Here is a 104,288-nt window from a genome sequence, read left to right as displayed (position 1 = left end):
TCATTTTTTACGACTTTTCTCTGAAAAGTGTTACTGTTGTCTGCTCTCTTCCAATCTACCAGGGACTTAATTTAAATGTAATTAATTTTCTTAGTAAGAAGTGATACTTTTTTATACAATAATGGAGAGCTTTTTTAAAATCTTTTTGTCCCTAAAATGGGACACATTTCTAAAAATAACTTTACAGAATCATATTTGCCACTTTAGAATATTTCATGGATACAAACTTGGTCACATTACACTTCTTTAGAATAGGAGGTGGAACATATTCATGCATTCAGAGTTATTTTAAGAAGCAAACTATTTAAAAGCTTGGCTTGTCCTCTCAAGTTATTTTTAATCTTTCATTACACCATGCCGAAACACCCCACTTGATTATGTTTCATCCATAAAGCCAGAGCAGGCAGCGGGTAGGACTGGAGTGTGTGTGTGTGTGTGTGTGTGTGTGTGTGGGTGGGTGGGGGAGGGGTGAAAGTTCAGCAGCATGGCTCTCAAGTATCAGGTGACAATGAGGGAAAGTTGTTCACCACAAGCGGCATAAATCCTCACCAAAAACTGGAGGACAGGAGAAGAAGTGAGCATGGCGAGTGAGAGGGACTCAGCGCAGAGCAGGGAGGAGGACTCGGCTGTCGGTTATTACGACGAGGAAGACGACTTGGAGGCGTTCTCAGACACGGAGCTGGGCTGTGAGGACGGAGGTAGGCGGATATTCCCGCTGCTGAGGGGTCACATCAGAACAGAGCACGAGCGCGAAGGGACGCCACTGCCCGAGTGCTTCACTGCTCCTAGGTTAGCTAGTATAGCCCGTCGTCCCGTTAGCTAACTGCAGCTGCTGTCCTGCACAAATAACAATTTGCATTAGTTAGCTGTTAGTGGGAGTTATTCAAAGATGCTAACTAGCTGCCTTTACCTGTCAACTGTAACATAGCTGGCTTCTCGGCAACAAAATATATTTTTAAGTTGAAATGCCAACTGCTTATAATGTTTGTGTCTAAAAACTAGATATGTTACAGCTGACACACAACTTGTAATCAGGGGCCCACCCCTAAATGTATCATGGATTTAATATCAAAAGTATAAAACGCTTTCAGTAATTTAAATAATGTAAGATATTATTTACCATTGGCATTGATTTAACCTTTTACCAGCATATTGTATTTAGATGACATTCAAATAATAAAGCACCACTGGAGAAGTTTAATTCATTTTTGAATTTTAGACGTAGCCTATGTTTTTTAATATCAAAACTTTATTATTATTATATATATATATTAACATTAAAACACTGTAAGCTCATAATTAATTAACATGTTGTGGGTGATTATTTGCCATTGCCAAGGCTAACTATGTATTTGGATAACATTCAAATACTGAATAGACTACACAGCAGCAACACTGTAGAAGGAAATACATGTCTTCACCGATACTAAAGTACAATATCAGAAGCAGTTGACAACATTTGGAGTAATGGTTATAAACCTTCCATATGTTTGAGAGCCATTGTACTAAAACAGTATTGAGTATAATGCTCTGGATAAAAGTGACGTATACGACGTAATGTAGCCTACTATCCTGCTGGTCTGTGTCGAACTCTTGAACATAAAACAAACAACCAATATTTAGTGCAAATTCGCTGTGCAACAGCATTCCACTATAGTTCTTCTTCTTCTTCTTCTTCTTCTTCTTCTTCTTCTTCTTCTTCTTCTTCTTCTTCTTCTTCTTCTTCTTCTTCTTCTTCTTCTTCTTCTTCTTCTTCTTCTTCTTCTTCTTCTTTTCAACCAATATTTTGCCGTCCGATAACTTCAGCCTATACTTTCTACAGAAACCATTCAAATATCAAAATATTCAGCCTTTTCAGTATATGATGGGAAACTTTCAACTTTTTTGAAATATTCAGCTTTTTAAACTCTTTTTTAACATGTAACTCAATGGGAGGAACCTTCAAATCCTCTTTTAACTACACACCTTGCGCCAAATGCTACTCCTTCCACATACTTTTAGCTAGAGACTTAATTTCACTTTAAAATGATCACAGGACCTTCAGCTATACAACTTGTTCTTCATATTTTTCATATCTTCTACACTTTTTGAGATATTTAACTTAGTTTGGAGCTTGGTAAAGAGTACTGATGGGAATTATGGCTCTTTGAAGGGAGCCGGATCTTATGGCTCTGTTCCTTTCAAAGAGGCGTTCAAAAGAGCCGTTTTTTTTTTTAAAGGGAGCGAGGTTACTAGGTTTATCTGCAAAATAATCACCCCAGGAGTTCAAAACTTTTAATCTCAATCAAATCCGATCAGATTTTGAAATCCCATTTGTTGTGATCCAGGATCAGACAAGTCGGCCAGATTTTGTCCCTGTAGTTCAAAGCAATTCAGGATAGGATCAGCCTGATCCAGATTACGACTTTTCAAGATTACTAGATCCTGAATATCAGTGCTTTAATCCTACCGATCTCCATCTAGTGGACATGAAAAATAATACAAGGAAGACAAGAGACCACATTGCAGAGACATCTATTGTCCACAATTACTTTTGAAAGGTGATGACAGATGGTGGACTTTTTTTGTTGAAGATATTTTTTCTTTAATCTAAATTACATTTGTGATTGATAATCTTTGTTGGGATACTTGTATGAGCATAAACATTTATGTCATCAACATTTGGTTGAAAACAAAATAGGCCACCACAAACGTGACCAAAAAATGAAAAATAAAATTGATTTGCCATGAAGGCTAAAGATTGTGTATTATTTCAGTTAACAAACTTTGCCATCTTATTTATATTGAAACACATTTTGCTCTGGTAATCCACTGGAAATCCACCCCTCTTGTGGGATCAGGATAATCCAGTTTTTTGGGATCAAACTGATCCCAATCCTGATTTTTGGTTTTGAACTACTCAAAATCCAAATCTGATCCGATAGGGATTAAAAAGATTAAAAGTTTTGAACTCCTGGGCCCAGGATAATGATTGACTGTATTGCCAGACTTTATGTCAATAATCTGCATTGTAAACATGACACAAGGTGGCGCCATATCCATGTCATTCATGTCAGTGAATGTACTACTTTGAATTGACCCTCTGTATGTGTTCAGGAAATAAAGTTGCCTTGCCTTGAATGAAATTCACGTAACTCTTAATATTAGATACTGTGTATTTAAGTGGCGATGGAGATTATTTGTTGACCCTGCTTTAAAGGATATTCTGCCTTTACAAATGGTGCGCTTGCTGCCTGGGTTTTGGTTGAAGTGCATTTCTACTGATCATAATTCCATTGTTGAGGTCTACTAGAATAGATTTATATTGTGCAATTTTCCAAACTCACATTGGTTTCTCTTCTTCTCCTTTTCTTAATACACATTAATTAATTCACTACTACGTACATCTGATATGTAACTCCTTCAGCCTACTTTCAGCTACAGAAACCATTCAACTATTACATTATTCAGCTATTTCAGGACATTGAACAACATGTTGTTGTTTATACCTTTTTTTTAAACTTTTTTTTTAAATATTAAGCTTCTTCACTATTTTTCCTACTCTTCCAGTTTAACATTTCACTTTCAAGTTTTCAACAAAGTCATTGCAATGCATTTGAGCTGTAACAATTTTGATTCAAATCATTACACTTTTCTGCATTTCTCCGCTAAGTTCAGCAATGCACTTACTTGGTTTTTGTAGCTAAAAGCAGCTACAGAGACCATTCAACTAATAACATATTCAGCTTTTTCTGCATTTTCAGCTAAATTCAGCCAGAAAAATGTACACAGTTTACAGCATTTGCACGCATTTTCTGCAGGAAATGCATTTTCTAGTCTTATCAGACCTCACAACTGAATATTATATTCAGCTGTATTAATGAGATCTGGGGTTACGTAATGTAACCCAGCTTCTATAAGTATAGGCGCAGCCCTCTAAGGCTATCGCTATTGGGTTAATCCCACTGCACGTGTGCAGCACTGACAGACTTATTCCACGCCCACCTATGACGTGAGCCCCACCTCCGGGCTCACTTCCGTATAAATAGGAAGTAGGCCTTACAATCCACTCCAACAGCTTTTCTTTAGCTATTCGCGGAGCCAGTGGGGCCCGAACCTTAGAGGGCTGCGCCTATACTCATAGAAGCTGGGTTACATTACGTAACCCCAGTTCTATATCGTATAAGGCTTCGCCCTCTAAGGCTATCGCTATTGGGTTAAGGGCGAAGCAGGATGTAGTCTACGCCCCACTGGTTCCGTCCGTTACCAGAAGCACAAAACACACCTACTCAGTTAATAACCCATGTCCATTTCGCCATGCGTAAATGGAGCATCACATTCCCAGGGAATATAGCATTAAAAAATGAATATTCTCCATCAGGGAATGAAGGTAGGCTTACTCAGCCTACCTGTCATTTATAAAAAGTAGAGATCGAGTCTCACTTGTTAAAAACGATCAAGAGAGGGGAAAAAAAGGCAGCTCTCTAAGTGCCGACAGGCAGGAGAGAGGGCATGCAATTGAAAAACCCCGACATTACTCATTCTGGCAGGCTATTCAGTACTGAATGTGTCAGAGAGGAATGGGAGAAATCCCTCAAATACAAACGAATAAAAGAACAGGGGGAAGACCAAGATGCAGCAGTGCAAATGTCTTTCACTGTCATTCCTCCATGCAACGCCGTAAATCACTCTCGATCTAAAACGAGCTTGTGATAACTTTTGGCATAAAAAACCCGGTTAGGGCGCAAAACAGCTAAGCTGCCATCTCCTTGGATCCGGAGACATGACGGAGCCACCGAGAGAGCAGACCAATCACTCACCCTTTTAGCTGATGTCAGAGCCAAGAGCAGAGCTACTTTGGCTGACAAAAACTTCAGGGGAACCTGATCTAAAGGTTCAAATGGAGCTTTACTCAGTGCGCGTAACACTAAAGCCGAAACCCATTGAGGCGCCAAAGCGCGTGACACAGGTCTGAGTCTCTGTGCTCCCCGTAGAAAAGGTTTTGTCAGAGGGTGACTACACACCGTGCTGACACCAATCTACGTGGCAAGATGAAATGGCAGCAGCATATGTTTCGACTGTGCTATAAGCCAATTCCTGTCCAGCAACAGCTGGAGGAACGACAGCACGAGGCAGGGGGCCCAACGGGGTCCAGGATTTTCCCTACACCCCAAACGGAACATTGTCCATTTGGCTGTGTAGGATGTATTCAGCAGCTGCGCTGATCGAACACCTCCCTGGTGATTTATGTAGGCCGCCGCTGCTTTGTTGTCTGTTCGAATCAACACATGTTGATTGTACAGCAACAGGGCGAAGTGCTGGATTACTTTCCATATAGTAATTCCAGCACGTTTATATGGAGAGACATGTGACCCGGCCACTGTACCCCCACTGCCTGCGACATGCACGTTCCTCAGCCTGCTAGAGATGCGTCTGTGAACACTGCGGTGTGTGACGTCACTCTGCTCAGGGGCACCCCCACTGACGTGGAGATTTTTCCAGTGGGTTCAATCCAAACCCACGGAAGGAGGAATGTACACCATGCGTCTCCTCTGACGCACGGGGTCGATACGCAGGCAAATAAACCACCTCTGGAGTCTCCTCACTGTGAAGGAGACCCAGGTGGATCACCACGTGACCAGCTGATATCATACCTAACAGCTGCATCACGGAGAGGGCTGTCACCGCCCCGCGGGGTGTGACGCGCCGGAGGAGAGCTGTCCGAGCTGCTTAAAAACCAATAGGTTTTTAAAGACAGCCGGTTTATGCAGCGAGCCATGCTGCCTATAACCGATAGGTCAAGGGCAGCCGGCTTAACCGGTGAGCGTTGCTGCTTATTATTTATCCATCTGTCCATCGAACACGCGCGTCGCCCCTCTGAGTAATACTCTGAGAGCGCGCGACCTGCTCTAGATCTGCTGTGGTTGTCATGGTGACGAGCCACGGTCCGAAAAGGCTGTGAGGGGGCCTCCACACACTGCGTCTCACACCGGCTCTCATCCTGTCTCTGTTTAGGAGAAGGCTCGTAAACTGGACATTGAGGCGCGTTCACACTCAAACCTGCTGAGGAATGAGCGGAGGTGTGTACAGTGCGTAATAACAGCCCTGGGCTCATTATGACCGTGTGTAGTAGGCACATCTGGGACAGAGGAAAAACCGTGCTGCCTGCTAACCGACAGGTTAACAGCTGCACCGGAGGAGAGCTGTCACTTTCTCCATTCTCTGCTGTGAGAGTCGCACTCTCATGCGGGCTGAGTTCAATTCCACTCCCAGTTAAATGTCTGGGAGGGACGAGGACAGCTCTTCTTCCAGTTGATAATGAAACCCAGGCTTTGACAGATGAGATACAAACTGTATCGTCTGAAAAACCGCTTCCTCCCTGGAGCGAGCCAGCCACAGCCGGTCGTCCAGGCAAAATAACCCTCATCCCCATTCTGAGTAACTGCTCCAACCGTCTCCACCCACTTTGAAAAAAGTGTGTGGAGACAGGAATGAGAAACGCAGGAATTTGCTGTGTTTCGGGATGATGGTTACGTGGAGGTAAGCATCCTTCAGGACTATGGATGTGAACCTCCCTGGTGAACCACTCCAGCACCTGTTTAATCGTCAGCATGGGAAAAGGCCATTCCCTTGTTGGACACTGACAGATCGAGGATGGGTCTCATTCCCCCCGCCCCGTCTCCTTCGGGACCAGAAAATAGCGGGAGTAACAACCCCTGATTTTCTTCCCTTTGAGGAACCCCGTGAAAAGGCTTTCTTTAACCAGAGTTCCTGCCGCTCTGCACGGAGCGCGAGACACTGTTCCTGGGATGACAGGACTTCCTGTATCCCGAAGAACTGCGGGGGGGAGAGGCGAATTGCAGAGACTACCCTCTGCCCATCCGCCTGCTCATCCATCTGTCCATCAGACACACTCGCCGCCACCCTGAGTACCATACAGTACTCTGATAGCGCCGGGTGTACATTCTCTGGCTGTGCTGTGGTTGGTGACAAACCATGCCAGAGCCCTCCACACGCTGCATTTCACACAGGCTCTCAATATGTCGTCGTTTCGGAGAATACTCGTAAACTGCGCGTTCACGCTCAACACCACTAAGGGATGAGCGGAGGTGTGTGCAGTGCTGTCCACATGAGTCGTAATAATGGCCCTCCGTCGGCTCATTACGACCGTGGGTAGGAGGTGTCTGAGACAGAGGAAAAATCCATGCTGCCTAAACCCAAAAAGTTTACGGTAGACGGATTTTAATAGCAAGCCCAGCTGTTTTATTAACCGATAAGTTAAAAAACCCAGCCGGCTTAGGCAGCGAGCCATGCTGCCAAGTAACCAATAGGCTATTGGCAGCTGGCTTAACCGGGGAGCCTTGCTGCATATTAACTTCCCTCTGTCCATCTAACCCACGCGCCGTCACTCAAGGCGCGAACCTGCTCTGGATGTGCTGTGGTTGTCATGGTGACGAGCCACGCCAGAGCCCTCCAGACGTTGCATTTCACACAGGCTCTCCTTATGTCGCGTTTAGGAGAAGGCTCGTAAACCGTACATTTAAGGTGCGTTCACGCTCAACACCCCTAAGGGATGAGCGGAGGTGTGTGCAGTGCTGTCCACACTGTAATAATGGCACTCGTGGCTCATTACGACCGTGTGTAGGAGGTAGGTTTGGGACAGAGGAAAACAAATCCGAGCTGCCTAAAACCCAACAGGTTTTAAAGACAGCCGGTTATGCAGTGAGCCATGCTGCCTATAACCGACAGGTTAGGGGCAGCCGGCTTACCCGGTGGGCCTTGCTGCTTATTATTTTATCAATCTGTCCATCGAATACACGCGTCGCCACTCTGAGTAATACTCTGAGAGCGCACGCATGTTTTGGATGTGCTGTGGTTGTCATGGTGACGAGCCACGTCAGAGCCCTCGCCGCCGTTGCCCGTGAAGCAGCCCAAGAGGGGCCCGGACCGAAAAGGCTGCGAGGGGCCCTCCACACTCTGCATCTCACCCGGCTCTCATCCTGTCTCTGTTTAGGAGAAGGCTCGTAAACTGGACATTGAGGCGCGTTCACGCTCAAAACCCGCTGAGGGAATGAGCGGAGGTGTGTGCAGTGCTATTCACACAGTGCGTAATAACAGCTCATTACGACCGTGTGTAGTATAGGCACATCTGGGACAGAGGAAAAACCGTGCTGCCTATAACCGACAGATTAGGAGCATCAGGTTTAACCGTCAAGCCCTGCTGTCTAATAACCGACTGGTTAATAACAGCTGGCTTGTGCCGCGAGCCCCGCTGCCGCGCTAACCAACAGGTTACAGCCGGCTCAAACGGCGAGCCCCGCTGTCTGTTAACCGTACAGGTAACAAGCTTATGCACCTCCACACGCTGTATTACACAGCGGCTCTCCTCATGTCGCCGTTTTAGGAGAAAACTCGTAAAACGGACATTGAGGTTCACGCTCAAACCTGCTTGAGGAATGAGCGGAGGTGTGTGTAGGAGGCACATCTGTGACATAGGAAACAAACCCGGGCTGTCTAATTAACCGACAGGTTTTAAAGACAGCTGTTTTGAGCCGTAAGCTTTGCTGCGTAACAACCGACAGGCTGTGAGGCGGCCGCTTATGCAGCTTTTTTTATGTCATCCGGAGGAGAGCTCTCCTGAACCGGGGAAACGGGGAGATCTCATTAGGCGGCTGCCTTTCCGATGATCTCCGGGAGTTCCTGGAGAATACCGCCTATCGACGGCAGAGCCGTGATGGCGGATAGAGGGACCCGTTGACCCGTCGTCAGCCCGGCAGCCGAACCTAGGCTCGGCTACCGGGCTGACCCCGGGCCCCCGCCCCTTGTCCCCCGCCGGAGGAGAGGGAGACAGGGCGGGGGAACCACATGGTGATCCGTGAATGGAGGGGAAGAAGTCGCCTGACTGCTGCCCGCCACTCGGATCCAATAAATAAAGGGCTTGGTCCACAGAGTAAAACTCCTGGACTAGCCAATCATCCTCGGCCGCAGCAGCGAGAGCGTCCGCTCTCCACTGTCTGTGGGCCAGAGGGAGACGGACACAATGAGTGCACGACACCTGGGGAGTGAGAGCCGCGTTTGCGTGCTCTAATCCCCGGCAAAACTCACACCGTGAGCTCCGGTCGTAACTCATATGTCGGGTTGACACCGGGCCCCCTTTCCCCCGTCCGGAGGAGAGGGAGGATGGGCCCAGGGGAACCAGGAATTTTTAGTAAGTAGCTCTTAAAAGAACTTGTTTTGCCTGTCAATGCTTCTGCAACGGAGTGCTGAAGAAAAGTAGGAGTGGATTGTAGGGCCTACTTCCTATTTATACGGAAGTGAGCCCGGAGGTGGGGCCCACGTCATAGGTGGGCGTGGAATAAATCTGTCAGTGCTGCACACGTGCAGTGGGATTAACCCAATAGCGATAGCCTTAGAGGGCGAAGCCTTATACGATATAGAACAGGAGACCCCTATGCTAGAAAACACTTCATTCATGTGACACTGTGTTTTCCTTCAGTTAGCATAGAGATGTCAGAATAATAACTTGTTTAATATTAGTTGAAATAAGTTTGATAATAATTGAAAATAATTTTCCCATTTTTTTAAAAATCCTTTTTTAGATAAGCTGGATACCTTTGTGTTAAGTATTTATTTATCGAATTTCAACTTTTTTTTCTCAGTTAATAAGGACAGAAACCATACATTAAAAACTGAAAGAACAGGATTTGTTAGGATATTTCTGTTTTCCTCAAAGCAAACAACAACACAGGACACACTTTTTTACAAACAGAGGCTTACCGAAGATACTGAAGACACATTTTTTATCCTAGGTTTTCGTACGAATAATCATCATAATAATTTATTATCATTCCAGAACATGTCATGCATGAGGGTGGAACGAAATGGGGAACGCTGACTCCAGTGCAGGTGCAAATATGCATTCATATAAAACCATATATTATACATATATATGTCAGTATACTAAAGAAAATAAAACATTTACATTTAAAATCTAAAGCTCTTTTTAAGACAAAAAAAGTGCTTGATTAAAAATAAGATGGCCAAATAAAGCCCAGAGTGCAGTAGCAGCATGTTCAGTGATAAGCAGATCTATCTACTTCATATAGTGCAGGGGTGGGGAACCTTTTTCATCTCAAGGGCCATTTCAATTTGTTCAACATCCTCCGAGGGCCGTACAAATTATTGACCTCTGCTTAAAAATACTAAAATCACAGCCCATTCATTTGGCCTTTCTTTCATGCTGTGCAAAGAAAAAGCAACCTCTTAATCCAGATATTTTACCATGACTCGCGCATGCAGGCACGTGCACGGTTGTGGCACCAAAACGGAAAGATATGGACACAAGATGTGTGCAAATGTATTTAGTTTCCTATTCATGTAAACATGATTTAAGTGGGGGGGGGGGGACATAACCTCCTCTAGGGGGGGTCCGGGGGGCATGCTCCCCCGTGAAGATTTTTTTTTAAATGTTGAAGTTAAAAGCATCAATCTGGTGCACTTTGAGAGCAAAATTAAGAGATCTATGGATACATCTCTCAACACCCAGATGAAACACAACTGTAAGCAGATTTTATTTTTCTTTATAGATATATTTTACAAATCACCCCCCTTTCAAACTGTATTCTTGTTTATTAATAACAACTTTTTTTTACTGTCATATAGTATTTTATACCTCTTTACTTTATTCTCTTATTTTTTTGTGGTCTAGATTTCTTTAATTATTTTCTTTTTTGCGTGCGTTTATAAATTACCTCGAGGGCTGTACCAAATTGTCTCGCGGGCAGTATACGGCACAGGGGCCGGAGGTTCCCCTCCCCTGATATAGTGCTAGCAACATGTATACCGTTAGTAGCCTGGCTAATGTTACTGTCAAAGGCAATTAAACAAATATAAATAACGGTGTTAAAATGAGGCAGAATAAACCTGGTAGTGTTAATAAGTATGGGGGTTACTTATTTGCCTCCTCCAGCAACTGGAATCTCTAGCCGTGTACAGGTTTCAGATTTCTTTTCTTTTTTTTTGCGCTATACAGGATGCTACTGTAGATTTGTCGAATTGCCAGTTGGCCAAAATGCTATTTGCACTTTTATTTTTTTTTTAAGGAATGTTTTATCCTAGAATTATTTTTATATTACCTCGAAATAATATCATTTGACATGCTAATCAGTGGAGTCCCCCTTGAAGCAATCTTTAAACTTTGCTGTTAAAGATAGTTGAGGATGGAGATCTTATTTAGTGCCCCTGCTCCTTTGCTGTTGTGTAGAGTTGGGCTTCACAAATTCTCTGAATGGAGAGGTCAAACCTCGTATCCTGTTGATGGGCCTGAGGAGGAGTGGGAAGTCTTCCATCCAGAAGGTGGTTTTCCATAAAATGTCCCCCAACGAGACCCTGTTCTTGGAGAGCACCAACAAGATCTGTAGAGAGGACGTCTCCAACAGCTCCTTCGTCAGCTTCCAGATCTGGGACTTCCCCGGCCAGATCGACTTCTTTGACCCCACCTTCGACTATGAAATGATCTTCAGAGGCACCGGGGCACTCATCTTTGTCATTGATTCACAGGTCAGAGGAAAAACCACTCAAGGCTTAAGACAGGTAGTGCTAATGTGCACAATAACATGATGAGTTATATGGCCACATCCCCTCACGTCCTTCCCAGTTACAGAGACCACGACATAGACTCCAGGAAATAGTCGTGAGCTTTAAGGGCTCAAACCTTCGGATTGAGCCAGGATAGTTTTTTCTTCTCTTTAAAGAATTTATGCTACATAACCTTACAGTAATTAAAGGCTTTGATTTGAAATATGAGATTGGTATCAATCCTCAAATCAAGGCAAGAAAGCATATCATTCTTATAACTGATACCATTATCAATAAATACCTGGCACATTGAGCAGTGTTCTGATTTTGATCCCCTTAAAAATGTAATAAACTATATCAATTAAATATTAATATCGCTACAAAAAAGGGTGCTTGCCTAATATTTAATTAGTTTAGAAAACAATAATAAGAGGTTTCTTTGCTGTCTTTTCTAAATCTTTGCATACAAATGTTTATTTATTTGTATTCCAAAGTGTACAAATACGATCAGGACATTATTGTAATTGAATGTTGTGTTCCTTATCAGCTGCCACTGATACAAAATGTAATACAAGATGCAGTAAGAACATTTGTTGTCTGTGTGGATATTTTTTCTTCGTCCTGATAGGATGACTATGTGGAGGCTCTGAATAGACTGCACCTCACGGTGACCAGGGCCTACGCAGTCAACCCAGACATCAACTTCGAGGTGTTCATTCACAAAGTGGATGGCCTGTCAGACGACCATAAGATCGAGAAGCAGAGGGACATCCACAAACGAGCCAACGATGACCAAGTGGATGCAGGCCTGGAGCGAATACACCTGAGGTGAGCTAACTGTTTTTGGTTTCACAATATTTATGGATCAAATGGATACTGTAATATAACCAGATCTCAAAATGGTATATTGAGTCATAAACGTACTAATCAGATTTGATACATTTTAGACTTAGAAACCTACATAGGCTAGGTCAGGCTTTAAGTTAAATTAGACTTCAATTGCATGATGTTTCACATTTTAAGATAATACATAAATTCAGATATCTCTTTTAATTTTGTAATACTGTCACGGCAAAACACTATAAAATACTGTGATACAAAGTTTAGATCATATCGCGTTCCCCTAGATTTGAAAAGGTGATGATTGCAGGAGGATGGAGGGTTTTGAAATCTGTGGAGGATTCGGAGGATCGCGAAAACAACTGAATAAAACACTTTGGAGATTAACGAATAAATTAAACAAACAATTAAAAAAAGAATATACCTTCTAAGTGTTTTTTTAACAGGATCCATGAAAGTGAATAATAGGTGTGTGATATAACTATGTCATGGCAGGTATTCATTGTTGTAGTAGCCAAACGGTTTACTACTACTTCCGTGTCATTGGGCCCAAAAATACTTTTTCCCATTGACTTACATTAGGAAAGAGACATCTGTAAATCAGTACTGTAGAGGAAACTTCTGTGTAGCATGCAGTGGAGTCACCGACTCAGGAAGGAGACACGGGAAGAGTCGGAGCTTTGATGTCAAACCACTGTGATTTATTTGGAGTTGGTACCAGAGTATTCACATCACAAATCCAAGAGTCAGAGGTTCTGACTCCACGGTAGAGTTGCCACGTCAATTCTGGAGAGCCTCTCTCTTGCCAGCCCATCTAACTGGTTTCGCAGAGAGTAAACAACATATTTGAGGAGATAGCCTAAACAGTGTGGGAACACAGAGCTACTTGCCTCGGACACTTATGACCTCGAAGATTTTACCTTGGAGTCCACAAATACAGAGAAGGAAGTGTCCCAGTGTACCCACAACACAGACCATCTGTATCCCAGTATTGACCGGTCACAGAATGGGAACAATAACATTATTGGCTAAGCCGCCTGTGTCCTTAAAGAAGGTAAACAGACATCGAGGTTTGTCCTGTATGTTACTAATTGGCGTCTTATGATAATTATTTCCACAACAAGTACATAATTATGTTTTACGTAAATCAACTTCCCTGGACGAACAATCATTATGCCCTAAAATCTAAAGCCAGAGTGATTTTCCCTTTTAATTCAATGGACTAATTAAGACCAGACGTGACAGGGCGGATTGGAGGCGGGGCTTAATACAAATCTGCGCATGCTTGTACGCGAGAGTCAGGCTATTTTGGCTTTAGCAACTTTCATTGGAATGAAAAGGACCCCGCCTCCAACGCTGTATCCAGATCTCTTTATACATCCATGGTCTTTACAGAGGTATGAAAATAAAAATTGCAAAGTTTGTTATTTAAATGTTTTCTTATTCCAATTTTTCTCCCTGTTGTCTACAGCTTCTATTTAACCAGTATATACGATCACTCCATATTCGAGGCGTTCAGTAAAGTGGTCCAGAAGCTCATTCCACAGCTGCCCACGCTGGAGAACCTGCTCAACATCTTCATATCTGTGAGTAATCCTGCAGCTCTGGCACTACAGCACAGAAACCAAGCAGTGCTGTTAAATGACCTCAATATGTGTGAAAACTAAGACATCCTTTAAAAAAAAATACAGACAGTAGAACCCTTCCACTAGCTCTACTGTATACTCAGGTTTGATCAGGCACATTACAGGATACAGTTTTGTGTGTCCTCCTGATCTTCACAATCTCATCACTAGATGGTGGCAATGCATCAGATATAGTGGTTGCATTGCAGGAATGCAGACATTGCATCAAATTCCACTACTGATTTTATGATTGTTACTGTAAGTATGTTACTGAATTTTTGCCTGAAATAACAAAGCAAATACACTAGATCCCTTCACAACTTACTGCAGGATACCCACAGTTATGTGGGTCTATTGTACTTCCCACTGATAGTACTAGATATAACTCATACCTCTATAACTGAAAAGTCCATACAGAACCATTCATGTTACTCATGTCATACTGACACTGAGAACCAGGTGAAAATGTGCCTGTATGGTTAAATCATATTTGCATGATGTGCAATACATGCTCTGATTATTACTGTGCATTGTCCCACCTACTTCATAAATGGACTAACATTTTTACAAACTTCTGCTGATGTTATTCATGACAAAAAAAGGCCTTGTATTGTTTAGGTTACATCGAATGTCATACATATGCAGGTTTGATTCTTTGTCTGGTTATTTACAGTCCCCTGCAAATTCAAGTGCCTGTTCAGCTTCAGCGTCATCTGCCATATACATAAGCTTCAATCTTGCTGTTACAACTCACAGTTCTCCACTCATATCTTTATTCATTGGACGTCATACAAAAAAGCATGGTGTAATTATTAACAAAAAAGGTGTCCATTGTTGTGTTAAAAACTCCAGGAAAGAGCAAAATATATATATTCACTTGGCCAAGGACTCCGTCACGTCATAGAAATTACAGGCAGCAAAGCTGTAATATATAACCACTATTTCCGGAAAAGAGCCTCAAACCTCGTGCGTGCATACATTTTTATTACACAGGGCGTTGCCCGTACATTTATGATTGGTCAAGACTAGTTGAAGAGATACCGTGGTTTAGACTTGGTTCTCTTTGGTAGGTGCGCAGACTCTCTTGGCAACACGACCTTCCAATCAGCATTCGGCCAGCCTGTGGAAGTCCCTCCCTACTCTGGCACCATCATACATAATTTGTTTTCGCTAATGTTTCTACAGAAAACATATTTCTTACATATTAGGGACTTTTTAAATCTCCTTGATTCTTTTGGTCTCGTTCAGTCCGTGGCTGGCCCAACACACGAAAAAGGACACTTTGGACTTAGTATTATCGTTTGGACTGTCTGTCTCTGGATGAAATCTGTAAAGCAACGCATATCTCAGACCATTTACCAGTTCTGTTTATAACCTCGATCCCTTCCGCAGGAGTCGAATCACGTGCCCCTGCGCGTCGTCTGTGTTCGATTAACCCCTTGACTGCCTCTGATGTTTTTAATGCTTCTCCGACCTGTAAATTAGAGGTGAACTGTGCTCTTAGAGCGGATGAGCTTATCTCCATGTTTGACTCGACATGTACCCTAATACTGGATTATCTTGCTCCTTTTACGTTTAGACGCACCAAAGTTCTCTCAGAGCCGTGGCTCAATGATTGTACTCATGCTCTCAGACGCGCTTGCAGGCGTGCAGAGAGAAAATGGAAAAAGGATAAACTCCTTGTCTCCCTAGAAATCCTTCGTGCTTACCTTTCCGACTACCAGACGGCAGTCAAAGCAGCCAAAACAGAGCACATTTCTCTCTTAATCTCCAAAAACAGCCATAAACTTCAGGTTCTTTTTAATGTCCTCAACTCTATTATTAATCCCTGTGATGTTTCTTCTATTGTGCCATCGACTACTCTCTGTGATAAGTTTCTTAAATGTATTTATTTTTTTATTGAAAAAGTATCTGCTCTTAGGCTAGCCCACACTAGTGCTACCCCAGATTCTGCTCCTTTTCTGTGCCCTGCTGTTCTCGACCACTTTGAGGCTGTATCCCTCTCTTCTCTCTCGGATGTAGTCAAGCACCTGCGGCCGACAAACTGCACCTTAGACAGCATTCCCTCTCGCCTTCTCAGAGATGTTTTCGATTCAGTTGGAGAAAGTTTTTTTATTGCTTATAAATACCTCTCTTAGCTCAGGATGTGTCCCAGCTGCCTTCAAACATGCCGTGGTCAAGCCACTACTTAAAAAGAAAAATCTCGACCCCTCCATCTCCCAGCTACCTTTTTTATCTAAAGCCCTGGAGCGAGTAGTCTACGCCCAGCTGCAGTCTTTCTTAACCACGCATGGAATCCATGAACAGTTTCAGTCTGGCTTCAAACCTATGCACATCACTGAAACAGCCCTTTTAAGAGTTTTTAATGATCTGCTCCTGGCCACCGACTCAGGCAGCCCAGCTGTCCTGGTGCTGTTAGACCTGACAGCTGCCTTCGACACTGTGGACCATAGCATCCTGTTGTCCTGGCTTGAACAGTCCACTGGCATCACAGGCTCTGCCCTTGCATGGTTCAGGTCCTACCTGACAGACCATAGCTTCTCAGTGCATCTAGGTGCCTTCTCCTCTGCCAAAGCCCCTCTTACCTGTGGGGTTCTCCAAGGCTCTATTCTGGGCCCCATCCTCTTTTTACTGTACATGCCTCTAGGTTAAATTCTCACAAAAGACAATATTCCCTTCCACTGCTATGCCGACGATGTACAGATATATCTGCCTCTCAAAGCAAATGTCAACTCACTACAGCAGTTGATGGACTGCTTAACAGAGATAAAATCCTGGCTGAGCAAAAACGTTCTCAACCTCAACGAGAGCAAGACTGAGGTCATCTTTTTTGGAACCCAACCTCCAGCCTCTCCGGTTGATATTCTGGGCTCTCTCAATAAAAACATCCTCCCCTCTGTCACGAACCTTGGAGTGACCTTCAATAGCGCTTTTAAATTTGACAAGCAGGTCAGCACCGTAGTCAAATCCTGCTTTTTAAAAAAAATAAGACTATTGGCCAAAACCAAGTCGTTTTTATCTTTTAAAGACTTAGAAAGGCTTATTAATGCCTTCATAACCTCAAGACTGGATTACTGCAACGCTCTATTTGCGCATTTCCACTGCAACGGGGTAGCCCCGTTTAAGCGTCCCTAAGCGTCCTCGCTCAGGCCTCGGGCTGCCTCGCTGGCTGTCCGAGGCCGTGGCGCATTCCATTACAGTTTAGGACCTGGGGTAGCAACGCAGTGTAGGCGGGACGATCGGCTTTGTTTTTGTTCACATTTCGAGTTGTTCCGTCGAGCTCCCGCTGGATTTGATCATCCCCAATGAGATGTTAGGAACGTCGTCACCTCCTCGGTCGACCACGGTGTGCTTTTCTTATTAGACGTAGCCATTTTTGTAGCTCATCCGTATACAAAATGCTGTTTATAAAAATGCTGCAAGCTTGCTTCTAAATATATATGCGACGCTAGGGATGAACTCACGCGCGATCTTGTGACGATTCTCTCTGACCAATCAGCAGTCGAGAGTGTTGACGTCACTAGTTCAGCCCTGGCCCTGGTCTGATAGAACCACGATTTTATGGGGCCGGAAAAAGAGGGAAAAAGTACCCGCTAGCCGGTACTAGGCTATATGGAAAGGCCACCAAAAACTGGCCTGGCCGCTTGAGGACGGTTAAGGACGCTTAAACGGGGCTACCCGCTGCAGTGGAAATGCGCCATAAATGTGAGTATGGACCAGGCCTCAATTAAACGCCTGCAGCTAGTCCAAAACGCAGCTGCACGTCTTCTGACTGGCCACAAAAAACACCCCAATTCTGGCCTCACTACACTGGCTTCCAATTCGGTTCCGAATTGATTTTAAAATCTTTTAATTTGTTTTTAAAGCACTAAATGGGCTGGCTCCTGCCTATATAGCTGAACTCCTCCATCGCTACACCCCAGCCAGAGCTTTAAGGTCTGCTGACCAGCTGTTGCTGATGGTGCCCAAGACCAGGCTCAAAACCTGAGGGCACCGAGCCTTCGCATCAGCTGGCCCTAGGCTCTGGAACACTCTGCCCCTCCATGTGAGGTCGGCCCAGACCCTAGGTTTTTTTTAAATCTACTCTTAAGACACACTTCTTCTCCCTGGCCTTCTAGTCAGAGCAGAGCACGACTCCTGACTTTTCCCTGTGTTTTTTATATCTGTTGTAATTTATTGTCTTTTATTGTGATTGTAGTAATGTGTTTTTATTACATGTACAGCACTTTGGCTCGACCAAAAATAGCTTTTAAATGTGCTTTATAAATAAAACTTGATTTGATTTGATTTGAAAAAGTGGAATCTTCATAAGGCTGCTTCCTAGCTATGTGTGGGAGTGGAGCTCACCCAAAGCTCAAGGCCGGAGTGATGTCCTGTTCATGAATAACTCTTTGTATTCTTTCAGTGTCTGCACCTGACCTTGCTACTCTGTATTGCAAGCTGAAGACGTCTATTTATTCCAAAGTCACAGCCACAGAAAATGAGCACTAAGCTTATAATGTAATAATAAGAATCAGTCTTTCTAATGTTATATCAAATCAGATCAAGTTTTATTTATAGCACATTTAAAAGCGATTTTTGGTCAAGCCAAATTGCTGTACATGTAATAAAAACACATTACTACAATCACAATAAAAGACAATAATTTACAACTGAAATATAAAAAACAAAAACATAGGGAATAGTCAGGTGTCATACTCCGCTCTGACTAGAAGGCCAGAGAGAAAAAGTGTGTTTTTAGTGAGGATTTAAAAACCCCTAGGGTCTGGGCCGACCTCACATTAGGGGCAGACTATTCCAGAGCCTAGGGCCAGCTGCTGCGAAGGCTCGGTACCCTCGGGTTTTGAGCCTGGTCTTGGGCACTATCAGCAACAGCTGGTCAGCAGACCTTAAAGCTCTGGCTGGGGTGTAGCGATGGAGGAGTTTGGCTATATAGGCCGGAGCCAGCCCATTTAAAAATAGCGAGTTTTTTCTACATTTTTGTTTAACATACCTTTTTGTTTGTTGCTGAATTGATTCCTTAACAATCCAGTAGCCTTCTGGGGGCAGTCATGTACAGAGCAGAGGTCAGGTAAAGCTTGCATTAAAGCCTAAACGTTTTCTGAGTTGCGATACAATCTTCTGTCGTTAAAATCCTAAATATTTTTTCTTCTTCAAACAAATGTAGTTTTAATGTCTTTACAGTTTATATGCATCGGAAACGTTTTAGAAGATTTATATAGAAACAAACTTGACCAGTAAAATCAGAATCAGAAACGGGTTTAATGCCAGGTAGGTTCACACATACGAGGAATTTGACTTGATGTCATGGTGCATACATAAAATATATAACAAAGAATCTCCATATAAAACAAGAAATCTAATATAAAACAAAAGATCTTTAAGGACGCTGTAATAAAATATAGTAGTAATTTACAGCGAAATGGAATGCAATGAGTTATAGAATATGAAATAAGAATATGTTCAGTAAGCAGTATTTGAACATTGTGTGCATTAATGTAATGCATATGTGAGCTGCTCTATCGAAATCAGTCGCATTGACACATTTTGAGTTGTATACACTGTTGGAAAGAGGAGATTCCTAGCTTTCTGATATCAGGATTGTTGTTGTACTCCAAATATTATGCGACATATGTCACATTATATAACGACCATCACCGAGTCATCATTTTGAGAAAAAGGCCTTCAAAGTTTCTCTGGAATCCATCGATCTGATTGATTATTAGCAAATGATCAAAATAGTACGGAGAGAAGATATTTTCGTTTGGATTACTGGTCTGGGGGAAGCCCACGAGTGTGTGTATACGTGTGTGTGTGTTTGTGTATTTTTGCATTTGTGTGTATTGTGTTTGTTTCCCGGGGAAAACACTCACGAGAAACACCGGCTGTTGTTATGCCTGCTGTGACGTTAAGTTACTCCGTTCTCCGCTTGTAATTATGCCGAAGCTTCAAAGCTGTATTTATCATCTGAATTTGCCGAAACAAGTTTAATATTCTGAAAGCCAAGACTTTGTTTATTTGAAATCAGATGAAAACAAACTGTAACGGACCCTGCCGTGTTATCTATGATCACTATATGCCTTACATTCATAATTGCAGCCGGAGGGAGGGGGAGCTGCGCTGAGGAAGAGCAGAGTGGCTAGTGACAGGTGCCTGTCTTCTTCCCTTTACAATCTTCAAACATGTATTTATCGTGTGATTTTGGAAATAAAAGTTTAATATTCTGAAAGCCAAGACTTTGTTTATTTAAAATCAAACAAAACACCCGAACCCCGAAAAACTAGTATTTTACACAAATCCACGTTTATTTTTAAATGAGCCGTTGCGACTTCCGAATTATTTCAATATGGGGAGGGGAGTGAACAGTTTGTGTCCAGGGTGGGAGGGGTCGGCCACTATTATCCCTGCCCGCCTCAGGCGTGAAGGCGTGGAGGGATGGCAGATTTCAGCCGATCACCTTCTCTGCAGAGCAGATGACACGCTGCAGCTTGCCCTTATCTTTGGCTGTGGCGTACCAGATGGTGATGGAGGAGGTGAGGATGGACTCCATGATGGAGGTGTAGAAGTTCACCATCATTGTCTTTGGCAGGTTGAATTTCTTCAGCTGTCTAAGGAAGAACATCCTCTGCTGGTCTTTTTTGACGATGGAGCAGATGTTCTGCTCCCATTTGAAGTCCTGGGCGATGATGGTGCCCAGGAAAGACTCCACAGCAGTTACTGGGGAGTCACACAGAGTGATGGGGGCGGGTGGGGCTGCATTCTTCCTAAAGTCCACAACCATCTCCACTGTCTTGAGAGCGTGGTTGTCCCTACACCAGGTCACCAGATGGTCCATCTCCCACCTGACCCCACCAGATGAGGGTGCTGTCGTCTGCGAACTTCAGGAGCTTGACATACTGGTGACTGGAGGTGCAGCTGTTGGTGTACAGGGAGAACAGCAGAGGGGAAAGAACGCAGCCTTGAGGGGAACCGGTGCTGATGGTCCGGGGGTCAGAGACGTGTTTCCTCAGCCTCACGTGTTGCTTCCTGTCGGACAGGAAGTCTGTGATCCACCTGCAGGTGGAGTCGGGCACGTGCAGCTGGGAGAGCTTGTCTTGCAGCAGAGCCGGGATGATGGTGTTGAAGGCGGAGCTGAAGTCCACAAACAGGATCCTGGCGTAGGTTCCTGCTGTGTCCAGGTGCTGGAGGAGGAAGTGAAGGGCCATGTTGACAGCGTCATCCACAGACCTGTTGGCTTTGTAGGCGAACTGCAGGGGGTCCAGGAGGGGGTCTGTGATGGATTTTAGTTGGGACAGGACAAGGCGCTCAAAGGACTTCATAACCACAGAGGTCAGGGCGACGGGTCTGTAGTAATTTAATCCTGTGATCCTTGTTTCCTTGGGAACCGGGATGATGATGGCGGTTTTGAAGCATGTAGGGACGTGGCATGTCTCCAGTGAGGTGTTGAAGATGTCTGTAAACACCGGAGACAGCTGATCAGCACAGAGCTTCAGGGTGGAGGGGGAGACAATAGAGGTTTCTCAATACTCTAATTTCCCCTCCTCGACTCCTCGGTCCTCCGGTAGTGGCAGATAGCTTGCACATCTTCCGGCGCAAACTGAAAACTCATCTCTTTCGACTCCACTTCGAGCGTTAGAACTATTAACGAAGCACTTTTATACTAATAAAGGACTGGCTTACCTAAAGCCAGTGGAGTAGCACTTGAAATGTTTGGCTCTATGAAATCTGATGTACTTATATGATTCTGTTTTCTTCAAGGTTGTGTCTTCCTGGTCAAATGTACTTATTGTAAGTCGCTTTGGATAAAAGCGTCAGCTAAATGCAATGTAATGTAATGTAATGTAATGTGACCAGGAAATGGATTTCAGCGCGCCATGTTGAAGGACATCTAATTTCTCTAAATGCACATCGAGGACCGAGCATCGAGGAGGCTCTCTGGAGGAGCTATAACCGAGGAGACACTGATGGGTCCTCCACGGCTCCTCCGCGGATGCATTTCCGGGAACGGTTGAGGCGTTACGCACGGCCGGACTTATCTCAGCTAATGACAGCTCTGCATGCATCCCCTGGATATTATTTTAGAAACTGCTTTCATCGCGACGCGATGTTTACAGTGAGAACAGCTGTGAGGTCCGTGCAGAAAGCAGAGCAGTGTGTATAATATATCACTCAGTATAACAGGCCTACATTACTCTCTGTATTTGTATGCTGTAGTTTAGTAGATATCTACAAACAAAGAGTCGATATTTTTCTGAAACCATTTAGTGCTTCACATAATAAAATGCACAACGGCTGTAGCCTGGCTATGCTTTAGGAGCTGTAGGTGTGTGTGTGTGGTACAGTGTGTAGGTGTGTGTGTTGTACAGTGTATAGGTGTGTGTGTTGTACAGTGTGTAGGTGTTGTACAGTGTGTATGCTGCGGACAGACGGGTCTCAGTTGGTTTGGGGTACTATGCTTACTTTTAATACTTGTAAATACAACTTTTGGCCCGTAATTTCAATTTCCCATTTCAGCGACCAGAGAGAGGGGGGGGATTAGGGGTGAGTTTCTTCGGTACCGAACGAATATAACGTTAAACGTAAAAAATTGAGAATGTGAACAACTTTTTGGAAGTAATCTCAGGTGCTTGCTACGATGACCTCGTAAGAACTCAGATGCTCGATTCCGTTTGCTTGGTAATATTCTTTATTGTAAATAAACCATAGACTGTATATATAAATGGACGTAGGGTCCGTGACGTCACCCATAGGATTCTGCAGAGTTGCCGTGAAGCCCTTAGTAGGCGGAGTCGGCCACTAACGGCTCGACGGTGTCGTCAGAGTCTAACTCCCGCCTTCTCCCGCCTTCTCCAAATAAGGGCAAAGAGGCGGAGCTGAGGCGGGACAGGGTGGGACCTGCTGCCAACGAGCGTGACGTTCGAGTCCTAGCTCAGGCTAAGAAGCTAAGCTAACATGCTCTCAGTATCAATCGAATGTAAAACATGATTGATGAAAGTAGTAAATCGGTCAGATTTGACCCGAAGACAACAGGAGGGTTAATGCCATATTCACTTAGTAACGCATGAACAACTTTTACAAATATTTCTATATAGTCTGTGTTGGTAAATGTCATCTAGGTTGCACATTTCCTGCTGAAATACATGCATACCAAGTCACTGCGTGGCACTTTGGTTTTGATAAAACAGTGTAGTTCCACTATATAAACGTTACATTCATAATCAAACGAGACAATCTGCAAGATAATTAGCTATTTGGTATTATTCTTAATGCTTGTCATTCACACGTTAATAAAATAAAAAAAGTACCGATACATAGCAGAATAATTGTGGCGGTGTTCAGCTTAATAAGCCTTGCTCAACATCATTTATTTAGCTAATACTACAGCGGGCTGCAGGCGAACCAAGTCCGCGTTACGATGCATTCCTTGATCTCCAGTTATAACGCCGCATCATAAACTAAACTGTATATATGTATAAAGGGTTACGTCCTTAGCTGGCTAATAAGCTACATAACAGGCTAAGCTAACAAGCACACAAACACCTGCTAACGGGGTTAACATGTATAATATTATCATTTTACTCACCGAAAAAAGCTGAAAGTAGACTTCTTGGAAGATCTGTTAGTACATTCAAGCGCACAGCACGACATTTTAATTATCTGGTATTTGTAACAATATTCCCTAACTGGCACGATCACCACGAACACAGCTAAAGGATCAAGTACAGTAACTACAACTAACTAACGTTGTAGCCTCTATGGTTGTAGCCTAGCAGATTGGACAAGTTGCTGTTAGCTGACAGTGAGGCACGTATCTGTCAATCAAAGTGACCACGCCCTAATGTATGCACAAACTTTAAGACCAAATATAAAGGGTCGCGTTAGAAAACAATTCACTCAGAGATCCATAATCATGAAGGTGGAATCTAACTATATCGATAATAAAATGTATGGAGCCAGGGGTAGAAACATGTTTTTTTCTGCTGTAGAATCGGGCATTTTAACATGGGGGTTTCTTTTTCCTTTCTGCAGCCATCGCCTATCGGCCAATATATGAACTGCAGTGTGTGGCACTTCCGTATTGGCTTCCCGGCTCTACCCCACAGTTTGCCGCTTGAAAGAAACCAAGCTATCCAATAATGACTACTAGGCTCTACGAGGATTCTACATCGAATCACTAGGTTCTACTAGGTTATGTAACATGGTTCTCTGATAAACAGGCATGGAGATAACGACAAGACAAGACGAACCAACACCAGACGAAGGGAGAGAAGGACTAAATATACACATTAGGTAATGGGGCACAGGTGGACACAATCAGGGGCGGGAACAACAATCAGTCTAGCAGGTGCCACACGGACAGGAAGTGCCGACACCTGGAGAAAGAGAGTAGAGTTATTACCATCAAAAGACAGATAGACAAAACACTAAAACACAACAGCTAACAGGATACTAGCACTAAACCCTACAGTACCCCCCCTTTTACGGACGACTCCAGACATCCCTGAATCCTGAGACTGTAGTCTGTCAAAATCCGTGATAAGGGACTTGTCGACAATGAAGCTGCCCGGGATCCAGCATCTTTCCTCTAGTCCATACCCTACCCAGTCGACCAGGAACTGTCTCCCTCTACCCCGCTTTCTTTCTGACAGTATCTTTTTTACTGTATAGATGATACCTCCGTCGATGACCCGGGGAGGTGGAGGTGGTGTGGAGGGGGGAACCAGTCTGCTCTCTAAAACTGGTTTCAGCTTGCTGACATGGAACGTGGGGTGGACCTTGAGGGACTTTGGGAGACATAGGCGAACAGCAACAGGATTAATCACTTTTGAAATGGGAAATGGACCAACGAACCGAGGAGCCAGTTTCCTGAAGGCGACGTGCAGAGGAAGATCTTTGGTGGACAACCACACTCGTTGACCGACCTTGTATCTAGGAAATGGACGTCGCTTTCGGTCAGCCAACCTCTTCATGCCGGTCGCACTTCTCTGCAGCATCTGACGAACTCCCTTCCATACCCGGCGACAGCGGCGAACCAGAGCATGTGCTGATGGTACGATAACTTCCTGCTCGAGCTCCGGGAACAATGGAGGTTGATATCCATGGACACATTGGAAAGGAGAGATTCCGTTTGGCCGTTTGACTGGGGATGGTATCCGACGTTAGGCTCACAGTGGCTTGGATCAGGCGACAAAACTCCCTCCAGAAACGTGAAACGAATTGTGGGCCTCGGTCTGAAACGACATCGTTTGGGAAACCATGGATACGAAAAACATGGGACAACATGGCCTGTGCTGTTTCTCTGGCCGTAGGCAATTTGGACATGGGGATGAGATGTACCATCTTGGAAAAACGATCAATGACTGTGAGTACCTGTGGTGTAACCTGCCGAAGGTGGAAATCCTATCACAAAGTCCAACGCAATGTGCGAATGGGCAGAGGTTGAAGAAGACCTGCTGCAGCTTGACGAGACGTCTTGTTCCTAGCACACACAGGACATGCTGCCACATATTCTGCCACATCCTTCCCCATAGCAGGCCACCAGAATCTGTGTTTCACCATCAAGAGGGTCCTCTTGGTTCCAGGATGGCAGGAAAGAACAGATGTATGGGCCCAATGAATCACCTTAGAACGAAGTGTCCCTGGAACAAACAGGCGATTCTGAGGACACCCTCTAGGGACAGGATACCTGCTGTTAGCCTGTTTGACCTTGGCTTCAATGGGCCAGGTCACACTCCCTATCACTCGGTCTGGCCGCAGAATGGGGTCTGGACTCTTGGGGACTGGCTCAGGATCATATATTCTGGAGAGTGCATCAGGCTTTCCATTCTGTGAACCAGGTCGATATGACAGAGTGAACCTAAATCTATTAAAGGGTTTGTGGAAATCCGCGAATTTTGGGTTTAACTTATGTATTTTTATTAAAAAGAAGCATATTAAACAATTTTTTTTAATTTCATCCGCCTAGTTTCATTTTATTTTCAATTTTACTGCGCCCTCTCAATGAAACGAAATACTTCGGGAATCGTCGGGAATCTTCGGGTGATGACGAGAGCTCAGGAAGACGGGCACAAACAATGGCGGACATTCAATAGCATTTGCATGTGAATAGCCGACCTTTATTATGGTGAATAGATGTGTTTTGTATGGCTGTAGTGCGACAGAAAAATTCTACGTGACACAACGACATTGCATTAACCTTGAGATGCGTTTTTATTCCGTTGAACACAACTTTTGATCACAAATCAAAAAAGGTAAGACGTAATTATTGTAATATTTTTGGAACCGGATGTTGTTTACTTTCTCTTTTCTGGCTGATAGCTCCAGGAATTCGAGGTCTTACAGTGATGACATTACATCTGTGGAGTCTCAGCTTTAAATCGTATCTTGTTTGTGCAGTTAAGATAGTAATAAGGGCATTTCTACCGTGTGTTGTGTGTAAAAAAGCGTTAGCATTAGTTAGCATTGTTTCGCTCAATGCTAATTCAAAGGCTTGGTATTACTCTTGTGTTTTTTCTAGCTAACAATTGTTCTTATTGTCAGTTAGCGGAGTTTCTTACCTTTAAAAGGGTATGAAACATTAATAGTTTCATAAATGTTAAGAAGCCCTGAGACATGTGAGAGAGAAAAAATGGTGGGAGGGGTCCACTGGGGGGACCTTCGGTCTTAACTGGTTAACAATGATTAATATTTGTAAAGGCTACAGGTGATCTTAAGATGCGTGAGCTATGCTTAGGGACCTACCAGTCAAGATTATTTGTGCGTAGGGGTGCATCATCTGGCGCCTGGTCCTGGTCATCCTCGCCATTGCCCATGCCGTGAACCATCACCTCGGGCTCGGGCTCGAACAAATAAGGACGTAATGGTCCATCTTCTGGCTCAATATTGTCACCATCGTCGCTTACTGAACCGGATTCAGATTCAGTTCCTAAAACGACATTTTCGGAGGAAAGCCGAGAGGATGTTTCTGACTCGCTATCATCACTGGATACCTCGTACAATCCTTCTTCTTTGTCTGGTATATTTGCCCTTCCACGTTCATTCTGCATAGACGCCATGGTTTGTTATCGTATCGTCTTCCTGAGTTTTCGTCACTTCCGGTTAGGCTGAGAAACATTTCGTTTCTAAAAAACTTCGGGGAAGCTGCAATAAAGTGCTTCTAACATGCGTAAGGCAATTATTATATTTTTTTAATCAGGTGTGATTGTTTTGGTACGTAATTATGCTTGTATATAAGTTAAAACGAAACTATTTGAGGTTCCATTTCCACTATCCCTTTAAAGAACAAAGCCCATCTGGCCTGCCTAGAGTTCAGGCGTTTGACCTTCCTGATGTATTGCAGGTTTTTGTGATCCGTCCAGACTAGGAAATCCTGCTCCGCTCCCTCCAACCAGTGCCGCTACTCCTCCAAAGCAATCTTCACCGCCAACAGTTCCCGATTTCCCACGTCGTAATTCCTCTCAGCAGAAGATAGCTTACGGGAGAGATATGCACACGGATGAAGTTTGTTGTCCCTCGCTGACTTCTGGGACAGTATAGCTCCAACGCCGTCATTGGAGGCGTCCACTTCCACCAAAAACTGTCGGTGGCGATCAGGTACAGTCAGGATGGGAGCTGTGGTGAACCTCCTCTTCAGTTCCAGGAAAGACTTCTCTGCCTGTGGATTCCACACAAACTGAACATGGGGAGAGGTAAGGGCATGGAGAGGAGAGGCAATAGCACTGAATTTGCGTATGAAACGTCTGTAAAAATTAGCAAACCCCAAGAATTGCTGAACTTTCTTTCTAGTGTCTGGTGTTGGCCAATTAGCCACGTCACTGACCTTAGCTGGGTCCATTTCCACCTTGTTAGGGGAAATCACAAAGCCCAAAAATGACACTGAGTTGACATGAAACTCGCATTTTTCGGCTTTCACAAACAAATGGTTAGCCAGGAGTCTTTGAAGTACAAGGTGAACATGGTTAACATGAGTATTCTCATCTGGAGAAAAGATGAGAATATCATCAAGATACACAAAACAGAAAACATTCAGGAAATCTCTTAACACATAATTAATGAGGGCTTGGAAAACAGCAGGTGCATTACAAAGTCCAAAAGGCATCACCAAATATTCGTAATGTCCCGTAGGTGTATTGAAACCTGTTTTCCACTCATCCCCCTCCCGGATGCGCACAAGGTGATAAGCATTCCTTAAGTCAAGCTTGGTGAACATCTTGGCTCCCTGTAACAGTTTGAATGCCGTAGAGATGAGTGGAAGGGGATATCTGTTCTTAACTGTGATCTGATTTAGCTGATGTAGTCAATACAGGGCCTCAATGTCCCGTCCCCACGAAAAAGAAACCTGCCGCTGCTGGGGATGAAGATGTCCGAATCAAACCAGCTTTGAGTGAAGAATCGATATATTCCTTCATGGCCTCCCTTTCTGGCCCAGAAAGTGAGTACAACCGTCCCTTGGGAATAGTAGAGCCCGACAGAAGGTCTATGGGACAATCGTACGGTCTATGGGGTGGCAAAGAAGTAGATTGTGTTTTATTAAACACCTCCTTGATGTCTAAATAACACACCGGAACTTTAGCCAAATCAGGAAAGTCAGAAGGCTTAGAAAAAGTGTCACTGTTATTGCCTGATCCCTGCTTAGAGTTACTAGATCTATGCAATTTACTCAACCCTGTTTTACTGGTTAAACATGAACGAGAGCACTCAACTCCCCACCCTTTAACCCTTCCTGTCTGCCAGTCAACGTGAGGGTTGTGTTTAACAAGCCAGGGGTACCCCAAAATCAGAGGATGTTGAGCAGAGTTAAATAAATGAAAACTTATTTGCTCACGATGTTCCTGATCTATGACTAATACCATGAGATGAGTAATAGTACATAAAAGGCGGCCGTCCAAAGCACTAGCCTCTAAGGGTTGATCTAAAAGAACAACCTTTAAGTTTAAACTTTTAGCCAACTCCCAGTCTAACAAACTCTCATCAGCCCCAGAATCGACTAATGCATCCTGAGTCATAGTATTATCACCAAGTTTGATTTGTACCTGCATTAATTTTCTGACTGGAGAGTCGAAGGAAGTCACTCGGCTCACCAGCGTCTTCCTTCCCGCTGATGAGCCTGATCTTTTACCGAACAGGCTGCCGAAACATGACCCTGCTGGCCGCAGTAGAAGCATTGCTGTTCCCGTAGACGGCGCTGACGCTCCTCCGGAGTGAGTCTGGCTCTACCGAGCTGCATCTGTTCCTCCACGGCGATAGGGGGCGCTGGTCGCTCTGGAGATGAAGACTGGGAATTCCTCTGCCAAGCGTAGTATTCCCTCGGTAATTCCTGTCTGAAAGGTGGAGTGTATCCTGTATTCCTTCCTTTCTCCCGCTCTCTTTCAGCTAGACGTTGATCAACCCGGATAGCCATGGCGATGAGCGAGTCCACATCTTCAGGCAGCTGTAATGGAGCCAACTGATCCTTTATGGGATCCGCTAATCCATGCAGGAAAGCATCAAAGAGAGCTGCTGAGTTCCACCCACTCTCCGCTGCCAAAGTACGGAAATCGATTGCGTAATCCGTCACTCTCCTCTGCCGCTGCTTAATGTTCACCAGGGCTCTCGCTGACTCTCTCCCGGGTGATGTCAGATCAAAAATCTTGCTCATGGTATCCAAAAACAGTCTTAATGACTGACAAACAGGCGAGTTCCGGGACCACTCCGCTGTTGCCCAGGCTTCCGCTCTCCCCGTCAGATGAGAAACAATAAAAGCTATCTTAGCTTGATCGGTGGGAAATGCTGCGGGCTGGTGTTTGAAGTGGAGATCGCACTGCACCAGGAAAGGACGACAGTTTCCAGATTCTCCGGATAATTTCTCTGGCGAAGCGAGGCGGATCGTAGGCGAATGCACGGGGACTTGAACGGGAATATCAGCAGACCCGACCCCCGCAGGACCGGAAAACTGTGGAACACCAGGATTTGCCACGAGGTGAGTGAGTACTTCCCGCATCTTCTCAGCCAGTAGGTTTATTTCCGTTGACACAGTAGCTTGTAAGTTGTCTTGACGTACATTCAAACCCTGAAACCCTTGGTTAATTGCTGACAGCTGTTCCTCATGCTGATGAAGGAGTCCGTTTTTAGCGTTGTAGAATCGGCTGAGTCCATCTTGTTTGGTTGGTTCGTTCTGCTACGATGACCTCGTAAGAACTCAGATGCTCGATTCCGTTTGCTTGGTAATATTCTTTATTGTAAAGAAACCAAGCTATCCAATAATGACTACTAGGCTCTACGAGGATTCTACATCGAATCACTAGGTTCTACTAGGTTATGTAACATGGTTCTCTGATAAACAGGCATGGAGATAACGACAAGACAAGACGAACCAACACCAGACAAAGAGAGAGAAGGACTAAATATACACATTAGGTAATGTCGCACAGGTGGACACAATCAGGGGCGGGAACAACAATCAGTCTAGCAGGTGCCACACGGACAGGAAGTGCCGACACCTGGAGAAAGAGAGTAGAGTAATTACCATCAAAAGACAGATAGACAACAAAACACTAAAACACAACAGCTAACAGGATACTAGCACTAAACCCTTACAGTGCTGCGTCGCATCATTCAGAGTAATTTGCTCACATTGGGTTCAACGCGTCATAGAGCGACCAAGTCATTTCATTGGACGAGAGGCATACTATGAGAGCTGGTCACAGGGATGCGTTCAAATTTAGTCAGTAATTTGAGGAACTGTCGAAATGGCGAACGCAGATAAAGTTGAGCTCGAAAATCCTCCAGCATCATTGAAGTCTCCGGTTTGGGAACATTTTGGTTTCGCAGTTATGTACAAGGATGACGGACAAAGACAGGTGGACCGAACCAAAGCTGTTTGTCGGCATTGTTCAACTAAAATTGGTTACGCTGCTGGCAATACATCAAACTTGCACACTCATTTAAAAAGGCATCACCCGAACGTGAATATCACCAGTACCAAAAGACTGAAGTGCAAACCCAACTCCCACTAGCATTTAAGCCTCCAACACTCCCAAAAAGTTCAGACCGAGCCAGGCTTGGATTTTCGTCATTTTAGGGGCAAGGCCATTTGGCCTAAGTTGGTGTCACACATTTTTTCAGCGCGTAAAGGCCACATGCCAGGGCACAAAGGCCATTGAGGAAAAAATTAGGATTTGGAGCTTACAAATAAATAACTTACCTTTCTAATGACAAAAAACAAATCACTTTTTTAATATCAATAATCATATAGGCCTATGCCTCCTTAGTATTACCGTATATAAAATGAAATGCTTTACTTTGAATAATTTGTGTTTGGTATGTTTTCCATCTACTACTTCTCCCATTCACAAATCCGAAATGAAATCTAAAAATCTAAAATTCTATTTATATGTAACAAATATATTCCATTTCAGAGCAGAAGAAACAGCCTTCAAGGGTCAAACTCTGCACATACATCATTCAGCAGTGCACAGTGAAGCTCCAACATCCAACTGTATGAACAAGCAATACTTTGAAATGCAAAAGTGTGTGTGTGTGTGTGTGTGTGTGTGTGTATCTCTTTAATCAACTCCTCACAGCTCCTCATATCTGTTCAGAAACTAGACAAAAGTTAAACAAGTACAAACCACAGACTGTCTCTGTCATGACGACTACAGTCGCTGCTTTAATTCTGTCTTTAGGACGTTGTTGTGAGTGTGGACGGAGCAGCTACAACGTTAGTTTAGCCTGATCGATCCGATCTCCATTCACAAAACGCGCATTTTGCATGCTGTCTTGTCTGCACACTTGTCAAAGCATTAAAGCATGGTTTTTACTAACCGTTATCAGTATTTAGTTACTTCGGCATCATTTTGAAACGTGTATTACAATTAAATCACGGTAACATAGGTTAATTTGGTCGTAGTTGGTTTCCACCACAGTATTTACATGGATATAAGCCCCGCCCCCTCTCCAGCGCGTCCTGTTTGAATGACAGGAGTAAACACAGCTGACAGCCGCGGTGAAACTCCAGCGGTTAGAGCGATGAGAATATTCGCATCGCGTCCGTTGTGAACGCAGCATAATGCAGTTCAGAAACCACTGTTCTGACGCTTTTAAAGCAACTTTTAACAGTGTGAGGGGCCCAAAGGCCATGGTGGCCGTAGGACGTACAATTATGTGTGGGGCATAACGGCCAGACCGAGGGGCTACGACGGCCATGGCCGTCATGGACCGAGCCAAAGCTATTACAAACGCCAAATATCCTTATGTTGCCATGTTAGCAAAGTGCTACCTGGCTGTATCTGCTACCTCTGTCCCTAGCGAGAGGGTGTTCTCCACATCAGGAGACATTGTTAGTGCCAGCAGATCTGCCCTTTCGGCAAGCAATGTGGACAAGTTCATTTTTCTTTAAAAAAAACATGAAAATACAATGACAAGCAAGTCCTAATGTCAAACTGGCTGCTTAGGTGCTAGTACAGTACAGTTCAAATACAGATTATTTCAGTTCATCAAAATGCTGCACCTTAATGTTTATTTTATTATATTTTGTATTTATTTGAGTGAATATTCACAGTTTAATAATAATTAAAAACCCAAAACTAATAGTTTATGCTTTGTGAGTACTAGTACAGTAAAGTTCAAATACAGATTATTTCAGTTCATCAAAATGCTGCACCTTAATGTTCATTTTATTATATTTTGTATTTATTTGAGTGAATACATTATTCACAGTTTAATAATAATAAAAACAAAAAAAATATATATATATTTTATGTTTTGTGATAATTTTTTCTGCTGTACCGAAAACGTACCAAACCGAACCGTGACCTAAAAACCGAGGTACGTACCGAACCGAAATGTTTGTGAACCGTTACACCCCTAAGGGGGATATATCCAGTCTCTGATAGTGTTACGTTATTATGAGAGTGCTCTCATACTTGTTTGATTCTGAAATTGTATATATTTATATAAATATATGTGTGTGCATCTGTAGCCTGTTATTGTCTCATTATACCGCACTGTCAATTAATTAAAAGTAAATATGTAAGTCGTCATGAATACATCTGTCCATCAGACAGAGGGCTGCTGTGCCTCCTGTCATCATTAACGGACGTCTCTTTAAAATGACCGCTCAGAGGAGAGGAGTTCTCATTTCTCTAACCGCCTGCTGCTTCCCCTCCTCTCTCCTCGGTTCCCCTCCTCAGTCCTCCGCTCGCATCTCCTGTGGGCGGGACTAAGTCTCGAGGATAGGAGTCGAGGAGGGGAAATTAGAGTATTGAGAAACCTCTCTTGTCAGGGCCAGCCGTTTTTCTGCTATTGAGTTTCCTAAAAAGTCTGTTTACATCCCTTTCATTGATTGAGAGAGAATTGTATGTGTCGGGGGAGGTCAGTGGTGTAGGAGAGTGGGACACTGAGGTGCTGTTTACACAAGAACGCAAACGGCTGTATCTGCTACTTTTCTCTTTCGTATAGCCCGTTCGTTCACACCAGACCTTAACGGAAACGCGGAAACGGACCCCGCAAACGATAAGGGGTCCCAAGGTGGATAGATCTGCAAACGAAAAGCTCTGGGGGGCCAAACGGCTCAGTGTGTGCGCCCTATACGATCATTTCCTGATAACGATGAAGCCATAGCCTCCCCACCTCTGCTGCTCACTGCTGTAGCATGGTCAGTAGCTACTGTCAGTAGCTACTGCTACTGCTACTGACCATGCTACAGATGTTAGTGCAACATCTACAGCTCCTCTACCACAACCATCAGCAACAAGTGGACATGGAGAATGACATGAACTACATGTTGCTAAATCCACCACGGGGCCTAAACAGAAGGGCAACCATGGCAACCATGCTTGGGGGTCTTCTTCGCTGATTTTGGTGTATTTTGTGGCAGAAGTACAGCGCCACTTACAGGCCCGGCATATGTACTACAGCGTCTCCAGCACTCCCGAGCGGTCTCGTGCGGAAGTACAGCGCCACTTACAGGCCCGGCATATGTACTACAGTGTCTCCAGCACTTTCGAGCGGTCTCGTGCGGAAGTACAGCGCCACTTACAGGCCCGGCATATGTACTACAGCGTCTCCAGCGCTTTCGAGCGGTCTCGAACGGAATACTTTTTTGATATCGTGTTCGTTTGCGTTTTGTTTGCGTGTAAATGGAGTGTGAAGGAGAGGGGGACGTGAAGGTGTGAGACTGAAGCTGTTGGGAGGTGTCATGGGGGATGGTGTCAGGACTGAACTCATCAAATCTACAGTAGAACTGATTCAGATCGTTTGCAAGGTGTCGGTCGTTCATGGAGAGTGAGGCTTTTGGCTTGTAGTTTGTGATCTGTCTTAAGGCCCTGACACACCAAACTGACACCAAAGAACACGTCCCGACGGACCCGATTGTTGTCGCCTCACGTCTCCTGCGTCTTGGCCAAACAGTCGCACTGGAACACACCGCAAAGACTTCAGCCGACGGCCAAGTAGCACGTACGCGCATGCGTGAGTGGCAATAACTCTCCTTACAAGCAAGCGGCGGTAGTGTGTATTCTTAATTCACAAGAGGCAACCGGAAGACAGACTGCATTCCATTTTCACTCTCGTCCATCACAGACTGTTTCACATAACGACTTATCGAAAACATGTTTAGTGCGGTACTGGAAAATGAAAAATAATAGCCGTCTTTGTGTGCCTTCTTCACTTCCGTTTCGCTTCTCATGCACTGATTCGCTAAGCTGAACAGCCAATCATGAGTGATTTATTTTGCCGGGAGCGGAAGGTGTCGGCACGGCCAAAAAGACACAACGGTGCTGGACACACCAATCTGAGTAGGGCGACAGGACGCTCATCGACGGCCAGACATCTATCGACGGCCGAAATCGGCCCGGTGTGTCCGGGCCTTAAGACCACGCCAGACAGAAGCAGAGTCGTTTGCTGAGAGCTGGTGTTGGAGTTTCTCAGAGTATTGTCGTTTAGCATCTCTCACCGCCTTGTTAAAGACATACTTCAACTCTCTAAAACGTGCCTTATCGCGACTCCTAAACGCCTCCTCCTTTTGCAATCTTAGCTGTTTCAGTTTAGGTGTGAACCAGGGCTTGTTGTTGTTGAAACTCACCCTGGTGTGGTTGGTACACAGCTGTCCTCACAGAAGCTGATGTATGACGTCACAGCCTCTGTATATTCATCCAGACTTTGAGTAGCAGTCCTAAACATGTCCCAGTCAGTACAGACCAAACACGCCTGAAGTTCCTCCATAGCTTTACTGCTCCACTGCCTGAATGTCCTCACTACAGGTTTACACAGTTTGAGTTTCTGCCTGTATGCAGGAATCAGGTGGACCATGGTATGTGGTCAGAGTGGCCCAATGCAGCGCGGGGGACGGTGTGATAGGCTCCCTTGATGGTGGTGTAACAGTGATCCAAAATATTTCCCTCTCTGGTGGGGCATTTAATAAACTGTTTGTATTTTGGGAGTTCGTGGCTGAGATTGCCTTTGTTAAAGTCACCAAGAACAATAACTAGGCAGTCCGGATAAGATAATGTAAACACCGACCAGTATTAATGAGGAGAACTTTCGGGGGGAATAGAAGGGTTTGCTGTTGATGATAAGAGTTTCCAGAGTGGGAGAACAGTGCTGCAGAATCACTGTTACATCGTTGCACCAGCCACTGTTAGTGTAAAAACATATTCCTCCACCTTTTGATTTGCCAGAGAGCTTCGTGTCACGATCCGCTCTGAACAGCTGGAAGCCTCCCAGCTGCAGCGCCATGTCCGGAATCGATCCACACAGCCAGGTCTCAGTGAAGCACAAAACACAAGATGAAGAAAAGTCTCTGTTTTTACTAATCAGTATCTGAAGCTCGTCCAGTTTATTGATTGTGTTAGGATTCCCGAGAAGTGACTGGAGATGAGAACCCGCTATGCAAGCACTAAACTGAGACTGTGGTGAAGTGTCAAAAAAGGCTTTATTTTGTCCACAACACTGACAAGGAGTTGACGAAGAGCTCGTAGAGGGAAGAGCTGGGCTAACCAGGGAGGGGAGGCTGGACGTGGCAGGCAGAGCGGCTGGAGTATGTGGATCTGGAACAGAAAAAACAAGCGAAAAATAATTTCCTTTCACAAGGAGCATCAAAAAGGTCGCTAGGAATAACACTTGTAGGCCTGGATGATAGTTTACCACTGAAGAATAAACGAAGAACTGGCGAAGTCTGAGAATGGGAACCAGGGTTTTAAGCAGGTGCAGGTGAGTAGTGGCAATCAGTGAGATGAGCAGCAGCTGAGGAGGTGAGTTGGCGGGAATCGGAATGTAGGTAGCCACGCCCAGCCAGGAAGACAGACACACAGACAAACAGACAAAACACTTTTTAAGTTCTATTTCGTCCCTACTGACCGCCAGAGTCGGTGCTTTCAGCACTGGATATGTCCATCGCGCGCATGCGCAGCTCGAGTACCAATACCAACAAAGTCACCTGTGACCCACGTGACACCGGCTATATCAGCCGGTGTCGTCAGAGGATCTGTTCCTTTCATCTTCTCGCTGCGCGAGGGTACCGCGGCTACATTTTTGTAGCCTACAGCGTTCAGGTTTGAATGTTTGATCTGAGGGATTTCTCTGCAAGCAGCTGGCCGCATGCAGCTTCGTGACTGACAGTCGGAGCTACGGGTCGTTAACGCGTCCTCCAGGAGCTGTGGCCGGCTGTGCAGAGCCTCGACAGACAGGTTGGTGTCAGCTTGTTGCTGGTGATGGCTGTGTCCCCGCACCCTCTCCCAGCCAAGTTGTCCTGATTGCTGTCTTATTTTTTGTTTGGCTTAGACTTTCTGGTGACGACAGTGTTCCCGCTTCCTCTCCCATAAAGTTGCCCTTATGCTCTTTTGAAAGTTTTGCTTGTGGCGTTGTGCCCGAGCTATCATTAGCATTTGAGTCCCAGCTTTGGCTGTGTCCCTCATTCAATTTAACCCGTTTTTCGTTTAGATGCAGAGAGTAAGGTAAGTACTTTCTATTTCTTAGAAGCTATTATCTGGTCTTAACATTTGTGTTCTGACTTGGTCGCTTGATTGTTAGCAGCAGCCGCTTGGCTAACACCTTGCTGTTAAGCTTAACTATTAACTCAGCCGGTGAGGGCAGTGCTCCCGCTCCCGGTACATAGGGTTTGATTGCAGTAGCGCTAGATCGTTGTATTACTGCTCCTAGTACTAGACTCCTAGCACTAGGATGATATGCAGAGAACATCTTCACTGCGGGTGCTGTGTGCTCCGCATGTGCGGTTACTACTGTAACCATGGCCTACGGTTCTATGCGGGCTGTTCTCTTTCTTAGAAGTTAATTATCTGGTCTTAACATTTTGTTCTGACTTGGTTGCTTGATTGTTAGCAGCAGCCGCTTGGCTAACACCTTGCATGTACTGTTAAGCTTCATTATTTAACTCAGCGGTAAACGCATGGTATGGTTGCAGTAGCGCTATATCGTTGTATTTACTGCTCCTAGTACTAGACTCCTAGTACTAGACTCCTAGTACTAGACTCCTAGGACTAGACTCCTAGCGCTAGGACGATATGCAGAGAACAATCTTCACTGTGTGCTGTGTGCTCTGCATGTATGGCCATTAAGGAGGATTTCATCCTCCCAATATTATATTATCTAGTGGGCAGCCGTTTGACTGACACTTTTAGGCACCGGCCACAGTTACTACTGTAACTAAGGTTCTAAGCCGTAAGTACTGGCCATAATTACTACTGTAATTACGGTTCCAAGCCGTGTAAGTACTGGCCATAGTCAATACCGTAACTACGGCTCTATGCTGTGTAAGTACTGGCCATAGTTACTACTGTAACTACGGTTTTAAGCCGTAAGTACTAGCCATAGTTACTACTGTAACTACGGTTCCAAGCCGTGCAAGTACTGGCCATTGTCAATACCGTAACTACGGCTCTATGCTGTGTTAGTACTGGCCATAGTTACTACTGTAACTACGGTTTTAAGCCGTAAGTCCTAGCCATAGTTACTACGGTAACTACGGTTCCAAGCCGTGCAAGTACTGGCCAGAGTTACTACTGTAACTACGGCTCTATGCTGTGTAAGTTCTGGCCATAGTTACGACTGTAACTACGGTTCTAAGCCGTGTAAGTACTGGCCATAGTTACTACTGTAACTACGGTTATATGCCGTGTGAGCACTGGCCATGGTTACTGCTGTAACTACAGCTCTGTGCTGTTCTCTTCTTTCGAAGCTAGTTATCTGGTCTTAAACATGTGTGTTATTTGACTTGATATCGCTTGATCGTTAGCAGCAGCTGCTCGGCTAACGTCTTGCGTGTACTGTTAAGCGTCTTTATTTTACCCAGCTAGGTGAAGGCAGTGCTCTCGCTCCCGCTCCCTCTACCGGTAATGCGGATGTAGCTACATCCCCTTTTTCTGTTCGGTGAGTAGTAGCACCGCTCTACTCTTCCCGTTCAGCAGGTAGCTGGTGAAGGCTGTGTTCCCGCACCCGCTCCCGGTTACGCTGCATCTGGCATTCGTCTCTAACTCAACCAGTGAAGGCAGTGTTCTCGCCCCCGCTCCTGGTAGACGCTGAACTGCCTCGTTTTTCCGTTAAGCAGGTAGCTGGTGAAGGCTGTGTTCCCGCACCCGCTCCCGGTTACGCTGCATCTGGCATTCGTCTCTAACTCAACCAGTGAAGGCAGTTCTCGCCCCCGCTCCTGGTAGACGCCAAACTGCCTCATTTTTCCATTAAGCAGGTAGTCGGTGAAGGCTGTGTTCCCGCACCCGCTCCCGGTTATGCTGCGTCTGGCAGTCGTCTCTAACTCAACCAGTGAAGGCAGTACTCGCCCCCGCTCCTGGTAGACGCCAAACTGCCTCGTTTTTCCATTAAGCAGGTAGCCGGTGAAGGCTGTGTTCCCGCACCCGCTCCCGGTTACGCTGCATCTGGCATTCGTATCTAACTCAACCAGTGAAGGTAATGTTCTCGCCCCCGCTCCTGGCAGACGCAGAACTGCCTTGTTTCTCCGTTAAGCAGGTAGCTGGTGAAGGCTGTGTTCCCGCACCCGCTCCCGGTTACGCTGCATCTGGCATTCGTCTCTAACTCAGCCAGTGAAGGCAGTGTTCTCGCCCCCACTCCTGGTAGGCGCTGAACTGCCTTGTCTTTCCGTTAAGCAGGTAGCTGGTGAAGGCTGTGTTCCCGCACCCGGTTACGCTGCATCTGGCATTCGTCTCTAACTCAACCAGTGAAGGTAGTGTTCTCGCCCCCGCTCCTGGTAGACGCGGAACTGCCCTGTTTTTCAGTTAAGCAGGTAGCTGGTGAAGGTTGTGTTCCCGCACCCGCTCCCGGTTATGCTGCATCTGGCATTCGTCTCTAACTCAGCCGGCAGTGTTCTCGCCTCCGCTCCTGGTAGACGCTGAACTGCCGTGTTTATTAATCCAGCCAGGTGAAGGCAGTGCTCTCGCTCCCGCTCCCTCTGCCGATAAACGTGGGTGTAATTACATCCCTCTTTCTGTTCGGCGAGTAGCAGCAACGCTCTACTCTTTCCATTAAGCAGGTAGCTGGTGAAGGCTGTGTTACCGCACCCGCTCCCGGCTACGCTGCATCTGGCTACCTACGGAGTGGCTCATTCATGTAGCGCCTGTATGGCTTCTTTTGAGCCATTGAGAAATGTGAGCATCTGAGGGAGGTTCTCATGGTAAACGCCTGCATGAGCTGTAGCTGCATGCCTCGGGCGCTCAGAGTGGCTAGAATCACTGAGGTGGAACGTCTGGCAGCAGCCAACAGACACCTCTCCTTGTCACATCCTCCTCCAGATCAATTCGGCCGTTCCCGGCGACTTGAGGGAGCGATGGCTATGTGTGCTCCCCCCAATAGAAGGACTAGAAAAGCTGTCCTCTGAAGTGGATCGGCTAGCTGCCGATAGGGGCATGATGAAGTCGCCTCTTGGTCCTTCAGCCTGGGCCAGGTGTAGGGGCCTTCGGTTGACGCCCCTCCTTCGGTTGGCGCACCTCCTTCGGCTGACGCACCTCCTTCGGTTGATGCACCTCTGTATGAGGAGGCCTTGTCGCTGGTACAGACTCGTCGCCAGGTTTCGCTGGCCCAGTCACCACTAACGGAGGCATGTAGGAGAGTCCTCCGTAGCGTACCAGTCGAGCCAGGGGAGCTGTTTAGGGCAGCTGCCCTGGAGGCACTGGAGCGTGCCGCCCAAGCTAGGCAGACCAGGCAGCAGCTCTCGGGTCTTCGCAGACCTGTGCCCACTCCCAGCAGGCCCAGGGGCCGCTCTAGCAGCCGCACTCAGCCGCCGGATTACAGGGGTGGTCTGCAGAGGTCTTAGCGGCGCGACCCAATGACTTTCGTGCCCCAACTCGCCCGCCTTCCAGACGGCCTCGTGCCCCAGTGCCCCCCCGGTCGTCGGCTGCTTTCCCAGCAGCAGCTCAGTTACTGGGCGGTCTGTACTTCCGTCCCTTGGGTGGTTTTCACCTTAACCCAGGGGTACGGACCGCAGCTCCGGCCCAAGAGTTGTCTGTCCTTCTGTCCAAGGACGCAATCAAGCCAGTAAGACCCTCTGCTTAGCCCAGGGGGTTCTACTCTGCGTACTTTCTCGTGAGCAAGAAAGTCGGCGGATTTCGCCCGATCTTGGACCTCAGAGGAATCAACAGATTCCCGAAGGTGCTGCCATTCTATATGCTGACCACTGCATATGCACAGGTGGAGTGGTTTTCAATCGTGGACTTGAGGGATGCCTACTTCCACGTGGGCCGGGCAAGATGGTGCCTTATATTCAGTTCCTCCGGCCCTTTGGCAGACTGGCAGCTGCCTCGGCCGCTGGGTCCTTAGGCCCGCTGTCGTTGCGCCCCATGCAGATGTGGCTGAACAGCCTTCACTTGGACGCCAAGTGGCACAGGCACAGGGAAGTCAGGGTGTCGCAGCATTGCCTCCACTCTCTGTCACGCTGGAGGGGCCTATCTCCTAGTGGGCGTGCCCATGGCCGCCATCCCATCCCGCCAGGAGACCATCACCATAGGTGCATGTCTCTCAGGGTGGGGTACAGTGCGGCAGGGCAGGACCGTTCAGGGTCAGCGGTCTGCCCAGGAGAGTGCGCGCCAGGTCAACGTGCTAGAGCTTTGGGCTGTGCAGCTTGCACTCACGCACTTCCTACCCCAACTGGGGGGCAAGAATGTGTGTGTTCCTTGGGGACAGCATGTACGTTGTTGCTTAGACAACAGTCCCTTCTAGATGGTGGACGTTCTCACTCCACTCTGAATTTATGTGGCTGCGATTTCTGCCCGACATGTTCGGGTTGACGGCGCCACGGCGGGGTGCCACAGGTCGGTCTCCCTCTTTATGAGAGGGGCTTTACGGCAGCGTCCCCCTAGCACCCCGAGGGCTCCGGCTTGGGACCTGCCCCTGCTGCCGGATGCCCTATCATCTCCTCCCTTCGAGACCCTGGCCCAGGGGGGGCTTAGGTGGCTGCCCACGAAGGCAGCATTTCTGCTTGCCATAGCCTCAGGGAAGCGAGTCGGGGAGTTGCATGTCCTCTCCATAAACAATACATGCCCGAGGTGGGACTCTCAGGCGTTGCCCTTTGGGCAAATGTGGCATTCCGGCCCGGGGTCCTTCCACAAACCCACTTCAATCAGCCTGCCCAGCTGGCACGCTTTGACATTCAGGAGTACGGCACGTCAAAGTTGCTGCCCTGGGGGTGCCCAAAGGGCGTATATCAAGGCTACTGCCTGTATACGGTAGTAGGAGCAACTCTTGATTTTGCCCTTGCGGCACTAAAGGAGGTTATGCCCTCTAACTAGTGGCTGCCCCACTGGGTTGTCGATACCATCTCACAGGCTTACGGGGCCAGTGGCCGCCCCCTGCCATCAGGCTGAGATGCCACTCTACAAGGAGCATCTCAACATCTTGGGCTGCCCTGAGGGTGGTGCCCCTGGAGACCATCTACGCCGCGGCGTCCTGGGTGTCTTCTGGCACATTCTCCAGTTGTCATCAGGTCAATGTCGCCACTCCCCATTATTTGGGCGTGGTCCTTTTGCCGAGCTCCGCTGTTTCCAGTGGTGAGCAAGGGCTTGGATTCTTCATGACATTGTTGGTATAAGTCATCCAGTGCTGAAAGCACCGCCTCTGGCGGTCAGTAGGGACGAAATAGAATGATAGTTACGGCTGTAACTACGGTTCTATGAGTCCCGGATGACCGCCAGAGTTCCCTGTCACTCAGAATTCTTGTGTGCTCGCGAGAAGATTCTGGGAACAGATCCTCTGATGACACCGGCTGATATAGCCGGTGTCACGTGGGTCACAGGTGACTTTGTTGGTATTGGTACTCGAGCTGCGCATGCGCGCGATGGACATATCCAGTGCTGAAAGCACCGCCTCTGGCGGTCATCCGGGACTCATAGAACCGTAGTTACAGCCGTAACTATCGTTTTAAGTGTTCAATTTTTACTTATTTTAAGGTTTTAACAGTATTCATAGGATTTGGAGAGAAAATTATGTCAACACATTTCATCAATTGGTAACAAAAATAATGGTTTTAAATGGTTATGTTTTTTTCAAATCAAATTAGTAAAATATATATCTTTTCACAGTTTTTTAGCATAATTGTCAAATCCCAACAGTACATGTTGTAATAGATGCAGCTTATGAGACTTCTAACACTTTTGTAATACAGTGCAATATCTATAGGAGTTTGTAAAGGATTAAGTATTTGCACACTGCTGTATGCTCTAAACCTTTAAAAAGATCCCAGAGGGAATCACACTGATAACGTGGAAATCAAAGGTGTTCTAAAATGTGGAAATCATCAGCTCACGAGCAGTTTAACCTGGATAATTCGATCATGGAGCCAGCTCTGATGAAATAAAGGCATTGGACCATTTCCATTCCATTTGGAATTATTTTAACCCATTTCATTTGTAATGGAGATGGAGGATACAAATAAAAACCCTCTTTTAATGTTCCCACATGTCCACAGCACATAACACACAGTGAGATTTAGTCTCTGCATTTAGATCAGTCTAGTATTATTCAATTCAAATTCAAGGGCTTTAGATATCATATGCACAATATCTACAGTGCAGTTGTTGGCAATGAAAAGTCCAAGGCCCAGACGACAGCGCAACATAAAATATACTCAAGAAATAAAGAAGTGAAATTGTGCAGGAAAAGAGTGCAAGGGGAGCAGTGTGAGGACCCAGTGCCTTGCTCGAGGGCATCTCAGTTGTGTCCATGAAGTGAACTGGAAACACTCAAAGTACCAATCAGCAATCTATTCTCGGCCCACTCAGGGACAACTGGTGACCCTCTCTGGTTCCCAAGATAAGTTCCTACAAACAAAGCTACTGCTGCCCAATACCAATGCAAACCAATGGGTGATGTCACAGCTAGATCCATCTTTAGGTACAGTTTAGGGAGTTACCAGGTCTAAATGCCACATCTGTTTTCAAAGAACATAAAATGCCCATAAGTATTTATTGTATTATAAGTATTGAGTCTTCGTTAAGCACAAACTCCCTGTGCCAATGAAAATGAAGTCCAATGATGAAACCAAATGATCAGTAAAATAAGTGCATGTCGTAAGTACAAACAGTATGTTCGAATAACATGGATCTTCATTAGATAGTGTTTTTTTAGACACTTAAGCTGTAAATGCTAAATGCTTTAGGTCACATAAATACTTTCATGGAAAGGCAGCATGGCCCACCCATCAGTGCATGATTGATCAAATGGCTTGTAAGTAAATAGGTTAAATTATTTGATTATTAAAATGTTGATGACAAGGACTGTATGCTGTCTCCTAAAGATATGTAGATTGATTCTGTATTTTAATAAATGTGTTGGATATAAATAGTATTATATTGACACACAACTACAGGCCCCTCAACATTGTTGAAGGCCAGGAGTGGGAGAGAGGAGTATATTAGCTGCAGCAATTATACTACTAGACCAGCACATAGACAACATTATACAGAGGGTCATCACAGCGGCTCTCTGCTAAGTGTCTAAAGATTGATGGCATTTGATACACAGTCCAGCATAGAGGGCAGAACAGGGCAAACGACAAAGTAAATACTAGTATTATACTTGTCATCAATCACGATTGTCACAGGTTAATATTGTTAATAACTCAATAACATTCTTTGACAGCATTAATCAAAACCTATAACTGATGATTCCTGGGGCTAATGGTTGGCTCTTTTTTTCTCTTCCTCTGTTTTCAGAACTCGGGTATTGAGAAGGCCTTCCTGTTCGATGTGGTCAGTAAGATTTACATTGCCACAGACAGCAGTCCAGTGGACATGCAGACATATGAGCTGTGTTGTGACATGATCGATGTGGTCATTGACATCTCCTGCGTCTACGGGTAAGCCACCAGACTCTCAATAAACCATAACGACTTCTGTATTGTCACAAAACTAAACTCTGTCCTTGTTGCAGCTCTATCAGAACTAGAAAATGCATTTCCTGCAGAAAATGCGTGCGAATGCTGTAAACTGTGAACATTTATGGCTGAATTTAGCTGAAAATGCAGAAAAAGCTGAATATGTTATTAGCTGAATGGTAGCTGCTTTTAGCTAAAAAAATGCAGAAAAAGCTTAATATTTAAAAGAAAAGGTTTAAAAAAAGGTATAACCAACAACATGTATAGCCTTGATGTCCTGAAATAGCTGAATAATGTAATACTTGAATGGTTTCTGCAGCTGAAAATAGGCTGAATGAGTTAAATATCAGATGTAAGTAGTAGTGAATGAATGTGTATTAAGTTGAGAAAATAATGTAAAAAGGCTTGGGAAAGCAGAAGAATATTTGAACTGCAAACTTTTGAACTAACTTGAAGGTGAATGATCTGTCGCCATGCCAACGGCATTAGATGACATCCCATAATATGCTTAGATGTGTTGATGGCTGCATCGTTACCAAACTTGTGAAATTTTGGGCCATTTCGAGCATTTTCACTGAAGTTATGAGAAAACCGTGTTTCATGGTGAGCATTGTGTTGCCATGGCAACGGCATTTGAAGAAATCTCAAAACTTTCCCGTAGATGTCTTCATGGCTGGACTGTTAGCACACATGTGAAGTTTGAGCACTTTTTGAACATTTTCATAGGAGTTATACATTACATTAGGAGGTTACATTACTCTCTCTCTTCTCTTAATCGCCCTCTCTCTCTTCTCTTGATCGCCCTCTCTCTCTTCTCTCTCTCTTGATCGCCCTCTCTCTCTTCTCTTGATCGCCCTCTCTCTCTTCTCTTGATCATTCATCATCATCGGTGTATGTGTGTGTGTGAGAGAGAGGGAGTGTGTGTGTGTGTGTGTGTGTGTGTGTCTGTGTCTGTGTGAGAGAGAGTGTGTGTGTGTGTGTGTGTGTGTGTGTGAGAGAGAGAGTGTGTGTGAGAGAGTGTGTGTGTGTTAATTGTTACAGCTCAAATGCATTGCAATAACTTCCATGTTAAAAAAAAAACTTTAAAAAGCTGAATATTTTAAAAAGTATAACATATTTGTTGAAAAGGCTGAATAGTTTGATATTTGAATGGTTCCTGCAGCTGAAATTAGGCTGAAGGAGTTAAATAAAGATATTAAATGTAAGTAGTAGTGATTGAATGTTTACAAACACCTGTGTGTGTGTAAACCCAGAGATCAAAGGTTTCCATGGTGTCTGCTCTGATTACATGATGTCACTCACGTGTGTGTGTCTGGCTCCAATCTGCCCAGCAACACCATGACAACCAACTTCAGCACTGAGTCCCATAAGAATGCATTGGGGATTATATCTGACAATTTTGCCACCTGTTCAAAAACTATGGCTCTTATAAAAAAATGACCAGACCGTGAGCATCAGGGAACCCCAATGAACTGAAATATGTTGTTTTTTTGGGTTTTGTGTGTAAAATGTGGAGATGGGAGCAGTTTATCTAAAGTGTACTTCTCTCTGCTCTGAAGAAAGATCCGGAACAATTTAACATGGGAATCAATTGGGAGCTAGCTGGATTTTTTTCTCTCTTCATGCCCTCGAGGCATTTTGTTTAATATTTGTTCTTATTTTTATTTTCCAACCTAGGAGAGGTTTTCCTACGTTTTTCATGAAAACATATGTCTGAGGAGTGTAGGGTTTGGGAATTATGGCAAGTTTAAAACATTTTTGGGGGAGAATTTTGAGCTGTCCTGCACTCTGTTTTGAGATCAAAGCACTCTAGAGTTAATGAGCTGCTCCATCCACTCCAATGTTAAAATCTGAAAAAGGCCTCTCTACCAAGCTCCAAACTATAATATCAATATCTCAAAAAGTTTAAAAGATATCACAAATCTTTTATACAAGTTTTATAGCTGAAGGTATTGTGATCATTTGAAAGTTGGAATGAAGTGTCTGGCTGAAATTATGTGGAAGGAGTAGAATTTGGCGCACGGTGTAGCAAAACAGGATTTGAAGGCATCTCTCATTGATTTCAATGTTAAAAAAAGAGTTTAAAAAGCTGAATATTTCAAAAAGTATGAAATATTTTGAAAAAGTTGAAAGTTTCTCATCAATTGCTTAAAAGGCTGAATAGTTTAATATTTCAATGGTTTCTGTGGCTGAAAGTAAGCTGAAGTTATGGAGTGCTAAAGTATTGGCTGATTTGAAGGCTCTTCCCATTGACTTCCATGTTAAAAAAAGAGTTTAAAAAGCTGAATATTTCAAAAAGTATGAAATATTTTTAAAAAGTTGAAGGTTTCCCATCAATTCCTGAACAGGCTGAATAGTTTAATATTTGAATGGCTTCTTTTAGCTGAAAATAAGCTGAAGTTATGGAGTGCCAAAGTATTGGCTGAAATAATAAGTTTATTAAGGGGAAGAATACATATTGGTATTCAGCAAGCAATTTAAGTAATGGATGGTTCATCTTTCAACAAGTGTTTAGTAGGCTATTGGAGAAGTTGTTCTTGGTCTTCACTAACATTTAATATTGGTCATTATGTACTTTAATACAAAGTGAAAACTAAAATCCTTTTCGGAACAGCACATACTATGTTATATTTCAGTGTAACAACTAAAGACTATACAACTATGGTATTTGTTTTATTAGAAACAACTGGATATAAAAATAACAGACTTCTGCTGTACATAATAAGGGGCTTTCAATACATTATGCTGAGGAACATTAGGACCCTTCAAATGTAATGTATTAACAAGGTTTTCTTAGGCAGTTTTTCTGATATGTCGATAATTGATGTGACCCCATGATGATAACATTTTAACATGTTAATAATAGACATAGTTTCAGTTTCATAAATTAAGCCTCTGATTCCCCTTTATATCGCAACGGCAGTGGTACATATAATAAGTCAACGTTTTCTTCTCCAGAGTCAGGTACTGATCTGAAAGCAAAGGATAGAATATGTTTAGTTCCAGTGCTTGATTGTGATTTGCTGCACCATGTTAAAGACGGTGTAAGATACTTTATAGACATACAGCTGTGACCACCTTAATTCAGCATTACTGCGCCATTAGTCACTAATAGAGTGGTGCAGTGATGATGTATGTAGGCCGACCCGAAAGTCAGCATTGCAAGGACTCTCAACAGAAAGCAATGGGGTTTTTACATGAGATTTCAGAATATTGCTCCAAAAACATTATTTGGCAATCACATGTTTATGATACTTACATGTTTTTTCACCATTTTCAGATATTTAAAGAGTAGATGAAACCAACATGAGTCGCATAGCTTTGCATTCCCACCGCTAATTAGGCAGCTAATGTTAAGATTGACCTTTTAATAGTCTAATTTAGTCACTTGTTAGCAACCGCCATTTTTATGACACATAGAAGCATAAGGGGTGAGGAGAAACACTTCAAGATTATTTGCTGACGTATTTTAAGTCCTAAAACAAAATGTGCAAAAAATCTTAAGCTTGTGTAAACCGCAGACCTTATTTCAGGAATCCAAACCAAACTTGTCTGTAGCTACTGATATTGTCATAGTAGTGTTATCAATTTAGAAAAATGTTGCTGGGTCACACTGTAACAAAAGTGGGTAAGTGAGTTAGTAGTTGCAGATTGGAGAAACATATGTGGTTATAATCAGCAGCGATTCCCGCAGAAATTAAATATACTTTGGGGGAACGACTCGGGGCGGGGGTTGGGGGGTGCGTGCCCCCCCCCCCCCTGTGAAACATTTTGAGATTTTTTTTCTCAATTCCTGCATTCTAGTGAATTTTCATAGTAACACTGCACTTCAGACAACCTACAACTGGTGATGGTGTCTAGGTCTTTAAGTGTTAAACAGCTGAGAGCAGTCACTGCTGTTTTTTGTGGTCTTCTTTCACACACACATCTTACCAAGTGGGAGCCAACACACGGGCACCGACCAAGAGGGCGCCCCACGCCAACATACGTGGAGGTGCTGAGGAAGGATGTGGGGGTGGAAAGCTCCACAGAGCTGGCCGGGTGTATGGAGGCCCATGAGGATTGGCGAACCCGTTGGCAAACTCGTCTAAGGACGACCTAGTAGTAGTAGTAGTAGTCCTTGATTGGCTCAAGTTCACACCTTTTTAGGGGCGGGGCTAGTGATGTTGTCCCGGGGATGCTTAGGAGTTGATAAAGGAGATAATCCCACTGACGTCATCATTTGATTCCAAAAGTGGGTCTGGACTCGCGCCCATAGAGGCTGTTTACCAGTATAATGGCTCCCCCCAAAGTATAATTTATAAGTGGCTCCCCCCAAAGTATAATTTATGGTTTTTTAAGTTTTTTTTACTCACTGAGCACTCATTGCCACCAATGCAAATTCTAATGAGTGCTCACTGAGTAAAAACAAAACAAAAAAACACACAAATTATACTTTGGGGGGAGCCATTATACTTTGGGGGCCCCCCAAAGTATAAACATGCTGTGGGAATCACTGATCAGTATTTCTGTTAGCCGGTAAAGTCCGTAAAATGTAAATCTCTCTGGTCAAACTGTCCCGTTATTATATTTAGCTTTAAGCACAATTTAAAGAGTTTTGAAAATAGTCTGACTATGTCACGATCACAGGTACAGATCAGAACCCAATAGCACGACTCAGATACAACCAGTTTTTAGCAATGTTCAGTTTATTCAGGTCAGGGACAGGCAGGGTCAAAACCAGGAAATCCATCAGACAGGCAACCAAAACTAGACAGGGAGCAGGCAGGAACTCGAGATCCGTAAACAGGCAGGCAGGGGTCAAAAACCGGGCAGGACAAAAATCTAGGCTAGAGCACAACACTCACTGGAGAGCTTGGTGGAAACGACAAGACAATCTGGCAAAGGACCAGTGATAGTGAGGTGGTATAAATACTGTGGAGTGATGAGGGAATGAGTAACAGGTGAGGGGAATGGCTGGGGAGACCAGGTGAGGGAAGTGAGCTGATTACAAGGGCCTGGAGGAAGGCGGGATCTGAAATGACAGGAGAGTTTAGATGAGCCACCAAACAAACAATAATAGAAGTGTCTAACTTGTGACAGACTAGACTGGTCGGCACCAGGCCACAAGCGCTCAGCGGGGGGCCGTCGCTCTGAGCAGCGGTCAGTTACTCTGCTCCAAACATCCTGCAGGTCCGCTGCAACTCTCACTACTTTTAAATCCAGACTGAATACTTTTCTTTTTGCCGCTGCTTTTGATTAAACTATTCATATCTATCACTCTACTGTAACTATTATTCATGTATTTCATATTTCATTTTATGTTTATTTAATTATCTTAGCTCTTTAATGATTGTTTAAATGCAATTTCACAATGTCCGCTGCACTATTTCTTAATGCTCGTAATGACTGTCATTTTTGCGAAGCACTTTGAATTGCCTTCAAAAAGGAACGGTTGAAAGGTGATGTATAAATAAACCTTGCCTTGCCTTGTCTGAGGACAGAGCACATTCCAGAATATTATATTCAAAGGCGAAATTACACATTTGCAGTTGGTCTAAGGGGCTTTACACATGCCATCTGTGCAAGTCATGGGCGTGCTTCGACAATAATATCACTACAGACATCGCTCTGCGATTATGCAGTCTTAATTTTCTCAAATGTTTATTTCAATAACATATCAATGGACATGCCTTGATGATGTCATTCATTATAAAACCTTCTTTATTTGTTTTTTTCAAGCCCAATAATAAACACACGTACTAATCAACCAGAAGTTTCCCATTTGTCCCAATTTAACCTATTTACATTAATTTGAGTGAGCCTGACATCTGTGTGTTGCTTGGCACACTGCTGAAGAACTCCATTGATCGGTGGAGGAATGCATATTTCTTATAAAGCTGTAAGCAGAAATCCTGAAATTGGAAAAGGTTCAATTTTATCTAAGGAATTATACCAAAGACTGCATCCACCACAATGCACTCTAGTACAGAGTTCTAAGATGGTAGATAGTAAAGGTTTTTCATCTTATCAAATATATTTAACATTTATTCCATTTTCAATTGTTCAAAACAGGTAGAAGCATAATAAAGCATTGATTAAGATCTTTCTAAGACAGCGTTGCCTTGAGATGTGTGAGTAGCAGCAGTTGTATTGTCCTCAAGGTGAAGCCTGCTCGTTGCTCCAGTGTTAGACACAGAACAGTGAGCTGGCAAACTGAGTAGAGTTATGCAGAGATAAATGTGAAGTAAAGCCCAGAGCACGCTCTCTGTACTCCTGATTCCCCAGCAGATACGTATATGGAGCAGATTGGAGTGGATACTGCTGGGATATAATTAGGTCCTCATCTGAAACCGTGAACAGCTTTCATCATGTCAAAAACATTCTGCTGTGTCATACTTCTATGATGGGGGGTCATCCCAGCCCCAGTGCAGGAGGAAAACAGTCATCTATAGAGATAAAGTTTGTGTGTTCCTCATCTGAAGGGGGCATCTCTGTGGCTCACCATGCAATCTGTCATTAACATATCTACAAAGCCAGGGCTTCAAGTTGTGATTAAATTATTGGAGCAAATAACTGGAAACACAAGTACACAGGCGATTTTAACTGATGTCCGATACTGATTTATTGGACGTTACAGCCGTTATCAGGTGACATATGCTAAGACTCAGTATTATTGTTGTTATTATATCTGTATTGAACATGACCATGCATAAAAATACATTAATCTCAAAGAGGAGAAATGCTATAATCAAGATTATAGCTAAAAGCTCATTTCCATCTGCAGTCCCTGTGCAGGTATAACAATTAAAACAAATGTTTTTGATGGTTCTGTTCATGAGTTCCTAATACAGTATGTTTAGATTTAAATGTTATATTTCAGTTTTCAACCAATGTTTTTGGAAAGTCAAATTGGTATCCAAGATCATACCTAGATATTATACCTCGTTTTGTTTGTTTAAGCTGTGGATACACGGTTTGTTTTTGTTATTAGTAAAATACATAGTCACAGTTTGTTTTCGTGTGAAAAGTAAGACACAAAATCACTTAGCCATTGAGACAACTTTTTACAGCATTACTGAGAGCTGAGTGGCAACCAGCAATTTTCCCCTGAGTGTAGATGACCATGTGGTCAGCATACATCTGCATTATACCGAGTGAAGCAGCCCCCCCAGGGCCATGTGCCTGTGCTTGGGAAGGGAGGAGAGAGAGGAGAAGTAAAGTCAATAAGAGCTAAGGGCCAAATAAATACATTCCCTGTCACAGGGCATGTAAATACAAGTTTTTTCTGGAGCTTCAACTGTTGCTGCACTTCAGTGGTGTTGTTTACACATTGATTTTATGCATTCACATAAATAACATGAGCCAACTGGGAGCATAACTGTCATATCACATACTGTATCTAAACTCACATGAATGAATGAATTCAACGTGATAAAAAAAAAAGATAGTTTTGAAATAAATATAAAAAACAAAAATGCCGTATGACCCACCCCTACCTCCAAACAGCAGTAAGCAATGTTGTCAGGAAGAAAAAAAGAGGGATTCAATTACACATAATTATGGAAATGAATTTGTATTGTATATATCAAACATAACACATATTCAACCCACAGCAGGTTGTGGGATGTTTTCTATGTAGCTCCAGACCTGCATTTGACAAAGAGATGTGGTTTTCTTTTGAGATTAAACTTATTTCTTTCCAAAATCAAGCAGGAGGACATCTCTTTAAGACACATGTATATGGGGGGGCTCTGCACTCCTCCATAAGAAAGCAATACATTTATATCTGGCAATCATGGCCAGTTTGATTGGGCACACTTAATTCCTTTTGTCAGAAGGGATGTCATAATAAGGCAAATACATGTAGGTGTACAGGGAAATGAAATGCCGGAAATCTCTTAGAGAGTCTCCTATACTGACCTTCAGCAATGCTTTATTTGACCCTGAGTAATGCTTTTATATATGCCGAACATATGCACGTTGGCATCCGGCAGGTTCTACTGTATGTGCTGGGGAGCTGTACTATACATTTCTAACATAAAACTCTACATTTCCGTGTTCACACTGCTGGCAACTAGTATACTGTGGACAAGATACCTCTGCTGCTCTTAACAGCTTTAAAGAATATTTTCAATTTGAAAGGACAATAATAGACTTTTCTGAAACTTGTAGATTGTCAGAACATTTCATCTTTCTGTGAATGCTTCCTCTACCGGCCTTGCCAATGTTATCTTCCCGAACAAGTCCTGTCTGCATCTGAAAGCAGCATTGTTTGAGTAGCTTAGATCAAGACAAATAAATGTCACGTTAACTTCACCTCTCATTATTTCACTTGTTTACAAATCAAAGGCAGCAGTAAGAGAACAAAGTAGACGGCACACTCTTTCTATCGTTGACGTTAATGACGTTGTCTTCGAGAGGTATGTTTCCAGATTTATCATATCATTGAAATATCTGCCTGTTGAAGTTTCCCAACCTCTGACTAATAGTTCTCAGCACACAGCATAAAAACCCTGCAAACAAAACCCAATTTTATATCACAAATACAGAATATAGGGAATAAACCTTCTACTTTCTGCAATGGATCCTTTTGGCAAGAGGCAAAGGTGCAGCAAATGCACACAGTTCTGTTCCTACCACATTGGGCATCAAATTGTTGGGTTTGACGTCCTTCACATATTTGTAGATACCAAACGTCTTTGTGGTTGTACATGTTGGGCCACGTGCTACCTTAAGGGACACGGACATACAGTATGATAACATTTGCATCATGGGAAAACTGATACCGAAAGTGACATTTGTGCTTAAGTTGAGCTCAGGTTACTGACCAAAAGAAAGACATTATGGAATGATAGACCATAGTACCAAAGCATCATCAACAAGGAAGGAAGGAAAAGCACTCCCTGTCTCAAATTGATACATTTGTGACATCTGGGCTGGATTATTGTAATTCAGGATGTCCCAATAATTCCCTTGAGACTCTCTAGTTGATCCAACATGCTGCAGTACATGGACTGACAGAACTAGGAGGCTAAGTCATTTCCCCCCTGTTTAAGCTGCTCTGCACTAGCACCTGGATAAATAAAGAAAGGAATTACAAATATTTCACCTCACACAAAAAGCCCTTAATGGTCAGGCACCATCTTATTTTAAAAAGCACTCAGAATACGCTTGTTTGTGGTCCATAGGGTTACCACAAGTGGAATTTGGTGCCACAGCCTTCAGGTATCAACATTTTCTCCAGTTTGGGTGTGACAGGAAGACACCCTCTCCAAACTTAAGGTTAGGTTTAAAGATGTCCTCTTTGATAATGATTAATAAGATAAAAGTTAGGGCTGACTCAGGTTTTCTTGGACCAGCCTTGACTGATGCTGATTTAGGCTTACATCTCCCTTTCTAGGCATTTGTGTCTGTTACTTGTTACTTACTCGACATCCAGGTTATCATTCCCACTCGACATCCAGGTTATCATTCCCACTCGACATCCAGGTTATCATTCCCACTCGACATCCAGGTTATCATTCCCACTCGACATCCAGGTTATCATTCCCACTCGACATCCAGGTTATCATTCCCAGAGTTCTTCTCTCTCATCTTGCAGGTTGACACGTTTAATAGTTCCTTCTGGATCATTGACTTGACGTTCTATGATACTACTGTTTTATGAATCATCATTCTTATAGTTGTTTTCATTGTTGTTATCATAATCGGTCAAATTATTTCAGCTGTTGTTGTTGCTATTCCTTGTATGACTGATATGTTATAGTTAGTGAGTAGTTTTGCATTGACATGCTTCTCAATGTACCTTTACATATATGTTTGCATTAGCACATTTTTGATGTTGTAATTTATGAAGTTGAATATTCTGTTCAAACAACCTCTATTGCAGTGATTTTCAACCAGTGCGTCGTGAGAGATCGTCACTTGTGCCGTTGGAAATTGTCCAATTTTACTTTATCGTTCAAAAATCATATTATTAAGTTGCTGAAAGTCTGTGCCTGCAATGCAGTGGCTGGCTAAGTCATTAAATACTCCTCCATAGCAGTGGGTTGCTGTAGGTAAAACAGAAATGTGTCATTTTGTAACTGTTTTAGTTGTTCGTGTGATGCAGGATTTATTTAATGTAAAAAATGTAACGCGGCTCAAAAGAGGTCGTATAAACACTGATCTATTGAACTCATGTCCGTCCGTGGAGAGAGACAGGTTCTTCCACTTCCTCCTTTTCTAAAGCCAGTGGTAAATTGACATGCTCCTGTGATGGTAACATGTCTCCACACAACCAGGGATCACCAACTACATTTGTCCAAGGGCCAAAATGTATCCAATAGACACTAGGGCCAGCGATTTTTATATAGCCCAGAATGGAGGGGTGCTAGTGGAGCACGCTCAGGTACTGCGGACCGCATAAAGCTTAGCAGACTCTTCACGCTAACGAAGGATCACTTCTAGGCAGGGTTACTTTGTAAATGTAATCAGTTACTGAATACTGAATACATGCTCTGAAAGTAATCAGAATACAGTTACAGTTACGTGTCTTAAAAATGTAACGTATTCAGATTACTTTTAGAATACTTTTGGAATACTTTCTTTTTCCATAACAGATGGGTATGTTTTGGTGAACAGGAGACACGTATTTTACTGTTTTAATGGCTTATCAAGAACTCAAACACAACATCTTGGTGTCATTCTGGACAGCTCTCTCATCTGCACCCCACATAAAAAACATCACCCGGACTGCATTCTTTGTACTGTCTTAAAACCTTTCCTTAGAATATGTTATGAATTGTAAGGTGTCCTTGGGTGCTTTGAAAGGCGCCCCTAAATAGAATGAATTATCATTATTATTTATTATCTGAAACGATGTTATAACTTTTAAAACTTTTTCCAGTCACTTGCCCCAGGCATTCAGCAGCAGCAGGCCATTCACTGATTTAATCCCGTTATGAAATGTCATCATTTCGACAATAAATAAATGCTACATAAACGTTATCTTGCACATATTATCTAACCATCTCCGTTTCTAACTTTCAATATATTTTAAAAGAGATCTCTCTCTCATCTGCGTGCGGGGGCGGGGCCTCACAGACACGCTGCATCTCTCTCTCGCTCACAGAAATGCTGCAGCGCTGTGCAGTGTGCACACAGTTCTGCCGGTAATGAATATTACATTTTGTGAGGAAACTTTTCCACCAATAATTCCAAAAAGTATTCCAAAATGTATTCACTTCAGGTTTACGAAAGTAACTGTAATCAGATTACTCGTTTTTCAAACAAACGCCAGCTGAATACAGTTAGCCTACTTGATTTTTGTATTCTGATTACGTAACGCCGTTACATGTATTCCGTTACAACCCAACCCTGCTTCTAGGCTACTGTCCCGCAGCTCCAGCCTCTCTGTTGGACTCTGTCGCAGCGTGGCTACTGCTGTGGTGCGGAGCGCACAAACCAGACTCTTCACAACGAAGGATCAATTCTTCTTCAAGGCAGGGAAGGTTTCGCAGTACGCAGTCTACTGACCCGCAGCTGCTGCCTCTCTGTTGGACTCCGGTACTGCACCTTACTCACGAGACGTTGTAAAACAAAAAAATGGGTGGGAGGTGAACGCAGTAACCACTCCGCCAACGCCACAGTCACCCCCGTCGTGTGGGCCGGATGAGAATGTCTGGCGGGCCTGATGTGGCCCGCGGGCCGCCAGTTGGTGGTCACTGCTATACGCCATGGTTACATGTTAAACATACATATTGAAGGCACTGTGAATCCCCATCTTACCTATTTGTGGAAGTTTACCTTTATTGAGACGTCTGTCTCCTGGGGAGGGGCACATAGATGCGGCATTGTAGGGCGGATGGAGCTTTTCATGCAAAGAGCCATATTGGCAGTAGCTGAGGTAGAAAAATCAACTCTCAGAATGGTTAAGTGGACCATTGTGTTCTGCTCCAACAGAATCACAGAAGGAAGAAAATAGTTGTGTTTGCAAAGCACTCTTCTCGTCAAAACTGACAGTCAAGTCCATAACGCCTGAAAATAGAATTCAGTTCTCATTTTCTTTGGCAATAAGTGTTGCATGCAGTGATTCCACAGCACTTTTGGAGCCATCACCTTAATAAGCACTATGAGTCTACAGTGTTTCCCACAGAATTTGATTCTATTTGTGGGGGCACCGCACCCCTCCGGCAAGAAAAGCCAAAGGCCCCTTAACCTATTCGGGTGGCCCACGCATCCACCCCCCTTCAAATAACAAAATACATGCGAGTTCATGGCTACTGTAGCAGACAACGTTCTTGTTGCTCTGTGTTGCGTTGTTAATGAGTGAGACACACCGGAGTTGAGGATCTGTGGGGTTTATTTGGTTGTACGGACCCTATGAATTTCGAATTGAAATCATCTCCTTGAACTATACCCCCCCACTCATTGAGTGAATCCTTTTTGGATGTTTCCTGGTAAAACGTTATTATTTGCCTTAAACATGATTTGTGCCGTTTGGAATTCTACCAGGTCTGTACATTTTACCAATTTTGGCTGCAGGAATAATTTGTTAGTGTGATCAAGGTATTTGACATTGTGAATGATTCGTATGGCTTTTTTTTTTTAGAATAGATACTGCATGTATGGAACTTTTGTAGTTATTGCCCCAGATTTCAGCACAGTAAATCAGATATGGTAAGACTAGTGAACAGTAGAGAATGCAAAGTGATTTCTGATCTAGAACTTGTTTTACTTTGTTTAGTATGGAAATGCTTCTAGACAGCTTTGATTGTATATGTTTTATGTGTAATTTCCAACTTATTGTGTCATCTATTATTACCCCAAGACATTTAATTTCATGGACTCTTTCAATTTCAACCCCATCTATTTTTATTTGCATTTGTGTATTTGTTCTATGTTTACCGAACAGCATTCACTTTGTTTATTTTTGTCAAACCATGTTTTTAATTTGTGCATTTCATTTTCTATGTTCTCCACTAGCTGTTCTAAATTCTCCCCAGAACAGAATATATTTGTATCATCAGCAAACAAAACTAGCCTCAGTACATTGGATACTCTACAGATGTCATTGCTGGACAGTATAAACAATTTAGGACCCAACGCTGACCCCTGGGGGACACCACAAGCAATGTCCAAACATGAAGAACAGTCATTTCCCAACTTCACATACTGCTGTCTATTGCTTAAATAGCTTTTAATCCAGTCTAAAAGGTGGTCACCAAGTTCTACGAACACGCAATTTGTTTATTTTTCTTATCATAATAATAACTATTAAACATTGATTAACACATACTGTATGACTCGCTGAAGGCAATTGTTCATCATCTGCAAGAAAGTGGTGCAAAAATGTTAGCATTTTACAACTTCTAACCTGAGGTGTTTTACTTTGGCAATTGCATTTATGCTTCAAGAATTAAAGTGGCGTTAATATGTGTTGCCAAAAAAAAATGTTTTTAAATATTCTGATATCCAATGGAAAGATCCCGTTGGTCTTTATTGAACTTCCCAGTCGGACTTCAAAAATACGTCATCACTGCACCACTCTATTGTGTATGTTAATTATTTTGAGTAATCCTAAATGAAAACTAATTTGTACACATAACATTTTGGTCACATATATTGGGTAAACACAAGGCCAGGGGACCCTAGTTCAACCCATGTTTGTTGAAGAGATAATTTAGGGCCGGGACTCGATTAAAAAAATTAATCTAATTAATTAGAGGCTTTGTAATTAATTAATCGAAATTAATCGCATTTTTAATCACATATAAATATTTGACCTGAGAACAGTGAGAAGCAATTTTTTTCACATGGATTTTAGTATACCATTAGGCGCATTCACACCGCAGTACTTTTCCCACAAAGGTTCATGAGAACTTAGTTCATGAGAACTCTTTGAACCTGGGGGAGGATTAGGCAAATGAAGCCGCTGACGTCACTTCTTCTTCTTCTGCTTTGGGTTTACTGGCAGGCCGCAAACCACTTCACGGCGTATACTGCCGCCCAAAGTCCCCGGCCGGAAGTCCCCGGAGTTCTACTGAAGCCTTCCGAGTAAATTGCCAGAACGCCGACACCTCCTCATCTCCACCGCTCCCATGTTTTATTTTGTGTTGCCATAAGTTAGTCTCTCTGCGTTTCTGCGCTGGGCTAATGCTAATAATGCTAATGCGAGGATAATAAAATGGTGGCTTCACAACACTTTTTGGGAGTTTTACGGGGCGTGGTTTGCAATCCGCCCAGCCAATCAGAAATATAGCTCTTTTCTCACAAGAGAGCCGTACGAAAGTCCCTGCTCTCTAGCAGCTCTCTGCTCTCTAGCAGGGACTTTCGTGGGGGTAAAAAGGTTCTCATGAACTAATTTTACTACCGGCTCTTTTTGGTGTGAACGCGATAAAAGAGGCTAACGTCCACGCTAGCTTCCACGCTAGCTGCTATATGTTTTGCATTGAGGTGATACTTGAGGCTTGATGTGCTGCGGTGATATGCCAATTCCTTTTTGCATAATTTGCACACAACCGTGCTCTTATCGACGCTTCCATCCGTCCGTTTTTTAAAACAACATTTCCCACTGTTGTTCACTGTGGTTTGTTGTTGTCTGAAGTCATGAACGTTAGTTGGTGCTCCAGTATAATCGGTACGCCTGAAACTCATCCAGCGAGAAACGTTCCGCGGTGCAAAAATAAGTGCGATTAAAATGCGTTAATTTTTTTAACGCGTTCATTTTTGTGTAATTCATTAATCTTAATTAACGCGTTAAAGTCCCGGCCCTAATAATAATGTGTGTGAGTGTGTGAGATTCACCTGTGGCATCACAGTTAGGGCTTCTTCTGAACTAGGCCACATTTGGCCTGAATTCAGTCAATATTTCACCCATCACATCTGTGTTAGGGAACACTTGTGTACATTTCCCCTCTGTGGGACTAATAAAGGTATTCTGATTCTGATGCTTAGCCAAGGGCACAAACAGATATCCTGCTAAGTCTTCTGTGAAAGGAGGTGGATGCCAGATTAGGTTCTCTCTTTACACACACACACACACACACACACACACACACACACACACACACACACACACACACACACACACACACACACACACACACACACACACACACACAATTTGGTTACCCTGCACTATCCCCTTAAAGGTCCCATGTCATGCTTTTCCGGTTATTATCCGTCCCCTTGTGTGTTATGAAGGTTTTTTTGCATGTAAACGGTCTGCAAAGTCAAAAAGTACTCAAAGTACACCTTGTAGCGAGTAAAACTCTAACACAGAAAATACCTGTCTATGCTGCCCCAGAACGCCTCATTGGAGATTTCTCTTTTTCCAATATTTACTTCCTGGGTATCGCTACGTAGGGATACCCAGTAGCCACGCCCAGAGCTATGGCCGCACCCTCTGCCAGCCTTTCACGAAACAAAGCTTTCCCAAACCTTTCAGTGATTCATGCCGGATATGTACAGCGTAGGGCACTGAAGCGATTCTAACGATGCTGTTCCTACTTTGTTTGGACCAGCGGGAGATTCGGGTACACTATCTGTAAGTATTCATTGTTGTTTGTGTATTTATGATGTTTAAAACAAACAAGGTATCTACCACGACTGTTTAAATGGGTAAACGTTTTTCGGACTATTACGTTGGGATCGCGGAGAAATGCTCTCCGCAGACCCATGCTCACAGCATTATAAGCAGGGGTGCACATAACTTTTTTGCCCTGGTTCTCAAAGGAGCACCTGGAGATGTTGCTTGGTGCTCATCCTTAAAATGAAATAAACCGTAACTTTTGAGGGGGTCTTGACTTTATTTGCCAGACACACGGCACTGAACACACAGAGGTGCACACAGAACACACATGCAGAGGTGAACACAGAACACACGTGCAGAGGTGAACACAAGACAACATTAGCACGACCAGTAATCCTACAAGCTGTCATCACTACCCTCCTGACTGTTCTCCTCTCTGTCTTCCTCTCTGTCAGACATGGTAGCTGATGATGTAGGCCTACTACTTTCTCTCTGGTTGAGTCTGCGATTAGCTGCTGGTTTTGGGTCGAAAGTCTCTGTTGTCATCTTAGAAAAGTGGATGTAATCAAATAAGTATGTGAACATAACCAATAACCCATAGCCAATAACAAATTAATGTAACTTATTGTATTTGTGTTGTTCATTCATATCTTATTTTACCTTAACATTTATTTATTTATGCATTTGTTTGTATCTCTCCAGTTTTAAAGGATATTTTTGGTTACTGTCCTATAGTATGCATTGGAATGATTTCAAACCTGTTTATCCCAATAATTATAAAGGAGTGCCTTAGAAATATGTGTTTACATAAATTGTGACCAAACCGTTTGAACTTAGACTAAAGTGAACTATCTAAACACTCAGAGTCCTTTACCTCACTGAGCTGTAGTTATCAGCCTCTCAGTCTGACTGGAGAGGACTCTCCCTCCACATTATTGTAGAAACATCTTCTTCTTATATCCGTTAGAGCAGCTAGCACCAGATTCTAATAACAACAGCGCCGGTACCGGTGCACCCTCCCTCTCTCCCTCGCTCACTCGCATTTTGGCTGTGAGCTGCGGGCGCCAGATAAGCCAACATCCCCCATTTTCATCACTTACAGCGCCCATCGTACAGGGCAAATGAAACGTGTAACCGGGGTGAAAAGGGTGTTACATTTACTTAATTGTGAATATCGTTACATCAAGGCCGAAAATTAGGATGAGCCCCAACGGTCAAAAATGTTTTTTTCCCTCCCAGAGCTGCCAGCGCAGCGCCTCCACAGATCTGGCGCCCTTGGCGAACATCTATTACGCCAGGGCTACGGGCCGGCCCTGAGTTCATATCATAGGTTCATATGTAACTCGCAAATATATGTATCTCTCTCTTCTCTCTCTTTTCTCTTTTCCCTTCTCTCTCTTCTCTCTCTCCCTCTCTCTCTCTCTCTTTCAATGTTGGTACGCAAATGCGCCTTTTTTCCAATGACACGGTGCTCTTTTGTTGGCGGAGGTGCGCATGCGCACCTGCGCACCAGTTATGTGCAGCCCTGGTTATAAACCTTTTTCTTACTCCATATCAAGCCACACTTATTGTTTTTACTTCGGCTGTGAGTGTTTGTGTGTGCTCAGGATGAGTTTAGCTTGTTCTTGCTGTATTTGTTTCGCCGACACGGAAGCCCTGTCTGCTCCTCACCAGAGGTGGGGACTCAAGTCACATGACTTGACTCGAGTCGCATATTTTTTGACTTGAGACTTGCTTGACTAACATTGATAAAAGACTTAACTTGACTTTGACTTGGTATTCATGACTTGAGACTTGACTTAAGCTTGAGACAGATGACTTGAAAGGACTTGACTGTTTAAAATTAAATATTTGAAATATTACGTTTAGTTTTTTCTAAACGTGATTGCGTGATTATAGCGCCATGCGCGCAAACCTAGCAACCTACTAGAAGGCAGGAGTCTCAGGCAGCGGCTAGCTTTACTCCAAAAATAGTGAAGTTTGGATTCAAGGATCATTTTGTCGATGACGGTAATAAGAAGAGAACAGCGGTATGCAGGGTCTGCAGCATAAAGATCAGTGACACGACCACCACAACATCCAACTTCATTCGTCACTACAAAAAAACCCACAGAGAAAGGTAGGCTACATGCATGTGTTGTGCAGTGTTGGGACTAACGCGTTACAAAGTAACGCGTTACTGTAACGCTGTTATTTTTAGCAGTAACTAGTACTCTAACGCATTACTTTTTAAATTCAGCAACTCAGTTACCGTTACTACATGGTGCGTTACTCCGTTAGTTTTTTTTATATAGTCAACAGCCAGGCGAACAGAGATGAGAACTGTACTTAAGTACAGTACTTGAGTAAATGTACTTAGATACTTCCTGTGTCACATGCGGAGACGGGCTGTGGGCGTGTTTGTGTTGTTTACTAACAAGAATATCATGGCGGCGGCGGAGCTCAAGTCTAGTTTCTCCACCTGGAGATATAAAAAATTGAATGTTGATTTATTTATTAATGATGTTGTTGCCCTTAATTGGGACAGATTTCAACTAATACCTTTTGTACAAGATGCTTTGGATTTTCTGCATAAAGAGCTCACTGATGTCATGAACAAACATGCACCTGTGAGAACGGTTAAGGTCAAAGGTCAACATCTCCCTTGGATCAATTCTGAACTCATCAGTCTCTTTACGGAAAGGGATAAAGCATGGTCGATATATCGTCATTCAAGATCTATAGCCGATTGGGAAGTATACAGGCATCTCCGAAATCTGAGTAAAACCAAAACCCGAAATGTTAAATCCAACTACTATAAAGAATCTCTCACATCGGACTTTAAGAATCCCAAGCAATTTTGGACTAAAATTAAATCTATTTTAAATAAATCAGGTAAACATTCTATTAATAAAATAAGAACTGCTGATACAATAATTCATGACCCATTATCCATTGCCCAAATATTTAATCAGCATTTCGCTAATGTATGTTCCACACTACTATCTGACTCCTATTTAATGACTGGTATTTCTAATAGTAACTCATACTGCAACAGTTCTTTTTCTTTTAAGAAAATTCTACCACACGAAGTTCATAATGCTATCACAGAATTAAAAGTGGATGGCAGTGCAGGACTCGATGGTATAGAAAACAGGTTCATTAAACTGGCGTCCCATATTCTCATGTCCACCTGTGAGTTGCCGACTATTTGGAAATGTGCACGCATCATTCCACTGCATAAAGGTGGTGATTTACTTGATACAAATAATTATAGACCAATCTCTATAATCTGCTCTATTTCCAAAGTTTTGGAGAAAATAATTTGTAATCAACTGTCACATTATCTCAATACTTATAATATTTTATCTCCGGTTCAATCTGGTTTCAGGCCTAATCACTCCACAACAACTGCCCTACTTAAATTGACGAATGACTTGTACTCTGCTGCAGATGATGGTGAACTCACAAGTGCCATTTTTATTGACTTGACAAAAGCCTTTGATTTCGTTGATCGATATCTGCTCTTGGATAAACTTCACGGCATTGGCCTTTCTAATAATACAGTGTTATGGTTTAACTCGTACCTTCACAGTAGAAAGCAATGTGTGGTTGTTAATGGAAAACAGTCTGACCTGTTGATCCAACAAAAGGGTGTACCCCAAGGACCAACTCTGGGCCCACTTCTGTTCTCTATTTACATAAATGATTTATCTTCTTGTCTCATTAATTGTTGTACTCACCTTTATGCTGATGACACTGTTATATATACATCCAAATCAGATTTTTCACAAATTCAGATCTCTTTTCAATCGGATTTTAATATCTTACAGGACTGGCTATCACACAATAAACTACTGCTTAACAAATCAAAATCTTATACCATGGTCTTTGGTACCAGGCAGAAGCTCAAATCCAAACCTAATGTAGTAATAACATGTAAGGATTCTCTGCATAAAGTTGATAGCTTTACATATGTGTATGGCTAGACTCTGAACTTTCATTTAAACTACATATAAAGCATGTAATACAAAAAGTAAATTACGGAATCGGTGTTTTACACCGCTCTCGCAATTGTTTTACGCTCAGTGTCCGAAAGAGAATTGCTTCTCAACTTATTCTTCCGATTATGGACTATTGTGATGTTGTCTACCAAAATGCACATAAATCAGATCTTGCTCCACTCAACATAGCCTACAACAGACTATGCAGATTTGTTCTTGGTTGTCCTTTTCATACACATCACTGCACAATGTATAACCAACTTAAATGGCCTTCTTTAAATGTAAGAAGACACACGCATTGGCTTCAGCTGATATTTAAATGCATTTATCTTAACTATCCCCCTTATTTAAAGCAGTATTTTGTCCCTTACTCACCAAATCATCAAGTTAGACATTCTGTTCAGATTTATTTCTCTGTCCCCTCTGCAAAAAAATTGATTGGCAGAAGAGCGTTCATGTTCAAAGCCCCAACTGACTGGAATACTTTACCTGCTGCCATTAGATCTCTTGCATCATTGGGTTTATTTAAACATGCATAATCATCTCACTTTCAACTGGTCTGTACTTGTTATTAATGAAACTGATATTGATGAAACTGATTTGCTTGACCGTCTCAAATTGTAATGATTGTATGCATTGCTCGAATTTTACTTAACAGACTATATGTGGTTTGTCTTGTGTGTCATGTTTTGCATTTTGTTTTTTTGTTTATGTATGTCTGTAAGTTGTTGCTATTGTCGGGACCCCCTTGAAAACGAGATGGTGCATCTCAAGGGGTTTATCCCAATCAATACACATTTCTATATATTCTCACTATTTCACTTTTGTCGAGCACAAAGAAAATAAAGTTTCTGTTAAATGTAAGTTGTGTCCTGGCGGGTCAAAGATCCTATCTACTGCCCAAACCAGTAATTCAAATCTCTTAAAACATCTGCAAAAACAACATGCTGGGACGAAGCTAGTAGCTAAGACCACAGAGACTCAGCCGACGCCACTCCACCTCCACCTAAGCAACAGCGGCTGGATTTTAACCAAGGGACTGCTAGCCAGGGAAAAGTCGATAAAGCCATGGCACGGTATGTTGTAGAACACATGCAGGCTATTGCTACAGTGGAGTCACCCGCTTTCAGGGAGCTAGTTAGCATGATACCATGTCCGGGCGGCACACGGCATATGGGACGGAAAACTTTTTCCAACTACCTGGAGAAAGAATATACAAAAATGGAAAGTCAGCTAATATCGATGCAATCCAGATTGCATATAATGCATGTCAAGTTGATCAACAGATTGTATTATTCTCCAATGCAATAACAGTACTGAAATGAAGGCTATAACCAGGGTTGCCAACTCTCACGCATCTGGCGTGTGACACACGCTTTCACTCTCAATCTCACGCTCTCACGCTGCCCAAACTATTCTCACGCCAAAAAATAAGAATACCGAAGACTAGAAACGGTTTTGAAAACTTTTGTCACGTAGTGATCGTCTTCTCAATAAAAAATCTTTGATAATGTCTTCTGGCCAATCAGAATCAAGATAACGGCGTGGTGTTGTTGCAGGAAGTCCCGACGGAGAACACTTTTGCTGTAGTACATCTCTATATACATCGATACATACAACATTACGTGTTGATAGAAATCAACACGTAATGAAATGAGACCCCACGGTTTGATGATTGGTAGGTGTGTGGGCTGTCTTTCATTTTGACACACAGAAAAATGGGGGCTATCCACCCTTATCCACAATGTAAAGTCATTCACACAGCCTCTTCCCTCTTCTCTCTGTGAGGAGCAGCAGGTTCAGCTTTCAGAACAAAGTAACAAAAAACTAAAATGGCATTCATTTTTTTAAATATGTCGTGTAGTAATAGATTTATTTATTTGTCTTCTCCAGAGAGTACCAGAATGTGTATTTTATGTTAGTATTTCAAAAAATCTCCTTGAGGGAGAATCTTCAGACCCCCTTGCAGGGGTTGGGCTTTCAGCATGTCAACTCTTTCACCTGTGGGGAAATTGCAGGATTGGCTCCAGGTCGCCCTTTTTATTTACTACAAGACAAATGTGCCTTTTTATTTCATACAGTTCAATTTGGATTGAGACAGGGAAATAATCGAAACCTCACGCGTGGCGTTTCACTGTCAAGGGGAGCGTGTATGTAATTACATTGCAAATACTGACTTGAGCCCCACCACTGTATGGGTTAGCCCTACCATAGATTACCCAACAAAAATACTCTCGCAGCTGCCGACCCGTATTGCGCAAGCGCAGATCTAAGATCCAGTAGAAATGATAAAAAAGTAAAAGTCTGCTGCTTATTGTTCTACTAGGCCAAAATAGAGTGTGTTAATTAACATATTTGGCAGTTTGGAGTAAGTCTGTAGATTTGTTTGTGTGTGTGTGTGTGTGTGTGTTTCATGTATAGGCCTCTCACGATAATTAATTTTGTTGGATACATTTTCCCGGAAATTATTGCGATAAACGATAATATTGTCGGCACCGTTGTATGACCATTTTAGACCCCTGACATAATGATAATATATAATAATAATTCAAGTACATCCTTTCAAACTGCTAGTCACATCCTCATGTAAATGTAAATGTATCGAGTACATTTTTATTTATCGTACGATAAGTCAATTAATTGCTTATCGCGACAGGCCTATGCACACAATAAAACAGTGGAAACAAACATGTGTTTGACTTTCATTAGTGAATGAAACTTTGTGCCCTTTATAGTCTGTGTCCAATATTGTGTATTTGTATATATTGTATATATATCCTATATATATGCTAAGGTCCCGCTGCTGACACGATAGCAGTCATTTCGTGCGCATATGTGTAATTAAACCCATGATATCAAAATCTCACTCCAGCCAGGTACCCAAAGTTAGCAACCCTGCTATAACCTATAAGGGCATTAATGGGAGCCCTTTTTTTAAGTAACTAAAACGTTACTTTTCACAGTAACGCATTACTTTGTGGTGTAAATAACTAGTAACGTAACTGAGTTACTTTTGAAATGAAGTAACTAGTAATGGTAACTAGTTACTGGTTTTCAGTAACTAGCACAACACTGGTGTTGTGTTAGCTAGAAAGCTAACGTTAAGTTTAAGCTACTTTAGACTTAGTTTCAAATCGATTAAGCATTGCAAAGAGAAGACAAAACGGTAAATGAACACTAGAACCGCCAAGGGATTCATTTTCACTAACCCTGATACTGACGGGCTGTCAGGAGAGAGAGAGAGAGAGAGGAAAAGAGATGCCTCGTTTATTTCCCCTGTGTTATTATCAGAAGTTACTGTACACTTTTGAATCATGTAGTTCATCTACTTTTAGTAGTTTGTTTAAATGTTTTAATTATGTTGTTTTTGTTTGTAGAAGTGCATCATTCCTTGATTTATTGTAAAATGAATTTGATCTGTTATGATGATAAACTTAAGCAATTTATAAATGAACCCAATTAAGTGAGTTTTAAATCGTCCTACTTAGTTTATAAGGAAATTATGAAGAGGAACAAATGAAATGATTTGAAAATGATATCTATGTAGGTGCTGACGCTGTTGGCGGTTCTAGTGTTAACAGAAATGTAAATTAAATATGTGTAATGGCAAATGCCATATATGATTTTCTTACCTGGAATTCTGCCTTTTTGAACAGACTTTTTGATTGAGTCCTAGCTATATTGTCTGCAGTTCTAGGGTTAATATTGATCTATTTGTCATTGGTCTAAATTAGATTTCAAATGATTAACATTACATTACATTACATTGCATTTAGCTGACGCTTTTATCCAAAGCGACTTACAATAAGTGCGTTCGTCCAACAAAATACAACTTGAAGAAAACAGAATCATATAAGTACATCAGGTTTCATAGAGCCAAACATTTCAAGTGCTACTCAACTGGTTATAGAAAAGCCAGTCCTTTATTAGTATAAAAGTGCTTCGTTAATAGTTCTATCGCTCGAAGTGGAGTCGAAAGAGATGAGTTTTCAGTTTGCGCTGGAAGATGTGCAAGCTATCTGCCGTCCTGATGTCAATGGGGAGCTCATTCCACCATCCTAGAGCCAGGACAGCAAACCCACGTGTTTTCGCCGTTGGGAACTGTGTATGTAATGAAGATCATAGTGTGGGTTGAATCAATTTTCATAACCACTGTCTTTTAACTGATTTAAATGCGGAAACTGGGCTTATTCATCAGAATTTCGTATGCCTTGCTTGACCTGAGCAATGACTTGACAAGACTTGCTTGACTCTCACCACAGTGACTTGGGACTTGCTTGATACTTCTAGGTCAAGACTTGCTCATGACTTGCACATGTAGGACTTACTCCCGCCTCTGCTCCTCACAGCAATGAGCAGCTGCACATCGTGTGACCAATCAGAGCACACTGGGCTCACAGGGAGGGGGGGGCAGGTGCTCCAACAAGCCGTTTAGGACAGAGAGTGAATACCGGTGAATACACATACTTTACAGAGATGCTGTATGAGAAACCAATGTGAGTTTGGAACATTGAACAATATAAATCTATTCTAGTAGACCTCAACAATGGAATTATGATCAGTAGAAATGGCCATGACATGAGACCTTTATGTAACCCCTGATAAAAATGTGCACTCACCTGTTTCTGGAACTTTTCAGCATGTGGAACCTGCTCATATAAATCAGCAGATTGTCATACAGGAGGCTGCCGTCATTATCAGGACAAAACTGCTGGGATATCATCCTCAATTAGAGGCGTGTGAAAATGAATTATTTTTCACCTCATGAATCTACTCCTCGCCTGGCAGGAGAAACCTGGCACACTACGCACATGGAAAGCTCAATCGTGACTACATTATTCCCTCACCAACTTTTGTCAGTGAAACGCAGTTATTTGTTTTTCTCTTTAACAACAATGATGAATTTGTTTCACAAAACACTAAACTCACATTAGCTGTGCATGTTTATCTTATATGACTGACAATCTGTGAAGCACTGCGGCTATCTTTAGCCCACTTATGTCATCATGTTTAGACCAATGGCCATGTTAATGTGAGATTAAGTATGAGTGCATTTTATGTATTTTGATAATAACATTTAATCCTGCATCTGTTCTATAGAGATGCTTTTTAATTATATTTATACTGTATGCTGTGTGAGTTGTAAGCAATGCCTCAGGTACCGATATAAGCAATACAACATTTACAAAAATATTCAGCTTGGTGCTTTCTGTTTGCCCTTATGGAGTTTGCGGCCTGCTGTGTTAAATAACTCCCTGTATTACAGTTCTTTGTTGATACTTAGACACATTTTGTGGAATGCATTCCATCAAGACTAGCGTAGATATATATATATATATATATATATATATATATATATAATCCCTCCACCCCTTGGCCCACCTGGTCCTGGATGCCCCTTGGCCCACCTGTGGTCCTGCGTATGCCCCTTGGCCCACCTGGTCCATGGTATGCCCCTTGGCCTCCTCCCAGCTGGACGGGCCCAGAACACTTCCCTAGGGAGGCGACCAGGTGGCATCCTTAATAGATGCCTGAACCATTTCAACTGGCTTCTTTCTAGGCAAAGGAACAGTGGCTCTACTCCGAGTCCCTCCCGGATGGCTGACCTTTATTTCACCTTAAACGTAGGTGAGACTATGAATGAGATCGGTACATCGAGAGCGTTACCTTCTGGCTCACGTCTCTGTGCTAAAACAGTCACCATGCATGGCCAACGACCCATTTAGCATACTGTCTCAAATACTAGACATGTAATTGCTGCCATTCATTAGAAAATGACCCTTGAAAAACATACTAGCAGCCTATGTGAAAAAGGGATACTCTTTTGGCAAATGTGCTCTGACAAGTAAAAGCGACAACCTGGTATTAAGCAGTCATACTTTTGAACACTTGTGGAGTTGTTTTCTGGGAAATAGGGGACTTTTTACAATATGATTTATTTTGTCATTTGTTTGGCTTTTTAGGGTTTGAGTGGATGCTATACGGCATATGTATATTGTAAAATGAAGAGTCCCACATGGCTCAAAAAGAGAAGGTCACACAATATCACCTCAACAGACTCCAACGGGTTCAAAATGCAGCTGCACGTCTCCTCACGCATACCAAATCATGGCATCACATCACCCCAGTCCTCAAAGACCTCCACTGGCTTCCTGTCTCCCATCGCATCAACTACAACATTCTGGTCCTCACCTACAAAACACTCCACCATCTGGCCCCCCCTTATCTCACACACCTTCTCACTCCTTATCAACCCCCACGGTCCCTCAGATCCACCGCAGCCGGACTCCTATTCCCACATCCACACTCTGCAGCTTTGGGGACAGAGTATGGAAGCAAACAAGAGACAGAAGTATTTGAATTTTATTAGACACCGAATTTATAGCATTGAAAATAATTACTTTGAAAATCATGAATCTGCATTTTTTTTGCTCCGAATTTATCTATGTGAAATAAAAATGTAAAAATTCAAGTTAAAAAAATTCGAATGTTCAAATTCAGATCCCAAAAATTCAAGTGAAAAAAATTCGACGTCAAATATTTCGGTGTTTAAAATTCGATGTAAAAAAATTCGGTGTGTAAAATTCGACGTCAAAAATTGCGATGCAGCCTCATCCGGGCTACTCAGACAGGATAAGCAATCGAGCCCTAATGCAATCAAACCGACTTCTGGCCTATCAGAGCCAAGCGGCAAACCCCGGGACAGTGCGGTGAAGCCCAATGCTGCAAACTGTAGGCGATGGATGCAGATGGGAGCAATTCCCGTAGACCCTTTGTTAAAATGTCCAACTTAACATCAGAAAATGAACATGTTTCTAGCCTGGATCCACAAAAACATATTCTGTATATAGTTAGATTCCCCCTTCATGACAACGGGACTGCTGCTCCTAGCTCCTCTCTGCTAGCTCAGTTAGCTCCGTGATGCTACAGCGGCTCAGCTCATGAGGAGAACACTACTTGAACTCGGCCATGTTTGTTGTGTTGGTTCCTGGTGGACTATTCGTCCTGCAAATATAGGATTTATCTGCGGTTGAAACAGACCGTCCATGAATGCAGTTTCTTCGGTAAGTCAACCCTGCGTACTTTATGTTATGTTACTGGTGTTTTTATTAAGCTAACGTTAATGAATGTTTAGAGTTGGGTTAGCATTTGAGCAATCGTAGCTCCATCTGTGCTAACGATGCTATGCGTAGCATCCAAGAGTGTAAAACATTAAGTGGGATGCTACTGTATACCAAAAGGCTTCTGTGCGAGGTTGCTAAAATAAGGTCATCCTTGTACGTTAGATAGTTAGTTTGCTATTTAGGTTACTGTATGCATTGTTAAGGTTCATTTAAATTCGCTATGCTCTACTATAGCATAACATAGACTAGCTAACTTCAACGTATTGTTGAAGAGAGGCTTAGTGTATATTAAATCAACCTCACAATGAAATGTGTGTATCTTTAAAATATGAACGTCACATTTCAAGATGGTCCAGAAATAACGCTCCCTTAGATATTGTAATATGGTTTGTTGAACTGGAGTTATTTATTGCAGCTAACCGTCTATCCGACGAACGACCCAAACATTGTTGTTTTTAATATTATTACCAATGCCTCTTTTAATTGTATTATCATCACACTTGAGAAACAGCCTCATCGTGGCTGTACAACGGAACATGTAACTTAATTCCTGCATTTAAGGACGATGAATAGCGTAGTCAATGCTTTAGTGACAAGGAAATGATTTGTTTAAATATTATATATGACGTTATCTGTGACTTCAGTGGAAATGAAGCTTATCCATTGCATTGCATTTGTTCAATAGGTTTGTGTCTAACCCTTACGTGTGTGATACATATGAATATGGCATATGAAAACAAATTAACTTGACTGACTCATAAAAACCTCATCCAAAGTAACAGTAAAATAAAAAGGACCTACACAATAATACTCAATCAAACTGATACAGTATAAGGACTGTGATATCCAGCCATTTCTTAAGTATAACAATAAGATTATGACCTGTTTTTAAAAGAAGATAAAAAGTTGTTTGCATGGAAAGAAGTCTGTAACCCATGCATGTAACTTTACATCTGTTTGTTCAAAGTCTCCTTAAGGTGATCCAGACAGGCTGGACCAGAGGAGGAGAGACAGACCTGGACCAGAGGAGGAGAGACAGACCTGGACCAGAGGAGGAGAGACAGATCTGGACCAGAGGAGGAGAGACAGATCTGGACCAGAGGAGGAGAGACAGATCTGGACCAGAGGAGGAGAGACAGATCTGGACCAGAGGAGGAGAGACAGATCTGGACCAGAGGAGGAGAGACAGACCTGGACCAGAGGAGGAGAGACAGACCTGGACCAGAGGAGGAGAGACAGACCTGGACCAGAGGAGGAGAGACAGACCTGGACCAGAGGAGGAGAGACAGACCTGGACCAGAGGAGGAGAGACAGACTTGGACCAGAGGAGGAGAGACAGATCTGGACCAGAGGAGGAGAGACAGATCTGGACCAGAGGAGGAGAGACAGATCTGGACCAGAGGAGGAGAGACAGATCTGGACCAGAGGAGGAGAGACAGATCTGGACCAGAGGAGGAGAGACAGATCTGGACCAGAGGAGGAGAGACAGATCTGGACCAGAGGAGGAGAGACAGACCTGGACCAGAGGAGGAGAGACAGACCTGGACCAGAGGAGGAGAGACAGACCTGGACCAGAGGAGGAGAGACAGACCTGGACCAGAGGAGGAGAGACAGACCTGGACCAGAGGAGGAGAGACAGACTTGGACCAGAGGAGGAGAGACAGATCTGGAGTCCTAGCAGCAGAGAACTTCAGCACGGATTCCAAGGTACACCTTTTTCATGCTTTACAAAGAATGCATAAAGTAATGACTCCAATACACTGATAGACATGCCATTAAACATGACTGAATACTAGATCACCCACACATCAGTGATGTTGAGTGCACTTTCTTAGCGAAAGGTTACATTTACATTTTACCAAGCAACATCACATAGTGAGAGCTGCGACCCTTTGTCTTTCAGTGAGACAACCGAACAGAGCAAGCTTCCACAGTTGCACTAAGTTTTGATAACAGTTAAATATTATTTTAATAATACATTTATTTCAATGTTGATGAATTTAGAACGGTTTATTCATAATCTGATTATCTTTGTAGTACACTGTTGGATTTAAAAAACACATTCAAATAAAAAATCATTATATTTATGAACAAACAAACACACCTCTATCTTAAATAACACACTTGCTCTGCAATAATATGTTTTTTGATATTTCTGTTAGGAAAGGACACGCCTGAGAGACAGGACTGCTTCACCATGTTCTCTTTCTCTGAGGGTCCAGAAGAACATCCAAGAGGGAAAGGAAAAGCTGATGTGATGAGATTTAAGAGCAGTACAGGACATTCACTAAGAGACACTTGTATTGTAACACAAAGACCTGCACACTGAATAGTTTTGTAGTCTAACAGGAACTTCATTTGTGTTGTTTTGTGTTTTACGTTGCACAGAGACAGTGTGATTATTGTCAGGCCTATAAAGTTTGGCAAAAAAAAAGTCAGCTGATCAAATGCATTTGCACTTTGAGCTTCACATCACTTGTGCCTTGTGCCGCCGAGTTTGGAACGTCATAAATAAATGGTACCAATCTTCAGTCAGATGTGAATGTGTAATTTAACATTTTCAGTAAGGATAACGGACAAAAGGATTGCAAATACAATTTATTGAAATGTGAACTAAAAGTTATCAAGCATGAACCATCACCATTTAAAAAATAAATAAAAACGAAATAATATACATAAGTTACACTCAATGTTAATCTGTTAATTGACAGGCTAGGCGTGTGCAGGTGGTAACAGCTATGCCCACCATGGGCTAAGTTCTGTAGGTGCAGCTGGTGTAAGTCCTCCTCCATCAGGTCTGCAGGGTCTTTCCCTGCGAGGAGGACTCCTCGCAGGGAAAGACCCTCAGCCCTCTCTGGCCAAAGCAACAGACAGGACGTTCATGAAGCTGAGGTCTCCCCCAAAGTCTCTAATCATCCATCCTGTGAATATGAGAGGGGAACAAATAGTGTAATAGATGCTTTGGACAATAAGAAATATAAAGTTAACTGTTGAGTTGCTCAGTTTTTTAGATTGACAGGGTTTAATAACACAAACAAAAGGAGAGAAATAAAGATTGGTCTTTCAATACATTGTGTTGATTTTGTCTTTTGAATTGTTTGTCTAAAGTCAAGTAGCTAGAACTGTTACTTATAGTTTGAATGATACAGTCTGGTTATAATGTGTGGAGGAGGCATCACAGGTAAGAGCACCATTTGTTGTGTTCCATCCACAACACATTGATTTGTGTGTATTTATATATCTACTATTTCTTGAATTATTACTGTCAGTCCAAAACAAGAGATTTTGTTTTGGTAACATTTAAAAAAAAAAAAAACATTATCTCTTTTCCACTACACTATCTTGAATACTTTAGTTTTTACGTCACTACATTTATCTAACAGCTTTAACATTGTAACGGTGTCACTTCGGACTCTGGGTAATTATGACAGCATGTCCTACTCAGAGCCCTAGAGTCTCTCGGGCTCTGGTCCTACTAGTTTGAGACTTTGAACAAACCAGACCTTCATCTATTAATGTAGAAAATAGTCGGCACATTAAACCATTATGAAAGTAATCATTAGTTAGCTCATTGTTCAAATGAGCTCCAACTACAACAGTTAAGTCAACTCGTGCATCGGTAATAACAATAAATCAAATGATATAATATAATAGAATAACTTGTGTCTACTTTAAATACTCTAACAACACTTGTTGCTAATTATACTAGCATACTTTTACTAAAGTAACATTAACATGTTTAAATGCAGGGCTTTTGTAAGAGAGTATTTCGTATAGTGTAGCATGGTCTACTTGACTTATCTAACCGAAGTGATCGTTACGTTACTTTGCAAACCGTCCCCCCCCCCCCCCCCCCCCACACACACACAAAAGGACACGGTAACGTTGTGATTCACTTCAATTAATGATAACTACGGAGCTTGCTAACAGCAAGGCACAAGGCTACTTCACTCATTTAGCTAATGTAAGATACAAATGCTGTCGAGCCCTCACTGCTTGTAAGATAAAGAGCACAAACTGACTACTTACCCGAGCGGCGAGCCCCGCTGTTCTCCGTCATTTTTTCTCCCGGGTTGTTGTGATCACATGACTGACAAAGCCGTGCTCTGATAGGCCAAGTCAGTTTGATTGCATTAGGGCTCGATTGCTTATCCTGTCTGAGTAGCCCGGATGATGCTGCATCGCAATTTTTGACATCGAATTTTATACACCGAATTTTTTGACATCGAATTTTTTGACGTCGAATTTTTGGGATCTGAATTTGAACATTCGAATTTTTTTCACTTGAATTTTTACATTTTTATTTCACATAGGTAAATTCGGAGCAAAAACATTCAGATACATGATTTTCAAAGTAATTATTTTCAATGCTATAAATTCGGTGTCTAATACAATTCGAATACTTCTGTCTCTTGTTTGCTTCCATAACAGAGCCTTCTCAGTGGCAGCTCCTAGGCTCTGGAATTCCCTCCCCCAAGATCTCCGTGACTCTGAGTCCCTCACAGTCTTTCAGTCCCGCCTCAAAACACATCTTTTCAACTCTGTCTACCCATAAGCCCCCCCCCTCAATTAACTTCCTCTTGACTGCCTTTTTATTTTTTACTTACTTGTTTGCCTGTCCTTGTTTGTCTACCCTCCCTCATACTGTAAAGCGTCTTTGAGTTGTCAAAAGCGCTATATAAATAAAATGCATTATTATTATTAATATAAACCAGGAAGACATCATTTATATTCAGAAATAAGACAAAGCAATGTTTGTTGGCCTTCTTTGAGAAAACAGAATAACTTCGAAGAGAAAAGCAAGAAAAAACAGCATGTTCATTGTTTCTCTCTGCGTTCTCCTCTGCATGTTGTTTTTATTCTCAGTCTCCTATCTGCTTATACCACTGATTCAATTTCACTCTGTGTCTCTTCCCTTTCCACTTTGCTTTACATCCTTAAATTCATAAGTAAAATCAGAGGTGTGTGTGCTTCCCTGCACACTGAGCAGGTTCTGAGGATGGTTCTGCTCAAGCTGCATAAATAAGACAAACAAAGTGTGATTCTCCAATCACCTCCATGGGTAAAAGCAACCTCTGACTGCGCTGCCGAGCAAATAGAGTTTTGATGCTCTTGCGCTATTTGAATCTATTTCAATTAGGTAATATGCATACGTTTGGTGTAATATTGGCCCCTTTCTATGCAAATGAGCCTCATTGTTAATACCATCCAATTCACACAGATCTGTCCTAACCGCCGAACAGAGACACAGTTATATCATTAGCATCTTCAGAGGGTTGGCGGGTCATCCAAGCACATTTATAGTGAAGGTTTACGATGTTAAATTCCAAATAGGCTGTCAGCCTGTCTCATTTAAATTCCTTGCCAGAAGTTTTGAGGGATAGCTTTACATCAAGTCGGTCCAGATCTGCAGCTTGCTCGGAATATTTCATTTGTATTATCCTCTCTGCCTCTCTGCCTACTGTTTTCTTGGCACAAAGGAAACATTTACTTGTTTGTCTCATTGAAAGTTTCACTCGCAAAAAAGAGCAAATTGCACTCAGCTACCAAACCTAATGGCTGTGCTGGCAGTGCATCATTAGCACAACTTGTTTTGTAATTTGGATCTGGAGGCAGGGCAGAAGGTGGGAGCAAATTGAGCAAAATGTATGGTGCTATCAGCAGCCAATATTCATTCTTTGTGAAATTAGCCGTGTTGCCCTAAGTACATGAAGTGTGAAGTGTGTTTTTCTGTCTCCTGTCCTTCAGTCTCACCGACAGTGAAGCTGGTTTACCCTATGACAAGGAGTCTATGGCCATCATCCACCTGAACAACACTACAGTCATGTACCTGAAGGAGGTCACCAAGTTCCTCGCCATGGTCTGCTTCCTCCGCAAGGAAAGCTTTGAGAGGAAAGGTCAGTCCGTTTACAATCAGTACATTTAAATGCATTATAGGAACTGTCAGTGTGTTTTAATCAATCAATCAAAGTGTATTCATATTGCCCAATTTCACAACTTTTACATTTTTCTCAGTGGACTTTACAGTTTGTACAGAATATGAACCTGACACCCTCTGTCCCTGGACCCTCACATTGGACAATAACAAACTTCCAAAGAAACCCCACAGTTAACCTCTGCCGCCGGCGGAGGCTATGAGGCTGTGTCTCAGGGCTTCTTAACCTGTTATGCCCCATGGGCCCCGCGGGCAGGGGCAAAAACGCAACATCTGCAAGAAGCAGCGTCTGAGGGCTTCTTAACATTTAACAAACTAGGAATGTGTCATACCCACTTAACGGGAAGAAACTCAGCTATCAGACAATATTAACAATTTTTACCGAAATAAAACACAAGCCTCTGAATTAGCACTAAGAGAAAGAATGCTAACGCAATTAGCACATAACTCACGTTAGCGATCTTTTATACTTCATCGGATCTGCACAAGATATCCTCTGAAAGCTGAGATTCCACAGATTCCAATGGTATAAATATCATCACTGAGCAATCAAACCTCACGGCAGCGAATGCAAAACCAGACAACACACAACGGGACCAAATCGGCAAATAGGTCTTACCTTTGCTGTTTTCTGATCAAAAGTTGTGTTCAATGGCATTAAACACATAAAGACGCTGCTGAAGGTTAATCCAATGTGTCTGTGTCACTTTGAAATGATTACTGATAATCCATCATCATATTTATGATAAATAAGCCTAGTTTTCAGTTTTCAGAGCGTAACACAGCTTTCGGTTTGGGCAAACTGCGTGCGCATCACTCTCACTTCTCAATGGTAACGTGTAGGTGGATTTAGGATCTCCCCCTCGATTTGATTGGCTCTAACGGTTAAAAAGAGGTGTCAATCACCAAAATCGACCAATGGGTTCCAGAGAAACAACAAATACACTCAAATGACCCCAGAGGTGGTTTCTTTTTCTAAATCTCTCTAAAAAGGTCACATTTCACTTGTTTTGCATCAATCTTGATACAGGGTACTTATTATATGTTGTAGTTTGGATTCCTAAAGCTTTTAGTCTACTATCCCATCATTCAAGGGTGGTTTTCACTATAAGTAATGTTTTATTTTTGGACGGACACAATAATTTACATTTTTTTACTATGTTCAATCTGAATTTACTTTAGAATAGAAAAAATCTGTATTGATTCTGAATTTTCTACATCCAACTCACAGGTTTATCATTGCGTTGAGAAAAAATATTATTAATTTACCCCTTTTGCAAGTGAAGATATAGTGTTGGAGTCGGAAGGGCTGATCATTTATTCCGGCAAATTACTCGGACCTACTAATTGACCTAACAGAAGTTATTGAGTCTATGTAAGTTTACTGCTTGGCTCGGATCCACCAACGTCAGCAAAATCTCACCTCTATTAACTCCTGGAGAACCAGGTTCAATTAACTGCTGTTTCAATTCAGACGACCCGCTAAATCTGTTTAAGCGATCCCGAAGGATTTTGATATCAGTAAGGAGGTGTGGCCCTACCTAAGTGTGATTGTGGCAAGGCAAGGCAAGGCAAGTTTATTTATATAGCACTTTTCAACACAAGGCAATTCAAAGTGCTTTACAAAAAATGAAAGAGATTAAGAAAATGGCATTTAAAATCAGTCAAGGCAGGGTGCAATCTTACCTTTGAAGCAGGAGAGGAGACCACAGATGTCTTTTAAGTTGTCCCAATCCAAAAGGTGGGATCAGTTTATTTGAAGAACAATTGGTCCAAACTAATACAGGGTTTCTACCTTCTCTCGTTACAACATGACAATCCTACAAAACATATCATGCTGTGGTCATGTTCTAATATGAAACCTCAATTCACAGTTTTACATTTATTACACTAAATTGTAACTTCCACTGCCCAATTCAGTTGTGATATTTAAATCTCCCGATAGAATTTAGAGGCATCTCCTCATAAACGACCGGTGATAATAAAAAGCACATTCAAACTTTCATTCACCAAATCAATTCACATAAATTCCACACCTATCTCCGCATGAATTTGGAGGAATTTCCTCACAGGTGGCGGGACACTAAACATTCACAAACACACACCTATTTCCGCATGAATTTCCTCACAGGTGGTGGGACACTAAACATTCACAAACACACATCAATTCATTCCGCTCATTCAACCAAGAAATTCACTCCGCATTCAACAAAGAAATTCGTGAGATATTTACCAAGTTTGAGAGAACCTTACAGAGAGCAAAAACCCAGCTCTGAAGCTTTTCCCCTCTCACCCAGTGTTTTTAAGCTGAAAACAGGACAGAAAACCCAAGACACAACTTCTCATGCTTATGTAACAAAAGTTCATGACCTCTAATGTGCAGAACTAAAATATTATTCTCGGCTATGGAAAAAACACCTTTTTGGGGCCTCAGTTCTTTTTCACTAAGTCAGGAGCCCCCCTCCTTGTGCACCGCTGTAGGAAGAGGGAATAAACTGCCTCCTCTCTTATCAGTGACACCCATAAACCATTATAGGCCTTACACTCAACTTAAAAAAACACATTGTCTATACTGTAAATATAGAAAATCATAAAATATGAAGCATTTTCATTTTGGGTTATACAAGAATATAATTGACTATATTTGATTAAAATTAACTTTTGTTTTAAGTATTCAACCTAATATGGAGATCTCAACAATAGTCATTTGTTCTGGGAATGTAATTTTCGAGCCTGAGACCTGAACAACAGGCTCAGGGCTTAACAGGTTAATAGCATTTTTACAAAAAAAAAGCCCATGCGAGCCTAACATGTGAAAAAATGTCTTAGACCTCAGAGAGTTAAACTTGGACCTGCGACCATAGTTTTACTGTATTTTGTTTTGAAAATCCACAGCGGAGGTTTGTGTCGTACTACATGCGGTGTATTTTGCATATCTCTCAGTAGCCAACGATCTGTGAGTCTGTTGGCTAGGACATAAACTCCCTAATAAATGTAGTCTACATTTCATAAGAGGTGTAAAACCAGAGCATTTTAAATCGCATTTGAACGAAATGCTTATATAATCTGTAGTTGTATTTGTATTGTTGATTTAATGTGTGAACGAGGCGATATAGAGAATGTTAAGCTGTCATTATTAGGCTGTAATTTGTTATACTGTTGGAATGGTAAGCAGGCCTATTGTTTTTGGATATTTGGGGAGTTAGGTGGTTCGCGAGTGTTTTTTTATTGGTCAAGTAGTCCTTGGTATGAAAAAGTTGGAGAAACACTGCCCTGGACTCATCCTCAAGCAGTAAGGCTCTCTTGTGGACTTTTCCAGCAGTAACCCTTTCTCGTGGAATTCTTCTCCAGCGGTTGTGAACCCGTGGACTGGTCCTCCAGCGGTGATTCTCTCTGTTGCTGTTAACAGCATTCCCACTAAATTACTATCTGTTCTTCTACGCACAAAATTCTTTATTATTATTATTCCGCCCGTTATTTTTGCCGGTCTTCTCCTCCCGCATTGAACATCGCAGAAACTCCGTTCAAACATCAAAACGTTCAGCTCGGTCGGGAATCGATGGCTATTACTTTTCTCATTCATAACTTTCATAATTCCAGAGATACATCCCATAATTCATCACATTTTTAACATTGAAGTCAATGGAGAAATTCTTCAACTTCAACAAATCTTTGTGCGACTTCAACTGCTATCTGTTCATTCATACTTTCACTCAGAAAGCTCATTCCAACTTTAAAATGTTACACATCTTTCTGACATTATTCGTGTAAAACAACTTTTAAATCTGATTCTTACTTTTAGAGATATTAAACATTGTTCAGACCTTGGTACAGAGGCTTTCTTCAGATTTTAACATTAACTAGAGTGTGTGATGTCACAGCTAGAGTGTAGGAAATCTTGAAATGTGCCTTCATATATTTGTTTTAAACTGCCATAATTCCCAAACCCTACATTCCTGAGACATAATTTATCATAACAAACGTAGGAAAACATCTCGTAGCTTGAAAAAGGACAAATAATTAAGCAAAAACAATTCAACAAAATGCCGTTTGAGGGCATGAAGTGACAAAAACGTTCAACATGCCTCCATTAAAGCCCATTGTAATTTCAGGCAGATATTTCCTCACAGCAGCAGCCGCACACTTTTAGTTAAACTGCCAAAAAGGCCACATTATTAACCCGAAAGTACACAAAAATGACACTTCAGATACTCAACTTCCTTGACATGCTTCACGCTTTGAAATTTCACAGATATCTGTTACGGTTCTTCCACAAAACGTTCACATGTAAGAGGTTTATCTCTCATTCAGAACAATGGAAACCTGTGATCTCTGCACACCTCGTTAGCTCAAAATATAAACACCTGTGTCATGGAACACGATGATGTCATCACTCCAACTGACATGCTCAGAGCAGCAGACTTCAGATAAAGGTTAATGGTCATGCCCTCAACAGCTCTACGTCAATTATGGGGTGTCATCAATTATGGGGTGTCATCATCATATGCCGTTTCCATGGAAGATCAAGAGAAGAGACAGAGGGCGATCAAGAGGAGAGAGAGAGGGTGATCAAGAGAAGAGAGAGAGGGTGATCAAGAGAAGAGAGAGAGGGCAATCAAGAGAAGAGAGAGGGTGATAGAAGAGTGAGAGGGTGATCAAGAGAAGAGAGAGAGGGCAAGCAAGAGAAGAGAGAGAGGGTGAGCAAGAGAAGAGAGAGAGAAGAGAGAGAGAGGGTGATAGAAGATTGAGAGGGCGATCAAGAGAAGAGAGAGAGTAATGTAACCTCCTAATGTAAAGTATAACTCCTATGAAAATGTTCAAAAAGTGCTCACACTTCACATGTGTGCTAACAGTCCAGCCGTGAAGACATCTACGGGACATTTTTGAGATTTATTCAAATGCCGTTGCCATGTCAACACAATGCTCACCATGAAACACGGTTTTCTCATAACTTCAGTGAAAATGCTCGAAATGGCGACAGATCATTCGCCATCAAGTTAGTTCAAAAGTTTGCAGTTCAAATATTCTGCTGCTTTTCCAAGCCTTTTTACTTTCTTTTCTTCTCTCATCACACATTCAAGCCCCCAGTGTTCATGTATTTCAATCTAAATGATTCACTTTCTTCTTACACATTACATTTCAGCATAGCAGTTTAGCGTAAGCTTTTCAGCATAAAGCATTCCCACTAGCAATTTCTTCAGGAATTGCATTCTCTAGTTGATTTTATTACCCATCTTAAGACTGTACATATATTGGGTAAATCAAATCCTTATTTTTGCACCTCAACCTGCATTCCTGATTTTTGCGTACCCTGGTCCTTCACAGAAGGCATTTACACTCTGTCAAAGATGCTTTTGTGGAAGAAGAAATATCTTGTTTAAAATCAGTAAAGTTCCTCTTTCAGGAATTGATTTCGTTTTTTGTTTATATAGGACTAAATTGACCTTAATGTTTTACAAAGATCCTTCAGTCTTACCCTGTAATTGTCTTCTCGTCCCTCACAGGACTGATTGACTACAACTTCCACTGCTTCAAGAAGGCCATCCAGGAGGTGTTTGATGTTCGAGTTCAGGTTCAACAAAACCGTAAACTCCTCAGTCAGAGGAGGTGGAGCAAACTCTCTATGACCAATGGAGTGCTGAGCAACCCCCACTGATGACATCACATCAGACAGCCAAATGAACCCTGACACATCCTGGAGACTCCGTCCTGGTCCAGGTGATCCTCTGAGGCTCCTGGATCTGCTTGATCATGTTTCGTTTTTTTATCTTGCTGGGAAACTCAATCCACATCAAATCCACATCAAATCCACCTCCATCGTCTCTGTCCTCAGAAGCAGTTTGTCTACAGCACAGAGGACAATCTTTCATTTGATCTGGAGGACTTTTTCTACACAGTCTTTTGAGTAGACTCAACAAGAAGTACATGCAGATTCAGTGACTTTATCTCTCTGTAGCAGGCGGCAGCAATGTGCGTCCCATCAATCCTTATACCGTTAATAAGTAAACTCATAAACAGCAAGTTATTTCCTGATTTGATTTGCAAATTAAGAGATTTTAGTCAGAAAAATGTGATGTGTATATAATATAAAATGACTATGTATAATATGTTTCGTTTGATATTCTATGAAACAGTCCATAAACACTTTCTTTATTTCATGTGAGTTAACATTGTTGGTTAATGATGCTAAAACCTACTGTATATCTGACTCAATCTAATAGGCATTATTGCAATACAACCCTAAAATTAACACATTTACCAGACTTTTACTCAAGTACACTGAAAAGCTTCATTTCATCAGGACTTAAAACTTTTTTTTAGGAAAAGTGGGGTTATTTTTACATTCATTTAAATGTTCTGAAACATGTTTCACCCCCCATCAGCAATAATTACATCTGATATGACCTGCTGTTCTTCCCGAAACTCTGGTTTTCCTGTTTTTACATTATTCAGGGTAACTTTATTAACAGCTTAAATGTCATTCAACAGAATTGTTCATTACATAAAATAATATGCAATAATACACCATATCCTAATAAAGACAACATCCTTTGGCTAAATTGATCACTTTTACTGTCCAATTCGAATGTATATTTACAACAAATCACAGCTTTATAAAAAATGTCATATCTATAATTCAAATCTAGGAACGTGGTCAGCTGCACCTCACCACTGAGCATGTTTCTGCTTCCTCCCTGCTCAAGAGTTCTGATAGTATTTTCAAAAATGTTAATGAAGGCGACCCGGGACTGTATCCACTCGGGTTTGGAGGTTTTTCTCTTGTATTTATTTTAGGCCAGCCTTTAACCTGTTAAGCCGAGAGACCCCGGCAACATCTTGCAGGAAACAGTGTCAGAGGGCATGTTCATTTCATAAACTATGAATGTTTTATATCCATGTAACGGAAAGAAACTCAGCTAACTGATCTTTTTTTTCCTTTTCTTTTTTTTAAAAACCCACAATGCTAACTCTGAATTAGCAACCAGCGAAAAATGCTAACAGATTTACTGCACCGAAACTCACTCATAAAACCTTATTATTTATCCATTCTGCACATCCAACCCATCGATCTGATCGTGAGATGACACAGAATCGATGGGTACCGACATTATCACTCAATGATATGAACTCGAGAATTTATCAACAAAAACAGACATCAAAAAATGTGGCAAGTAAAAAAAAAAGGATAATTATAGTTTTTTTTATTAAAAAACTATAATTTACAGTTTTTTACTATGTTCAATCTGAATTTTCTTTAAAATAAAAAACATCTATATTGATTCTGGCTCTTCTACATCCAACTCACAGGTGTAACCTTGCTTTGAGAAAAAAGATTATTCATTTAACCCTTTTAGAAGGGAAGATATGGTCATTTATTCTGGGAATGTCGTTTTCGAGCCTGAGCCCTGAAAAACAGGCTCAGGGCTTAACAGGTTAAGCGTTTGTGGCACCACTCGTTTGAGATCCTGCTTTTATTTAAATAACGGCTTTATGTATCTATTGACGTTTGTGATTAAATATATTTTAACATGATGCTGTGCCTGTTTCTTGAGCTTTATAAGTACAAGTACAGTAGAAAAGGAACATTGACCCTCAGTTTCTAAGCCAACACTGTTGAGGAATAATTTGCTTAGGTATTCAACCTTTGACACAGTACATCATTTTCTCCTTTCTCCGTCTCTTTTCCCACGGCACTGGTCTACGGCCTTGGGTATTGCTGCTATCTCTCTTAAGGAGGGGCAGCTTGGGCGCATTGTTGTTGACAGCTTATGACCGAGCACAAGCCGCCATGAGATAGTTTATTGTTCAGGGACATCTAGAAGCCCTTCTTTTTAGAAACGTAGGTTCCCTGGCGCACAGTCTTTTCTATGGATGACAGCTCTAGTTGGATTCAGGGTCCATATTTGTTTAGTCTCGCTGATGAAGAATGTTGATTATTACACTCCAAACTGTAATAGTCCTTTATGCTATATACTGTAGTTGACTGCAGGTCATGGAGAGTAATAAGGTATCCGTAGACCTTTGTATGAGGCATCTTTATTTACGTAACAGGTCTTCAGCCATGATACATAGATGCGTCCTAGATGCGGGCTTGCATACACACCGTATCACTCTGCAGCCGCACCCCATCAGTAACGTCCTGATGGTATATGTGTGCGGCACTTTATACTACATCCTCCTTTCTTACAATGAAAGTTGCATATAACATTTGCTGTAGTAAACATTCTATAACGGTCTCAATATCAACATTGTTCACTTGTTAACATATGAATATATGAAATTATATTTTGTATGAACATTAACATGTCAACTTAGAATCAGTGTATATCACTCCAACATCCTCATATAAACATGAATCCTGTATATAAACAACACACCTTACTCTTCTCTTCTTTTTTTAGCAAATAGAGTAAGGATTTTAACGTATTAACTGTCTTAGCACAACCTTTAGCCTGAGCTAATTAGGAAATCTTTGTATCTCTCAGGTGGTCGAATAAGTCGGCCACATCCTGTTCTTCTTGTGCTCTGCGGTGATGACATTTCACATTCAACAATCTCTGATGTGTCTGCATCTGGCGTGCATAGTTGATTGTCTTCAGGTAAGTCAGGTTCTGGGTCCATTTGGGCGTTGTGTGGTGTTTTCCTCAGATGTCTCCTGTTGCGCCTGTAGTGCTGACCTGAAGATGTGACAACATCATAGGAACATGGCTCACCTCTCTGTGCAGTGACCAAAGCTGGACGCCAACCCTGTTCAGTCTCCATGTGAACAGTACTTCCTGGTTGCAGCTCAGGAAGCGGCCTCGTTTCTCTGTCATAATACTGCTGCTGCCTCCTCTGTAGATTCTCGAGAGTCGAGTGAGCATCCTTAGGCACAGCAGGCTGAAGCACCACGGTGGAGCTCGGTAAGGTGCTCCTTAGCACTCTCCCCATGAGCATTTGTGCGGGTGAGTATTGCATGCCTGTTACAGGTGTGTTTCTCAGGATGAGCAGGGCAAGATGAGGGTGTGTGTTCGTTAGTTGTGCTTTTTTAAGAACATGTTTAACAGTGTGTACGGTCCTTTCAGCCAGACCATTGGACTGTGCATAGCCTGGGCTGGAAGGAGTGAGTTTTATGCCCCATGATTCTGAAAAGTTTCTCATTTCTTGACTCGCGAATGGGACATGGTCACACACTATCTCTTTTGGTATTCCTATCCTGGAGAAGACTGATTTCATTTTCTTAATGACAGTGTGTGAAGTCTTGTCGTTAATGTTAAGCACCTCAGGATATTTTGACAGGTAGTCGACCATCAATAGGAATGATTGTCCTTTTATTTCAAAGAGGTCAGCCCCTATATTGAGCCAAGGAAGCTCAGGAATGTCGTGTGAGATCAGAGGCTCCCTCTGGTTTCTGGAACTGCTGACATGTCCCACAATTCTCGAGCATTTGTTCTATCTCTCTTGACATACCTGGCCAGTACCAGTGCCTTCTGGCAAGTGCTTTTGTCCGCTGCATTCCTTGATGAGCCACATGTAATGTTTGCAGCATGTCACTTCTCATCGAGCAAACATGATCTCCTCTATTACTGAGGGAGTATGTCTGATAGGCCAATATTGAACCAGTCTAGTGTGTAATTGTTTTCTGTGTTGTGGCCAGCCCTGTCTGTGTGTTTCCTGCTGTAGTATTTCATCATTAGCTGTTCCACTTTTGAGCTTTTGCAGCATCTCAGTGCTCAAAGCATCTGTTGGCTCCAGAGCATAGACAACTTTCTCATCTGTGATGTCATCAACTGTTGAGTGTTCATCATGTGTGACAGCTCGTGAGAGTGGGTCTGCAATCAGTAGGTCTTTACCTGGTGTGTAGATGACATTCAAGTCATATCGCTGCAGCTGGAGGAGCATCCGTTGGAGTCTGGAAGGAGCTGCTCCAAGCGGCTTTCTCAGAATGCTTTCCAGAGGTTTGTGGCCTGACGTGCACTTTCACTTTCCACTTTCAATCCGTACATGTACTGATGGAACCTCTTAACAGAGAAGACAATTGCTAACAGTTCCATTTATATTTGAGCTAGGGCTGGGCGATATGGCCAAAAAAAGAAATCCCCGATTTTTTCACAAAAAATCCGATTTACGATATAAATAGATTTTCTCCCCCCCCCCCCCCCCCCCCAATTAATATGCAGATGAGTAATTGTTAAAAAAAATAAAGTATTTTGATTTTCCCCCTTGGGGTTAAAGTGCAATCAAGAACAACTAGCCAACAAGACAATATGGCAGGCCCTGCCATTGTAAACAGTGAAAATGTAACATAACATAAAATGTAACATACAATATTTCTTTCAACACAAGTTGAACATCTTGCTATTAGGTAGTTCTGATAAAGTGCCAACAAAACATTCAACAGCATTAATTATCAGTGCATGAGAGCATAAGGTGTTTTTTTGTTGTGCTGTTTTAGTTTGAATATCCTCTTTTCTAAAGATTCTTAGCCAGGAAGACAAGCTTGTCTACCACCTCTGGCTTTAGACATGCCCAGTGGCATGTAACAATGCCCCCCCCCCCCCCACACTGAAAACCCTCCCTGAGGGTGCACTTGTTGCTGGGATTGAGAGGTATGTTTTTGCCAGGATACTTAGCCTAGGGAAATTGGGTTGGTGGCGCTTCCACCACTCAAGAGGATTGGTGTCTGGGTCTACCTCAGGGGTCAATAAGAAAGATTTCAGCTCAGTCTCTATCTTTTCTACCTCTGACTGGTTGGGAGTTGACACTGGATTCTTTTTGAAGAAGGCTGCTAAAGTCATCTTTTTCCTGGGTGGAGGCTGTGCATCTTCTTGGCGCACCTGCACAGCCGTGCCAGGCTGCTGTGGTGTACTGTTGTTGGCAGGAGCAGGTAGAGACATCATCTCAGCAACAGCTCTTTCTTTGACTGGTTCCACCTTGTCTGGGTCAATGTAGGTTGTGCGGAACCTTGGGTCAACCAGTGAGGACATGTCCAAGAGTTCATCTTTTACAGGGTCGCTGTATTTGTCGTCAAGGTACCGCATTATTTTTCCTTTTATTGTTTTCGTGAGCTCTGCGTCTTCCTCCTCTGGCTGTAGGAGACTGGTTTTGAACAGATGGAGCACTGGTTTGATGTATGAAACACTAACATAAGACTCCCCGGAGAGCGCATCAGTGAATTCTTGGAGTGGTTTTACAGCTTTATTTATCGACTCCAACACATCCAGATCTTGCCAAGTGGGCACAAGATGGCGACTTTTCTTGTCCGAACCCAGGACACGGACTACAGCCTTCTCCTGTTCGAGAGATCTCTCAATCATTCTTTGGCGTGAACCCCATCTGGTCGGGGACTCTGTTATCAGCTGATGAGTGGGTAGACCAAGCTCTGCCTGTACTTCACTCATGTCTCTTCTTTTTTTTCCAGCTGTAAGAAAAGGCAGACACAGCCTTTTTACATACCCCAATAGGACGATTGATCCGTGGGTCCTTCACACCATTCTCTGTAGTAAATGAAGAATACATAATCAAAACACATTTTAGTGGAACATACCACTACATTCACAAACTTGTCTTGCTTCAATTTCTGCAAAATATTAATGCACAAAGGACACACACACACACACACGTGTATTCATACACATTTTGTCAAAAATATTGGCTTGATATAATGCATTAATTACATGATGCATTAATTAGACTGTCTTGCGAATGGGAAAAATGTCACTTTGTAGTGAATGTGAGATTCCTAATTCACCATTATCTTTCAGTGTGTTGTGTTTCATGTTTTACATGCACAGTCGTGATGTTGTACGTTTAGCTGTTAAGTGACCACGGCCCCTTTAAGACGAGCGGTATGTCTTTCATGTCATTCACAGAAATAAACGACTCAGGCACTTGCGTGGTCAACGTGAGAAATAGTTTTGCCTCATTCTTCACGCAATTTCCACAACTTGATGCATAGCCATTAGACTTACTTACCGATAGCATTGTGCAATCTGTGTCCAAAGCACTGGAGGTTGGGCCACGCATTGTCCTTCAGAGCTTTAATCATGTTGCTGCCGCTGTCAGTAGTCATGCAAATGAGTCGGTCTTCGGCAAGGTTCCATTAGTTTAGGGCATCTTTTAGCCCCTGGGCTATAATTTCACCTGTGTGGTCCTCTGGAAAGTATGCCGTTTGGAGGCAGACGCTCCGCAGAGTCCAGTCGTTGTTAATAAAGTGCACAGTAAGACTCATATACGGCTGCATCGTCCGACTCGACCATACATCTGTGGTGGCAGAATAAAAGGACACGTCTTCCAACTCCTTTGTGACCTGTTGTCTTGTGCTATTATATAGCTGAGGCAAGGCAACTTCGGAGAAGAACTTTCGGCTTGGTAACACATACCTGGGGTCCAAAACTTTAATCATGTTAATAAACCCCGGCTTTTCCACCGTATATATTGGCACCATATCCTTTGCTATATACATACGGACCGCATCTGTAATGGCTTTCCAGCGGGCCGAATTATTGTCATATGGGATGCAGTTTGAAAATGTTTGTGTTACGGTAGACTGTATTTTGGCGGCTGTGCGTGAGGTGCTTGTAGTGCCGCGGTCTTTTTCATTCCTCTGCGCGCAACATTTCTCCTATTCAGCAGGATGCTTTTGTTTGAGGTGCTGCAGTAAATTTGTCGTACTGCTGCCTTTGCTAGCAACAGACTTCAAACATACTTTGCAGCGGGGTGTTGTCTGGTCTAAATCTGACCTCGCGAACGCAAACCAATTCCAAATAACGGATGACACCGTGCCTTTCTTTGGAACAAGTTCTTCCCTGCTCGTTGTCATGTTGTTTGTGTATCACTCTATTTGGTAAATGCACCCACTGTGCGGGGGGAGGGCTGAGCCCATTCCAAACTACGGGAGCCCAGAGGGAAGCGTTGGCGGATGTTGAAGAGAAAACCGATTTTCATTTAAACAAGTCGACGTGAACTACACACTCGAGTTAATCGATAACATCGATTTATCGCCCAGCCCTAATTTGAGCATAGTTCTTTTCTGTTTGTGCTCTTGATGCATAGGCTATTGGGTGGCCCTCGTGCATTAGACATGCCCCCAACCCATCTTTGGAAGCATCTGCCTGTATGATGAGCTGTTTCTTTGGGTCAAAATAACTGAGTACAGGAGCTGTAATGAGAGCATCTTTCAGTTTTTTGACTGCTTCATCATGTTCGTGTTGCCACAGCCACACACTGTCTTTTCTCAACAACTGTCTCAGTGGTGCTGATATGGTGGCCTCACCTGGGATGTACTGAGCTAGGTTTTTCACCATGCCCAGCAATCGCTGTAGTCCTGTTTTGTCAGTTGGTGTTGGCATGCCTGTGATAGCCTTGATCTTAGCGTTGTCTGCTTCAACACCCTCTGAAGTGACAGTATGGCCCATGTAGTTGACACTGCTCACCTTGTACTGTATCTTGTCTTTGTTGAACTTCACATTAGCCTCCTTTGCTCTGGCTATCACTTTCTGTAATATCTCATCGTGTTCTTTCTCTGACGATGCAGCAATTATCATGTCATCTGCAATGATGTGGATCCCTTGGATATCTCCAAATGTCTCTCAGTTGCGTTGCTGGAAAACCTCACTTGCTGACTTGATCCCAAATGGAAGACGTTTAAAGCGGTATCTCCCCCATGGTGTGTTAAATGTGCACAGTAGTGATGACTCTTTATCTAGCTTTATTTGTCAATATCCATCTTTTTCATCCAGCACTGTGAAAAGTTTCTTACCAGCTAGTTTGCACAGAACTTCATCGGTCGTTGGAATGGAGTAGTGCTGCCTGAGTATAGCTTTGTTTAAGTAACTGGGATCCAAGCCGTAACTTTTTTCTGTGATCACCAGGATATTAACCCATGGTGTAGGCTCAGTTACCTGTACAATAACATCAGCTTGTAACAAGTCATCGAGAGTGTCTCTCAGTCTGTCCATTACTGCTAGTGGTATGACAGGTGTGGCCTTGGGGTCAGTGTGGATGTGATATTCTCCAGCAAACTCACATAAACCCTCAAAGACAGTTGGGTGCTGAGCTATGAGCTCCTCTTTTGTTGTGGGATGTTTCACTTCTATTGAGTCAATGTCCACTCTTTTCACCAGGCGCAGTTCTTCACATGCCTCGTTTCCTAATATGGGAATGGATGAGTGCCTGGAAACATCAAATGTCAGACTTGCCTGTGTTTTGGGAGTGGAGCATTTGAGTGTTACCACCCCTTCCGGCTTCAATCTCATCCCTCCATATGCCACCAGCACTGTCTTTGTAGGCTGCAGTTTGAGGTGTGTTCTTCTTTCACGTCTGGCTTTTCGGGTCATCGCTGTGAATACTTTCAGTGGCAGGACGTTGGCCTCTTCTCCTGTGTCCAACTTAAACTTCACACACATGCAGTCAACATTTACATTAGAATGCCACGACTGGTCAGCTTTAGACTTCAGCTGATCAATGTTCACTGTCCCAACATATAGGGTGTCTATTTCCGGAGAAACATCATGCACTGTCTTGTGATGTTGGGCTTTAGCTGACCTACACATTTTTGCATAGTGATTCTGTTTTCCACAATTATGGCAGGATACTCCGTATGCTGGACACTGTCTTGGCTGGTGTGATTGACCACATTGTTTGCATGTTTCATGTCTTTGTCCCATGTCTTGTGTACGTTGTATAGGCGGTGTGCGTGTATTTTGTCCTTGTCGACTATTCGTGTGCACTGCAAGTACAGACATCTCCTGGGCTGCTGCACTCATAGCTAGCATTTGAACTTTGGCCGTCTCAGCAGCTCTACAGGTGTCTATGGCCCTTTCTAATGTGAGATTAGGTTCTCTTAAAAGTCTCTCTTTCAGTCTCTGGTCATTCATACTAAACACAATCTTGTCTCTGATCATGTCATTTTCTGTGGTATAAAATTCCAACCCAGTCTCACGGCATTTCGTGTTATACTCACGACATTTAATCTATTGATTCGTGTTCACCAACACGATGTTCTCCTTTTTTTTCGTGTCACACAGAACGATTTTAAAAGCAATGTATTTCTATTGGTAGTAAGTTTTGTGCTTGCAGCACGTCTGTTTGTCCGTTCGGGTCTTGGAAGACCGGAAGCTGTGGGGTTCATAAAACATGTTCTTACTCAATATCAAGCCACGATTATTGTTTTTATTTTAAATCGTATAATTTCTGACTTTTGTTGTCGTCTGTGAGGAAAAGAAATGGGGCTCAGAGCCTCAGAATACTGAAATCTCTATTTTTAAAATCTTTTTTTCCTTCTAATTTGTTATTCTTTTCTAAATAACACACTGTTATTTACTCACCAATAACACACAATTATCCTTGTTTTTAACTGTAATGGAACGCCCCCCCCAGAACTACACATGCTGGCTATTGTGTTTTGCAAAATGTTCTATGGGACATCTCAACTGAACGTTTTCGTTTTTCCCACAATTAGAAGTTGCCAGTATTAAACACATTGGTGTTATTAAATGTATAACATATAATTAATAAATGGGTGAAAATCGCTTGTGTCCATAATGGGCAGCATTAATATATACCCACATGACAGCTCATTGTTACTTTGTAATTCTACTCCACTACAATTCAGAGGTTAACCTGGTATTTTTACTCCACTACACTTATTTGAGTTACTTTGCAGATTCTGATTAATTATGTGAAATATAAACAACCCTTAAATCAGACTTTAGTTACACCTGAGTAAAATTCAGGGAAGGTGATTGTCAAGTGCCAACAATCAGGAGAGATATTTGATAGTTGGTGCTTGAGAAGACTAAACATGTATCTGCAATTGACATGAATGGAAACGAGTAATAAAGTATATTCATTACTCGTTATTCTCTACTAATAGTTAATTAAAGACTGTATAATGGCTATTTTGCACATCCCTTTCAAGATTTCAAGATGTTCTAAGGTTTATTGACATATCATATACACAACTACAGTGTAGTTATGCAATGAATGAAACACAGCTGAGGTTCCTCAACAGTGCATTACAAGACATCTATCAATATGTGTGTCCCTCCACCATTAAACTGTCATATTCTGCACATTTCTTATTCTATCTACATAAGAGTATAATTCATATGTATAATATCAGTTAAAATAAGTGCTTCAACATAGGTAACATTGCAGGAAAGCAATACATTAGACATTAAGTACTTTGTCAGGCTTAATATTTATCTGTAGATAGATACCCCCAAAGCTTTTTTCTTATTTAAAAGAAGACCTTAACCTAAAGTATTATTTAATGTTTAAATAAAGGTTAATTCGTTTATCTGTTTTGCACATCCTCATATTAATATCTTTGTACTAAACTGTTTTATTGTAGAGGTCACTTACAGTATCTTCTTGATTTCTTATATTCTATATTTCTATCATTGACCTTCTACTTTCCCCCTGTGAAAGTATGTACTCTTAATATCTTAATAATTTTAAAGCATATTGCTATATTATTTCAGACTCAGTATTTACATTCTTATATTCAAAGAAAATCAGTAATATCTTTAAAAACCGTTATGGTGTAAATATAACCTATCTACGAATTAGATCAAATGTAAAAGTCAGCCGAATTAGTGTTGATACTGCAAGGAGACGTATTGTGTGAAGAGAAATTGAAGATGTTGTTTAATTGTTGATATATTTATGATCCACGTCAAGTATTCAGTTTCTGCGGCATTTCTTCAGTTTTTCCAAAGGTCTTCTCATCAGGGCTCTATAAATAAAGAACTACGGCAGATCTGTAATATGTAATGCAGCCGAACCGTGTATTACAATGCCGTTATGTGATGACTTTCAAAGAGAAAAGCAAGAACACTCGGAATAAAGTATTATTTTCTTCTAAAAAAATGTTTTTTGGATTTGATATGGCATGAACACCATGTCAGCGAGCTTAAACCATAGCTGAGGATCTTGGGTAATCAGTTCAGTGACTGTGTATCACAATGATGCTCGAAATGTCCCTTATAGGCCTACGTTTCCGGTTATTTTTATTTTGAAATTCAGTTCCTGACGGACGCCAAAAAAGCCAGAGATTATGGAATTAAACCAATAAATAAAAACAAGGATAATTGTGTGTTATCGGTGAGTAAATAACAGTGTGTTATTTAGAAAATAATAACAAATTAGAAGGAAAAAAAGATTTTTAAAAATACAGATGTCAGTATTCTGAGGCTCTGAGCCCCATTTATTTTCCTTACAGACGACAAAAAAAGTCCGACATTATACGATTTAAAATAAAAACAGTAATCGTGGCTTGATATTGAGTAAGAACATGTTTTTATGAACCCCACAGCTTCCGGTCTTCCAAGACCCGAACTGACAAAAAGACGTGTTGCAGGTAAGAAACATACTACCAATAGAAATACATTGCTTTTAAAATCGTTCTGTGTGACACGGAAAAAAGGGGAAAGTCGTGTTGGTGAACACGAATAAATAGATTAAATGTCGTGACTATAACACGAAATGCCGTGAGACTGGGTTGAAAATTCACAATCCTTGCTCTTTTGCTTGATCTCTGTCACATATTTCTCAATCGTGGTGTTACCTGACATAAAATTTGCCCAAAACTGATGTCTCTCAAACACTGTGTTCTTCTTAGGCAGACAATAGGCTCTGAATACTGCTAGAATATCATTAACAGTCTGTTCATCTTCTTCTTCACCTTCACCATGTGCGATATCTAGCGTGTTGTAAACTTCAAGAGCCTCCTCTCCTAGTGCATGCAGCAGTATGGCCACTTTAATCTTCCTGTCCTTACTGTCACGATCTGTCCGTGTGGTGTTTTTCTGTCTTTGGTTTCCTGTTTTATTTTGTAAAGTGTTCACCCCCCGTTCCTGCCTGTTGCTTTCTGTCTGTTTTCCCTCCCTGATTACCCGATTGTGTTCACCTGGTGCCCCTGTGTTTTCTCCTCCCTCCTCACCTGTCTCTTGTTTGTTTGATTAGTCCTGTGTGTATTTAGGTTCTGTGTTTTCTGTTAGTCTTTGTGAGTTCCTTGGCGTATTTGGACGTTATTCACGGGGTGAGAGTACTGTTTTGTCGAAGTTTGTTCCAGTAGCCTTGAAATAAAGCTATTTTTTTCTGTTCATCTGCATTTGGGTCCTGCTTGCCTCACTCAACCCTGACACTTACCGTCTGCACCACTCGCGGTCATGTAGATTTGGAAGCGTTGTTCCCATCGTCACCAGTTTTCTCCCAAGTTGCCAGTGAGTACTGTTGGAGTAGAGTGGTTTTAAAACCCACCTCGGCTCCGCGTGTTCGTTTTGTGAATGGGTCAGATTAACAGAGGAAGAATTCACAGCAACCATTGGTAAGGTTATAACAAATATGCTGATTTAATGGCAAAAGACACAGTAACACAACATCACGGAGTAATACGGATTACCCCGGCCCTGGTTCCTCCCGCTGGGAAAGCTTACTTACTTCGTCTTGGCAGCAGGAGAAAAGAGAACGAACTTAATACAACACAAGCTTATATATCACAAAACACGGGAGGAGCTGAGTCAGGTTATTCTCATTGGGAGATGTAAAAAGATGGCGTCTCTTAGCGAATCGGCGCGAGCCAGGCAGATAATAAACAAGTGTCTCGGAGGTTGTGGAAAAATACATCTGGTGTCCGTTATCACACATTCTTGCATAGCTTCCCTCTTGGCTCCCCTCCCCCATAGTCTCCTGTCCTGCAAACCTGCACCCCACAATGCTTGGAGCAATTTTAGTCCTCACATTTATGAAAGAATAAAACAGAGAAATCAATATAAAACACAAACACCAGTATAATTGAGCAGTTATTATACAGCCTTATGGCTCCTGTAATGCATACACACATGAATATATAAAAACACACTTCTTATATATCAGGGGACATTAAGATGAATATACCAAAAATACGCTGTATCAAACTTTCACTTCAAACGTTCAAGTTACTTCAATTTTCCCTCAATTCCTCAGTACCAGTGGAGTTGGTAATTCAAATCGATCCATCTCTCTTTTTTCTTTCTTCCAAAAATAATTGTGACTCCCTCTCTCCGCACCTGTTAGCTAGGCTTTAGGCAAACAAAACTTTCATCTGTTTACCTCTGGCAAATTGACAAACTGGACCGACTTCTGACACCATGTAGTTGACTGCAGGTCATGGAGAGTAATAAGGTATCCGTAGACCTTTTTATGAGGCATCTTTATTTACGTAACAGGTCTTCAGCCATGATACATACATGCGTCCTAGATGCGGGCTTGCATACACACCGTATCACTCCGCAGCCGCACCCCATCAGTAACGTCCTGATGATATGTGCGTGGCACTATATACTACACAAACTAGTTAAAACCTCGAACTACAGAAGAGTTCTTCAGAATTGATTGTGGCATCTCAACCATGTGGTCAGACCGTGGCCCGTGACATGTCTTGTGACATGTCTTCCTGGCCGAAGCTCCAAATAAACCGTCAGTGTTTGCCATCAAAGCTCCAGCTCTCCTCGTGTCTCTCTGAGTCCTGACTCCAATTGCTTCAGAAGTTTACCCCAGAAACACAACCAGCAAAGCAAAGCATTCAGAAACAAAACAACAATTCCAATTAATTATGCAATTTATACATCCCATAATGAGCCCAACATCAACGTTTTTTCATGGGTTGTTGGATCTGACAACATTTTCATATTCCCAGAGGAATCACATAATGTAAAGCTGTCGGTGGAATGCATTTCACTTAGTGTCATATGTGTCATATTCATATGTATTTATTATAAGACCAGAACAAATCACGTAACATCAGACTAAAACTAAACTGCTGCAGTCAGATATATGTATAACTGCTAAATGCAAACTGTTCTAAAGCTTTAAGCTTAATGTAATAATCCTCATGATATGTATATTAAACAGTGTTGGGTGTAACGCGTTATAAAAGTAACGGAGTTACAGTAATATATTACTTTTTGCTGTAACGAAGTAATGTAACGCATTACTAATGAAATGTGGGTAATATATTACCCGTTACAATGCTCAGTAACGCAGTTACAACACATTTTAACCCGAAATTAAATGGTGTTTTGTTTTTTAAGAATGTACTAACATAGAGAGACATTCCGACACCAGAGACAAATTGTGCGGGTAGATTAGTAAACCTGGTGTTTACCCTTCAGGCTTCGCGTCGGGATCTTCGGGGCAGTTAAATGTTATGCACCCTCTATTCAAAAAAGAGAACGGAGCGAAAAATACAAACAACAAATTGTGTCAGGTGCGCGTGACCTGCTCCGCAGCGCGTGCATCATTTCCAAAGTGCTTCCACAGCAGTGACACACATCTGTGGATAATCATTTATACGAAAATGGTTAAAGCAACCATCACTAAACGCCAGCAACACTGCATCTACTGCAGACAGTAGCAACAGGTCAGATGGGGACATCACGTTACCCTCCGTTGTGGACACTAGCTTACTCCCGTCTGACTCGCCGCCCTCGCCCCCGGAGCAGCAGTCTTCGTTGCCCGAAACTACGCCGCCCCTGTGCGGCCCGCAGGTGCCAGGATACCACGGCAAAACAGAGCCTGCCCAGGTATATCTAAACAAGTACCCGCCTGTACAGTGTGTTAGGCGGTCATTTTGCAGCTCGTGGTATAAAAATAGACAAGGGCTAGAATATTCATGTGAAAATAGTGCCATATTCTGCCATGCCTGTAGAAATGTTGGGTCAAACATAATGCATACAATAGCACAGATGCCTTCACCACGAATGGCTACAAAAAGATCTCATATCCCAAGCTTATCAACAAGCTAATGTTGCAGCTGAAATGTTCTCCAGGTCACAAAGTCAACCTCACATGATGATGTGATACCAGTTTTCAAGCACAGTAAATATTCTCTTCCCAGAGTATATGATGGGACCAAGGTGATGATTTAGTACATGGTTTTAATAATACTTTTGCTTTTCAATGTTTGCCATTTCAAACCATGAGCTGGTTTAAATAATATGTGCCTTGATTTACAATATGTTCTCATTTGTTTTATCAGTACAGTTTTGAAGCTGTTGTGCTTTTCTTTGCCACAGTCCACTTTGGACTATATGAAATATTTCAGGATTGCACTTTTAACTCACTTGAAATGTTCTCACTTGCTTGGTTTCAAAACATAACAAATGCCATAATCTGTTCATTGGGGACCATCAATGCTATTTTTCATTGTTGTTGCCGGCCACTATTGCTCACGTAAACCTACTACTGCTGCGCCGCCTGTAATCTCAGAGGCACCCTGAGTCATTTTGTTCTGGAACCGGGCCTGTACATGGCCATATACTAAACACACTACAGAGCCCATTCCGTGTCCTGTTAGTGTTTACTTCCTGTCTGCCTTCTTCTGGTGATTTATCTGACGCCCAGCGCTCCATCTTTTAACCTCTTTTCCTGTCTCTTTCTTGATCCTCCTTAGCAACCTTCATTATAGTCCTTGACAGTGGTCTGTACTGCTGTATTAACAACGTGTCACATGTTATGAATTTACAATCAGAATCGAGTATTCAACTAAGCCGTGTAATAAAAGTTGTTAGTAGCCTTAAGGGCCTACACAGTTGTTATGCTATACCACATTGCCCTTCACTGGATGTATAATGAGCTGCACTAAACTACATTTTAGCATTTAAAATACCTAGCCATTCTTTTGAGGTTATTTTGGTGAAAGTAACTAAAAAGTAACTACAAAGTAGTGTAACTCATTACATTTCAGAGACAGTAATATTGTAATGTAACTTATTACTTTCAAAAGACAGTAATAAGTCATATGTAATATATTACATTTTGGAAGTAACTTGCCCAACACTGATATTAAACCCCATTATATACTCTTCATGGCTATTATAGCCTCTCAATGTATTTCCTTTTGCGATTTTCACTTTTCATAGTACAGTAGCTTTCATTGTTGGGACTTGTATTTACATACCGTTTGTATAGACTTCTTATATATCCCATTCCCTGACATTACATTGCATCCAATCGCAAAATACAAACCGCCAGAATCCTTTCCATAAGCCAAACCATTGAAAGTATTGCTGCAATGGCTTCAAACAGGTAAATCGCTTGAGTGGTACGTACAGACGTAAGAAGGTTTTTTATTTTATTTTTGGCCAAGCTGTATTGGAAACGGGTGGTTTTGTCTGCAACGGAAGATGTGTAGACTTTCTGCTGTCCTGATATCCATGGAGAGCTCGTGCCTCCATGGAGCCAAGATTGCAAACAGGTGTGTTTTTGTTGAGGGGCACCTGGGTCCAATTCGCTGAGGGAGCAGTGTCACATGGACAAATTAACAAGATGTTGTATTTCAAAGCAGGACGCCACTGTCTGATTACGGTTAACCACCATTTTTTAGGAGTCAATCCAAGCAACTGGTACATTCATAAACTCGGAGCGCTGTTGGAATGTACCATTTGGTAGTTGACTTAGTGCAAATGTATCTGCTGAATTACAGTCGTCTCTTTCCCAATTTAAGTCAATGGGAAAAAGTATTTTGGGGCCCTTAACGTCACAGACTGACACAGCATTTGTAGTAACGTCTGGCATACTTTCTGGGGGCTTGGTCTGAAACCAGAGCCCAGTCTGCTCTGATTGGTTAACAGGCCGGCTCTGTTGTGATTGGCCAACAGCTTAGAGATGTCCTGACCCTTAGCATAGCAGTGTTACATACAGTAGTGATGTCACAATGTTACAGAAGTAAAGAAAGGAGTCCAATAGAGTGGTGCAGTGACGAGTCCTAAAAAACCCGGAAGTGAGTTAGCATTTTACCACTTCCGGGTTCCCTCGTCTCAGAGTCAATGGGATTTCTCCATGGAATTTTGGAAAATAGCTCGAGATAAGGTTTGTAGTTGACACAAATTTAAGAGACAGCTCACGTTTTGTTCGACGACATTAAATACATGGTGTATATAGATGGTGATTTTTGAAGAGTTTACGTGTCTGAAAAACGATGGTTGTTAACAAGTGGCTGAATAGGACAACAGAAGTTGTCGAGGACGTTGTACGTCATTACGCCGAACACGTAAACACTCCCGCTAAGTTTGTTTGCCCTGTTCTGCTTGAAAGCAGACAGATCATGCATTTTAGCCATGCCTCATTTCGCTCTATTTGCTCTTTTCCAGCCCTGTTTTTGCGAGAGCTGATTCTGCTTTTGTGGCAGACTACAGTGCCACCTACAGGCCTGGCATATGTACTACAGCGTCTCCAGCGCTTTCGAGCGGTCTCTCATCCCCCTGATAGGTGGAGAGTTGCCCATATAGGCGGAGCACCCCTTTTCTGACGTCAGAGAAATTCAAATATTAATCAGCTCCGTTGCAGCCCCGTTTTTAGAGATTTGGGTATGGAGGAAAAGAGAGAGGGTTGTGTTTTCTGACACTTGGTGAGTTCCCTGACACACCGGGGACACATATTCATGTCCCCAGCTTGCTTAGGGTAAAAGGGAAGCAACATGAAACCAGGTGTTCTTGGTAAGAGGTTGATTTTAATAATAAACTCAAAATAAAGATGATATAACCAAAAATGCAGGCTCTTAAAACCAGCTATCTGTTCACAAATAACGCTACACAAAACAAAGGCCACAGATTATCACAGTCATAGCACACTATGGGCACTTAAGGCTAAAATAGTGAGGCGTCTCGCACAAGTTTGACGCCGTCACCAATCACAGAATACACACAAAACACTTAAGCACATACCCTAACTAACCACTGTAGCAGAACTAGCACAGAGCTACACTGAACTGACACAGAACGTAAGGAGAGCACCGAGAGACGTCTGACACAGAATCAGACCTCTCCTGTCTAACTGAGATGCACACACTCTTGTAAGAGTCCCCGGAAGGTGTGGGCAGGGATTGGTGAGTCGGGCCCGACCTGCTCCAATCCAGATCTTCGGTCACGCCTACCGGAGGAGGGACAGGAAACTGGCATCCAATGGCGTCCGGGCAACGGCACATCTCATATACATATAACATACACAGCTGAAAACAATCCCAGACAGGTTAACGAGCAGACAGCAGCCGTGACAATGTATAAAAGACGTACAAAAGTGCATTTTGCATGATAGGTCTCCTTTAAGTTGGCGTGACGTTGAAGTCGTGCGACCCTGCTGTACTCGGCTGCAGTTCGTTTATAGCATAACGTTAGCATTTTGCTTCTGGTGTTTAGATTTATGATTAGAAAATTACATCTCTCTTTGAAAAGTCCAGAATTTAGAAATATTTTATATTTAGAAAAGTTCATCTATTAAACCATGATGTCTCTAAATTAACCATGAAGTTAAAAAGTAAATTCTCAATGTATTATCACTGGAGGTTTCAGGTTTCGTATAACACTTGTGTAAATTGGATGGTGGACCGTCAGCCGTTTACATTTCAGCAGATAAAACACACTGCATTTATTCAACGACCATACATTACTTTAGTAAAAATGTTTCAAATGTTACATTGCTTGACAAATATGTATGTATCGTATATAAAGTAATATTGTCAGCCAGTTCAGCTGCAGCGTTATATGTTGTTAATAGCAGCAATATTTTTTAAATATGTGTATTTATGGATGCCTGCTGTCTGTATTTATGTTTGTATGTGTGTGTACATGTGCAGACATGTCTCCCCCTCCCCGGGTCAGTGCATTGAGTAACAGCTGCTGGTGGCTGAGGTCTGCACTACAATGTGTTACGTAAGACAATTTGATGTTCACAGCTATAATCCACCCTGTGCTGCCTGAGTGCTCCCATCTAGGATTTCCAGCCTACCCTCATCCTGAGCCCTGCACTCACTCTCACACACACACACACACACACACACACACACACACACACACACACACACACACACACACACACACACACACACACACACACACACACACACACACACACACACACACACACACACACACACACACACACACACACACACACACACACACACACACACACACACACACACACACACACACACACACACACACACACACACAAACACACGGCCACCTGTCACAATCAATGTACCCATTGACCAACACTTAAACCCATGACTGGGAGTCTCAACAACTGATGGCTGGATATTTTAAATGCTCTTTCCTCTTCTTCTCTGTCTACAACTATCTCAGAATCCCCAATGTACATAACGAAGAATTAACTGAAACATTAACATTTTAATTAGCAAAATTAAAAACAAATGGAATATCTCTTACATTCCATCTTTAATGGTATATACGCCAAGGTTGTCTGGCATCACCTTGTATTTGTATCCTTGCCCTTGAACGCCTGGCAAAATGATTATTTGCTGATTAAATATGTATTAATATTAGCAAATCCAGAACATTCCAACACTAAAGTGCTAAAGCTTGTGAAGTGAAGGCAAATAGACATGACATACTTAGGAGATAAAATGTGATTACTAAAACCTGGTTGAGTTAAATGCACCAGACCTGGTTGAGGCTATAATGTAAGATTGCCTAAAGTTGCCTATGGAGAGCAAACAGTAGAAGGAAAAAGAGGAGGAATAAAATAGAATGGAAAAGAAAATAATAGAATATAGCAGAATATATAAAATAGAGAAGAGTAAAATACAATACAATAAAGAATAGAACCATATAGAACATTAGTTTCCCTCCAACAGAAAAACACTACTTTTCAGAAGAAAACAGTGCAAGAGAAGGGAGGAGGTTAGAGCCACAGAAAAGAAGACAGACAGGAAGTAAACACTAAAGGGAACAGTCAAAGAAGACAGACAGGAAGTAAACACTAAAGGGAACAGTCAAAGAAGAAAGACAGGAAGTAAACACTAAAGGGAACAGTAGAAGAAGAAAGACAGGAAGTAAACACTAAAGGCAACAGCAGAAGAAGACAGACAGGAAGTAAACACTAAAGGGAACAGCAGAAGAAGACAGACAGGAAGTAAACACTAAAGGGAACGGCAGAAGAAGACAGACAGGAAGTAAACACTAAAGGGAACGGCAGAAGAAGACAGACAGGACGTAAACACTAACGGGAACAGTTGAACTATTGTCCGCCTCGCTGCATATTATCCCTTACTAAAATGGGGGTTTTTTTGTATTGTTTTGTAAAATTGTAGTCTCTGGTCTTTGTTTATATTTTTTGGGCCAGAAACTTGGTTTATTGGAAAAAGGGGAACAATAGGGAATGTCATTGCCTGCAATGTTCGGCGGGCTTTGGGAGTAGAACTGGATTACTTGGCAGCACAAGTACGGACCACCAGCTCTAACACAGCTCTACAGGGGCCCATTGTTCTGTTTCTTATGGCAGATGCTATTTGCACCTGAGTGTCTATAGTCAACAAGACTTACGACATTATGTGACGAAGGGAGTATGTGGAATTATACCTGAATACCTAAGGTCTCGCTAATTTCACCCGGTTGCATATAGACACTTTTTTATTGCTACTTGCAACCTGCTCAACCTGCTTAGCCAAAGCTGCACATAAATGAATGGACTATGTATTTTATGACATTCAACCCTTTCAGTGATGACCCCACAGAGAATCTGCAGCAGCTCTTTAGTTCCTTTCAGCTCTACAGAGCACAGAAGCCTGTTTTAATTTAGTGTACCCAAAAGGTTCAAATAAATGCTACCGTGTACAATGGTTTGGGTAAAGCTCTGTGAGCAAACTGACTTGTGTATGCATTCAGCATATCAGTGTGAAACAGCATTTTATTGAACACAAAGAGGTGAATAAACACTCTTAGTAATAACCTGTGACACCTGTACCACCACATGTTTCTATCTGTGCTTTTTCAAACTTGTTTGGAGACATTTTCCCTTTGACTGAATGCAGCTTTCCATTTTGAGACGAACAACATAACCCAGACTAAATTGTGAAACTAAGTCTGACAAATCCAAAAGTCCCAACAGATAAAAAAAAGCCCAATAAAAATAACCACCTAACCATTGCAGGTGTCTCCTGGGAGGGAACCTGTGATCTGAGAGATGAAGAGGATGTCAGAGTGAATATCCACCGAGTGCATCTGAAAATCACTTCTAACGAAACCAAGCAGCCTGCTGCGGCTCAGCAAGGGGGCGGTGTGTGTTTGTGTGTGTGTCACCTGCAGCCCTAAGAACTCACCAGGGTGTTTAGGTTGCTGACAGAAAAGATGAAGGTGCTTTGAAGAGTAGCGCTTGCACGCACACGCACACGCACACGCACACACACACACACACACACACACACACACACACACACACACACACACACACACACTTGCAGATCTGCAAGCTGAATGGGTCCTTAATCCAGGCCACAGGCTAAATCACTTGACGTAAACAAAGTATGTGTCTGGGCTCATTTGAAATTCAGAAATCTATTTACTCTTATGGGGCTGCTGTGACTCGTCCACCTAATGGAAGGTCGGTGGTTTGATCCCCAGGACCTGCAGTCAGCATCTCCATGTGTCCTTGGG

At 42.5% G+C, this 104,288-nt stretch overlaps 1 protein-coding gene across 1 annotated transcript; it reads left to right on the top strand.

The window, feature by feature from the left end:
* Positions 1 to 492: 492 nt before the first annotated feature.
* rragd (ras-related GTP binding D) lies at positions 493 to 84,080 on the top strand. The gene is made up of 7 exons (XM_034201080.1): positions 493 to 698; positions 11,243 to 11,538; positions 12,185 to 12,384; positions 13,868 to 13,982; positions 44,171 to 44,313; positions 76,683 to 76,831; positions 82,374 to 84,080. Exons 1-7 carry the CDS (start codon positions 581 to 583, stop codon positions 82,523 to 82,525), a joined length of 1,173 nt encoding a protein of 390 aa, XP_034056971.1. The 5' UTR covers positions 493 to 580; the 3' UTR covers positions 82,526 to 84,080.
* Positions 84,081 to 104,288: the final 20,208 nt, after the last annotated feature.

Source organism: Gymnodraco acuticeps, unplaced genomic scaffold, assembly GCF_902827175.1.
Source record: "Gymnodraco acuticeps unplaced genomic scaffold, fGymAcu1.1, whole genome shotgun sequence".
NCBI classification, from domain to species: domain Eukaryota; kingdom Metazoa; phylum Chordata; class Actinopteri; order Perciformes; family Bathydraconidae; genus Gymnodraco; species Gymnodraco acuticeps.
The sequence above is the reverse complement of the archived record's forward strand: the minus strand, read 5'-3'. Positions and strand labels throughout refer to the sequence as shown.

Bases quoted from the DNA above. Each gene is read 5' to 3' on its own strand.
- rragd (XM_034201080.1), top strand. From the start codon at position 581: ATGGCGAGTGAGAGGGACTCAGCGCAGAGCAGGGAGGAGGACTCGGCT. The intron at 12,385-13,867 runs GTGAGCTAACTG...TGTTGTCTACAG, and splicing joins CTGGAGCGAATACACCTGAG to CTTCTATTTAACCAGTATAT. The intron at 13,983-44,170 runs GTGAGTAATCCT...CTCTGTTTTCAG, and splicing joins TGCTCAACATCTTCATATCT to AACTCGGGTATTGAGAAGGC.